This window comes from Papilio machaon, chromosome 1 (assembly GCF_912999745.1).
Source record: "Papilio machaon chromosome 1, ilPapMach1.1, whole genome shotgun sequence".
In the NCBI taxonomy this organism is placed as follows: Eukaryota; Metazoa; Arthropoda; class Insecta; order Lepidoptera; family Papilionidae; genus Papilio; species Papilio machaon.
This window is the reverse complement of record NC_059986.1, coordinates 2,420,973-2,532,869: the sequence shown is the minus strand read 5'-3', so window position 1 is coordinate 2,532,869 and position 111,897 is coordinate 2,420,973. Positions and strand designations below refer to the sequence as shown.

The window sequence follows — 111,897 nt, the reverse complement described above, 5'->3', positions numbered from 1 at the left end:
AATTTGGTATAAATAGAGTATTTATAATGAAGATTACAAAACAATTATTATTGCTGTGTAAAAATGTAAACGTATTATATAAATGTGTAAATTTTGTTGTATAAAGGAAGCTGTTTTAATGAAGTGTTCTTATATATAGTGTGGAGGTGCGGCCTCGTGACGTCACACACAGTGGAAATTATAACCTGTACGTTTTTTTTAATATTTTTTTACTATTCAATTGATTGTGCATGTTTATTTATTATTAGAGATATTTATTAACAGTTTTTAAAATCGATTTTTTAACACAAATTAGAAAAAATCTCTGGTTCTAGTTTTTTTTTTTCAGTTAATGTTTTTTTTTTCTTTTGCATTATTTAGTAATAATTGTCACGTTATAGTTTCCACTAAATGTGACGTTTGTTTGCCGCGACTGAAGCGACACCGCGCGCTCCTGGTACGGAACCCATTTTGTTTATAACCTAGTTTGTAGTTCTCAGAATTTCTATTCTAATCCTAATGTAGGCAAGTTCACTAAATGCCTTTTATGCATAGTTTGTAAGTAATGGCCGCGCTCGAAGCCAGGCTTAGGGAAAGGTAAATAATTGAAATATATTTCGGAGCTCTCTCCCCTGGCCCGGCTCCGGAGTGCGATGTGGCTGTGGGTTCCGCTCCCGGTTCGCGTTGCGTTTGCCTTGTAATCATTTAATTTCGCTGTGCGTTTCGCGAGCGAAATGTTACGTTGATTTCGATGGAAAATAAAAAAAAAATATTTTTCCAATTGATGGGTATTATATAATGATAAGAGCGTGTAGTGTTAGAGGTGGCGATAATTGTTGATTATTGATTAAAATTTAGATGTTTTGTGGCATTGGTATGTAGCGGGGAGACACGGATAATAGTTATTACCTTCGTATTTGCAGAATGTTTTGGATCGCGTCGTCGGTATTTGTATGGCATTATTAATCATGTTTGTATAGTTTTTAAATTTAAACCTTTATTGTAATGTAAAGTTGCAGTATTCGCGAACTATCTCGACAGTTTGATATAAATAAGTATTGTGGGCAAAAAGAGCAAGCCGCGGGCCAGATGGCGGACAGTCGGCGCCGGATAGCGGTTGCATTACAGAATATCCAAAATTATTACAAACAGCATACAAAGTTGTCTTACAAAATTTCATTTTCATATAATTCAAGTCACAATCAAACTGATCTTTATTTTACACTAGTTTTTATCCGCGACTTCGTACGCTCGGTATTAATAAAGCACTTAAGTAGCCTATGTGTTTATGTAGATTCTAGACTATGTTCTATATCTATGCCAAATTTTATCTAGATCCGTTGAGCCGTTCCGGAGATATCTTAAAACAAACATCCATCTAAACTTTCGCATTTATAATATTAGTAAGGTTATTAAATTAATGAGTAGTTTATTTTATTTTTGCATTATTATATTCTGACAGTGTGAAATGAATTGACGACCATCTGTCGTTGTTTAATTCCACGAATGCTTACCGCTATCTGACGTAAGCTCTCACTCCGACACTCGACTGCAATATCACGTACACATTTTTCCAAAACAAATATTTTTTATATAATTAAAAAGTCTTCGATACTAACTGACTCAATAAGTACTCGAGGAGTCCCGTAGTGAAGATTTATTAATAGAAAACGACAGTAAGGGACTACAGAAGTAACTATAAAACGAGTCTGAGTGCGATATTTAAACTGCCCTAATTAAACCACCGGTGATGTTAAAGCCGGCGACGCGTACCATTAGCACGATGGTCAATTAAAATGCTACGGCGTCCATCATTCTAACACGTTTATGTAGAAAACAAATTTGACTCTGAAATAAAAGAAGTTATTTAATTTTGGACTTATTTGTTTTATTTAAACCTATTGAAAGAGATCCCAATCATTGTATATAAGGTACATAATAGTAAGTATACATAATATATAACAGTAAGTATAATGTATCAAGAGGTCTATACAAATTTTAAACAGCATGTATACTTAAGCCCTAGAAAATGTTTTCTTTATCTTGTTTGGCATAGATAATCATTTAATAAAAAAAAAAAATTATATCTTTGGAATCCAATTATTTTCAGCCAGTATGAAATCTGGAAGTTATTCAATGAAATAAAACAGTTTTTATTGTTTTTTATTTTTATTGACTAGGTTATAATTACACTTTTTATTACAAATTTACAAAATTATTTACGTAAGAAATTAAGAGATTCATTATTAGATATTAATTGTTAACAATGTTACACACGAATGAATGTTAATAAAAATTGAATAAATAATGTAATGCGATAAAAAGACTAAGAACTTTTAGAAGTCTACTGTACTCATAGTCCACAATTAATCACTAAGGGATAGAAAATGGCAGTTAGACTATGGTCATGATTTTTATTATTATATAATTGTATATTTTTAAAATAAAGCTACTCGATAAACTTAATGAAAATTAAATATATTTACACACCATAAGGCTATCAAGTACAACGCAATATAGCCTAGAAAAGATTTAATTATACATTTATATACAGTATACTACTTATTTATATACTTATCTATATATTTAAATGTTCCCGAAACGAGATGAGTGGTAAAAATTAATTGCTCTATTTGTGTATGTGAAAATTACGCTTTAAAATTAAAACATTTTTAGTTTTCTACTGTTTAAAGGTAAGTAACAATTTAAATATACTTTGGTTCAATTTTAGATTTACGAAAGATGTGTAAATCAAATGAAGTTTAATTGTCAATTGATGTAGGAACTTAATTTGTAAAACTTTGAGCAAAAAAAAAATAAGAATTTTTAAAGTCTTAGATGAAAAATAATATCAAAAGTAATTTCCAGTTCAACATTAATATTGAAAAACAATGGAATGGTAAAGTTGTATTTAACACACGCCGCGTATTTATAATCTGTGGAATTCAACTGGTGAGATAATTATATATCCTTTACATACTGTTTGGAAAAAAACAGACACCAATATCTGTCAATAAGTGTTTCATCAGTCGAAACCCAATGATAATTAAGCTTGAATGTTGCAGAGAGCGATTTTAAACCCGTTAGTCAGAGCTTCGTTGCTTCGATGCAACACCGAGAGCTTCAATAACGCCTACGATATATCTAGGGTTGCCACATTTTTAGTTTGCAGGGTCCATTTTCGGGTTTGATTCATAATACATTTATGTCTTCGCGTAAAAGAGGTGTCAAAGAAATCAATTGTTGAAAAGTCATTGTGTTATTTTTTAATCCTCCAGCGTTCTGGTTTACATTTTTTAAACTTGGCAGCCCTACATCCAAAATAACACGCAGTCGGTGATAAATCACTGCAACATCCTACTTTCCAAGTTAACATCTTTTATGAACTTAGTCATCATAATTTGCATTCTTTCATTCATCTCTCATGCAATCGTCTTTTATCTTTTAAATAATATCAAAAGCTGGTATTTGCATTTCTAATTAAATACTAACTTTTGTAAATCTATTTCCTTAACTTTTTAATACATCAAAAAATATAACGCACAGATAACCTTGTATTTATACTGCCTTAAGGGAACGAGATATACAACACTATGTTTCATTACATGTGTAGGCAGTGGAAACCCATGGTTAGACATACAAAGCACATAATTGTTTTAACCAATGGGATATAATTCTTACGTAATATTCGATGTAATATTTGACCGAACATATTCTACGACGTTGTGAATCCACATTTGTTTAATAACAAGAGATCAAAAACCATATCGAAACCAGACTAATTGTTATTACTGTTGATTCCTTCCTTAACAATTATAAATTTGGACAAACTCTACTACCTACAAACGGTATTAAATCAATATAAACTGTGCGTCAGCGCGTATTTAACTTATAACTTAGTGGGTACACTATCGAGATTACTAATAGAAAACAAGTGGCATGGCGTGAATCATTCGACCTTATACATTACTTAATCATCTTAAATATCACAGAGGTATTACATAAACACTCTAATACCTAGCAGTGCCTATTATATGTAAAACATAGTCTACAATTTGCGACTCGAACACCGGATGTGCGCAATTTCTTCATCATGTGGTGTTGAACAGGCGGTAGAATGGGATACGTCAGCGAGCGGACCAAGTTCCGACTGTCGATAACAATCAGATGGTTCTTTTTCGTTTTCTCATCTTCGGTCCCATTATTTTTCATTCTGCGAACAAATAAAAAGAACTTGTTTAATGCGAGAGAAGCGAGCAGCTGTCTGACTCATTGTGGATTTTTGTGACGCAGGAGCCTGAGTCAGCGACGTACACGGTCACCAATTTTATTTGGAATAGATTTTACCGTTTGTACATCTACTTAGCGAGGTGACGAATTCATAAGATATATTATGGGAAATGTTTATAAAGAAACAAGTGAATTCAATGAAACAACGCTAAGTTTCTTCGAATCGACGACATAAAGTCTGATTGTACAAATTAGATAATTAAAATTCGATTAAAAATCAATTGGTGTTTCAACATACATCACAACGGATGTGTGTATTCTCAAAGGAGTTAAATTAAGTGTAATTGAATCGAACCCGCACATGAAATACCTAAACCGTCTCTTCATCTCGTATCCAAGAACTTATATAAGTTTTATTATCTTAATATTCGAAACTTAGATAAACAATAACAATGAATAATTAATTGCGAACAATTCTCCAACCTTTTTATAAACTTTAGAAATATTTTCAAGTCTTGACGCGGATGTTAGACGGTTTATACTCATAGTCATACGCTTACATACTACACAAACAATAATAGTAATTAGTAAAAGATTATATAGAACACACAGAGACCTTACATTTTATGATTAGCGCCATTAAGTGTTTACCAGAGATAGCAACAATCAACAAACTCATTCTAAGGACGCCTATCATAAAATACCAACTCGTTTCGTTCCATTAAACAACCAATATTTACTGCGCAATGTCATCAATATTATCTGGTGTTAATATTCATAAGCGGGTACGTATACTGGACATCCTTATTACTTTGTTGGCTATACGTTCGTGTATAATGCATACGATCCATCAGAGGGACAAACGAGTCCTTTATGTGTGGACAAGACATCCTGCGGAGTCGTGACCCCTTATCGCAGGCCGCCCGCCGCCCGATCGCGGCCAGTGTGCGCTCGCGTAACTGATATGCCTTCCTATAACCTAAACTTTGTTACTATTCAAATATACCAACCTGAACAGTACTACATTGTGTAATACTCTATGAAGAATTACGGAACTAAGTTGTTATTTAGCTTAAGAAATATGTTTATATACACACATGTAATTATATGATAATTTATACCAACATTGCAGTTATCGAATCAAGATAAGTTGCATAATTGGAATAAATTGTCATTATAAAACTAAAAAAAAAATTGTTTCGTTTCAATACAGAGTCAACTTATATATTTTACAGGAGACGGTAAATGGGAAAGCCAATTACTTTTGTTATTTTTAGATGCTTCCGAGTTGAGAAATGAAATTAAAAAGGAAAACAGATTGTTTCACCAACATTTTGTCAAATGATTAAGGATGTGATTGCACTGTTTCTATTTGTGTAACGACTGGTTATCATACTACTAAAACTTGTATCGAATAATTTTATTAGTAGCCGACCTAGTCACTCGAATATTGACATCGATGACCACGAATGTTTGGTCAAATATATAAATGTTTGCCCCAACAATTACTGTCCGGTATTATATTACGATCATTTATTATTTTTTATTCTACTCGAAGCAATGTATATATAATAGAGATCGTTAAGTTAAATACATGGTTATACTCTGGCATATATACTTAAGTTATGTATTAACGACCTTATTTTACATACTTAGTATTTTTTCCTTATTTGTACTCACAGCTGTATTATTGCATGTTAAAGTGTATACGATACGTAAAATACGTACATAATTGACCTCATTGTCAGCAATGAATTTTGCATTGTGGTTGTTTATTGGAAATTAAATGGTAATTTCCTACAAAACCCATTAATTATTGTTTTGGGAAACTTTAGATTTTATTTAAAATTATATTTGACGGTAATGTAAATAAATATTTTGGAAATACTACGAGTCTAATGGTATTTCCGTACTCGATTTATGTCATGTATGTTTAATTTCCCTAATTACCTAACTGTGGAGAATTATTTACCTTATGTAAAATTTTATACATAACAGTAAGTTAATTATTTTTATGCTCCCTTATCAGGAATATGAGAAAAATATATCATTAAATGAGTACAAAAGCACAAAATTAAATTCACAGTCCATAAAGACACTGGATAATGTAAATAGCTACAGCGAACTTCTTTGTTTATTTATACCTTTAATGAAGGAAATCTCACTGCAAGTACAAGTTATGACTCAAAAAGGAATGAACGTACAAGATGCTCAGATTTCATGACACGTTTATGATGAACGTTGGCCATTTCTTATTTCCTTATCTGTAACTCATCTGCAAACTTATCCCACACAAGCTACCTCTCCCGGCACTGCTTGATATAACACCATTGTAGTGTATATACGCAAATTCATTGGTCATTATGTACCAGAATCTTTTTTAATATTTATTTAGATTTTTTTACAAATTTTGAACAAAACTATGTCAATAATGATACCAAAACGTATACCTTATATATTCTCAAGGTATTGCTAAAAACTATTAGAACATTATTTCAGTAGTTATATAATTATAAAAATACATTTAACAATAATTATTCAATTGTATTATACGTTATAATTATTTTAAAACAATATTCTCTGGAAAGATTTATGAATTGAATTAGATAATAAAGCTCATATTGTTTCCCTTTTTTCCTGTTTTTCTGCATCCTTTTGTATTAATGGAAGGAAATAAATCATATGATGTGGTTTAAATTTATTGGAATTAAAATAATTTAGAACACTGAGTTCATGGTTTCTTACTATAACAAATAAAACATTCATTCGTTCGTCGACTTGTGACTAATTTTCTTATCGGAATTTGAGAAACTATTTAGTTTAATGGATTTTACTTGAAACACAACTCATTTATGAATATCTTTAACTAGGAATTAAGCAAAGTACTCTATAGGTAGGAAAATAGTATTTACATATTTCCTACTTTTAAGTTATTAAACTCATCATAAAGTAAGTAAGGTTAAAATTCTACAAGTCCATATACGACATGTCTCACGTCGCGTCGGCGTCGGCGTCTAGAAATTTTAATGACTTGTGCATTGTTTGGGCTTATTTGGCACCGCCTTTGATAACATAACTGTCCTCTCAATATGGATCTCGTTATTTTGAATTTATAGCTATTGTTAGTTCAACTGCAATTAAATTAGAATACGATGTTGTTAATGATTTTAAATTTATTGAATATCATTGAAATTGAATCATTAATGACAGACAATATTGCACTATCATATACCAGAAATAAAGTATGTTCACTTACGAAATTTCAATATAATGAACATGTAAAGGAAGAATTACATTTTAAATGTTGCTAACCTTCTAAGGTCGTTTAAAATGAACCTAAACTAAAGTACCTGCGCCTGACGTTGGTTAATTTAGGCAGCCGGCAATCGATGTACAGTACCAGTCCGACAGTCGGACGCATAGATAATTCCAGCCTTGACATTTCATTAAGCAACAACATCAAATAAAGTTTACCGTTTCTATTCAATTGGCAATAATAAAGTTTACATGAGTTGATTAACCAATGTCACTTTTATTCAAGTGCGAGTTATTTTTCTATTTAATATAAGAGTACCTACGAAAAGGTAACTGGTGCTTAATGGGTAAAGCTTTTAAGCAAACTCTTAATCAATAAAATTTCGGGAATTTTGAAAAATTACCGGACTATTGCAATTACCGTACCGATATATATTTTTACTTGAGTATAAAAACTGTACATTATGAAGAAAAACAGTTACTAAACACCGTTAAAGCAATACTAGTATTAAAATGTTGTTACTAGACTTGGGTTTTTAACTGATAGTAAGTTGTCTTGACAATTTATGACCGTCGCCAATTACGAAGTTTAAGTCGCCAAGTTTGAGTCAAAGCGGAACTTGGTAAGTAATATTGATAGTGGAACTTTCCACTTCCTGGGAACTAAATATTCAGAAGATAAATTCTTGTGAGCTCGTAATAACTTTAAACTTTAATCTTTAGAGTGCTATGGTTGACTGATCTAAGTGATCTATAAGCAAGACTTGAGAACGTTCCCTGTTCAAAGCATTTTTATAGTTTTTCAATAAAGATGTTTTGCGATAGAAGTACATTTTTCAAAACATTTCATCTGCTTAATTGAACTGTTCAATACAACAGTGTTCTTTTTAATCGAAATACACAATTACGCATTATTAAGAACACCGTTAACTTTGTTGCCTTTGTTCGGGAAGTTTATGAAACGCGTCACTCATACAATTGTGTGAATTCGACCATTATCGTCCGCTGTCAATAATAAACGTCATTGTCTACGTCAATGTTATTACAGTTCCAATAAACTGGACTTCATCTATAGCTCTTTGTTTGACAAATCGAATACAAAGTTAACTCTTAATTGTATAAACAAGGAAATATACGATTAAATATTTAAAGGAAATAATTTAACTCGCGTCATTTTAGGACTCTACGTCACGTTGTCTGACGACGTGACTCTCCCAGTGATATGGAAGCGTAATTAAAATCTTGGGTTGGAATGATGAATATTCGAGCTACATACAAACATGCGACAAGTCCTTCGTCGTTGCTTTTTCGTTGCACGCCCAAGATTAAGGGTGATAGGTAAATGGACGTCGTTTTCTTTTTCAGACGCCAAAGCGACGCTGCCAGCGTCCAGGTCCATTGAAAGGTAACTCTAACTATAACTAACCTTTGTTTCTAATGTAATTCTTTTCTTTCATACGTTAGTGATACATATGACACATAATATGTGATGTTTAAATTTCTACAGGCAGGGAGAAGTCTGTTCCCTAAACATTGGTTAAGAAATAACATTTTAATTGACAGTGTAGCTCTTCCCCTCCGGATGCAGTCACATAGAAGTCGTATATCAATTCAATTCGTGGTTATTCGTATTACCTTTAAAGGTGAATCAGAGATTAGGCCATGAACTAAACACACATTTTGCAATGAAAAAAAATTAAATGTACAGATAAGTAATACAAGTGGCATTTTAAAATAAAGTCTATGTTAAATTATGTTTAATCTCGCTTCCTGATTTGAACAGGTCTAAATATGGACTATTCAGATAAACTGTGACAGGCCTAGGAATAGATGTAATATAAGTGAGCAATATCTTTGTATAACACTTAGATATAAATAGAAGCTAACGTTAGAGGTTTTTGCAACGCCTTTAAACAAGAAATTAGTAATTTAGAAAACCTAAAAATAACACGTAAACAACATATTAAGTTTTTTTTTTTACTATTAGTCGTATTACGACGGTTTGAACTATTTTAAATGCTAATATAATCATATCCCCCTATCGCTACGTATAACGGATAATGATCGATGTCGGCCATTAATCCATACTCTTTTGTCTACAAAAAAACACTCAGTCAGGAGATAAGGTCAAGTATTCGTCGGCGAGCAACGACCTCTGCAGGACGCATTCGAATACTTTCAAGCTGACGTTTACTCCGCCAAACAACTGTAGTTTTATTTAGCTTTACGGACCTGTATAAATAATCCGACCTTGTGGTCCAATCTCTACTGAATTCTAACGAACTTATTGTTTGTTTATATTATATTTTATTTAAACAGCTGTAGTATGGTTATTTATTTAACGATCATATCCTTTATTTGGTATATTGTATTTTGACATTGGACATACTGAAAGAACTATATTAAACTTTTTCAAAGCTGGTCATTGGTTTCAACAATTTCTATTTTAAACCACACAACCAGATATATAGTCGTAACTTGTTATGTTTTTAAAAAATATGAGAACAATAGGGAGGTATTAAAATGATTAATAACTGTAATTTATCGCACATTATAAATCAATTAAGCTTGCAATGACCGCGGCATCACGTCATCCTTCACTGATAAGCTCTGGCTGTTCTAACGCGATATAACTTAGATCCTGTTATACTTATTACTAGTTATTTAAGTTACAACTTCAACTGTTATTGACACTTAATTAAATAAACACATCATCGATATCCAATTCTAACATAAGTAATAAACATTGATTGACCCAAACAAGGTTCTATGTTTCTTTTAATTTAGGTTTTACAGACTTATCAACCGCTATCTCCTTATATATTTTTTTTATTGAAACTTTTTGAGTTTGAATCCAATCTTGATGAATTAGCAAAGAGTATTAGTAGACATTACTTTCTATAGAAAGTGTTCATTTGCATAGTAGGCGTTGTATCGTTTGTGGAAATATGACTGAGACTCGATGTAGGCGTCGCTCTTAATAAGATTGATTTGTTCGCTGGATTTTATAATTAATGAGGTGGAATTTAAATTCTGCATTATAATATTAAGCAATAAATTACGAGACTATTGTATTAAAATTGCATTACGCGTAGGATTCCGAAAATATATGTAAATATAGGATGAAAGTTTATGACAAAGCTAAAATCCATGGCGAAATGATGCGACAGTGAGTATTTACGCACAAGTTTTTACGTGTTTTTTAAATTATTAAACTAGCTTTTACCCGCGACTCCGTCCGCGCGGAATAAAAAATAGAAAAGGGGGTAAAAATTATCCTATGTCCGTTTCCTGGTTCTAAGCTACCTGCCCACCAATTTTCAGTCAAATCGATTCAGCCGTTCTTGAGTTATAAATAGTGTAACTAACACGACTTTCTTTTATATATATAGATAGATAAGCATAAAAAATGTGGGTTATTTCATTTAATAAATTGCTATTGTTGTCTTATTACTTTAATTAGTTTTAAAGGACTATTGATATAGTAAGATAGTTTGTCAAGCCGGTTCTAAGTGTGAAGATGAGTCAATTGGCAATTATTTGCCTGGACACATATTGAATAGATACTGATGTTAGTCACCTTATTGACTTCATATTGAAACAAGCATAATTATATTTGTGTATTCTTTTACCATAATTTTTCACAAATCGGTTTTCGCTTTACAAGTTTTCAGTTTTATTTTTATTTATAAATGATGTGAAGATTATATTCCTTTTAAAATAACTTCTTTGTGTACCGTAAATTAAAAACTTGTATAGGCATTTTAGGAATCTTTATATAAATCACGTAATTAGAGTTCAGTGGCATCTCAGTGGTCAATAGCTGTTAATATTCCAATACAATAGTCACGTACGTTTCTGTTATAGTTTCATAACCGGACATATACGGTGCTTGTGACATCAGTGGCCCAATGTTGTTATCACGATGTCCGACTGGCCAAAACAACGTGTCAAATAGAATAGGATGGACATGTCACCCATAGGTTGAGAATTTCGTTCGTTTATAATTGAACTAGGTATAAAACTGTCAAACAAACGTCATTTATTTACATCTATCATATCTAACCTAACTAACCTAAAGTAGAGCTAGGCGCTATAAGTGTGTATAGCGAGTGAGCCTCTGATGCAAGTCACGTAGTCAAACGACTGACTGCTGGCAGTCAACAGTGAACGGTGCCGCGGTTTCGTTATTAATCGACCGCAATAAAACGACACTGTGCCGTCCTTGCCTTCGCTTTTTATCTCGACGAATGCACTTTGGACGGTTTAAATATCAGTTTTTTTCGTGCAAATATGGGACAATGTTCTTTATAGTAGGTTTTTAATAACAAATTACTATAAAGTAATATAGTGTTAAAAATTTATATTGGTAAGAAGATTCAGATTTAAGGAGACAAACTATTTTATTAAAAATGATCAGCTATAGCAATTTATTAATAAAATTGTGCTACGAGTCCTTTGTATCTACATAAGAGATGGATACAAAATAAACAAATGACTACAATATTTATACAATTTCAAGGAAAAAAAAAGAGTAAATAAAAACGTTATGATTGTAATTTGTATAAACGCGTTATCATTTTCCGTTGCAATGTATACCACCTGATGTTTCGCAGTCTGCGTGAATGTAAACGCACCTCTCACCTGCTTACTAACTTTACGGCACTATAGGTATAGTGAATTGCTACCATTTATTACGGTTTACTATCAATAAACTGGTTTGGATTAATCTATTTACAATATTAGTTAATACACATTACAGAGATTTCATTTAAAACATCGAATATTGAATCAAATCATTGAAGTATCTCGTTTCGTCCCCAAAAATATGTTTCTTGACTTTGTCTTGTCATTTTTTATTTCTTGTCAGATGTTTATAAACGAATATCACCAATAACTTCAGTTTTGGGGAGGGCGATATTGAAGCCAGTATTAAGACTTCACTTTTTTAGAACAAATGGGAAGATACATTTTTATTTGATACGAACTCTACGCTCTGAGAAATAATATAAATCGGATTACCCCTCACTCTCATTCTTCTTAATCAGTCTTTTAAGGCTACAAGAGGTCACAAGAGACATATATTTTTAAATTACAACATACCTGACTAGTTTTTGCCGTACGTAGGATTGTTATAATACGACGTGGGTGGTATGTAAAGTGGGTTAGAGCCGACGCAGTCTTCAGCGCCAATGTTCTGGTACTGGGTGTCGGCGAGGGGTAGTGCAGGCGGCCGACTCTTCCACACCAAGTAGCCGGCGGTCGCTGCTGCTGCCGCGGCTACCAGCAGCACGGTCAGTACCACAGGGATTGTCACTGTTGAAACAACACAAAAGTTACGTCTGGCAATCATACTCAAATACAGAACATAAGATATAGTTTGACTTGTGAGTATGTCTACATGTCTATAATTTTGATGAGTTTGAAGTTTATGTTCTTGAAGGCCTAATTAGGAAAATAATATAGGCTATTTATTTTTACAAATGTTTTGAGAACTCTTGAATGCTCGTTAGTCAGCCGCAGCATATTCCGTTAACAAAATCTTTTATTTTCTATTTATAAAAAACTTAATCAGGTAAATGGATTGGAATAAACAAATAGTTGCGTGTAACAATACATTCAACCAACAAATACAATAGATACTAGTCTACGCTCTCAAACAAAGTGGTTGAATGCATACGACCATATTATGCGGTCGGGACAATACGACAACTTATCTGTCACAAGGCGAAGTATCCGTCCCGAGTCCCCGCGCATTGACCGACCAGGATAATGATATATTGTTACTCACGAGCTCGAAACAGACACCAAATACATAAACAAACTTGTTTTGTCGTACAACAAACAAGATAATTAGAGTATCCATAATACGAGTATTTCTTTAGGGTCGATAAGGATAAGCAATGTGACAAAATCCATCTGTTGTCTGTATTTACAGAATGCGTCGACAGCGATGTTATAAGTTGCACCTGTTTAAATTTGAATATGTAGATGTTTGAACGAATAACATTGAAAACGGACTACGATAAAGCCACATTTGATTGCAACTCAACTTGTAATAAGTTTTTTAAAAGTATCAAGAAAATTTTACACTTTGATATTATATAATTGGGCGACTTATTTTTATTTTTTGGCTATATAGAAATGTAAATAAGCTTACCATTGGTGCCACCCGCAACTGCCGCTTCGTTGGTTACATCACACAACTTGATCACCATAACAAACACGTCGCCATTATCGTCTTTCTTAGCGACATATTCTATGGGGCAGTTGTCAACTGTTCCGTTGCAAGTTATCCAGATGTTCCTGTTCTGGCTGTCCTTTTCTCTTACTAGCGTCTCATTGTACCTCATCTTGATGAGAGGGAAATGGCAATCGGGGCAGTTACCGTTCTCTGGGTTGCTAAGGCATTCGTCGCAGTCGTTTGTGGTCATGCAGATGTCAGCGCAATAGTTTTCTTTGTCGAAGTATTTGGAGCCAGGACGGTCGGTGTAGCACTCGCAAACCTCGCAAGGACCGCAGACGCCGTTCCCTGAGCATTCCACCTGTAAATAAAGTATCAAGATAATTATCCCTTGAGAAGTATACGTTGAGATATAATTATTTAAAACAAATGAAAGATAATCTTACTAATATTATAAATGAGCAAGTTTAGATAGATGGATGGATGGATGTTTGTTTGAAGGTATCCCTGGAACAGCTCAACTGATTTTATTAAGTTTTTTTTTAATTCCGCGCTGACGGAGTCGCGGGCAAAAGCTAGTAATTTTATAAACCTAAGTCTTTCATAATATTATCGTTTATTCTAGCAAATAATAGAAATAACAGAATATTACTTACATCATTTTTAACAGGATTTGTGCACTGAAGGTCGCCGCGTATGCCTTGACATTCTTTCTTTTCACAGAATTTGCCAGACCTTTTGAAATAAACAATTTAAAATTATAGTAAAATAAAAAAGTGTTATATTTTTTAATGAAACACATGTTCATATTGCTATGATATGTAATTAAAATGATTAATATAAATTATAATAATTATAAAACACATCAATCACGTCGATTCAAATCATTTAAACGAATATCAATTGTCTTTAATCTATTTATGTCATCTTTAGAACGTTTGCGATTAGTACTGTTAACTGTAACTGGATTTACTTTCGTCATTGCTAATTGGTTTCGATTCGATTACAAAAGCGGTAACCGTAGACCATAAGGGTCCGAGGAAAACGTAAACGGAAAACGGAACGTTTTTAACGTTATACAGTTTAAATCTTTCCTTTTCTTATTACGATGTGAAAAAACGAAAAAAATCTATATTCCAAGTCTAATTTGGCGCTATAGTAAATATTGATCAAAATAATGTGCAAAAGGTTTTTGATTTTATAAATTAAAACCGCAAGGGTTTTCTGTCGCCTAAAAAGCTTTAGAACTCTTAGTATGAGGTATAAAACCTGTTACTATGATCATATATTGCAAGTTGTATATTTGCATAGTAAATATTGTTTGCATGGTGTTGTTTTAAATCAATGCCAAGAATATTAATGGTCATATTAGCATGAAGATAGAATACGATAATTAAATCACGTTGTAGTGTACGTAAATATTAAATACTGTTAGTTACAATACATAGATATTTGCATCTTAGTTAGTGCTAAGTTAAGCATACGAAGCATCCTTTTACTTTAAAATTTAATTAAACATCTTAATCAAGTTAAGTTACACAGAAACTCGTAATTAGCCTTAGAATGTCAAACTATCAAATTGTGATATCAATAATGTTGAACACAAAACTGGGTCAAAGTGACGTATAAATGCAAATAAAATTTAAAGATGTCCGAGTTACATTAACGGCGGTTTTAATCATTGTGTCACGCATAATGAGCAGTATTTCAATGAGCCGACCATTAGCATGAAAGTAGGCCTCTCAAACACCATAATTAACTTGGCAGAGATGAGTCGAACAAAGCGCGTTTTGTCGATGAGTGTAATTGAGTTGTGTGTAGTTTGCCGCCTGGGATTTATGAAGATAAGCCCTTGTACGTACTAGCTCACACTTACGACTATGCCCACGTATTATGTATCTAAAACAATGAATCTTAGCCTATAACTCTAAAATCACTGCTAACCTGTCCTGTCTAGATAGAAAGCAAGTGTAAACAGAGAGACGTAAGGTTGTATAAATAGAAATAAACTAGACGTACCATCCACTTGGACAAGAGCAGACGCCGCACGCATAAGTGCCTCTGTTGTTGCATTTCCTCGAAAATACCTCAGCACGTTCACTGCACTGACAGGCACAAGGCACGTGGTACTGAATCACTTCTTTATCAGCACCAACACTTATCTCCACGAACACTTCTTCCAATGTTTTACTCTTTGCTGAACAAAACTGATCTCCAGGTGAAGCTTCAATGTACCAGTTCCTATTCTTCCCATCGTACTCTTTCGGTGTGACGAAGAAGTTTTCGTTCTGTGTTGTATTCATGATTTTGGCCTGATGAATAATAATTTAATTAAAATTGTGTCACGTCAAGCGGAAATACATTATTTGTTTTGATTAAGTATTGTTTCATGTGTTAACATAATTATTTGGACAGTGTTGTATGATAATGTAATTATTATTAAACAATACCAATAAACAAAGTAGCTAAACTTTAGTACTTTATAATGTAACTTACTACACAGTTAATTTTAATATTCCATATTAATTTTTCATTACAGTAAGTATTTAAAACAGATTTATTGTACAAAACAAAAAACAAATGGATCTGGAGTAGTTTTACTAATTTTTGACATTTATTGGTCTTAAAAGATTTATAATTATTTATTTTATAATTAATATTATTTTATTAATTAATCTAATGCTTATTTTTTTATTTAAATGTTAATTACCTGTGGTTTAATTTGTTTATAGTTGATGACGTTAGAGACTCCTACTCTGACGGTCCTCTCCCTGTAGGTGGGCTTATCTGTGCCCCCAGGCTCCGTGCGCTCCCTCACTACCAGCAGCTCTTCCTTCTGGTTTGGACACCAATCGTCATTGAGGGTTTCAACGCAGTGAGTGCTCTGTAACAAATAAAATTACGTTAAAAGTATTCGAGTTGAAACGGTATTGATATAGGTACTCAGTGGCAGCCAGGTAAACGAAGAAAAGATCTTTTAACCTATTAAGATAAGACATAGAGCGTGTTGGAACTTGATGTTTGTCGTGAACCTTTGCAGAATTTTTGAAAAAAAACTTAGTGGTTAAAATTTGTTAAAATTAGCTAATACTTTATCATATATAAAAAGTTTATAATCAAAAAACATTTGAAATATAATTTAACTTATTTATTAACGTATGGAATCAAATATCTATGATGTGAACTTTATGGTCTCTTAATATGTACAGAGAGCTAGCGACATGTGGTAGTACCATGAAAGAATGTCTTAGAAATCAGACTGGATAACTGTTTATGGTTCGTCGCCTCGTTCTGGTTCTTGATATATAATTACATATGTTAAAAGCGTTGAAGAATGAAACTAGAAAATTAGTGACATATAATTAATAACATTACCACCTATAATATGTATGTGTCACAAAACTGGTCGTACAGGAATATAACAATTTTACTATATTAACAGAATAGTAAAATTTAAATATTTTCCCAAGGTCGTTTTAAGTTACTTTATAAGTGTAACTAGCTGTCGCCCGAGACTCCGTCTGCGTGTAATTAAGAAAACTTAATAAGTAGCCTATGCGTTTTTCCAGACTATGTTCTACATCTGTGCCAAATTTCATCAAGATCCGTTGAGCCGTTTAGGAGATACCTTCTAACGAACATCCATCCTTCCATCCATCTAAATATTCACATTTATAATATTAGTAAAAAGTAAGATTATTATATCCTTTCTCAAAAAAAAGTTGTTGACTCGTTATACTGCCTGCCAACAGTTAAAGGCAATTCAAAGTATTGGTAATCCGAACTATGTATCTGTGATCTATACTATGTATGTGTGATGTTTGTTGTAATCCCTCTGCCCTCCTTTCCTTCTAATCCAATATTTATACTATTTTCCATGAAGCTGCAAAAGAATTTTGCTGTAAATTTATTCCGTATCAATACATATTATGATACAAGAAATAAAACGATTTAATTAGTGCATGCAAAGTTGTGCGTAATAAGTGAGTACAACCGTGTTATTATCTTGCGTACGCTATTTATTCTAATCTCTTGGAAGTAATCGTACTTGGCGCCTCGGGCGAGACGCACACCGATGCCTTTTTCACGCAAGGGTAGAACAGTGAGGTAGAGCAGTAGACAGTGCAGTACTATTGTATCAACCGTGAATTTCACATGGACGAGTGTCTACGAGAACAGGGTAATACAGATGTTAATTCGGTACGATTACGTTAAGTGTGTATTGAAGCAATAGCAGCGTTTAACTATCAATTGTTCTGCATCACGTCCTAGTGTGAAAGAGGCATAATGTCTATGTTGATGGTATGGGCAGTCAATGCAAACTGTGTCCATTTTGTACGATACCTAAGTCTACAATCGTGCGAATCTTCAAACGAGATAACCTCAATTATATGCATCACAAAGACTTCGTATGTTTATATATTATGTCATACATATGATAATTACGTTAAAACAATGTTATACGTAAATAAAAGAGAAATGTACGAAATAGGCTTACGAAAAGTTGTCACGACACTTTTCGCTACTTCACCATGGCAACGACGTGACAATATATAACGAAAATTCATAGAAATAAAATGTAATTCTTGTGAAGACTTAAGTTTTTTATTCATAGAATAAACATTGGTTCCTTCACTTATTAATAGAAAGGAACTTCGTTCCATCCGGGTGTCCCTTGACACCTCTCAAGTTTTTTTATTTTCCTCAAGTGAAAAACACCATCAAAACCATCACCTCAAAACCTTTAAAACTTTATCATTTCATTTTACAATCTTACGTACGTGAATCAGCGATCGATGCTGGGGCCATGTGTTTTGACGTTATAGATCGGAGAGTAACTTTCCTTATACAAATTGTAGTTATTTCCGACTTCATTTTTGTTGAATAAACATGCAATTTTAAAATGCAAAACTAACGAAATAAATATCCGTCGTGATTTGGGTAAACAAAGAGAAGTTTATTTAATTTTAAAGTAGCTATGAACATATGTGCCAATGTCAACGTCTCATGATTAACTCAGTATTCATTAAGAACAATACTCTCTTTCTACATTCCGTAGTCTAGACCATTACAAGGGCGGATTGTATAAATAAAGCTGGATAATTAAATAAATATTGTCACAGATAAAATACTGGCCAGTACGACTGGTTCGAGGTATTTGTCTTGTAAAAAAAGTAGAGAACGCATCGAACTGGCCATCAATACGTTTAAGAGGTCATTGAACTGTTATTTCTTGATTTATCATACGATCGCAACGGCATTGAAAAAAAAAGCTTTTATGCTTTATCTGATTTGATATTATATTTATATTTCAGTTTGATTACTCCGCTTGGAAAGTTTGTTTTCGTGGACCGTTATTTTTTAGTTTAATTTTCTAAGCACTAAATCGTTTACACCTATCGCTTTATTTATGTTATTTTTTGCTATTTCTTGCCATGTCCTTTATAAAAAGTATGACGTTTTCGTAGCAATTGCAATTTTCGTAGCAACAAAAATATCATAAATGCGTAAACTTTTTCTTTACAACAACATTTGGTGTTTTGCAGTAAAAACTTATTTAAAGATATTCATTTTACTTTGAGAAAGTAAGTGTAACTATTAGATAAAGATAGTAGTACATTTTTGGCAGACAGAACAGAGAACAAAATGGCATTGAGTGGCATTGTCATAGAAATATACCGTGTTAGGAATCGCGTGAATGCGTGATTGGTAATTTGTCCGCGTGTCGCGTTAGTCACTAATGTGCATCTCGGCGGCCGCGGCGTGTGACCGAGCTGTACAAGGATAATGACAATGATTCAATGACCAACAAAGCGAGCGAAAAGCTTGTATTCACGGCCGGTCGTTGCAAAAAGATGCTTCTTTATATCTATAGAGATTCAAATAGATCAATTTATGTTACTTAAATGTCTTTACTCGTACTTATCCGAATATTAAATAACGATAAAATATAATTATATAAAATTGATATTTTGACTATTTGTTTTTTATTAAAAACTAGCTTTTACCCGCGACTCCGTCCTCGCGGAATAAAAAATAGAAAACGGGGTAAAAAATATCCTATGTCCTTTTCCTGGTTCTAAGCTACCTGCCCACCAATTTTCAGTCAAATCGATTCAGCCGTTCTTGAGTTATAAATAGTGTAACTAACACGACTTTCTTTTATATATATAGATTTAAAACTAGGACATCGCCTGATTTTGAACATAGTAATTTAAAAATTAAATTAATTTGAACTACAATATTTAGAACAGTTTTACAATGATTTAATATTTATCAAATTGATATTTAATAGTGTTGCATGGTCATATCGATGAGGCAGTGGGGACCACCTCGTACAAACCGGTTTTCACTCAATTACGTTAACCAGAACCGCTTGTTTTATATCCGCATGGCTTTAACACTTGAGACGTGTGTTTTTTTGGATTGCATTTTTTGTATGATTCACGTCATAATATAAACGAGAAAAAGTTACTATCGGAATGCTCGGTTAAGAAGCTTTGATATAACGTGATGTGATACGCGTTTTAATTCATTAAAAGGTTAATATTATTCCTAATATCTGTGGTTCGATGTTATACATTAAAAGGAAGTTAAACAGCAATTTAATTTACTTGCAATATACTTCGGTAATAATATTTATATATTCATTCTTTAATTCCTAACAGTATTCATCTAAATGTAGATTTTATGAGACAATGTAATGATAAGTGTGGTGCCTGTCGTTGCACGCGGTCTGTCTCGCCCCCACACACCACTCGGTAATATTTCAAGTTACATACAACTTCTTAATGTAGAACATCTATATTATGAACATATATTGCATAAACTAAGCAATTCAAAATATAAAGACTACATTAGATAATAAGTTAAGAATGCTTAGAGATAAGTAACATCAAATAATTAAAGTAATTTAACCTTCACTGTACTTCCTGCTACAAGTATTCTATACGTAAAAGGATGCTCCAACAACTGATGTAATATGTATAAGTGTTTTTTGTTTAAATAAAGTATTATTGTCATTATTATTACTGTATAGAAACAAAATCAAATATATCCAAGGGAAATCGCTCATTTTTTTCCGGGATAAAGCCTGTATGCTATTCCAGGCTTTAATCTATACTTGTGCCAAATATCTTCCAAATCCGTTCAACTGATTTGGAGTTATGATCCAAAGTTTCGCGTTTATAATTTACTATGACTACGATTGAACAGAAACCAATTTCAAAGATTGCTGTGATAAAATTTACTGCGCCTAAGGGTAATGTACCGATTAAAAAAAGATCACATTTGAAATCCAAGTCATAAAAGGGCATTAAACCCTTGACAGAGGTTTGCAAGAATAAAACGCGTGGGCTGTCGTAATAATAGCTTAGCTGATTATACTCTCCCAGTGCTGCATGATCGTTAAGAAATTTCATCGATTCGACAACAAAATTTTCAACCTTTTCTCTCTAACTTAAGGTAAACGATAGAGACAGACGTTGAACGTTTCACAAGATTGGGAGAGGCTGGGATGGTGTGTGGGTGGTACGTGGGTAACTGCATAGAAGTCCCCCTCCATTGCGCCACCTAGTGCCGACACGTAACCAGTTTTGTAATAAGTAAGAGTGCACAATACTTTTTAATGCTTTGAAAGAAAAATAAAATACGCATGTTATGCGTCTCTATTCCATTATTGTCTTCTGTTTACAACTCCGACTAATAACAATCATGGTGAAATTAGTTTACATCACAAAAAATTGTCTCATGGAAAATGTAATTATCATTTATGATGACATTAAAATTATAGTAGCATGGGAAAGTCTAATAGTCGTACATTTTCAGAATAAGTACAAAATAATTGCGACCCTAAAATAATTATCCGTAATGTGACCGCAACTGTTTATATGAAAATACATAGAAACACAATAGCGACGAACCTTTGTCTTTAGTAAATGAGATCACCCGCATCATGGTACACGGTAATTCCATACTTTTGAGTCATTATAGCTCTATTAAATATATTACGACACAATTAATAATTTTGTATATAATATAACTCGAATAGTTTTCTATAAAATTAAACAAAACATATATTAAGTATTAATCATAATCCCACAGACTAGGTAGAAGTAGCGTTGCCAGGCGTCCAGATAAAGTCGAACATAGGTAGGCTTTTTGATTGCGAGTCCGGCCAAAATAAACGGTTTTCCGGCTTTTGTTAGGCTTTTTACATTTCCCAAACGAGAGTGTACTTATTAATATTGAGACAAAATCCTAAATAATATAGAGTGTCCGACCTTTCTACCCAAATGTGCGGCCAAAATGGCTGGTCTGTCCGGCTAGTATGTTTAGCGACCTGGCAACCCTAGGTAGAAGCATTCCATCTGGTAGACATGAAACCATTCTCACCGAGGTTGTCACTATGCGACATAAATTCGCAAATGTTAATAAACGTGGAATGCGACATAAACAGTTTTAACCGAAGTATTAACAATTAATTGCTTACTAGGTACATTACAATATAAGCACGTAAAGTTAATTGAAGCACGTAGGTAATTACTTATTACGCTTTATAAGTTAATCCCACGCATTAAATTGTTCTAGTTACGCGCCGGTAATCTCATAGTTAGGTGAGTTTATACTACCTACGCAAGTATACTTAAGGATATATTTGACGACATCTTAGTATACAGTATGACAGTATGATACATAAAAGAAAAACTCGCACAATTCTACAAGAAGCAACTAAATCACATCTATATAGTAAATAATAAATGAATGCACAATAATGACGAATTTATCAACAATTTACTGATTGATTCCTGTCATTTAAGTGTTGAAATGTGTATCTATGTAATGACTGCCATATGTTTCGAATTTTGTGTCTATGTCTGCCTTTGTAGGCAACTGCTCCTTATAATTATATGGCAGTTGGTAGACAATTGCCTATAACTTGGCTGTAAATTGCATTGGTGCATTACTAAGGTTATCTTGTGATACTGAATGCAAATGTGAAAGGTGCCAAAGTGAACTTGAATAGAACAATTCTATTTTTAATATTTTTTGTAATGGTTAGCTACAGTTTTATATTGTACTAAATTTCTTATGGATAAATTGGTTTTTAACTATACGAAGTTAATGTCTCTATTGTCATACCTAAAAGTATAGAGTGCATATTTTATTTATGTAGAATGAAAAAAATGGTTTTTATTTTATGTAGACGATTTTAACTAAGTCACAATTCAAGGAACATAAATGGAGATAAACTTGATGGATAAATTATAATATATATAGTTGGTTTGCTTAGTATTAACAATATTACTAGATTGATTTATAAAAAGAATTCAATTTTGTTAACCTGTCGAATTATTTTCCTTATCCAGATTTCCTATGCTCACGGCCGCGACAGATATTTGAACCCTGACGTTCAATTACTGCCAATTTCTGAGACGTCCGGCATTCCGTTCCACATCCCGCTGTAATAGCGTACGAGGAAACAACTAGGTGACACAAATATATATATAGATAGGACAAAAACGAAACTATTAACTGTATTTCTACGTATGCAATACATATATTAAGAAAGTAAAAAGCCCAGAAAACTCAATCGTAGTAAGAATGCGGTTTCTTTTGATATTAGTGTTTGTAGAGAAAATATTTTAAATGGCACAAATACTAATATATTTACGTAAAAGATTTTAAAACAATAAAATTTACGAGTTCATTGCACTTTGTGGATTGCGAATTTATTGGACAATAATGTCGTCGCCGGTGGAAAACAAAATTGCGGAAAACTTAAGTTTGGCTGACATCCAAACTATTTTTAGAATTGTTATTTTTCAAGATTTTCATTCGCAACGAAATCCTAGTGAAGGGAATGCAATGCGTAGGCTGAGATGTTGGTACTATCATTAGCTATGGTTGGTCAATACAGGCCGGTAAAGGGAAATTATGGTTTACTTGATAAATAGATTGCGTATTTAATTAAAGTGATATTGAATGGAAATTGCGACAGTAATGTACTATTTATCAATCATTTTGTAACTGTAGACAAACTTATGAATAGCTTTTACATTCTTAAACGCTGAATGTTGAGTTTATTATACGGATTTTGATAGTAAAACTTGAATAAAACATAGTTTATTTAGAAAGAGCAGCTGCGCAATGCTCTTTTAATCTTGAGAAGTAACAAGAATAATTTTTTTCCAACGTCTTATTTATAAGATTATAAGAAATAAGATTGCAACTTTCAGGATAGTACCAACGATTGCGAGATTTGAGGCGGGGCGGTGCGAATGGACGACGTCGAAACAACGTGCCCTTTGTAAGATTCGTTTTTAAAAGGTAACAGTTGCGCAAAGCTAAGTAAAGTATACAGCGCGATGTTTTACACATATCGTGGTGTTAAATATGTTAATGGGTAAATGGAGCGGTCGAAGAATTAATTGCATGGATTGATATGCAACTGTATTTTGTGTAAAATATTTTGGGGTCATGGTTACTTTATCGTATTAATCTTAAAGTGTTTTTCTTGTTTTACGTGAATTTAATTTATTTTTTAATACTTTATCTGACCTTTTAGAGATTGTACATTAATTAATCGCATTTGTACGCAAATTTTCTCAGATGTAATAAAGTTAATTTTATAATAAAATGTTATGTTTAATTTTATAATTCCTCTGACCGTTTTTGCAGTGAAAATATTTATAGGAAGAACTTTCTATTACTAACTAACTGTCGCCCGCAACTCCGTCCGCCCGCAATTATAAAATAAAAAACATAACAAGTAGCCTATGTGTTCATCCAGACAATGATCTACATCTATGTTAAATTTCATTGAGATCCGTTAAGCCGTTCTTGAGATTCCTTCAAACAAACATCCATCCAAACATTCGCATTTATAATATTACTAAGATTAGGTACAACCTTAAACGCCTTGGATCAGTTACGATATCTTTTATTAAAGTGTATCAATAAAGAAATTCCTTATCGTTATTCTTGTGTCATTAAAAAGCTATTTCTCAATTCCGGTTAACAATTTCAAAACCTGTTTGTATTTCTAAGAATCTATAACTCGTATTGGATAACATGACATTAAGACTGACTTGAATTTTTTATCATATTAACTGAGATGTTTTTTATTTTATTTTGTTTATTTCATTGAATGCACTGGCACTGGCACTGGCTAGATGCAATATCTATTATATAGATAATGTACGCACACGCTCTATTTTTCATTTTTCTATTTTTCTTTTATTATTTCGACTTATTCTGTCTTAAGATTTGTCAAATAGGTATTTAAATTGGTTTGTTGACATCATAATAAATAGTGAAGGCAAAAGAAAATTTAATTTAAAATAACACGGTGTATTTTGCGTTATAGTCGATTTAAGTAAAAACCGAAACGGATTTAAGTAAAAATCATTACGGACAAACCGATAAATATCGATTTTCAAGTATACAACAAATATGATTGCGTCTTTGACACAGCTTCAAAACATTTCTCTCGTTATAACGACTGTTACCTTCACCCAATGTGCGCACATAAAACGTAAAATTTCTTTAAAAGTGTAAAGTTTTTTTTATTTTTTTGTGTCAGCATAAGGCTAGGTTTACAGGACGACAAAGTCTTACGTGGACCTCATGAGTTTTGCATCACGTTTTTCTGTTCTGTTTCGCTTTCGCGGCAGTGTATTACAGGCTTAAGTTTCATATACTTTTTCTCCAGGTTAAAACGACGGCATGTAATCAGGCATGATTGCGAAGTGGAACTTCAAGTCATGGCCGTGTCGTTGAATATTGGTCAATGTTACCAATCGAGATGGTTCAGTTTTGGAGCCGGTTTTTATGCAGTTTTATACCGTTAGATCGTTTTTTATAAGACACGATGTATGCTTGTTTACGTCTAAAAATGTATTGAAAAAAATATAATCACCGTCTATTGTTCATGTTAACATGCTTCGATAATTGTTGGAAATCTTTGTTGAATGGCGTTTGACCTATTATTATCTAAGTACAACTATGAATTTTTTCATGGAAATTATAGGAGGAAAGATGATGTAGATAACTAGGGTTAGACTATTTAGTTTAGGTTTTAAGTTGTTTTGTAAAGAAATGAATAGTTTCGCTAAGTTATCCACTAAACATTGCAGCGGTCAAATTTGTTTTTAGTTTCCCTCACACGTGAAATTAATAGATATAGAGTTTTGCTTCATTGGATGATCTAAAACGACGAAATTAAATTAAGTATATGGTTTAAAAGATTAGAATAATTCAGCTGTTAAAGCCGTTACAATGAAATCACATTTGTCGCTTTAAAGGAAGCCACATCGAATAAATTGCATAGCGACTGAAGGTTTCGATTTACAAAATACAGACGCGTAGTTATTCGGTCGAACGCCCTTATTTCTTTGGCTTCAACTTGTTTTTCGGATTGGGGACAAAAACTAAATTAGTGTTTCTTTCAATGACCGTAAAATTAGAAGCAATAGTTTGTTTGTGGTTTACAGTATAAGGCAGGCAAATTGAAGTTTATTAAATTTCGTAAACCGTAAGCTAATTAGGCTACAGGGGTGACTTTCAATTTTGGTTTACATAATTGAAATCTCCCGGTGATCTATTGACTCTAAAAGTGTTACGATTTTGTCTAATAACACTCAGAATCTTAATCAAAATGAAGGAATATCCCTTCCATTGTAACTTATTAATTAATTAACTTATTTCTTAACCGATTATAATTGAAGAGTTTCCTTCACCAGAGTGTCATAGCTTAAATGGTTATGTGACAACTGACTTTTACATTTTTTAATATTTTTTTTTGTTGAAACAGTGTGATGTTAAACATCAGAAGTGAGCCAATATATTATCTGTCATAACAAATGATATATAATTTTAACGAGAGGTGAGCACGAGAAAATGCCAACCCAAAAGGTTGATACGAAATATTGCTTAAACCGTGACTCATGACAATTACTATTGGACCCTATCATCACTGCGTTATTACGGGTAATGAACATAAATCATAAAATAAATATATGTAGTGACGTTTAATGACGTATTACTCAATTGAATAACCTGGGATGTCTCTGACATGCTTCGACGTTAATGTAATGCGTAACTCTAAGTACTATTTTAAGAATAACTTTTTAAACACTACATAAAAAGGCAAATAAAATTACCTATAAATTACCATTTTGTAAATAATATTGTAACCAATTGTAAATTGTTCTTTATAAGAATTTTGCGGAAAAAATTGCCACAAAAGCTGTGCTACTTATTTGAACTTGACAGCTTGGAATATGATAGGTTGATATATCTCGTTAAACCAGTAATTTATGAACTATAAATATTATGTACACTCCTCGTTAACGTATTATATTTATATATTACCACCAACAGAAAAAAATACTTTAAAAGTAGCCTATGTGTTCTTGCAGACTATGTTCTAAATCTTTGCCAAAATCATCAAGATCCGTTAAGTCGTTCCATTGATACTTTCAAAAAAATATTCATCTAAACATTCGCATTTATAACATTAGTAAGATTAAGTAAACCGGGATGTTATTACGAGTCATTACAAGTACTTCAATTTATTTATTTATGTAATGTGCGAGAGAAAAGAAAATTAATTTAATACTCGCGCAATAATTGAGTGAAGACACCGCGTTTATTATTTTTAAGAAAACAAAAAAAGTATTTGTCACAATATCGAGTGCGAATGTGACCTTTATCCGTCAACAATACGAGCTAATTTCGTACAAGTTTTTGTAATCCGATATACAGTATGTGATTACATGCGGGCCGTTATGAGGCTGTGTTACTTATACTGTGATTGATTAAAGTGGCAGGAGTATCATCAAGTTCACCGAGGAGTCCATTACACAGAACTGTGTAAAAAAAATTGTGCAACATTTTAATGTTCTTACGACTGTTGATGTGGGTCAACGAGTTATATTTATAAATTCTACGTAACGGTGTGATTGTACGGATGTTTGTGCGTTTATACTTAACCGCACATGATGTAGACGTGTTATGGTTTTAATTACAAGACGGTGTACAAAATGCTTTAACATTTTTCAGTCATTAATCGTTTGTTTCCGAGACCAAAATCCCACTTTTTAAACATATTGTTATCTCAGCTTCGTTAAAGATAATGACAGGGATTCGATTTTGGTCTTAAAAACCAATGTTAAATTATGTTGCTTACAGCAATATATAATTTGTTTCGAGACTCTTTTGTTTATTGAACTTGGTGCTATAATTGAAAAGTATAAATTATAGCAAATAGTAGTAAAACTCATAGTTATAGAAAAAAAATTGAGTGTATTTAGCAAATACGATCAATTTAATTTACAGTTAAATTTTACGATTGAAAGTAAATGAATTTTTTTTGCATCGATTTTGTATATTTGACATTTATGCAATTGCAACTTCAATAAGGTCATCGAATATTTAGCAATAAAGTCAATCCGCAGTGACATATCAATTTAATGTATAATTATGAAAATACTCGAAAGCTACACGCTTTATTAAGTAATTAAATTAATTAACGTTTCAGAATTTAAAATGTCAATAATAAATAGAACACTTTATGAGATTGTCAGTTAAAAATGATTGTGAAATAATGAGAAAAAAATTAGTTACAGTAATGTAAATTAAAAAAAATACTCTACACGACTAAAATGTGCTTAAAATTTTAACGTGTTTACACAGTAACAATATTAGAATGGATATAACAACGCAATAGGGTAAAAAATGAGTAGTTAATTAAAGTTATGCACATTTTAACAACCCCTCTGTTTTTGTTTTACGACGCATGTTTTGACTAATGAGTCATGTTTAAGTTAAAATGCCACAAATAAAACTCTCTACACGCCCAAACTCTACGACATTTTGTTAATTACATCGAAATATTATAAAATCACAATTCAGCATTGTCCTTTGCAGGAATTTAATACATTTAAGCATATTTTTAAATAGCAAATCGTACAAGTAATCGTGTACGATACGACCTAAGTAGTCTTAAAGTTAAATTATTAAAATGTAACACCTTACTTTTTATAAACTATGTAGCCCGTCGTCCTTATACAAGCCACATCGTTGTTTGACTTTTTAAGGCATAGAACATACAAGCAAGTTGCCTTCAAATGTACTGTTAGCTCTATAAAACTTGGTCGAACGTAAACCATTAGTTAAAGCTGAGGTTACACTGTACAGAAAAGTTTTTATAAAATTATCTTTTTAATGCGAGACCTCTTAGATCATAGATACGAAGTCGACATCAGTACTATCTGACTATGACTGAAAGACTAAGTTATTTTTTATTGAACTTTTATGGCTTACATAAAAGTTGAGAGAATAGTTTAGAAATTTATAGAGACAAAGAGTTTATAAAATTTTAACATTTCAAATAAATTTTATTGTTTAAAATGTACTCGTAGCATAAAGGAATATTATTAAAATTTACGCAATATCATTTTTCTGCCAAGAACGTCTGATCTTACTTTACTAAAACGATAGATTAAGATCAAGCGTTTGAACTTTCTGGCTCTACTCCAGTTACTAACGTTAGTTTTTAATACGTCCACGTGACAATTGTAAAGAAGATAAGGGCTATTGTAAAACATCTTGTTGGATATGACAGGAATATAAATATGATGATAAATTAACACATAATACACAAACATGGCGGAGTTCCAATGGTTTTACACTCAATGGTAATGAATCACGCTGTGCGGTACATAAGGCAGCTGGCAGACGTAACAACTTTAGTTTCGGCAACTGTACAGAATATAATCTTACTAATATTATAAATGCTAATGTTTAGATGGATGGATGGATGTTTCTTTGAAGGTATCTCCGGGACGGCTTTTTTTGCAAATTTTGCAGATGTAGAACATAGTCTGGAAGAACACATAGGCTATTTATTATGTGTTTTTTTTAATTCCGCGCGGACAGAGTCACGGGCGATACCTAGTATAATATACTTATATCGGAAAATCAGGGTAATAAATTTGACAGTTCCTAGAGCTTGTTGTAAATTTGGGAGTTGCTTGTTGCAATAGAAGTAGAGTTGTAGTAGTTGCCGATCGTCGGAATTAGCAACTCAATTGAAAATCGACTGACAGTTGCGACAAAAGTTGCTCCGTCTTCAAAGTGCCTAAATTTTCCTTTATCCTTTGTTTTCCATTGAACCTCGTTTTCAGCTAAGTGCGGATATTGGAAATTAGGGTTGTACAGGAAGTTCTGAAATCGATCGTGCTGTTAGACTCACTTTAGTTTTTGTGCCAGGTCATCATTATAATGGAAGCCTGCCTTAAACTAGTTGTACGTGCCCGGTGTCGCCTGTTAGAATTTTACGATACTAAATAGCTTGTGTTACTTCTCAATAATTCATTTTTTTTTTAGTAAAACGGTAAATTAAAAGTTTCCTTCATACATGAAAACGATTTTTTTCCTTAACAGCATAATAAAATATAAGTGAAGTTATAGAAAATTGCAACTGGAGTGATTTTAACGTTTTGCTAAGTCCAACGTTTACCATGTTTTATTTTTATTACATTTAATATTTTTAAATATTAATCTTAACCCCATTTGTATTGGTATCAATACAAATCCTCCGATTAAAGATAACGCATGTAGTTCAGCTGACCACTTACTCCTTTGCCACCTTATAATATAAAAAGAAAAAATAAAACCATAAATTATTTACAATAAGAACAAGGAAAATATTAACTTGTACTAACGTGTTTTTAACATAATTTTTTGACGTCTATTTATATAGCTTTATTAATGTTTTGTATAACTGCATAGTGAATTTGTAAATGCATGTACAGTATTACTATTTCGTTATCGACGTCAGATAACTTATCAATAACAAAAAATAAAATGTAAACTATTACGTAATGACGGTAGCGATTTAATACTAATTAAAAATTTACATTTCCACAGTTAATGTAGAATATAGTAGGAAAAATATTTTTAATAATTGTTTTATTTACAAATATTTTTATTATTTTTTTTAATTTAGAAAAGAAGGGTCAAAGGTCAAAGTCTTGTGTTCTTTCAAGAATAACTTTAGTGGAAGTTAAAAGAATAGAAAGATGAGACGTGCGGCCATTCATCGGTCATTAACCCTGTCTAGACTCACCCTTAAACGTATGAAAATGCATTGTTTTTAGTATCTCATTCTAAATTGTCGAGTAAACTCTTTAAAATATTTTCTGAATGTCTGATAGAGTCGCTTCATTGAACGGAACGTCCTAATTTCCGTTTATTTGTGTATACAATTAAAGCGATACATGGTCATTAGCATGTCAATTAGCAGTCAGAGTGGTCAATGTATTGAACTTAATGTTTGTAATACCGTAAGGTTTACTGTAAAGCCAAAGATTAATCACAACAATGAATCCTTTATCCGCTTTTAAGATTCTAATTAATCTAAGGTTTAATTTTCTTCTCGAGACCAAACTGCTGACTGATTCCACCTGATGTTAAGATGTGGTTGTAAGAGGGTATGTAGACGTGCATAGCTTCTCTTAGCAATGACCAGTAATGTGTGCAATATAAGCGCTACGTGCTTCGAAGTTTATTCGTTCGTAATAAATTTATTGAAAAAAAAAAATGATGTCAATCTGAATACAAGAAATTGAAAGTGGTATACGTTTCCACTAAGAAGTTACACAGAACAGTATGAGTAATAATCACAAAGCTAAAGTAGGACTGTACCAATGACGCGTAACGTACAAAGAAACTCCTGTAGAGCGTTTTAAATAATTAAATAATCTTACTATTATTATAAATGCGAATGTTAAGATTGTAGCAAGGATTGATCTTTGTTACTAAATGTCTCCAGAAAGGCAGTCTAGAACATAGTCTGGAAGAAAACGTAGGCTACCTATAATCTAGGAAATATATACGGTTCCCGTGGGATACTCTGCAACGGTTCGACATATTAAAATTTGGCACAGCTATAGTATATAGTCTCGAATAACACATAGCAGTACTATTCGTACTGTTTTTTTTTAATTGGCTCGTAAAAGCTAGTTAATAATATTATTATCGTTCAACTTGATTTTGTATAATAATTTACGGTAGAAGAAAGGCGCATACAACATCATCATATCCGTTTGAGGGATTTAAGGAAAACGAGAGGAAAAAGGGGAAACATGAGACAATCATTTTACCGTGGGTTTTAACTGCCGTAACCGCTGTGTAAAAATTATTATTTTAATGTTGTCACTATGACTCAATGAAACATTAAAGTAAATAAAAGTTTGGTTAGGTTATTCGTCATGTGTAGTAGCGAGACGGGTGGGAATCCAGGGCTGATCAATCTGTCGTGACGTATGGACAATTTTTTATATCGGCGGCAAGGCATATTGGGACACTAATGTTTTTATTTATTCTCAAAGTCAAAAGGGGAGTGACTATCATATTGTTCACTTTTATATGTACTAATATATAATGCAATTTATTAACTACGATATTTATCATACCTACTATAGGTCATAAATATTTGATATAATTGGGTCCGTATCAAAAATAGATTGGCTCCATACTTGAGCAGCGTTTATCAAATACATTGGCTCAATTGTTTCCTTCCGTTCTCCGGTTGATCTCTCCTTTTTTCCTTTGACAACATTCTTTACGCGTTCATTTTATTTTTAAAAATAATTAACGTCTGTATTTTTAATTGCCATAAATTTCTAAGCGTCGATACAATGGTGTAATCTCGCTAATAGCTTTCTTTTGATAGTTTAGTACATTTCAAATTATGAATTGTTTCCTTAAAACCAATTAAATTTAACCTTTCATTAAAATTATAACTTTCATTAGATACAGATTAACTAACTAGTTATATTATACGTTATTCAATAATTTCGTCATATTAAGACAATTATAGTGCACCATATTAATGCCTTTTTAAGCTGAAATAATATTTACGTAATTTGTACTACCTTGTCTGTTAAATTACGCCCTTTAAGTAATTCGAAATATGTTCTACCCTCTCTAAATTTATAAAGTGTGAATTAAAATATACTAAATTATATTGTATTTTAAAATATACTCACAACAGTGGGATCATTACACCAGTGACCGCCGCATCTGATGCACTCGTCGCAAGAAGATAGTTTCATTATATTCGAACAATCATTTCCAAAAACTACTTTTACAGTTATCAAAACCGCACACACAACAAACCACATTATGGCAGCCATCTTTTAAAAAGTTAAGAACTTTTTAAAATTAATCACACGTCCGTTTGAGCAAAAAGTTTTTATACAATTTTTAAAATATCTCGAACTGTCATTCGGCTCGTTCCAATGTTCGAAATATGAATTACGCGCGCTATCACACGCGTCTCGACACAGACTGCACGAAGAGAACCCGCTCGCTACACTTGATCAGATGGCGGGCGATGAATCATTCCCTCCGTGGAAAATTCGCGGAAATCACATTTTAGATGAAGTTCACGACACTCGTAGAACAAATATACTTATTATTGGTAGGTAAGGTATAGTAAAATTGATTTATAAAGATTTGTATATATCCAAATACGTTGTTTTAAAATTATCTTAAATTATGGATATAATATTTAAAACAAAAAATACACAGAGTAAATATTTTAAACACTGATATTAATTAAATTACTTTAAAACAAATTAAATCGATTATTTATGAGTCTAATATGTCAAATGACTGGTTTAATCATTATTTTTAACTCAGTACTTAATGTATGAAATATAGTTTTAGGAAAGAATTTTATACTTTAAAAATAATTAAACTGCTGGGTAAGAAATTAATGATTAGCAATTAAATGTGTTGTATTAAAGTAAATTCCAATAATATCATTAAGTCATTTACTAATTTTAAACGTAATCCTATCTTTGTTTCTGAAAGCGAAGGTATTTTGACTTATTTTCATTTCCTTACTAATTTGACTATATCTGGTGTTAGTTGGTACTTTACTGACGAAAATAGAGGATAACTTTTTGCCAAGGCAGGTCATTCTACTTGCCAAGTTATAGAATACTACATATGTAAATGTTTTAAAAATTCAAATTCAAAGTTTTAAGTTTAGTTTGGGTTTTACTCCAAACAAATTTAATAAAGTAATCTTATCTCCCATAATTTGTCTCATTTAAGCCCGAAGTTGTTTAGACGAAAAAAACGGGAGAGAGAAAAGGTATTCAATAAACGTCTCGTTTAAGTTATTTGTGTCTCCAACGTTGCGACCTGTCACGCTGACACACGCCTATTACATTGACATTAATTTACGACACAAACAAGCAGAAATCGGTACCTACTCTATATGTCTTAATTATGTTTGTCCTATACTTAGCCGACGTTGTATAAACAAAAAAGAGAGTCAGAGCTTCTACTACAGTGGTGTTGAGGGCCTTTATGTCTTAGAGATTAAGCCAGAAAGACCTTCTAATTTAACCTGCGCACATCCGCCGTGTTAACGCTACGGAATCCTCCTCTTGTCCACTTATCAATTACCGCGAACCGAATTCTCAGTTTACGGGGGACAAATGGAGATTTAAGTGATACCTCAACGGTTGTGTGCTAGGGGTGTTTGTTATAGTTTCCCAATTACTCCAACATCCATGTTAAAGGGGGCGGGCGCCGCCTTGTTTGCGCGCAACATAGGGGGCGCCGGCCTTTGTGGGGCCTGTCAGCACTCTCAGACTGTGATTGATGAGACCAAGTCTGAGAGCGCTCCTGTGACCGCACATGACACGGACGATTTGGCAGCATGGTAAACTTGAAAGAAGTTAGCACAGCTTCTTATCTTGTACTGCCTCCCTGAGTAGAAACGGACTCTCCACAATGTAGGAGACGCCGCTGTATTTATTCAATGCAAATGAAAAATGTTAATAGTGTGTTTTAGTATAGTGATTTATTTTTAATAACAACACCATTAAGATATAAACCTATGACACAAAATAGAACTCATTATAACTTTAATTGTTAAAATTATTTTTTAAAGTTGTTCCTGTTGTTCTAAATATTTTTACAAAGAGAATTTAAGTCATTTGAGTTTGAGTTTTGAAATGCGCCATCTTATTGTAACATGAACTTACTATCTTGATACAAGCAGAAAGTCTACTTCATCATTACGCTAGCAAAATAATTGCCTTTTGATATTGCTATTTTTTAAAATAAGTTACATTTTAATTAAGTTTATGAACATAGCAGCATTGATTATTTTTTCTACCACAGCAAGTTTATGTTAATACTGTCTATTAAATACACTTTATATCTCTAGAGGTCACTTTTTCTTATTAATTAGTTACATTTGCTCTGTGATTAAATTATTCTTTTGTTGTTAACGATCGAGTTATGAACTGATCAAATTGCTACTTAAAAATACATCATGTAGGTATTTTGTGACATGTTCCATATAGATAATTATTGCACACCAAATCTTAAAGAGCTAATAAATTCGGTAACCGTGTGTATGTGAAAAAGTTAATTTAAGTTCGGAATTTGTTTCAGACGAAAAAGATTTATTCAATAAGGAGGTTATCGAAATTATTTGTTGCTCAAGCGCTGAATTACAATTTACGTCACAAACAATACACGTATAAGTTCAAGAAACTGTTATCGGTACTAATTCTATATGATTATAAATATTGAATTACAATTTTTTTGACCTATAAAAAGTCAAAAAAGGTATTAATATTATATGTTGAAGACAAAAAGAGAGTCAGAGCTTCTACTGCAGTGGTGTTGAAGGTTATTTGCCCTCTTTGATTCGAAGAACCGTTGATGCTTTTATGCATTTATTCGGGGGGTCTTTCGGCTGTGTCCCTTCGGGCCTCGCACTGGAGGAGCCGGACAGGGTGTAAAGCCAGAAGGAGACCCTCTCTTCTAACCAGCCACTAATTCCGTCCCGTTGCACTATGTGTCTTCTCCAGCCAGTCGATATGTGAACCGAATTTGTAGAGGCAAGAGACTCTAAGTGAACTAGGCGGCAGGCGGTTGTTTTCATGGCAAAGGCCACTTTTGCTCTACACAATCAGTGGTGTCATTGAGCCCTGTCTTGAGAGCTCTAAGACCGGCTGCAACATGACAATAGTCTGGTTGTTGTTTACACCGCGATGCGACTTGGGAAACTTTTACAAATTCAGTCGGTCAGGGCATTACTGTATATCGTATGAAAGAAATTAGCACAGCTTCTTATCATGAACTGTCTCACTGAGTAGAAACGGACCCTCTATAGTGTAGGAGGCGCCGCTGTATTTATGTAAAGCAATTGAAAAATGTTGATAGTGTGTTTTGGTGCACTAGTTTATTTTTATTAAATTTAAGTATTAAAATGTAAAGTTACGTAATGAAATAAAACTCATGATAACTTAAATTGTAAATATAATTTTTTAAAGATATATCCTATGTTATTTTGTTATATTTATAAAGAGAATTTAAGTAAATCGTAGTGATGTAAAATAAGCGCCATCTATCTGTAACCTGAACTATTTTGATTTAACACAGAAAATTTAATACGTAAATAAATAAATAAGTAATTGTTCCTTGTCATACGTTGCTAGCAAAATAACATCTTTACTTACTATTGCTATTTTTTAATTTAAGGTTTTTGTAACACTGTTTAAAAAACAGTAGCGCCCGCCCACACTTTGCCCGGGTGGCAAAGAATATATGTACATCTGATGTCTTTTCTGTCATATCAGAAGTACTCTTCCCGATGACGTCCTGTCCCATAAAATCTTATAAACCCGAACGTACCCGGCCTGCGAGATGATTTTTCTATTACGATCATTGTTTACATTCGCTATATCTTCTAAGTTATTCATCATAATTGTATACGGTTTTTGGCAGTTTCAATGAACAGTAAGTTGTCCTGATAACCAATTTGTTAATTTGGATAAGGATTAATATTAAAACCAAAAATTTGCGCCGTAAACAACTAACAATTTGTAATTGTTTTTTCTAAAGCAAAACATTATTATTGTCATAAAACCGTAAAAGATAGCAATATACAATCTCTGACTTTTTATAGAATTTTTTGTGATCTACAATTCACTGAATATATTTATATAGGTCTAATATAATTTGCCTTATTCGACTTACGCTGGCTGTTTAGCCAAATTTTAAGAGTTTCAGAATTAACATTTTATTGTGTTCATTTGATTAATTATTACGGAATAATGATCCCCTCTTGAATGCGGGATTATTGAAGGTCATAGTGGGTGGTCTGAATCTAGGGTTTACGCATGTCTCAGACATATCCTCTTCCTGTTGTTTCTTGAAACGCGTATACTCCTGCCTATCTCTTGCGTCCACTAACAGTTTCCAAGCGACCAGTGTCACAATGCCGATCAGGATGAGAGTCAATAAGAATATACCGCCAAACACTGAAATTAAAAAAATATAAATTAGCACCATCTACAACTTAAATAAAGTATCAAAACAATACTTAAACTTCATTCCATACGTGCAACAATAGATGGCGGTATTTACGGTATAAGAATTAATTACAAATTTGATGGATGTAGATTCTTTCGCAATACCTCTTTCGAAACTTGAAAAATATAACTCAGCACTTGCTCAATACTCTGTTGGTCTAATAAAATAAAAGATAAAATGCCGCATATAGGCTGTACTTACTATAATAGCTTTGAGCACAATCACTATCGATCTGTACTATCATTTCAATGCTGTAGTCACTGTTGTCGTATCTGTACATAAAACGGGAGTAACATATGTTCTTTGTATCAAAATAGCAGATATTCCAATTTGTATTGTTTATGTTGTAATCGTTCAATGTTTGTGTTACATTAATCCTGATTTTGTGGTGGCATTGTGTACATTCGCCGCCGGTGTGATGGCATCGCGCGCAACTCTTTAATAAATCGCATTGTCGGTTGTGGCAGTCGGCACAGGGCATAACGCTGCAGCGCTTGTCCTGGTACCATCTCGCGTCCCATACCTCTACCGCCTGGCACTTACAAGAGCCGCATTCACATGTACCACGATTGTTGCAAACCTAGAAATAATAATAATATAATAAGAACAATGCATTATTGAAACTAACCAGTTTATGGTAGAATGTAACAAATGCATTACCGTGATCATGCCATGTGGTACAAAGCTGTATGATATTAATGAGAAAAAAGGCCTAAGACATCTTACTCATCAGCCGAAATGTTGAAGTAGGTATATATTTCAAATGTGATTTAATGTTTAAAAAAATAGTCTTAGTCTAACGGGTATTTTGTAAGTTTATACATACTTTGCCGTCAACAAGGCATGGTATGTTCGACTTGTAGCAGCTGCAGTCGGGGCCGATCCATTCGGCTGAGGTACATGTGCAAACGCCGCATGCACAGAGCCCATGCCCACTGCACGCGGCCCCACTCGCGTCCATTTTGCAACTGTTCACATTGCACTCACAGAACTGTCCATTATACCTACGAGTAACGAAGCATTAAAGTACCAGATCGACGGCCCCTAAGCACATTGAAACTTAAAATGATCTTCATATATGATCTGATCAATTTATGTGTATAAGTTCATTAAATACAATTTGACTTTAGAACTATTCTGTAAGGGTACAATGACAATTATGTAGGAGAAACTAAGAAGGGTGGTATTTAAGCTGTTTGGAACAGCTCTGGATCTTTTAATGTCGATTGTAACTAACCCGTCCCTGCAATTGCATGTTCCACAGTGGCAGAAACCATGGCCGCTGCAGGTGGTCGTGTCTCCCGGTGCGATGCAAGTCGCGTTGTCGGAGCGGCGGCCGGAAGTCGTTGCTGTACACTCGCATTCTCCACCGTACCTGATCAATAGATAGAAAGTTTCATGGAATAACCGAGTATTTAACCTTTATATCGTGAATCATATTCATTGAGAAATTCAGATCTGGAATTATTAAACTGGCAATTCTAAAATGGATAGAATAGCCACGCCATCTGTAGCAGCTAACAGTGGTAGACGCCAGCAACAACAACATCGGTTGCACGAATTGGCCGGCTCGCCCGGTGAAATACCACGACCACACAGAATACAGGCGTGAAGTGAAAGTAATTCCGCGTTTCGTCTGATGAGTGTGGTGCCGGAGGCCTAATTTTAGTCCTCTTTCCCTTCCTGCCCTTTTCTTATAAGGTAAGGATGGGAAGGGGGGGTGAATTTGATGGAGGAGGAGATGCATAGGAAGGTTAAATATTTTATTTTTGTGCGTCTCCTTTTACGTCGATTGAGGGTAGGCAACGCATCTGCAATTGCGAATGTTTATGGGCAGCGGTCGCTTCGCCATTTCAGCGAATTCAAGTGTCCGCCTGCTCGTTAGCCACTTTGTAATATAAAAAAAAGCTACCACATAATTGAAGAAACATATTTACTGACCTGCCGGGATAACATTCACAAATTCCACATCTCCGATTACCAAAGGAGCTACAATCTGTTGAATTCTTAACAGTTGGACAATTACATTTGTTAATAACATTCATGTTAAGTGTTAATTTCTCTTTAATGCCTCCAATTAAAACATCGAGTGTAAAGTTACTTGCTGGTACTTGATCTAATAGTTTTATAGTTCCAGTGAAATTGATTTGTTCACCTTTCTTTACGTTACATTCATTACCCTCTGACGTATAACAGTCTGGTTCAAAAGTTATATCCATTTTTTTCATGTATTCTGATTTTACTTCCAATTTTATCTTTTGTGTTATTTCCTGTGAACAGATTTATAATGTGTGAATATTTAAATAGTCAAGTACTGATAAAATTAGAATATCTTCACACTACAGACGTAATGAGAGGCAATTAAGTGTATACCTCATAAATATTCTTTAAGATTTCATCCATGTCACTACTGTCGTATGTAGTACAAAATGAATGACGAAGAGCATGGGTGAGCTTAGTGTAATGGTTCTGAACCTTTGACTCGACAGCAAACACTACTATTATTTGTTCATCTCTTGCTAATTTGTTTATAATACCAACAGATGGATAATCCATTTTTGCTTCGTTTAAATAAACACCGTTTTTGGTGTAGCATTTTCCATCGTATGGCTTTATAATGCCTCCAGCTTTGCCGTCTCCAGCTACGTGGAATGATGCATCTGTTAATAGTACTACAATTTTTCTAGACTGCGTCCGCCAACCGATTTCTTCTTTGCACGCCATCACTTGTGCTAGCGCATCTAATGCACTCTCCGGTTCGTCATAATTTTTTCTCAGCGGTGTTTTCGACACTACCGTTTTAAATTCGTCATAGCTTTCTGTTAACTTCACGTGATGTTTAAATGAGTATGCGGTATCATTACTAGTGATTTCTCTGGAAATTTTAATGAATAAAAGTAATAAGTAAGGAAGAATTAATGTAACAAGCAGTATAGTGTTTATAAGAGCAAACTTTTTTCAATAAATTAAAAATACTTACGATGTGAAAGGTAGCACATTCTTCTCGACAAATGTGCCTAGACCTAAATAAACATTGTTCGTTAAATTGCTCAATGTCAAGAATATCCGTTTACTTTGATCTGCAACTCTCTTTTTTATTTCGTACATGGAATTAGAAACGTCTATTAAAAAATAAATATCAACAGGATAATTCTTAGCGGCGTCGTAGGAGAAATTGAAATTAATCTGTTGTCCGATTCTTAAATCTACGTTGTACTGTTGCGGTCTTATTTGTACAGTTTTACCAAGATCTGAGCTGAATGATTTATCCTCGGTTACGTTTATAGAGCTGGTTGGGTTTATTCTATGAGTCGGACACCAATCCTCAGTGTAAACAGATTTGCAACGATAATCTTTCCAGTTGTCCTGAAATTACAATTCAGATTTTAAATATTAATGATATAGTTTAATATTTTACAGTGTTAAACAGTTTAAATTATCAGATATTAGAGACAGTGCATTTAAAAAGATACTCAGCAGACTATTGAGTGCGACTATGTGTTAACAATAATTTGTATTTTTGCTTTGAGTTTTTTTTTTTAATATATTCCTCGCTGCTAAGGTGTAAGATTAATGTAACATTAATTATCAAGTTTGCCACAAGGTATCTCCAGAACGACTCAACGGATCTCGCTGAAATTTGGCTTAAATATAGAACATAGATTGGAAGAACACATAAGCTAATAGTTAAGTTTTTTATTTAATTCCGTGCGGACGTAATCGTAGGCGACAGCTAGTAATGAAGAAATCGATAACTGTCCTTACCTCGGCACACCAAACACAGTTATTTGGATCCATAATGCATTTGTCACAACTCTTGTGATTTTCACATAAATCTAAAGTATAAACTGTAGATATGAATATAATAATGAATACCAAACTAAATACTGTTTTAAAATACATTTTATTAAACACTGCACCACTTATTTACAATGAGTAATGATCATTAATAACCCAAACAACCATTGTACATTTTGATTGCTTAAGGTGAAGTTATTTAGTAACTGGTCTGTAATAGTTTAAAATTACATTTATTAGTAAAAATAAAAACTTATTTGAACGTAGTATCAAATGATCAGTATCAATGATTGTATTTAACTTTCACCTCCTTTTTCATCGTAACTCCGCCATTTCTAACTGTTGCTTTTGCACATTTCTATATAATTGTTTCCAAACCATCAGCTCGTTTTTATCCGTCACATTGCCTACAAAATAACGGTGATGCTGAACATGTTTCATAACCTCAATTTTGTTTTTGTTTGTTTATTTGAAGCAATGATTTCAATTTGCATGGCTTCGCCTTAATTTGTTAGTCTGTAGAATTAAATACATTGTTTTCCGTAACATATAGATGCTTTGGTACAAGGAAAATGTTCAATTAATATAATAATACTGCAAATTTACCTCCTCATGGAATGTGTTGCCGTGAAATATACAAAGCTAATTATTTACCATGCATTACATACTTATCTTGCTGTCGTCTGCGAATGCGTTCATGCGAATAAAAAAACGCATTTATAATATTAGTAAGATATGATTCAATGATATTGCTACAAATTAACATTTCAATCATCATTATTAATGGAGAGAGGTTGACAGTTACAGATTTTTTTTTTGCTACTAGCTTTCAGACTCAGTCTGCTCGGAATTAAAAATAATAACTTAATAAATAGCCTATGTGTTCTTCCAGACTATGTTTTACATCTGTGCCAAATTTTGTCAAGATCCGCTTAGCCGTTTCGGAGATACCTTCTAACAAACATCCATCCATCTAAACATTCGTATTTATAATATTACTAAGGTTAAGATATATTAGGATGGCTTAATAATATAGTGTTATTTTTCACAGTTACATTGGAGGATATGTCTGATATTGGGAAACCAAGCGATTTAGATAATAGTCTGATATGTTGCAACTGTAGCGTGAAGTATAATTAAATATTAAATAAAATAAGAAATTACGCTAAACTCCGAGTGATAAAGGAAAAGCTTGAGGAAAAGTACAAAGGAGGTTGAGTCTGCTACTGAGGTATTCGAAAAAAAAACATAAGTTGTACTTCTTATTTAACAAGGTTGAAAGGAAAACAATATACATAATTGTACCAAAATGACTATGGACGTCGATGACTACCTCAGTGTTTCCGTTGCTAGTTTGCCCCCTTTTCTTATAAATATAAAATTAAAACAGCATATTCAGACTTTTCGAGTAGAAGTCAATAGTGATAATTAAATTATTTTGTATACATACTACTTAAAAAGATAATACATTATATTATAGTTATTCTTGAAATCTTATCAGTCATGTCTAATCCATAAAACATATAGCTCATCTTGTACACAATATGATTAAACAAAAGGCGTTTGTTAAATTTATACTATATCAATTCGTTTTGTTATATTATTTGGTTAGAGTTCATGGGAACCATTTTGTAAATGAAATCATTAGAACAGATCAAAGTATAATAGAAGACTCAACTTTGGATACTGTAAGTATTTAATTTATATTGTAGTTAATTTGTATAAGGGTTACATTAGACAATATTTTAGATTTAGATATTTGTTAGGTAACTCAGATGGAATAAGACACATTTAATTTATTTGGTTCGTGTTAAACAATACTAATAGTTTCATCAAAAATCGAGGTAATATGGAGTCGAATACTTATTTGATTATTATTGATATCTTACTAATATTATAAATGCGAATGTTTATAAAATGGATGGATGGATGGGTGTTTGTTTGAAGGAATCTCCGAAACCGCTAAACGAATCTTAATGAAATTTGGCATAGATGTAGAACATAGTCTGAAAGAACACATAGGCTACTGTTACTGTTACTGATATGTTTTTTTTTAATTCCGCGCGGACGGAGTCGCGGGCGACATCTTGTATCTAAATTATTAGATAACTATAATATTCAATAATAACTCATGAATAATTGCAGTTCACACTTATACGTAAATATGGCTATCCTTGCGAGATACATCGAGTGTACACAGAAGATAAATATATTTTGGAAATGCACAGAGTACCCCATGGGATAAACAAAACAAATAATAGTAGGAGACCAGTTATATTTCTCCAACATGGCTTACTTTCATCCTCTGCGGAGTGGGTTCTCATGAGACCTGGGAAAGGACTTGGTAAGAAAAATCAAGAGGATCTATTTTATGCTACAACCAGCCGCATTCCGAGTTGGCAAAATAATGTATGAAATTAGTTGATTAATAAAAAAAAGCAAAAACCCGACTGATTTTTCTCTTTAATTCTCTTGAGAAGTAGAATAACATCTGGCACTTAAAAATCAGTTAAGGTGTTGAAACTAAAGTCGGTAATAATTAAACAGAAAAGGTACCATAAAACGTGTATGGTAACGTATCTATTTGAAAAGTATTTTTAACTTTACAGCTTATATTCTAGCCGATGCAGGCTATGACGTGTGGATGGGAAACGCCAGAGGCAACACCTACTCTCGCCATCACGTTTCCATAAAACCTACGAAATCTCAGTTTTGGCAGTTCAGTTGGCACGAGATCGGTTACTATGACCTACCTGCAATGATAGATTACGTTCTTAAAGACACAGGTGTCACTAAAGTACAATATATTGGTTTCTCTCAAGGAACCACAGCGTTCTGGGTAATGGCTTCCACGAGACCTGAGTATAACAATAAAATATCGGCCATGCACGCTCTGGCACCAATCGCTTTCATCAGCCACATAAAAAGCCCACTTATAAAGACTCTTGGACCCTTCACAAATTCCCTTGAAGTAGGTAATTTTCCAAAATATGAATATCAATCTTTAAATTTCTACATTTATCTAAGAATTCTCAATTATAAAACTTTTTAACGTTATTAAAAATGAATACAAACTATTATTTTTTAGCTCGTCATGAAAATGTTAGGTGCCAATGAATTTTTGCCCAACGGTAAAATAAATGAACTGGCCGGAGAAAAATTATGCTTGGAAGAGGCTGTGACACAAGTTTTATGTAAAAATCTATTATTTCTTATTTGCGGATTCAACAATGAACAACTAAATAATGTAAGTTGGAACCACTGAACTCAATACTTTTTCACAATTACAAAGACGCATTTCGCTTTATCATCTTGTCGTCAGTTCATACACGCTCTCGCCGAGGGATTCGACCCTTCCCCAATTTAAGACTGATAAAACCTTAGTCTACCTCACTTATCCTATCTATCTCTACTGTAGTTAATGACTGGCGGAAGTAGTTTTGATATTATTAAGAAACACGAAGTAATACTTCCAGACAATGTTACCAGTAGTGCTTGGACACACTCCAGCGGGCGCGTCGACGAAGCAAATAATCCATTTCGGCCAGTTGTACAATTCAAATAAGTTCGTACAATTCGACTATGGACGTTTCAAGAACAGACGAATCTATGGAAGTAGATATCCTCCGTCTTATAATTTAACTGCCATAACGACACCGATTTTCTTACATTATGCTGACAATGATTGGTTGTCGACACCAACTGATGTTCATAGACTAATGCTGGAACTTCCTGTCGTCGTTGGCAAGTATCGAGTACCAATGAAAGCGTTCAATCATTTAGATTTTGTTTTCGCTAATGACGCTAATAAATTAATCTATAATCGTTTATTAAATATCATGTCACAGTTTGTAAATTAAACAGTAATTTAAAAAAAATCGCATTGTAAAAGTAATACACACATTTATACTTCTTTTTTCTTTTATTTAATTTCATCGTCTAGCATTGACGACTACATTTTAACTTCTAACAACACAAATATTGCACCTACATGTAATTAAAAATTAATAAAAAGCATATCTATATATGGCAATTTTAAATTACCAAACATTAGGAAAACTTACACAATTTATACGATATGTTTGATAAAGTATTAAAGTATTAAGAGTATCATCAAAGAATTTGTTTTCTGAAAGTCACGTTAATGTCTTGTTGATCATCACATTTGTGATCTTTATTTGCTATGGTTATCTCTTTTCTTACGATTTGTCCGAATGTTTTCTGCACTGAAATGTAAAAGGGTGTTTTGAAAATTAAATTCATGATGGAACTTAATTTGTTTAAAGTGAATGGTTTACCTTTTGTTAGCAATTCGATCGGATCTTGTTTTCTGCAGCAACGCAACTCTTCTACAGCAAAATTTTCAGTTGACTTATTGGTTTTATGAACAACTTGTAACATACATACATTTTTGAAATCCTATAATGATAAAATTATTAAAAAAAACTACGATTAGAAAGATATTGACAAGCCTTCTTTAACTTTACCTCTGTACGATAGTTTTTGACAGTTATCATCACTTCTGAATTATTATCTTTTGGCATAGCAGTAGAAAAATTCTCTTCGGAGCTTGTATCTAAAGGTTTTAAATCATAATTACTATCACAGACTGAATTGAAAATAGCTGGACGATGAAACGATAATCGTGATTGCAGTTTACGGACTTCCAATAATTTACTTTTTAGGGAAAAATTCTCTCTTTTCAGTGCCTCCACTTCATTAGCTTGTGTTTCCAGTTGGTCTTGCAGTGTTGTTAAGTAATTGTTTAGTTTTTCATCAACATCATTTAGAGGATCACATCCATTATCTAGCAGTTTCACAGTACTTGTGGCCGCAAAGTCCGTAGTTTTTTCTTTGAATGTCTGAGTTTTACATATCACTCTACTCCTTTTACGCTTCAAATTCATTTCACCTAATTCATGTGGATCATGTTCCGAATATAATAAATTGTCGTCGTGTGTTTCACACTTGTGACTTCTCCAAGTTAATCTGCTATTCATTAATGAAGGTATTAGGTTTCTGACATAAGCAGCCTGCTCCATTATGTCCTTTTGCCAAGATTTAGCTACGCCGTTAATGTAGTCAGTTGAGCTTCGATGTTCTCTTGTTGTAACCTCAGTTTTAGGAACAGTATTAATGTTTAAAATTTTACATATAATTACTTTCCAAAACGTTCGTATACTTTTTAATGCACTTAAGCATTTGTCGCAAGGCCAGTGCCCCGTTTGTAATTCCTCCTATAAAAAAATTCAATTTGGTACACTTTAATTTTGTAGATATATTTTGATAATGTAAGAAAAAATATGTGTATCGTACTTCCTCAAAGAAATGTTCCATTTTTTCACTATTTTTGAGACAGTCCTTCATAACCTGACACGACGTACATATAGTTTCCAAAATCCTTTTGGATTTGCAATCAGGATGACAACGTGGAGCTACCTATTAAAAAAATAGTTAACTACATATACCCATCAACCAGATGAATTGCAAATACTAATTTAAACCCAATAAAGAATAGGATAGATAGAAAAGTAAAAAAGAGAAGGGGATTTGTGAATACCCAACGTCAAATAACAAAAATATTCTGTACTCACTTGACCTATGTTCCTGCAAGACATCGAGTTTAATAAATTGTTTAAAGTGGACAAAGGCAACAGGCAGGGCGGCATATTGCACTTCATCCATTCCCTCAGATAGCGATCGCGCGCACTCATATCATGACTCCAAGCTCGCAAGTCGAAACAGGAGTCATAAGATTTCAATTTGCCTTCGTTGCGAGACAGTAAGATAGTTTTTCTGTGATATGTATAATTCATTGAAGAAGAAAACCGGTTGAGTCTATTTTTACAGATATATTATCCACTCGAACTTCATGACAAACAATTTTGATATTTGAAAACTAATGTCTGTGAGGAATATTTGCGACGTTTGTCATTGCGTTCCGAACTATTTTTATTTAAGATTAATTAGTAAGATGAGAACAGATGTAATATTTGAAAAGGCTGATAATAGAGACTAGGAAAAGCCAACCAATTATGAATTGAAATAAAAAGATAAATGAAGCTTTTCTTTTTAACTTTGGGTTTCTCTTTATTTTATACTTGGTTAGTTACATAAAAATGAGCATTAAATATTTTAAAAAATGTCATTCGATTTACAGACATCTCTCAATCGCGACTGTTTGACAGTTCAAAATATTTATTATTTTAGATATTGTTTATAATAATTGATATTACGATATTGTTCATGGATTTAAAATTTAATAATGTAAAATATTCAGCGTAACTATGTCATAATGTCGGTTACTTAAATTTACTTAACTGTTTGTATTTAAGTTAAGTCATGTCATTTATATCGAAAAGAGAACGAGTATTTAACGAGTACGATCTCGTGGACTTGCCCTCAAGGAATGAAGGAAAACTGAAAGCTTATTCATCATGCACGGACGCGAGAGCCTGGTCACATTTTTGTTCGGACAAAAGTGACCACTTGGTGGAAATCATAAAACGTAACAATGACACCTGTAGGCCAAAATATATACCTACCGACGTCATAGTGAACACACTTATGGTTACGAAGAATACAGAAATTAATCGTTTGAGACGGAAGATCGAAGAATTTGAACAGTTGTTAGCAGCATACGATCAGCTTGAACTTACAAATGATCAAAAGAACGAGATAGCAAATGCTGTAAGTTAATTGATTTTGTATTATTTGTTACCATCAGCAAAATTATTTATTTCAAAATTGTTTCAGCATGCAGCTATAAAAGCTGCTAATAAACAACTAGATGATATGGTAAGAATTATGATACTTTTGTCTCTTTAAGTATTTTTACTATTGTCACTTAATTGTTATTATTTTTTTAGTGTTTGGATCTAGATCTGTCTGGATTTACAGAGGTAATTTACGAATAAAGTATATTTTTTTTTCATACAAATAAAGGCGCAAATTAATTTATGTTTTAATTTTAAGGGTATTGATTCTGAAACTTTTGAGGTATGTCATATTTTATTTATTTTATTGAATTATATGTCAATAATTAGAATGAATTTTTAATTATTTTTGTATTTTTAGACGGGAAAATCAAGAGGAGATGAGGTAAATTTCCTTCAAATCTTACTAGAGGTTATTTAATATTTTCTGTTAGCTCTTCGTTCGCTTTTAATATTTTTTTGTATATTCCGAATAGAATATCCTAACTTAATGTGCACTTGTTTAATTTTCAGATAATGCGATTTCCAGACTTTGAGGTACAAAATGTAACGCTAACTAATTTCAAAATTAACTATTATTATGAATTTTTACATAAAATAATTTTGTAGCATCCCTCTTTCGACCCAAAACTTTCATAGTTACATATTCCCAAGGTACAAAAAAGTAATTATTCATAAGATTAAAAATAATAGACGTTCGACAAATACGGGCAAGCAGTCGTTTACTTAAAATTAAAAAAAACCATTCGATTATGTTAAAAAATATCATTAAGTTCGTATTCATTTGTTTTCAGACAAGCTCATCAATCGCAACCGAGGTTTGTATCAATTGCATGGTAAAACAATTCACACGAATGCAAAATTCTATGAGTAACCTGGTTTGGTTTGCTTCAATTATATTTTATGTTCCGTACCTTTATGTTTTGTCTGATGTTTGTATGATTTTTAGAGGTCTGTGGACAAATCTTTTTATCCGAGTAAAGAAACACAAACACAAGGTGATCAGAGTGGACCTCTTACCTGTCCATGTGATGCAAGCACTGGTAATAATTAAGTTCATTATTATTATTAATATATAGTAAAAGTATAAGTTTTTAGTAAATAATTATTATTAATTTTAGTTGTTCATGATCCAAGGATTGAAGAAATGAAAGATACCATAATCAGAAAAGACGCTAAATTGAATGCGATGCGAAATACAATTGCTGTAAGTGTCTTTTTTAATAGAGATGATCTGATGTATTGGTAAATAATATAACGTACTTATCAACTTGACTGATTCCAAAAAGTTATTTTTTGATAATTTTCTTTTAGGTAATGGAAAATGATGTATGTGAACCTTATTGCATATATGCTCATATTTACACAGCATTAGAAAAAATATTTGGTACTTTATGTCAAAATGAGAAGTATAAACACTATCTCGATCTCTTGGTAAGTATTAAAAATAATAAGTTCCTTTTTTGAGGCAAATTAATATTTAATACTTTAATATTTCTACAGACATCGGGAAAAGATACACGAAATATCGACATTAAAGGAAAGATCTTTTATAAATTGAAAGTATTGGAAAAATTCTGTTGCGCCCTAATTTCACCTTGTTCAAAAGAATGCTCGTGTTATCATACGGAAATAATTTCAAGAGTAGAAACTGCATTCGCAGTTACTACACAAGGAAACTTTGAAATAAACATCGATAGTAAAAGAGCACATCTTGTAGCAGATATAATAGGAAACGATGAGATGAAAGAAATTCTAAGCAAAAGTAATACGTCTGGAGAAGAAGAAGAGGCTTTGGCAAATGAAACTTTGTTTATTAACAACTGCTGTAGTATAGAAGTACAAAATTTGCATCGGTTAAAGAATTTACAGGCTTGCTATGATGAACTTCTTCTGTGTTATGATGAATTGAAATATGAAAAAAATTGTTTGACACAAAAATGTCTTAAATATGACGAACTTGAAAAAGAATATGAAACATTAAAAAACAAATTAAATTCGTACAATATGCTACTTACGGAAAAAGAATATTACAAAAAACGTTCGGAAGATCTCGATGATCTTAAAGAGAAATTTATAGTACTGGCTGATGAAACATGTACTTTGGAAACGCAGTTACGTGCTCAAACTGAAATTATCGATTCAAAATCATCTATGTTGGAACAGATCAGAAGCGAAAATATATCACTGCAAAATAAATTAAGCGAATCTTCAACTGATTGGGAAAAGGAAAAGCATTCGTTAATTTGTAAATTAAAAGAAAATGAATGCAAGATTATGTGTCAAGATCAACAAATAGATACTTTGACAGTTGAGATAAACAAGTTTCTAAGGAAAAATAAAGACAACGTTAGTGCATATGTTACAAATTAAGTAAAGTCACGATTATATAAATGTTAAACAGTTTCTTGATAAGATATTTTTGCAGGCCGAAAGAGAAAGTCAATACGAGGTAGAAGAATTAATACAGCAAATAAATTTGCTAAAACAAGAAGTTAAAAATCTTAAAGATACACTCTACTATAAAGAGGAAGAAAGTAACCAAATTAAAAATGAATTCCACGAAAAACTTATGATTGGTAATCTAGAAATAGAGAAATGGAAAGGTTTGTTAAAATTACTAATGTTATCTTGAATCTTCAATAACTAAACTATTGAATACAAAAATACCAAAAATGACTTTATATCTATAATTGTCCAGTTGTCTGTCGAGAATTCGTTTTCAACTCTTTCTTGCCTAATTTATATTAATATATGTCAAAAACTAGCAGTCGCCCGCCACTCCGTCTGCGCGGAATAAAAAAATAATCAGTAGTAGCCTATGTGTTCTTCCAGACTATGTTCTACACCTATGACAAATTTCATCGAGATCTGTTGAGCCGTTCTGGAGATACCTTCAAACAAACTTCCATCCATTCATCCATCCATCCATCCATCCATCCATTCATCATTCGCATTTATAATATTAGTAATCATATATATACATATTCCGTGTCAGTAACTAACAAATTTCGTTGTACAAGAGTAACCGAACCAATAATAAAGGCGGTTGTGTTTCAGTTTGTAGTACATTATTAAACTTAGTAAATTTAAATATTTTCAGAATTAAATGAAAAGATGAATAAACGTAACGAAAAGTTGGAGACATTAATGTTCGAATTACAAGATTGTGTAAAAAATTTAACCAATGAGAATCAAGAGCTACTTAATGAAAGGAAAGATTTAAAAGATGAATTAATTAACAAATGTTTAGAGACGAAAAGTTTGATGATGGAAGCAGACAGCATAAGACAGGAAAATAGTAATCTTGTTAATCAGTTACAGGAAATGAATCAGCTTTTTAATGACAAAATTCAAGAACTAGAAAGTGAAAAAAAAGAAGCACTTAATTCTTTAAATCTGGCCAGTAAAGAAAGTAAATTATTATTAGACACTATTAGTAGTTATGAGAAATTATCAGTAAATAGTGAGAAAATTGACGAAAACTTACAGATATGTGTAAAAAAATCAGACGAAAAGGACATGAGAACGTTAGACAATCAAAATAATGGTAGTGATGTCTTGTTAAATGAAATCGATAAATTTGTCGCACTTAACACCGAAGGTATTAAAAATTTAATAAGCCGAAGTCGTGAAAGCATAAAATATTTAGAAGAAAAAGATAATGAGGCATTAGAAAGTAAGCTACGAGAAATAGATGAGTTAAAAGAAAATTTAAAAGCTTCACAAAATTTGTATGAAAACCTTGAAATAGAAAAAAATGTTCTGTTGAATAAATTGCAGGAAAAAACTATTGAACTTGACAAAGCTGATATTCAGATTAAAGTACTTAAAGAACAAAAAGAGTATTTTACAACTGTTTTGGAAGAAAACAAAAAAATGAAAGAAGAGCTGATAATGATAAAACACCGAAACGATGTAATGTTCGACGAAAATATTAATTTAAAAAATGATTTATTACTCAAAAATCATGAAATTCAGAATCAGTTAAAGACATTAGCTAAGATGAAAATAGAAAAGAAACATTTCATTTCACTTTCGGAAAGAGTGAAAACTTTAGAACAGAACTATTTTAATTTATGTAGAGAATATGATAATTTACTTCTCGAAAAGGATAATATTGAAAGTCAAATATCTAGACAAACACGCGAACTTAATAATTTACAAAGCATTATAAAGGAAAAAAAAGATGAAAACAATAAATTGGTCATACAAATAAAAACACTACAAGAACAACTACAACTATCAAAAAATAAAATAGAATCATTACAAACGGAAAATATTAATACTAAGAGCACTCTGAATGCGATAATAGAGGAAAACAATATTCTCGCAAATAAAATTAACTCGAAAGCAGCCTTAGAAACTGATCATGAAGAGTTGAAAATTGCTTACAATGAAATTAAAAAAGAAAATGAAAATCTTGAGCTCGAATTACAATCGAAATCGATTCTTATGCAAAATTTAGAAATAAGAAATCAAGAGTTACAAGAAGCAACTAATAACCTAATGGCATATAATGAGAATATTGAAGATACTTTAATAAGAGCAAGAGAAGAGGTACTCAAGACTTTGTTTTAATTCATGTGATAACTGTATCGATTTAGTTTGTTTTAATGTGGTATATTTATTTTCCAGCTTCAGCTACAGGTAAAAGTATCTAACTCTTTACAAGTGGTTGATATAAAAAATGAAGTCGAGAAAATTAAAAAAGAGAATTATTATAATCTGAACCGAATCCAAGAACTTTTGAACGAATTGAAAGAATCGGTAATCATCTAAGTTTGATATATAAAATAAAATAGTTTGTCTTCTCTTTTTTTTTTGTTGGCTTGTATGTATGTTCACACATGTAGTATCTATGTATTCTTCTCCAGCCTGTCCTCAGCATAAAGCCAGCGCAGAATATATTTGTTTTATTAATTATAATAAGTAACTAGAATCTAAAATGTTATGTAATATGTAATGTTACTGTTCAGTAAGTCAATGCTAAATAGCTGCAAAAGTGAAATATACGTGTCATGGGCAGGTTGTTAATTCTATGTTTTATTTTAGGATCAAACCACAGCTAACCTTCGTAAAAAAATTGCTGATCGGGATGATAAAATAGCCATTTTGGAGAACCAAGTTAATGAATTAGGAGATGAAGTCCAAAGATTGCAGACAAGCTTAGCTACCATGTTAGATATAGGCGAAAATAGAGATATCAGGAATCATGAAATAGACCAATCACTGAAGCTAATGGAAGCACACCGTAAGACTTGACTTTTAATATTTCTCAAAGCACGTACGTAATTACGTACGTAATTTTTGTAACTATTAAAATTATAAACCATCAAAATATAACAATAACATGTTTTAGATTCTAAAGCAACTCATAATATGAAAATTGAATTGGCAAAATTAAAGGATCAGAATTTACAATTAGAAGAAAAACTCTCAACGACTATTATTGAAGTTGAAACATCAGCTAAAGAAAATGAAAGTCGGTTAAGTGGCGAAATAGAAATTATTGCTACCGATATAAAGCAACTTGAAATTAAATGTGTTGGCGACAGCGCTTTGTCGCCAGATAATTGTAGCCTCAAAAGTATAATGACGTCGTTGGAAAGAATTGATGATTACATTGAAACAAGAAATAATTCTTGTCATTTAGTGTTAACCAAAGCTGACGAGGCCAAAAAAATTGTTGAAAAAGAGAAGCAAAAAATATACAAAGAAAAGGAAGAAGCAATAAAAGAGAAAATAGATGCACAAAAAGAATTAAGTGTTCTTAAGAAATCGTTAGAGAACCAGTTATCTAAAGACAAAAGTGTTATTAATGACTTAGAAGCTGAATTACTTAATCAAAAGCTTTTGATTGACAAACTTAAACAATCTGTACGAATTTATATATTAAAATTAGAAGAAGAAATTTGTTCTATGCAAGACATGTACACTACAGCATTAGATAAAATAAATGAGTTAGAAGCTCAATTAGAAGGTGCAAACAAAGACAAAAAAGAAAAAGAAGAAATTATTAAAAAAGTCAGATTGGAGGTGAAAGAAAAAAGTCAAGATATTAAATCTCTCAGATCTGTATTAGACGCTTTAAAGAATAAAAAAGCTTTCGATTTTGCTGCACAAACTCAGTTACAAAATAATTTAACAAGCATATCAACACAAACTGAAAAATTGGACTTGAATGAAATTGATAGTAGTTATTTACCTGAGACTACTATGAATAATAAAATTATTGGCGGGTTCGAAGAAGGAAGAGTGCTCGATAAGCGATCCGATGACTGTATGGTACCAAAATCAGATAAAAAAGAAAGTCCGTTGCTAACTAACGTACAACCTGATATCAACGAAGTTCAAATTTTAGCAACAAATGTAGAGCCAACTTTAGGATTTGTAAAGAATGCATATGTACACTATAAAATTAAGAAACTAAGTTTTACAGCAATGGAACAATACTCTGTTTCATGTATTAGCAACGAAGATACATTAGATTCTGTGAGTAAGCAATCATGTCATGTCAATGAAATGAATTCAAGCCCGATTAATAATGTGACAGCATTAGAGATGGCTTCTAAAGGATCATCATATAAAATTGCTGATAATGATTTAACTTCATTCAGTTTAATTTCAAACATGGAAAGTGACAAAATTCGCATTGGTACACCAAACGTTGCCAAGGTGAAAAAAACTAGTATTGATAATATTTTTGCTATTACTAGCGAAAGTAATGAAATGAACCTATCATTAACTCATTCAAATATTGTTACTAATAAGGATTTTATTATTATATATCGAGACTCCGATTGTGAGAACGAAAGTAAGATCAATACAGATATTCCGAGAGAAAAAACGAGATTCAGTGAATCAGTATATAAGACAGTTAGCAGAGAAATAATACTACCACAAAACGATTATTATTCTGCAAAAGTAATATCCGACACAAAATCATTTAAAGAAAATAAATATAGTACCGAGAATGCACTTAAATCTTTGACTGATGAAGCCAAAAGTACTTTGCTAGCATCTAAACCTGTTTATTCGCACATCTCTTTAAGCGAAACGACGTTTATTAAAGATCTAGCTGTTGAAAATAAGGTTAGGAAGGCAGAGCAGAAAAATGGAATAAATGGCAGTAAAGGAATTGATAGTCGCCTCTCGCATTCATTTACTTCTTTAAAGTTATATAGGGAAAATTGTGAACCTATAGAAATGAAAGAAAATCATAAAGAAGAAATAATATTTAACAGTGTGCCCAAAACTAAGATCGACTTGTACTTGTATAAACAGAATATGTTAGATCGCAACAGTAATTTACATAACGGAAACATTAAAATAAATGATTCTGTGGATACTACCTCGCAGTTAGATATAAGAAAAGGAGACAACGCATTTGGCCAAAGTATTGAATACACAACGAATACATTAAATAAAATCGGAATTGAAAATAAAACAGACGTCAAAGGAGATCGTGAACTAACAAATACTGAAATATTCAAAGAATTTCTAAAGAGAACGTATAGCAACGAACAACTTAAGAAGCCGTATGCTTTTACCAATATCCCTATCATTGAAAAACATTCAAACTTGTTGATTGGTATACCAAAAGATTTGAATATAAAATCTAGTAAAAATGTCACTAATGTTGACCACATAAAGACTAAAGATGTATCTGTCATGGTCCAATTCGATAACCAACAAGAAAAGATCAAATTACTTACAAGTACGCTAGAAAATATAGACAGGAGTTACAAAGAAAAGATTCGGGCAATCAAAGCACAATATGACAATAACATTAAAAACATTATGAATGAACATAACCAAGGAGTTCAAAGTTTGCAAAGTCTTCACGAGGAAACGTTACAGGATATTTTAAAGGTACATGAAAATGAAACTGAAAATTTAAGAAGTATGAGTATTGATGCAATGCGAAAAGTTGATAGGTTGGAGAAAGAAAACAAGATTTTAAGAGCCAAAATTATTTTGTCTTCGAATGTAAATAAGGTAAGTTAAATTCACAAGTATAATTTGAAGCAAACTTATTTGAATAAAGTTAATTTGAAATTCTTAGGATATGGCGAACGTTTCTTCCATTGATGTAAACACGCAGAATTTAAAGAAGAACTCGAATTACGAAATAAAAACATTAACAAAAACTGATGTTGAAGAATTCAACTATAATCCAAAAGCAAAGATACACGGCCCATGTACTTGTTCCCTCGATGTCAACATTTCTGATACAATTCGCAATATATTTGAGCAAGTGGATGTAGAACAAAGAAAAATTGCTGAACAAGCATATTTGAGATACATAGCAAACAAAATATTAACGGAAAATATTGAGGTAAGGGGCAATATAAACTGCTTATATTATGTATTAAAAGAAAAGACATTTGTAACAAAACTACTCTTGTATTACAGGCATTAGATGCTCAAGAGCTCTCTTTTCTGCATTTTAAAATATGTAGAACGTGGAAATCGATACTCCGTAAAGAAGAAGTTCTCAGTAAAAGAATAGACTGTTTAGAAAACGAAGTTATTAACAAACAACGACAAAGGAATAAACACAGTAAGTGTGCTTTGAACCCACGTTTTGATACTTAGTAATAACATGGAAAAATAACCCCGCATACAACAAACATCATTTCGTGAATTTATTTAACAAAGTAATAAAATAATTTCCGTAGTCGCTGAGATAGATCGCAAAGTGGCAGAGGAGAGGCGGCGTTTGCAGGAGGTCCGTGAGGCAGTGTGTCGGGACTCGTTTGAAGTACCGAGCAGTCCACCACAACCGACAAGAAGTCAAGACCCCAGTATGCTGTCGTATGAAAGTAACGCTCCGTACGTGTTTTAATATAAAATATTTGCATTGTACTTTTTTGAAATACTTTATAAGTTGACTTTTCAATCCTTCTTCATGTACATTCTTCAGACGTTCACCTGTCAATTCTTACAACGTGAGTATTGATGAAAGACTTCCTGCCGGGGACCTCGCCCCGGGATTGCCATGCTCAGAGCTAAGATATCGAAATTCAAACCGGGAATCACAAAGGGTATGCAATGATGGTATATTTCTAGAAACGATGAGATTATTGGTGTATCTTGCGAGATATGATCAAGCTAGCATAGATTAATGTAGCTATTGTGTTTTGACATCGATAAACAATTCAATTAAAGAGGTCAATGACTATCTTGCGACATGGTATATTTCGTATCTTTTATCTTGTTCGTGATACTGATGTGTCTACTTTCTTATCGATAATATTCAGACATTATTTATAATCCTGGATGACATTAAATTTATATTTTACATTTGTGTGGCAGACAATCTCGGGCAAAGGCGAAGAACGTCGAGAAAAGAAACTATATTGTGATGAAAAACCAACGCGTTTACGACGTACGACAGATCGACCGAATCCACGAGCACACAAAAAATAATAAATCCTTTTAATAATAATTTCATTAAAAACTCCTAAAATTGATTAAAATGAATAGTCGTTTGAAAGTCACGATAGTAAATAAATTACTTGTGGGTACATTCTTAAAATAACAAAATAAATTGTAAATCCTTAGAAGTTGCGAACACTAAAATGTTTCTGAATATGTAAATTTTAATGTCTTTCGAATGTTTTGTTCGTCTTTTATAATAATTTATATTTATTGTATTTAATTTAGTGATTGTGGATTTAAAAATATATATATTTCGTTAAAAAGTAAACCCATAGAAAGTTTTGTCATTTTAATAAATCTGGTAATTAAATTTATTTTACTTTTCCCCAAAATTTCTTTTCTGTTGCTGTTCATGTTATAATGCTGAGATGAGTGATCTAAGGTAATATTGTTGTGTTTTAGTAACTGTTTTCTGCAATAATAATGCTAAATAAATGAATGATTAGAAAACATTTACGTTGTACGTTCGTAAATAAATTTGACTTCACCAAATGAAAAATATTGGTGTTTTTGGTACAATTTTAATCTGAATTCGTTGAAGAATATTAAGTTAAACAAAATAGTACAAGATAAAAGAAAATATTTAACATAACGAATATGTTGTATGTCGGAGAAACTATAAACAAGAGAACAATTAGACTCCGTGTTGTCTAGCCCTCCAGCAAGAATTGCCTAGGCGACAGGCTTTTGGTGGGCCAGAGCGCAGGACCCTGGAGAAAGCTGTCCAATGAACTACTTTTAGGGTCGCAGAATGATTTATGCCTTATTTCGGTTCCAATATGATTAAGACGGATCTCGCCGGCAGACTTAGTAGGCACAGGAACTATTACAAATTAAGGAAATCTACACTACACTTTTAGTCATAAATTATTGTCAAACATTGGGTTATTAACGTTGCTGACTGGCGGTCGATACACTGGGTTAACAATGCCGGGCACGGAGAATCCAGCTGCAGCAGCCTTCTCTGCGAAATTTTTATATTCTCTAGCGTCAATTCGATCTACTAGAATCTTCCAGATAATAATTGTCAGAAGACCGATCAGAATAAGCACTCCAAAAGGAACTCCTACAGCAACTGTAAAAGAAAACACATTCTCTAGATTTTACAGTTCGATATGCACCTGAAAAATGTGCAGGTACTTCAAAAAACAAAGTAGCTTACTAAATAAATTAATTTCAGGTGGCTGCTCCAATTCCTTTGCAATTATAACTTGCAAGATGTTCGGTGACGTAATTGGGTATAGGTATTGAAAAAGAAGTGTTCCGTTCCATAACTCCTTCTTGCACCATTTGGTCATTCCTTGATCCGATAGTGTAGTGTCCAATTTATCAACAATTTTAATTTCAGTTAAAGAAGTCTGATTATGAAACTGGTCGCAGTACGTTTTGTTATACAAGTAATTGCATTCCGCATAGTTCTCGAGTTCCAGGCATCGTTTCTCGGCAAATTCGTCACAATTGTCGCAAAAACGTCCCGAACATGTTCGATTTGATGTTTTCATTGGCAAACAGTGGCATTCGCCGCAAATGCAGTTTCCAGTTCCCGAACATACCTATAAAGACCAATGTGAAATTAATGCTTAAATTCATCATATATACCTAGTTCGAAATCGTGGACAGTTATGTCAACTAAATCAAGAAAAATGTGTTACACTGTTTTGAGAGCGTTATCTTTGCTTTTGAGGTTAAAGTTTCAGTAACTTGTCTTAAATTATTTAATAATGTTAGTTATTTACCTCTTTGGAGTGTGGCGCATAACATGTATCAATGCTCAGCGGACAATCGCAGCCTGGACCAGTTCTGCCGGCGACGCATTCACATTTCCCATACCGACATAACCCGCTCCCTGCGCACAGCTTGCCACCGGGACTTGGACAAGCGGTGTCGTCGTATTGACAGAAATCTCCAGAAAATCCTTTCTTACAATGTATACACTTGCCACAACTGAAATTTGTATATTTACATTAAGAAGGCGAGCTCGAGTTCCACTGCTGAAACATCCGTTTAAAAAACAGGCCAGCTATTTCCTGAAAGGTTTATGAATACTCAGTTTGTTTCATACAAATAAATTTTACCTGCATGTACCCCTTCCACTGCAGTAGTCTGTTGCTGTTACTGTTAATTTACATTTATCTAAATCAACACTTGATATGCCCGTGCAGCCGCAATCTTCACCATAACTGAAAACAATATAATATAACCTACACAATAGACATTTTCACTTCACGTAATCAATTCAGAACTAGCTTGTTATAAAGAACATCAATGTACATATTTTACTATTGAAAGCTATCATTTTAAATCATTAACTAGCGAACAGTTTAAAGTAAGAAGAGTTTTATAATACAATTCAACATACTCATAGTTACTTACGTATTTTTGTTACATGTACAGATACCACATTGGTATTTTCCATTTCCTCTACATTGTGATGCATTCGTGTTTGTATTTTTACGTTCACAATCGCACACACAATCGCTTGTTACTATAATTTTTAGTTTCTCGTTTAAAGCTACAGGACCCACTAGCACTTCGCTTGCTTCATCAGAACTGGGACAAGCTTTGACCGTTAACGTTGCATTTATAGTAATAGATTCATTATGTTTAATTATGCAATTCCCTTCTTTACGACAGTCAGGACTTAATGAAAGTTCAATATGTGGTGGCAATTCTGCATTTATTTGCATGCTCCTTATCAATGTCTAAAATGATAAAATTAGGTAAGAAAATAATTTTTTGTTGCATATTTTCAAAATACATATTTCAACTTACTAGATATTCCTCTTTGACCATTGTAACCAAATTTGAGCCGTCACTGAATTCTACATATTTCGCACCTCTTATTTTCTTCACTAGACCTTCGTAATGATCTTTTACAGAAGAAATTCCAGCGAATATTATTTTAAAGTTGTTTTCGGTAGCGATCTTATTAATCTGACTCACAGAGGGGTAGTCAAGGTCTAGGTCCATGTTATAATTATTATTTTCGAGGTGACATTTCATATCGTTCGGTTTGACAGCACCAACGAATTTACCATCTCCGGCGCTGTGGTAAGTAGCATCAGTTGATAAGATTATGATTCGCCTGGCATTTTCCCGCCATCCTATTTCATTCTGACATAGCATGACCTGCATCAGGGCGTCGAAACCACCTTCCGGGTCGTCATTGTTTGATCCGAACAAATCGTCTCGTAGAGCATTTAGAAACTGAGTCATGTTCTGCGTTAAAGATAAATGATTTTTAAAGGAGTAAGCCACACTATCTGACCTGCAAATAAGCGTATTATATTACTTACCTTATAGATAAACTGTTATGATATATTAAATTATAGTAAAAGTACAAAGATAAAAGAAATGTACCATTTAACGTTTCGAATGTTTATATCGTACATATTTAGGCAAATCCGTAAAAATATTTTATTCTAATGAATTGATTTAAGTATGCCACTTAACTCACCTTATAAAAGGATATGCGGGCTTATCAACAAATGTTCCAATACCCAGTCGAACATTATTTGTTAGTAAAGTCAGCTCCCTATAAATCTCTAGACCCTGCTTTTGAAGAAGATTTTTGTATGCCCTCATTGTATAAGAAAAATCCATGACATAATAGACATCTAGTGGATAATCTTTAGCAGGTCGGTACGCCATCTTGAAGTTGATAGGTAAACCTGGACGTACCTTGACAGTCATTAATTGTGGTGAAAATTGAACCTTGGTACCATTCTCTCCGGAATTTAAATCATCATTTCGTATGATTTTCTGATTCAAAATTGATTCGGATACAGTTTCGGAGCACCATGTTGCTTCTACTAGATCTTTCGATTTACACCGTGGTCCCGTATGGGCTTTCTAAAGGGCAAAAAAAAAATACTTATGAACAACAAATAAAAAAAAACTTACTTCTCGCACTTCTACTATCGAGATGACTAAAGTTAAATGTTTAGTTTTGTAAAACTTTTCAGGTTACATAAAAGGTTCTTATAAAAATTCCTTTTTCCTCAAAATATATTTAAAATTTTTATTTGCAGTTAAATCTATTAACAGCGTCGATCTGATTGAATTTTTTAAAAACTAACAAAAATTACTGATTAATACTCACAGAAGGACACCAAACACACGAATCGTACGCATAACCTATACAAGCACCACATGTAACTAAATTAGGACAATTAGACTGAGAGAAAATTATACTAAATTGTAGGGTTAAAAATATAATAATTTCTAAAAAATGCAAGTAACTGTTCAGAGGCATAATTAATTGTATTGTAAATAAATAAATAAATGTAAATAATAATAAATAAATAATACTAATACAAATTATATTATTATAAATAAAAATTACGTTCTAATGTTAACTGACCAATTGACCTGTTAAAACAACATAATGTGATACCGATTGTACATTCATCTTAAATGGGTAGTATTTATCCGCCTTGTTATTAGTAGGTTTTGTTGTTGTATATTTTGAATACAGCTTTTTCCCGCGACTTCGTTCGCGCGGAATTAAAAATACAAGAACAGGTTTATTGCCATTTTTACCAAACATCCTATAAATAATCAGCAATTACGTGGCGTAATAATTTAGTTTTTAGTAACTTTCAGGTCCCACATAAGGGACACTTTAGGGGCTGGTTGGTGAATAGGGGCAGAATACTATGAGTCATTGGAGATTATGTTCTAAATCAGTGCCAAATTTCAATAATATATGTAGAACTGCTGCGTAGTAATCGAGTAAACATGTAAAACAAAATAAGCATATAACAGAACCGTACACAATTCCGGGATCCTAGGTAACCGATGTGTTCTTTCAGACAATACGCTATATCAATACCAAATTTCATCGAGATCCATGAAGCAGTTGTGGAGATGCCTTCTAACAAACATCCATCCGCACACCCAAATACTCGCATTCTTAATCAAGGATTTTTAATTTTATTTCAGATTAAAAATAATAATTTAACTTGAATGATTTCAAATTTCACATTCATGCATTTTGCGAAATAATTTCCTTGAAACTCACTTCGTGTGCGAGCGATTATTACATTTTTTTTCATTGCGCAGCATCGAGAACAAATAGTATAAACAATTTTTGTTACCCTTGTTGAGCTTTATTACAAAAAAGTTTGATAAATTTTTAATAAAATTGTGAAAATTAACAATCATACAAACACAACTACAAACTATATGAAAGATGTGGATTAAATGAATATTAAATATATAATTTATACGCATGTCCTTGAAAATTTGAAATCGTCATAAAACCACAGACTTGATAAACAATATTGTAAATAACACCACAAAGCTGTGAGGAAGTTGTAAAATTAAATTAGTTAATGTTCATTGTAATACATTAAATAAACTTTTGTATATAACTAGCTGTCACTCACGACTTCGTCTGTGCGGATTAAAAAAAATTAATCAGTAGTCGATTTGTTCTTCGAGACTATGTTATGTACCTATACCAAATTTCAGTGAGATCCGTTTTGGAGACCCCCAACAACATTCATCCATCCATCGAAACTTTCGCATTCTAATATTAGTATTTAATATTAAAAATAATGTAATATTTTAAAGGAGGTGACTGTAATAATATTTTATACGCGGATAAAAATATTAAATACATTTTGATCATAATTTCTATTTGTATTTTAGTTACAGTTTGTTATAATTGTGAAAATTACTTAAACTTGTCAGAACACGGTATTCCTTCGGTATAAGTATCTTATACTTCTTTGAACTGAGTATGGCTATTATTTGCCATTAAATTCCACCGGACAGAGGTTCAAGCATATTAGCGGGCAACAACTTTAAGGTTTTGCGCAATTTAAAATAATGGGCTCTTAAGAATGATGAAGAAATAAGCCCTAAAGAAACTAGCGCATTACCCCAAAATTACGTTTATTCTTACACGAAAGTAAAATTGAAATCAATGTTTTATTTTATTTACGATTGATTTTAACGCCATCTAGTAAAGGATTAGTTGCTTTCACTGATAGAGTGTTAATTTTGCATTTTTGTTAGTACTTTTCTTAAGCTGTCTTTCGAGCTTTCGACCAATGAGGAACAAATAATTTACTCCAGAAACAAAAAAAGGAAATAGTGAGCGAAATTATTCAAACGATGGGTTATTGAAAAATAATAATATAAAAGTAAAAAAAATGTTATGATGGCAAAAATATGGGTTTTTAGGCACTGACAACACTGACAAGCATTAATTTTATCTGTGGGAATTAAATATTTTAGCTGGCAATGTCCCTATTGTTTTCCTTCATTAAAATTAAGCTATTGCAAGCATTTTGTTTTGTTTGTTTTCGTTGGTGTTCTTTAAAATAAGCAAACTGCATGTCCTCGAAAATTGAGAGATGGCAAACCAAGAGATAAGCTTAAAGTGGAATGGGTATCAAAGTAATATATTAACAAATGTAAAGGAACTTTATAAAGACGAAGGTTTGTCGGATGTCACCCTGGTTACAGAAGGGCATAGTTTCAAAGCACATAAAGTAATTCTGTCTGCAAATAGTTCCGTTTTCAAAACTATATTTCAGGTTGGATATATATTCATTGAGGTATTAGACGCTTCTCTGGAATTCTGGCTTACGCCCACTCTTTTTTTTCGTTACAGCAAAACCCCCACAAGGATCCAATTATAGTTCTTCATGACATCAATACCGCCTCTTTACAAACTCTCTTGACTTTTATGTATAATGGCGAGGTTAATGTAACCGAGGATTTTCTGCCCGTTCTTCTGAAGACTGCAGAAACGTTGAGAATTTGTGGTTTGTCTACTGGCAGTGAGTCGCGCGAAGATGACGTTAGTATGAAATATTTCCTTATTAAAATTGGTCAATATGACAATTGTTAATGTAAAGATTGTTAATAAAATAGCATATTACCGTGAATTTTCCACTTTCAAAACGCGCTTACAAAAACATTGTTACCTCTTTTTTTAATAAAAAAAAAGAAGGGATGACATCTTTTGTATAGGTTATATTTATTATTCTTTAAAATTGGGACAAAAGAATAAAGACTTCTAGTAAAATCCTAATAATTTCATTGCTTCAATAATACGAAAATACTCTATTACAGAAAATTCCTGCATCTAATTCAAAGAAACGTAAGAAGAGCGAAATAGAAGATAATAATAATAAACCTAAGAAGCCTCACACCACGCAGTACAAATCAGATGTAGCTACAAATGTCATCAATGCTGACTCTCTAAAGAATACTGTTAGTATGAGTTTTTTAATTACTCATTAATTAATGTCTAGTAAATTATAGAATAACTCATTAAATTATTTAATATTTTTACAGGCCATAGTACCCAAAGTTGAACCTGTTGATTCACCATTAACTGATTACTCTGGAGAAAACACCAACGATACAGATATTGCATTGCTTGAAGATGTGGAAAAGAAGTATTCAATAAGTCCAGAAAGTTCTTCTACTAAATCTATGTGCTCGATGGTACAGAAAGACCGTAGTGTAAAGAAATGGATTAACGAAGTCAGTAGTACACAGCCTTGTCTTAACGTAGTTGATAAAACAAATGGCATTGATATTGATGAAGATAAAGATAGCGTAGAGATTGATAAAGAAGTTGAAAATGTATTGCAAAGCGGGACAATTGTGGAGAGTTTGAGTATAACAACAGATAGCCTGAATTCTGTATCAAGCGAAGTTCAAAATATTAAAGGTATAATAATTTAATTTAAACTTGATAATAATTAACTTGTTTTTTATTATAGTTTTTAAGATAATTTAAACATATTTTTTAAACTTTCGTGAGACATAATAATAAATTAATTACGTATGATTGTCTGTTGACGGTGGTTCGGGTCCATCTTCAAGGCGAGTGTTTACTGGCTGTGCCTTCACCGGACAATCATACGTGAGCTAAGTCATTTTCAATTCATTTAATTAAAATATTCCAATAAACCAAATCACATTTAATATTTCAGATAAAACTAATACATGTTATGCTAACCCATCGTTTCCATGTCCATTTTGTCCGCGTGTGTACAACAGTTGGGGATATAGGAGAAGACATGTTAAATCTAGACATGTGACTAACAGGTGAGTTTTTATTTTATGTCCTAAAGTACACTACTAGTTTTAATTTTTTATTTCATAATGCGACAAACAAGCAAGTGACGGCACTTGAATCTGTCTAAACAGCAAAGCGACCACTGCCCATAGATATCCGTAATTGCAGATGCATTGCCTACCTTTAATTGACAGAAGAGGGGCGCACAGAAAGAGGATATCTTCCTCTGTCAAATCCACTTTCCCTTCCCATCCTTTTCTTATAAGGGGAATTTCTTTTTATTGTAAAATTTCATTTTTTTAATATGCTTTGTAAGATGTTGATAAATCTATTACTATTCTCTTGTGTTACTGAAAATCCTCGTTGGCATATTGCCTTAATTGTCCATCATTAGCTCTCTTGATTTATTACTCATAATGTTTGTTAATATTTTTTAGGTTATCATGCAAGTGGTGCGTTTCAGTGTTGCCATCTACTGGCGCTTGGTATTCTCATGCTACTAAAACCCACGGTGTGCCACATGAAGAGGCTAGGAATTCTTTGGTGGTTATGGTTGAAGCTCATGCGGTACTCACATTGAACGAACCCAGTGTTACCCAATTATTGGGTCAGGTTGGCATCACTGATTCAAATGGTAGTGTTGCCAACGAGAAGACTAATTAGGGTATGTTTTTTATATTCATATTAGTTATTAAGGAGGAATTTAAAGTCAATTTTGATAATATTGATAATTAAATTTGCAGTGCAAATTACGATTTATAAATGGTATCATTGAGAGGTTTATACTCTATTTGTAAAAAAATTGAAATATTTTTGATATGAAATCAAATCTACACAATAATATTTATATAAAATCATATAAAGGTGATAAGTTAATAGAAAGTTGAAATGGTTTTTTGTCAGGGACCTAAGAATCATTTAAAGTTATGACCAACAATAATTAACCATTACTAAGCAATGATATATATTTATAAATTTTGTCACTTTACGATTTCAACAGAAATAATGTTTAAACAATTTTTTTTTAATTTTATATCAAATCTTTGTAATGTTAGAAATGTAAGAAATGAAGGCATTGTTAACAGAATTTTGGTCAGTAAAATCCAGTGTAACTATTAAATAATATAATAGCTTTATTATGTTTTAACAATGATAATTTTAGTTTACAGTATTTTGATCTCAGCTCAAAGTCGCGTTTAGTTGAATAAGTTTCATAATTATATATCCGAATTTATTTCTAGCAGAAATTTTTAAAGAAAATTTTCATCGGTTTCCGAGACTTGTTTTTGACAAAGATAATGAGAGGGATGTCGGTATGTTTTATATACGGATTTTAATCTTAGAAACCAACAATTAGACATACATTTTTCCTTAAACATAAATTGAAATTGTTTTTGTTATGGGAACACATTTTAAAATAATTTTTTCATGCACCGTACTGACTACATTAAACTTTTTCATACTAAAAAAAGCAATAACCTAGTTGTTTTTGTTTGTTACACTCATGATAAAAGTTATTGACTGAATATACATTTAAGATTTCAAAATGTTTTTTTAATAACACTAGATTTATTCAGCAATAATTTTAAGATGTGATTTAGATATATAAGATATGAAGTATATAATAGAAATAATAATACGACAGTATTTATTTGAGGCGTAAATTCTAAAATACTATTGAGAGGAATAAATATTTGGGTGTGATATAAAAAAAAAACCATAATATTTTGTGTGACATTATTTTTAATTGATATTATAAATTACATACATATTGATTGAAAAGTATATAATATAGTACATAATGTAGACTTTAAGATTATGCTCATATTTTAATTATATCGATAGAAGTATGTTGCCATCGTCAACTTGTGACAATTTGGGGTTAGTGTTGCCATCCGGAAAATAAATTAATTCATAGACAGATTCAAAAATATTGTAAGGTCACATATTTGAAAGAAGAATTAAATTGTTAATTTAGCAGTGGGTTTTGACTAAGATGGTTTTTGTTTTAATACATATAGTTAAACAAGGACGTTTGAGCCGGTAAGAGACGTTACTATCGCGTTTAGTTCTGTCAAAAAATATATCTACATCGCCTTAGAAAATAGCAAAAAAGAAAAAAAAATTGACAGCTACAGAACGAAAAAAGATTTTTGTGACAATTTTTTGTCGTTGACAGCGGGGGCGCTAATGAGCTGTAATAATTTAATTTGACTTATGCATCAGATATCTTTGCCTGTCTTTAGTCTTTGGATAAACAAACAAATACGTCTCTCTCGAAGTTTCACGTAATAGGTTATTAAAACAAACATTCATTGGTTTTCAAATATTATATTCGTGATTATTAATAATTTGAATATTGTTTCGCAATATATTAATTAATATTTAAATATCGTTAAATAAGGTACACACACACCTAAATATTGTCATAAGCACGCGTAACCATGCGTTTTCACTGCGCAAGTTGTACAAAAAAGCTTTTCTTTGTAAGGAAAATTATAGTACGATTGTTTTAGCAGTGGAAATGCATGGTAAGATAATAAGAGAAACATATCAATCTGTACAAAGATTGAACAGAGCTTTTGAAGTGAATTTTTTATTGTAACTTATATTTATATAAAGATGATATTTAGAAGTACTCAATTAAGTTTTCAAGAAAAAACTAAATCCTTTAAAAACTTTTACATAAAGAACATATTTTTTGATCCCGGCCTAGAATCGTGATGTAATATATTTTATAATATTAAATAGATCTGATTTGATTAACTTAAAAGATAGAGTAAAATCACTCCTCTATTTATGAACAAGAAATAAATTAATCAAAACGATTATAGTGTTAAGGGCCTGTTCCACTATATCCAAGTAATATACTGGATAATTGACAAATAAATTAACTGTCATACTTCCTGTCAAAATAGTTTGCGTTTCACAGCTTACTTGGAGATTGTGAAATGCCAACGACGACTTTATTTGACCATTAAATTCCAAGTAGCTTATTCAGGACTCACTTGGATGTTGTGAAACGGACCCTTAATGTTAGGTAAACATATTTCTTAGTCGGAGAAAAACATTTTCCAAACCCTAATTGTCTGATAACTTAAACTTTAAAATGAAATGTTCATATAATTTGTATAAATGGGGAGAAAAACTGCCTTTTGCTCACTACAGACGTCAGAATGATCAGGATTCGACCTAAATATTCCATAGATATATAAAAAAAACTTAATTTTTATACAAAATCCAAAGTAATATGTGGACTGTAGTTATAGTAACTACTTTAAATTTCACGTAAAAAATAAAAAATTAAGATCATCTATAATTTAGTTATAACAAAAATTAAAAAAGGAACATTTTATATCGCTGGAATGAGGTATTAAAATTGCGGTAGCCCACACTTGGCGCTAACACCTCTTAATTAGAACTCAGTTTTTCTCCCCATAGCAGTAGTTCTATAATACGGTATACAACTTTTAACATATATTTAGAATTAAGGTGGGACTTTTCCCTTTTAATTTTTTTGAGGCTTTTGTTTTTCAAGATTGTTTAAGCCTTTTCACCTTTATTATCCCATACTATTTTCGTGTTTTGTTCAAATGAATTTGCTAATCTATTTAATTATTTATCGCTATTACTAGCCACAGAGGACCACAATTTATTCACTGAACTATTAATATTTAAGACCACTCGTTTATAAGTAAGAATAAGTTACCAAAGCAATTTTTATTAATCTAGAGTAGATTTAAGAAGGAATATTGATATATTTTTCTACGTCATTATAAATTCTTGGTGTATTTAACTACCATATTCATGAATTTAATATAAGCCATGTCTAGCTTTAAGGTTCTTTCGATATTTAACTCTATTGAGATAAATTGTATTGAGAAATTTATTGAAACTACTAACGGAATCTTATGATGACTTAACACGTAACTTATGGCTTTAATATTAGACGTCAGTAGAGCGGGATGCGCACGCGCCATAATACGAATTGTTTGCGGACTTCCAATGCAATGGAGATTAAATATATTTTTACACGAAAAAATGTTTTTTTTTTTTTTCACAAATCACCTAACAAATCCTTTAATATGATAATGCAGATTATTTTTCTCTACAAATCTGCTACAGCGCCTTCTAGAGTGATACCCGGAGCTATTTCCGTAACTGTAGATGCATCGGATTTGAATCCATCTTTCGTATTACTCGAATCATTATTGGAATTGACTTTGTTTGAATCCGTTTCAATATATTCCGTATCTTCTTTGATGAATTCTCTCTGAGATCGACTCTCTACGACCGGAGACATCGCACCGAGTGGTGCTTGGGACATGTAATATGGTGTGGTTCGAGGTGTATTCATAGGCACGTCATATCTAGGAGGAACTCCTTGTCTATCTGGAGATATGATATACTTAGGAGCTGCGCGTTTGTCTTCAAATACATCCATTTCATTGTATCGTTTCATCGATGCTCTGTTCTTCGGCGTCTTCTTTAGCATGGCCTGAAAGTTGAAAGGTGGGTCATCATCGCTCAGATCGTTGCCGGATTTGGCCAATGCCTGGAGTTCTCGTATAGGGTCTTGGATGTCGACATCGAATGTATGCATACTACGGCTAAAATTCGACCTACGCATGGATGAGCTGGTATTTTCTAGAATATCAGTATCGTCTCGAGGACTGGCCCAAGGTGTTGGTGGTTGGTAGTAACCTTGTGGGGATAGGTTCATTTTCTTCTTGTAAACGACTGGGCGGCTACCTGTTCCGACGTATACATCGTGGGCCATAGATCTGGCTAAGGTATCCTCGGAGGGTAGCTTGGGTAGTGGCTGCATGGGGTCTCGGCAGAACGGCATAGTAATAAGGGTCTGGGTGCTTGCAGACAGCATGTAGGGGTCCGTCTGTGTCGAGTATCCGCGCTTCAACGGTTCATCCCATTGCTCGTGGTCGGAATCGTTGGGGGTGGCGAGAGTGTCGCTATAATTAAATATCGGGGTTATGTTAGTTTATTATTATGTTATTTTTTTTGTATTTAATAACATATGTGTTTATTAGCAAATAACGTCACCAAAGCAGACATTTGGGTTATGTGATAATGTTTATGCTGGTCGTAGTTATTTTAAGAATGTTTTACTGATTGTAGATGTATGCTAGGGTATGTATAATTTTAAGCTTTTAACTAGCCATAAAACAAGATTTGTACTGTTCGAAATGAATTATTTCAATTTCTAATAAGTTCTTCTAAGAACTAAACAAAACAAAGTACTTACCCATACTCTCCTTTACCATATTGCCTTGAATGCTATAGACTTTTTTATCTAGCAGTATTTTTATCACTGTTTATTAACAAAGCGTCGGTGGCTCAGGGGTTAAGCACTTCACTTGCAATCTGTAGGTCTTGGGTTCAAATCCCGCCAAGTACAATTTTCGATTTTTATATGTACAATATCCAAAAATCAAAAATGTGGGTGAAGTCAAACAACTCGCACTGGGCCAGCGTGGTTAACTATGGCCTAGTCAAACCTGTCTTAGGATAGACTCCGAGCACCTCGGTGGGAACGTATAGTGAGCTGATGATGGGCATGATAGAAAAAAAAGAAACCTGTACGTAGGTGAGTATAAAATGAATAGGAAAGGTAAAAAATTGAAGTGCACTGCACAGTTTTAATACGCACGTGCTTTTAACAGTTGGATCGCACATGGCCGATGTATCGAAGAATTGCAACTGATCAATTCTGAATGGCAATTTCCATACTGTAGGGCGAACAGATCCTAGATAAGTGATCTCTTTAGCGTTAGGATCAATTTTATCCATTGGAACTGATGTATTCGTGGTGACTAGACCTTCGACCAATGCTTGATTGTAGATGTGAATCTATAAAAAAGAATTCGGAAACAAAAAGATTGACCATACATTAATTTCCTAAATCTATTATCGGAAAATGAACGGAGATTGTATTCTGTAGGTTCTAGCAGGTTAAAAAACAATATCAATTTTGGTAAAGTATCAGAGAATAGCTTAAAGCAGAAGTCAACTTCACTTCTTTCTTAGTACAACTCGGTTCGTGAAGAGCGAATAAAAATCCAGTGCATTCAATGATCTAAAAAGATATTATATGATTGATACCTGTTGCGAGAAATGTACTAGGTCTTGATATTTCATGGCTCTGTACTGAAGCAGAACTTGGAATATAGAGCGGCTCTTCCATTTCATTGCGTATCTCTTTAGAAAGGTCGCGGTCTCTTCGTCAATTTGGTCCGACGTCTTGTTAACTAAAGGCCCGTATGCCTTACGTACCATATAACCACGATATGCTGGAGTAAATTTAACATTAGTTATTTGACACTTAATTTGGCACAAGACGGAAACAAGAGAACTCAACTAGGCTACTATATTTTTGATTACATACGATTTAATGTCAACTAACCCTTTTGAATCGCTAGTGCCGCTTCATCTTCACTAATATTCTTTGATTGTTGCTTTTTTAGTTCTTTAACTGTAAGATAAAAAATGTAAATAAGTATCCCATTCAATATTAACTATATTACATATTATTTTAAATACATACTGTGCATAGCTTTAGATTTGCTTTGAACCGTCTTTCGTTTAGCTAAGAATGCTCGCATCATGCATTGCACTTTTATGATTTTCTTCACTTGAGTCTCATACAATCTGTTAAAATGCAAGAATGGTATTATTATTAGTACAGCTAAGATATCTATATAAAAAATCTTTACTAAAAACTATTAGATTACCTGGACAAGAATTCCTCGTTGTAATATTTGAGGAAGACCTTTGATTTCCCTAATTCCCAGCCTTCCATTTTTAAACGGATCAGCAGCAAACGGCAGTTATCTTTTGTCTCCTCCACGTTCTCATCGAAGTCGAAAGCCAGGAATCGATATCTATCAGGAAAAGATACTCTTTTAAAATGCACATGGTATACATGTAACATGGATTTACGAATAGATGAGATCCTATCGAATAAACCGTAAAGATATTTAAAAGCTATTTAAGACATTAAAAATCTACATTTATTTCACCTGCGTATAAACTCAGCGAAGGGTATACGACATGAGAATCCTTTCTGTCGTGCTTTGGCTGTATCCAAGATAGCAAGAGCCCTCAGTTGTTGGCGTACAACTTCTCCTTGGAAACCGCGAGGGGTATCGGTCAAGTCCGCTCTAACGCAACGCACGTAATGAGTGCCACCACTTCCAGGCCCTATTGAAAGCTGTTTTAGAATCTCCAAGCTGGTAGCCCTGTATGTGGCCGCTGCAGTTCTCATCCTGTGACTCTGGGAGTAATGACCACGAGACACGGTGTTGTATTTCTGAAAAAAATAAAATATAAATCTGTTAGTCAGTATTCCGTTGAAGAGAGAAATCTCTGTAAGCTAAGAATAATGTTTGAAGATTGTAGAAGTCATTGCAATTTAAGAATTCATGGAATGGACTTTGGAAAAACTTACTCTAGCTTTAAGGTTTTCCATTTCTTTTTCGTTCTTGGATCTAGCAGCCTGTGGTTTTGACTGTGTTGAGACAATAGTCAAGTTACCAGTCTTAGTCAACTTGTTCTTGAATAGTTGTTGAAGCGTAGCATTTCGAGACGCTCTCATTGTTTCGATCATTTCTGGTGGGAGAAAATCTTTATTCTTGTCAGCCATTTCTCTAGCATCGTAGTTGACTTTGCCCGTGTAGTGTGCGACGCTAAATTCATGGCTACCAGACAGCTTAACGTATGGGCCTTTACTAGATGTTCTGATGGCATCTGAAATTGACAACCAACTTTAATAAGAAGTAGTTGTCTCCAGTTATTCAGCAATTTTTTGAGAATTTTATAAAATGAGCGTACTCATGATAAATTCTTGACCGCTGCCATTTCTACTTGCTTCATCTAAAAGGTAAAATATTCCAGCTGGTCTAGCCATCAGCTGATCAACGGAGCTTTTATTATCATAATAATGCAGGGGAGCTACTTCAATGCCTTCCTGTTCCTCTTCTTGCATTTCCCAAGCGAATATTCTCTGATTATACAGGAATTGTATTTGCTCATTCGTCGTATTAACAATCAATTGTTCCAAGCGGTTTCTGTGAAAACATTCGAAACCAAACATGTCTAGTAAACTGACTGAATATTTGTCACCGCTGTAAAAAAATATAAGATTATTATTATGTTCTATTATTACTTTATATAATTTAACATGAGTTGCTGTTACTTACAATACAGATCTCATAAATGATAATTTGGAATTAATCACATTTATCATCCAATCGATCAACCTTTTATACAATGCACTAGCAAGAGTGTCTCTGGCATCCCTTGCTTCATCAGTAGTATGTCTTTTTTTAATCGCGGTACCCTTTTCGATCAAACAATAATTTAATAAAGCCCAGAGAAACTTCACTTCATCCAGTGACAGTAATTTAGCAACCTTCTTCGCTTCTTCCGGATTTTCTATCTCGGCTGTACCGTTTCTGCTATCTTTGAATCTAACATTCCCAATTACTAGTATAGCTGCTAGCACAGTTTCAAAGAACGTAATGTCCTCCTGTTCCCAATCTAGAATCTTTAAATGTTCAACACATTCCTTGTATTTGGCAACATTTTCAGACGGTGTCTCACGAACACCTCTTACTCCTCTAGGTGGTTCTTCTAAAATACGCAAGTAGCGATGTTTTCTATATTTTTCTAAACAAAGTTCTTCTAATCTATTCTCAGCTTCCATTGCATCATAAAAATAATAAAGGAGGTTAAAGTTTGCTTGAGTCCTAAAACAACATCCGATTAATAGAATTTTACAATTTGATCCTTGTTTAAATTGATTTAATTTAAATTAAGTATCTTAGTTAAAATAAATGTGACGTACATATCAGTAGAAGAGACGCGCCACTTTTCTAGTTGATAGAGCCAAAATATAGCTCCACTTAATTTGCCAGAGCTACCATACGTAACTTGTACTTGTAAAATGCCTCTCGTAGAGTTTGGATTTATTGGCGTTGCAGCACTTATACATGCCTGTATTACTTCGTTTGCTTTTTGAATCCTCTCAGCTGTATTGTTCTTCATAGCACCCAAATAAGTAAGATGCGAGAGTGCATGGAACATACTTGTTGTTTTTCCAGATTTACTTTCTCCGGAAAAAACTATATGCTGTGGTTCATTGTGATGCATTGCGTCTTGATACGCGCCGTCGGCGACTCCAAATATATGTGGTTCATTGTCAGATCTTGATTTACATTCATATTTTTTATGATACTGAAATTAAACAAGAAATGATAATTAAAGGTATTTTAGTTACTCTATCAAACTATAACACTTACATTTTCATTGTAGATATCAGCGTGCATGTTAGGATTTAAAATCAATAGAACGTCGCCGATAAAGGATGTGAATGATCCTTTTGCAAGCTTAGTATATAATTCAGACATCAGATTATCTTCAGTTAGTACATCTAATGCTGCAAGATCTTCTACTTGCATTGTTTCTGGTTCATGTACTCCTTCTGTTGTTAAGAGTCCGTTTTTGATTATTCTTTCTGGTATTTTTTCAGGTGCCGGAGTATTATTTAAATCTACGGCTAGCATTTTTAGCTCTGTGGACAGCTGGAACGATGAAAATATGTATTTTATAATAAAGTTCATTCAAGATATAATTACTGGAAATAATGGTAAATAAAATAACAAACATGGTAATCATTTTCGGGTACTAATTGAATGAATGGATGTTCCACCAATTCCATCATGTAAGGACGATGTTCGGGATTCTTCTCAAGACATCTGAAATCAGAAATAAAAATGCATATAAACTGCTGTTATTTATAAAATTAACTTATGCAATAAAGAAAATAGTTTATTATACTGACTCAGCAATAAAATCATTAATTTCGTTAGAAGACATGGATGGTTTGCAAACACTCGGCGGTGGATTCCTTAAAATTTGGAACATCGCTCTAGTAGGATGCATATCTTGAAAAGGTCCTTTGCCGTCAACCATTTCAATAGTAGTTATACCCAAAGCCCAAACATCGATTCTATTATCGTAGCCATCTTCACTAACTGCAACAACTTCTGGAGCCATCCAGCTTGGCGATCCAATATTTGTTCTAGTTTTTTCTGCATTTCCACTTAATTTGCAGGATAAGGCAAAATCTATTAATTTAACTTCGCCATCCTTAGTAATCAAAATGTTACTGCATCTTATATTTCTGTGTATTATTTTATTTTCATGGAGGTAACACACCGCCTGGAAAATTCACAATTTATATACAGTTTAAAATATCAAAGAAAAATAAACCATTTTAATAAAACCCGTAAGTCGTCATAAACTTATAATTTAATACTTCAGACAGTAGAATTTTCCTTGCACGACCTTTTTGTTCATATCGGTGCAAAGAAAGATTGATGTATGCTAATATTATAACGACATGCATGTATCGTCCAATCGTCCGACACTTGAGTTTGACAACGTGTGGTGGTAGCCGCCCTGACGAGCGATCAGTCTCCGTCCCCGATCAGTCGGAGCGCCCGCTGTATCGACGTCAGCGTCAATCAAATGGCCCACGCCCCTCAGATGTATTGGAAGCTACTTTGCATGCGTATCGGCCCTATCAACTGTCACGGCCCGCCTGTCTGCACACCACTCCGACGTATCACTGATCTTTGCTTTTATTTTTGTCGAGATTTGACTTGAATTTATAGTGATTAATTTACTGATTATTTAAAGGTTGTTTTCTTTGTATTTTTAAGAAGTAACTGAATGGTACATTTGCATTATAAAATGGTGAATAATGTAACCGAGGTTGCTTTGTTTGAAATGTATAGTCTGAAAATTATGATGGTGTATTATAAGTATGATATTAAGCTATTCATGATCGTTGTATTCAATAACGTTGTATCATAATTCAATTCTCGATCGAATTAAAAGCGATTAAGTACGGATAGACAGCTATATCCATAGAAAATGTACCAAACGAGAGAACCGGACCATTGGCATTGTGAGTCAAGTGGTTTGCATAAAGATAATATGCATTGAAATTTATCTAATTCCCTTCGAGCGTAAAATATTAGTGCGTTATCGGGAATTAGTGCTTTAAAATAAAGGCTTATAAGGGCGATTGTGAATCGATAGAATAGGGTCCCGGGGATCGTTGGCTACTGCGTCAGAGGTCCGTATATCTTGTGTGCGCGAGCATTATTTACGATAATTGAGCGATGCACCACGATGGGGGGCCATCATGGTGTTGTCGGGCGCTCTCCGACATTCGCCCGGACAAGTTCGACTGTTTCGTCGCGAATCACATCGAATAAAGCGACGTGCATTTTAAGTAATGGCCCTAGATAGTATTTCAACGTACGTGGACATTCGGTCGGCAATATTTTATCCGATGTCACGCAACGAGAAGAAATCGCCCGGTCTCAGATACGAGAACAATTGAGTTTGCATTCAAAGTACCCAACGATTGATTCAGCTGTTGAAAGGTGGACTGGCAGGCCCTTTGTTTTATAAGCAGCCATTTCGGGTCGTATGTGACGAGCGACATGTTTATAGTCAGTCGAATATGGACTTACCTTGATCGTATATTTGAGTATGTAAGCGATGTGCTCTTCGGACATTTTCCTGTCGGTGGCTTTCAGTTTTCTGACAATGTCCATGACAGTTCCACAATCGCATAACTAGAAAATTAATATGTTAAGTTCCACAAATTCGCATTCTTTTTCGTTTTAAAAATATCGTTTGAAAATATGAAATATTTTCTTACCTCTAATATAAACCATATTTTTCTGAGACTTTCTGATTTTTCACAGAACACGCCATAAAAATCGATAAGATTGGGATGAGATGTGAAGTCCCGTAATATTTTATATTCTTCATGAATATGTGCATCATCGTCTTCGAAGTGTATCTGTACTTTGACCGCCACGGCTTTATCAGCCGCCTGCGAGTCTGTTGCTTTGAAGACTTCGCCAAATATACCAGAACCAAGTTTCTTAATGAGCTTGTATCTTCCTATAGGGCTCGACAATGATGTTATATTTAAACCTTCCCTCATTTTTGATGTTGCTCATAGGACCGCCAAAATACTGGATACTAAAGAAAATAATATAAGCTAAGGAAGCAAGCAAGGTTCAGTTAATGTTAAGTGGAGCTAGGAGCTAAGGTAAGTTGGTATAAAGAAAACACGATGTCTGCCGTGTTGGATTTAGATTCCAATCCTTTTTGATTTTCTACAGTTATCTAGATAAATTTTCGTCACATATCAAATTATAACTTCCTTGCTTCATTCCTCCATAAATTAAACTCACACAATAATATACTATTCACAGAATATTTCTACTAAAAAATATGAGTTAACTTACCATGTACTGCTTCGATTACTGTGTAGTACTAAACAGTTGTGAGCTAGCGATGTAGTCCGGTGGGCTCGGACGCCTCACAAGTGCATCGGGCTTCGTCGTATTAAGACCGCAGTTGATCCTTACTAACTGAATTATACTCTAATACCTGCTGACCTTCTCGCCTAGCTTAGGTAACATTTAATTTTGGATATATTTGATTTAAGTACACAATGATAGTTATTATTTTTACATAACTACTTCGCATATCTTATTCATAAGTAAGTTATTAGTATTGTAATGAGTTTAATCATATTATGTAACTGTTATGGAAGAAGTCATGTCTGTAATATTTATTTATGCCTTATTGATTCTTTCAAATGAGTATACTTAACCCAAACAAATCCAAAAAAAGAGATTTATGCAGAATAGAAGCAGGTATCATTTCAGCAAGCATTTCAGGTAAAGTTGGGTTAAAGATAATAAAGAAATGGCTTATTTCTTACTATCTTACTAATATTATAAATGCGTAAGTTGAAATGTAGGGATGGATGTTTGATAGAAGATATCTCCATAGATATCTATCGTCTCCTTCATATCTCTTCACTGAAACTTAGCCACAGATGCAGGATGTAGTCTGGAATAATGCGTAGGCTACTATTTAAGTTTTTTTTTCAATTCCGCGCTGACGAAGTCGTGAGCAAAAGCTAGTATTGATATAAACATTTATTATGTTGTTATTTTTTACGAACCTCCGTTAAATACTTTGTAAAAACATATTCTTGAGCTACCGTAAAGAAAGGTTTTAAAGCCTAACTCCGGTAATCGGAGGGTATTCAAAGAAAATGTGCAAAGACGATCCGTCACGAGGCGGTAGTCGATCATGCGCGCGTAACCCCAACAGGCGTGCCATCAAAGCGTAGACAGAACAATGCAAACATAGTATTCTTTCGGCACTTCAGAAATCAAATGTACCGTAAAACTGACATGTATTTTGTAACAAAATGTATCGGTTATGTCTGTGAATGGAAAGATAACGGTGTTATTTTATATTCACTATAAAGAAGCACAAAGAATACTTTAGAGTAGACAGAAAATTGAATTTTTAAGTACACACTCAGTTTTCAATTGACAAAGTTAATACCCAGACTAGTTTCTACGACTGTATTATAAGTATTAATTTGAAGGATACTACAGATATGTAGAGCCTACAGATATTTCCATACTTTACTTTGAGTAAATTCTTAATCTTGCGTTTCTGAGACCAAAATCTTCATTTAAAACATTGTTATCTCAGTTTTGTCATCTATATATATAAAAGAAAGTCGTGTTAGTTACACTATTTATAACTCAAGAACGGCTGAATCGATTTGACTGAAAATTGGTGGGCGGGTAGCTTAGAACCAGGAAACGGACATAGGATAATTTTTACCCCGTTTTCTATTTTTTATTCCGCGCGGACGGAGTCGCGGGTAAAAGCTAGTTTAAGATAAAAAGAAGGATGACGATATGTTTTATAAAGAGATTTTGGACTTAGAAACCAACGGTAAGTCACGCAATTATTGGAATTGCAATTTTCGTTTTGTTGAATTATTTTTATGCAGTTATAGCCCATATTCTAATGGCCAAAAGAATGTGATTGGCATTTATTGACGATGTAGTTCGTAATATCGACCACCATAAGTGTTTGTATAATATCGTAACAACAACGCATCGGGGCAATACAAAAGAGGCTCTTGAACTGAGAGGCCAAATTAACTGGAACTAACAGGATAATTGTGTCGAAAGTCCATTGAGTTGTTGCTTCTGGTAACATAGACCCACTTGAAACATTGCTGGAGAGGTATTTATATGGCTCTTCAGTGAAATCATTTCATTTTATAAATAAAAAGTTGAAAAAAATTACTGACAGTCGCATTGTTTTGAGATAAGTAACAAAGTGTGACAGGAATGTTTTATATAAATGAGGAGCGTCGAAACACATTTTTTTTAAATTGTAAAAATATGGCCAAGTTCATGGTTCACAATCAATTGGCATCATAACAAAAAAATGTAGTTTTACGGTTTTTTTTTCGACGTTCCTCAAATATTTTGTTGACATACAAAGCTAAAAGATTGAAACAAATGTTCTATTAGAAAGTGTATTTTATTTTCTTACATAATCTTTGAAAAAACAAAGTACTTAAACTACAATAAATAATAGAGGTAAATAAATACAATGGAATGTTTGAAGCTATAATTCTAATTATGTATTTACAATTTCTAAATCAAATTAAATAAGTAATACTGGCCACTATAAATAAAACTAAATATTTGCAAATATGTACGTACGTAACGTGATGTATGCTGTGAGGCGGAATATGGATTGCAAATTAATTATGTCTACAAAATCCGATATTATAGTAGTTCCAAATATTTCTAGATAGATAAAAAGAAACGTATATTTGCCTACAACAAACCCCTTACATATATTGTGTTATCCATTTTATTTTCAAAGAAAACGAAAGTGATAACAATAATGTATTGTTTTTCGGTAATGGACACTCTACTGTTAACATTTACGTAAAAATAAATATTATAAAATAATTCAGTAAATATTTTACAAAAGTATAAAATATGGTAATGTATAAAATAACTTATTAATGCAATTTAAATTTGATTTTAATCTTAATTAAAATCATAACCTTCACATAACTCGTCTAAATTTACAAAATATTTTATTTTGTCTACAATCGATGTTATTATTAGGTTTGAAGAATCATTTTCAAATTGACCTAAAATATTATGTTACATAAGATTAAATATATACACAGTGGAATATGAAAAAATGTATAAATATTAAAAATTATCTTACTAATATTATAAATCCGAATGTTTTGATGGATGGATGGATGAATGTTTGTTAGAAGGTATCTCCAAAACGACTGCATGGATTTGAATAGAATTTGGTATAAATTTAGAATACTCTCTGGAAGAACACGCTACTAATTATGTTTATTTTTTAAATTCCGCACCAACGGACTCGTGGGTAAAAGCCAGTCTATTGTAATGTTAAAAAAATTTCCAACGTAAAAATGTGAACTGAAGTGTAAAGGGAATATGTGTGTTTTACTTTATCTTTTTATCATTAAAATTTTGATACACAGCCTGGATAAATTGAGCGTTTTTGTATTAATACGACGATAATAAGCGATAATACATTTGCATTTTTTCTTGTTCTGATTTTATAAGATTTCAAAATGGCGCTCCTTGAAAATTGCATCCAAAAATTATTTCTTAATCTATTCAATTTATCTACCTGTCATAAAACTATTTCAACTTCTATTCTTTATTACTTTATCTTACAAAATGTAAAACCTTGATTTTTTATTAATAATAAAATTAACACAAGATATCACATATTTGATGTTTCAAACTTAATATCACAAAGTTATTTGCACATGGCAACCCATTTATCGTCGTGGCACTTCTCACAGTCGACTCTGCAGCACCAGTGAAAGGTGCAGTTGCAGGGTTTGATGCTGGACCTGCGTATTAGGGCGTGACCTCGTCCGCAGCAGAGCAGGTCACAGGAACCCGTGCGGGACGTGCGCCCGATCCTGCAAACTCTGCCAGATGTGCCCGAAGAGTCCATACGTGGGTCTGCGTCGCAGAAACTTGGTGATCTAGAGTTAAATAGGTTTGAGAGAAATTAAATGTTTGATGTTTTCTTTTTATTTTAGTAAATAGTGTTGCAATAACTATTTGTTTAGGAAAATGTTTAGTCACTACGCTGATATAACAATAAATCTTTTTGTATATTTGTTTGTCTTTGAACAGTTCCGTTTATGATACACTATTGCGTGCAAGCCAAGTATAGTCCTTAATTTTATGTAACATGTACTTACTTTTCAAAGAACAGTAGGCTGGTTTTTGGCGCTGGTTTCGCTCGACTCCGCCTCTTACCACGCGGTCTTCCTCTTAGTACTGACATACCGTTGTTTAGCTCTTCTTGTGCCACCAGAAGTGCCTTTAAAATGAAATCTCACATTATTAACTGAGACATATTTACTCATTTGCTGCAATATATAACTTGCCTTTAATGAGTTGTCGAAAACATAATTATTTACTCTACATTATTTTATTTAAGTAACTGTTCCTAGTTTGAACAAAGATAAGGTACCAACATACTAAGAAATAAACGAAACGATTGAAACATATTTTACTAAAATGATCAACTCAAACAGAGATTGATAACTTACTTTCCGATATTGTCTTTTGATAGTAGAGGCGACGACCCGGAAATCTGGGGTAGCGCGCCAGCAGGTCCTCAGCTGACAGCTGCCCGACAGCCCGTGACACTTGCATCGCACTTCCATGTGCGATGAAAGGATCTGGAGTATCCAGAAATTACCCTTATTAGATTGCTAAAGTGATCCAAAATTGACTTCACTAGTTAGTCTTTAGAACGCCCACTATCTGCTACAACTGTTCCAATTCAATAAACAAATGTTTAAAATAATAATACCTTAAAAACCTAATAACATACAAAATTATTTTTCCATTACAGCAATACAAAATTATTATGCTGTATTAAAACTTTTAAATCGGTCATTTCACAAGGCGGCCGCTCGAAATCACAGAGCCGGGTTGTCGTCATACGTGACCGCATCTTTGGCACAATTACGGCCACCGCCACCCACTGCAGCTAGCTCATAACATTTACATAATTAAACGCCTCGGAGCAATCACTCTGACGTCTTAATTTCGCGAGCGCCGCCGGCCGAACGATTTCCCAAATTGAGTCGGAGCAAAAATTCAAATAAATCGGCGTTTCGGAACGCCCACCCATCCCTTTCGGCTTTAATAACGTAGCATTACGAGCGTCCGCGATAGAATTCGCCACCCAAGACGTTTGTAATACGTCGTAATGAAGCTGGAATATTAAAAATGGACTCGAACCGCTTATTATGTTCTCACCTCGGCGGGCGGCTCGTGAAATACGGCCGGCGGCTCGTGAAATACGGCCGGCTAATGTGGCCCCGGAGCCCTCAGGCCGCAGTCCTCCTGACCGACACTCGAACAATGCCCCAGCGGTGGCGCTATTTAAAGGACTTCGCGATCCGAAACGAAAAGTTTGTATTAAATTAAAGAAACATTTAAAAAAGAAATTTTACGTTTGACATTTTTTTGAAATACAGAATTTATTCTGCACGTTTTCCGAACTAAAATCTAATCAAAGGATTTGGTTCCTTAAAAATAGCTTTATTTAGTACTAATCCTCCAATCCACGGATCCACATAATCCAATTTTTAGTTTAACTTTATCAATTTTTCAAGTTGATATTTTTCATGAATATGTACAAACAATTTCCGTAAAAAGGATATTTATATTTTTAAATATATTTTTCGTTGGTTCGAATTTAATAGTTTAAAAGTTTTATCTGCACTTAATATTATAAAGAGGAAATATTTGACTGTTTGTTTGTTTGCATTGAATACACACCAAAACTAGTGAACCGATTTAAAAAATTCTTTCAACGATTGTAATCTATACATAACCCGAGAGAAATTGATTGTATTTATTACCAGATTTTCTTTTAAATACCCGCGGACGAAGTCACGGGTGACTTCTAGTAAGTTATAAAAATATGTTTGTTTTATACTAAAATTAACACACTTAAAGTATATTAAGCTTTAAGTGCACACTTAAGTAAAGAGAGAACACTTAATAAAAATAATTGGATTATTATAAACCTGTCATTCAATAATAATACACTTAAGAAATGAAACACTCGAGATATAAATGATTTGTATATTCTTTGAAGTAATGACAGACATTGAATAAGGATTGTTGATCGCTTCACTATTTGACGAGATTAAAGATGACGTCATATAGTTACAAACAAAACGATTGGTAGCTAATCTAATGTTAAACGTTGTAACACATCAACCTGTAATTATCTACGAATAGGAAATTAAGTTCGAGCTCCTAGTGTATAATCTACTTGAGATAATTATAAATGTGTAGAGGTGACTTTGTCTGGAGGTTGCCATTAAAATAAAATCGCTATTAACGGATATTGCTTGCCTAACGCGTCTCACATTATTTATTACGAACGGTCAAGTAAATCCCAGACTAAGTAATAGCCTTATTTTCTGAGCTATTAGTACTTGGTAGTTTAATAATTATTAATTAATTTATTTTATAGAATAAGTGACATGTTATGTACAGAGATAAAAGGTAAATCAAAAAATGTAATGGGAATGTACTTAGCTACAAGAGTAGATCAAGACCGACGAAAGTTTAGATTCAAAAAGGGAGTGGATTCAGATATTCCGGCTGATAGAGATTATTGGAACGAAGTTCCTTATCGCGCGTTGTGAAAGGGGGCTAGACGGAAAAAATTCTTACGAAAAGTTGTCACGACACTTTTTGCTATAGTAAGCTATTGTAAGCTGTGCGGCGTCGCATGTTTCTCTGTCTGTCTCTCTCTCTCTTATAGAAAGCAAGCCAGATATTTTCATTTCTATTTCGCAATGAACAGTATGGTGTCGCGACTTAAAAAAAATAAAAAAAATGTTATTACAATTCCTTCACTAATTAATCGAAAGGAACTTCGTTCCATCCGGGTGTCTCTTGACACCTCTCAAGTTTTTTTCCTTCTTATGCGTCCCCTTTTCCGCCAAATCCACCTAACCTTCACATCTCTTCCTTACAAGAAAAGGATGGCTAGGGAAAGATAAATAAAATTACAATTCAGAATAAATGCGGAATTGTTTATTTAAACGGTTGATTTCAATACGACTTTATTAAATAGCAATTATCTTGCTTAAATATTGTTATTTATTAATAAAATAGATAAATTTATGTTAAATGACTTATTATAAATTCTGCCAACGACTACAAATATACGTAATTAGGAAGACATTTAGCGATTTAGAGTTATTTAAATTTAATGAAGATATATTGCACATTCGAATCAAACGATGCATTTTTATTTTTTTATCCTCATATGGTAATAAAAATTATGTTTATACCTGTTCAGATTTAATATTGTCATTTAATTATTTAGTAGTATTATTTAATTATTTATGGAAAGTATAAATTACACTAATTAATAATTAATAAAAAATGATTACCTACAAGATACAAAATAAGATAAAAAAAAAACTGTCACAACAATTTTCATTTTTCGATATACAGACTGTGAAGAACAAAATATTCGTAAATATATGTACAGTGTACTTTAAAGAAAATATTTAGGACGAAATACAATTATAAACCTAACTTAACCCGTCACGTTCCGTCTCCCTAAATGGCGTAAAGTGGATTGCGGAGGTTCCACACACCAAATGGAGGTCCGTGATCTCTACCTACCCCTCTGGGTTATAGGCGTGAGTTGTGTGTGTGCCTTTGTTGTGTTTTATGAGAATTACGAATCGTAATAGTTTCAAATGTCCTCAGAGACACAAAAAAGTTACTAATCGTTGACTCTTAACACTAAAAATATAAATCTTAATAATAAACTAAGATTACTTCCATCTGCCAATTAACGTATGTGAATTACTCTTTAGTTCTACCATAGTGAATAAAACCACAATCTCGTCGACTATCACACCGAATTGACTAACGCTAATAGGTACTAGATGACCGTATCTAATTCTACGTACAAATTAACCATTAGTGAAACCACACACAGCGTACCTTTAACTATAATGTAAAGAAACGAATACAAAGATTTTATATATGTATGTTATTATATCTATGTATATAAACATTAATATGTCTGATGTAATCTATATAAAAAAGTTGAAAGCACAAAGCATTGATACTAAATCGATATCGAGCATTCGTCTGGACGTAACAAAATATTAACTCATCGAATCGATTTTTTTATAACATAATTATCACCTCGACTCTAATGCGGTACCTAATTTCTTGTTCGGCTCCGAGATGGGAGATCTTTTATGGTCCCGAGATAGTGACCTGCTATCACACCGTAATGTAATTTGCGACTTTTGTTGATTTTTTGTAAAAAAAATTCTTTTAGTACTTAAAAACAACATCTTAGCTGTTAGTGATAAAATGTAAAATTGCAGATTTTCTTTTGAAAGTGTCCCACTCGCCCTTTTATGATATGCATTGAATGCTCAACTATTTAGACTTTTCTTAGTATCGACTATTTGGTGTGAACTTATTTTTTCATATGTAAAACACATAACCATGGCTTAAATGCGTGTGTGTAATTAAAAAAGAAATCCCATAAAAATATTAGAATTATTAATTCCGCTTAAAAATTAACTGCGATAGATATGAAATAAACGATATAATTCCTACAATCATTCATCAAACCATTAATTGACCAAAGAAACACGAATCATCATATAAAAATTCCGATTCGAATGTGAATCGCCGAGCGCAATCCATGTAAAATTCGTTACGCAACAGTGTGAATGCGGTCGAATTTATTTTGACATTAATAAAAATATCATCGCGGGGGTTATTACAAGAGAGCGTGTCTAACAGAGATCTCACTGGGCGGCTGTTAATTATGTGCCTACAAAACAAAATGGTAGAACTCCGGAACAATGGTCAAGTGTGCGGTCTGGGACCACCAGGCGTGCATCTTACTGCGGACTATACACCGTATCGTAATCGATGGAATTATTGGTATGTTTCATAAAAATACTACATTTTATTATCATCGGTATATGCAAAACCTGTAGTTGAAGGAAAACACGATTTGAAAAGAAGTAAATAATAATAATAATAATAATAATAAATACATACTAACATTACTATACAAGTTGGAACTTAAATTCAACGTTTCCTTAGGACAGATGTCTTACGCTTTTTTGTTTTGTCTAATGATTGAACTGATCGGGAAATCCCATTTCTAATCCTTTTTTCTTTTTATAACTTCCTTAGTGAACGTTTGCTTTTTTACACCCCTCTTCTGTATCTAATAAATGTTGGCAAAACAGCTGAATTTACTAATACAGTAACTTTTTCATAAAAGTATATCTAAAATGTACTTAAAATAGGCTGAATCTCTACCAAAGCTTTAATATTTTTATATCACTATCTTATTTTAGGTACAAGTCGATATATTTAACAACATATAAGATCGTAAAGCAACATTGTATGTCGATCATTAGCTTTAAATTTTTATTACGACCACAGGCATCAAGCTCGTAAAATGTCAAATTAAACTATGTGTTAATAGTGAGTTATGTAAGAATTAAAAAGCTATTTGGCATATTTCACGACCGCTACCGCATTAAACCCAGCCAGTGACTAATTGAGTGCATTTATTTTATTATTATTGGACGTTATTATAAATAGGAATTATCGTTAGAAGTATATAATTTATTATTATCTTAGTTAGCTTGTTTGTTTACAAAATATGTATTTATTTATTAGTACTTGAATATATTATTTAATTGAAAAGTATTTAGTAGTTTAGCGGTTAATGTATATCGATGAATCGAAACATGTTTTAAAAATACGCAATAAAGAATGTGTAAGCACAAACATGTCTGAACATGTCAGTATCATGTGAATTTGATGTAAAATCTTTGCATATCTGTTTTTAAAAACGCTTAAAATTAAGTAGGTAATGTACATAATCAATTGTAACTTTGTAGCGAATAGAAGAGATTATGTTGCTTATCAGAGGTATTGTAAAAGAGTGATTACTCTTTATTATGTAAACTTTTCACACTAAATTACCCTATTTTGCAGCAGTCCTTAGTTCCAGTAACAGTGTATAGTTCAAGTTGGCAGTCGGTAAACAATTTGACTATTACTATTCCAAAATACAACCTTTAATTGTTTACGTTCATTATTTCAGTTTAAATAACAGTAAAAATCCTTAATCGACGTAACTTAAGTCGTAACTTAGGTGTGTAAAACAGTTAAATTATCTCGCCATAAACACTGCCTGCGGTCTGTACACACTAAATTAAGCTTCCACTATATAATTAACAAATATAAACGAATTATAAATTAATAAATTTGTAGCTACACGACGTGTTTGTATTAAAAAAAAAAGAACAAATGTAAGGACGTAAATAAAAATGTATTAATCGTAAATCCTACTAATAAGTAAGCGCGAGACATGGTATGCCGCTTTACTGTCAGATTTGGTAACGGATACTAATATAATATTGTAACTTAGTTTTAATGTTACTGTTAATTAACTTTTTGGTAACCCTTAACTTTACTACAATAAGGACTGATTTCGCTTGATTCGAAGTTTATTAATGGTATGTATAAATTAGTTTTGTTGTATTTAAGTTCGGTCTGACATGTTTATTATTAGACGGAAGAGGCCTATTAAATTATTAGAAGTAATCCCAGTACGGTAGGTCCGGTATTTTGGCTCGGCTGTCGGTTGGTCTGTCGGTGTCAGTACGGAATACTTATTGGACAATAACAAATCAGTGCTTCTGACATATTTATATGACAGGAGCGGCGGCGCGTCTCACAAACCAGAACTGACTAGTACTTATTTTAAAAGCGTAACGATCTCTTTGTTTCTCGTTATGATAAATGTTTTACTTTTTCTAGTATTGATATTTATTGCTAGTAATGTATTTAATTGTTTTCCTTCATCTTAATTGTAACTTTACTTGTTGTACAAATTCTTAAGTTAAAAAAGAACGGACTAAGATAAATTTCTTACATTTCACATGTACTTAAAATAAATAAAAAAATGAATAAATCGATTTGACATTTTCAAGTTAATCATTCAAAAGCAAGCTTAATTAATTATGAAATGAAAATAATAAAATTTCGTTACTCAATACTCAATCCAATCGTACTGTTACAAAGAAAAGTAAACAACTAAATGAATATATAAATATTTTAGTCACAAACAAGTTCGATCATTTAGTTTTATTTATGCTGAATATTTGGCAAAAGGATGCATCGAATTGAATATCAGCCAAGACCCAGTTATAAACGAATAGATTAAAACTGACCCCAATTTTATTTATTGCATAACTTTTAAACGATTCGATAAAGAATTACGTCTTCATTTTTATTTCTCGTAATTGCATTTAATTAAGTTATAACTAAGTTTTTCTATGCGACTGCATATAATTTTGAGACAGATTATAATGAATTTCCATTTAAAAAAATTATTATTATTTTATTGGATGAAGAGACTGTCCGAAAATGTTCTTATAACAATCATGGGCCACGCTGGAGTTGATTATCACTGCTAAAATATGAACTTAGGTCCAATAAGTTCTTAAACCTATAGGGGATCCATCGTAAAAATTTAATTCGTTCATTTTGCGATATTACTCGTAAAATAAAATACTTATACAAGGCAGGTTATTATAAAATCATACAATTATACAAGACTTTTAATATATGTCGAGTGGCGTAAGCTACGGGTAGATATATTTTATGTTATATATAGACGTAACGGTCAAACGGACCACCCATATTGGTGATTACAAAGGGCTCCTCCCACAAACCGCTCTTCAATTCGAACTAAATAAGTGTTGCATTCCACTGACGCCTCCGTCATCCATTTGAGCACCTACATAATTTCACCTTTAAAATAGCTACACTTACCTGACCCATTACGAATTAGATGAGTCAATTTATTCTGTACTATATAAAGTTTCAGGTTAAACTGGACAGTTACCAGGCGAGCAGTAATAACGATCTTTATGTCAAAATAGAGGTACACTACGTGTCACATTGTTTTATAGTCAAGGAAAACAACCGACCCTGTAATTTGGTGCGTCTGATTAAGCCATTGAAACGTTTTTTGTGATTATTTTTAACAGACTATCAAGAGATGTTTAAGGTCATAAAATTTTATGGCTTGATATTTTCGGAATATTGTTTTCGGTCGACACTTTTTTATGGGCACGTGAAAAGTTTGGTTATTATAATAAATGAAATGTATGTGTAAAAATTTGCATTATAATATTTATAAAAAATGAATTTTATTTTTTTATCTTATTTTATTTTGAACACAATGTAAAAATAAATTTGAAGTTACATACATTGCAGGTTATTGACCTATGTATTATAATTAAAAAAAAAAATGTATCACATAGAATATTCATTTTGGTGTATGAGATTAAATCTTCAATTCACCCCCTGTTATAAAGGTATACACGCTCACTGTTAATAAAGTCAATTGGAGAGTCATCAAAGTTAGTGTCTTTTGATAGTGAGCTCTCCCCTACGAGTATATCCTTGTTTAGTAGATCAAAGGTAGTTTGTAGTCACCCTTATAATTTGTTTGTTGTTCTAATTCCTAAGTGATTCTTCTTCTGAATAAGTTTTAGACCTACTTTATCTGTTTTGAGATTTTTCAAAGTTATAAAATTTTAATAGAGTTTTGGGAAAAATTGATTAAGATGCTATTATATGCCTACGCCTAGATATATTATGATAATTAAAAAAAATATCGAGTGTTCGTCTCGGTACAATACTGTGTCTGTAAGACAGTAAAACATAGATCGGGAAAAACACAAATGGGGCGACATGTCTAAACATTACTTTTCTAAATATGATACGATCTTCCTTTTCCTCCTACAATTTATGATAGATAAAATCAATTAAACACTCACCGTTCTCCCTGCGTTATTATTGTGCACATTAATCTTGGACTGCAGATCGTCCACCTGTTCTCTGACATCTAGAAACTTTTTCGTGAACTCTATGCCGTATGCCAGATTATGGGAGCAACCGCTCCATTCCCATTTGTTTGCCCTTGTTCTTCCTCTGGGATCGTGTGAGGTGCGATACCCTAAGGAATCGCAACCACACGACAGAAGCCGGCCCTGGGCACACGCCCTGGCGATGGCGTGCGCTACCCCTGCTGATGTTAGGGCGTAAAGGTACGCCGATTCACGAAAACCTGTAAGAAAACAGTTTTAACTCAATAATTTAAGAAATAAAGCAGTTAATTTAGAAATATTTTCCAATAGTAACTTGACTTTTCTGATAATTTCAATGAACCGTTTCCTTTTAGTTACCGTAAAGATAGTCCGATACTTAAAATGTTTAGATATTGCTATTTACAGCATATAAATGTGAATCGTTTTAATTATTAATTAAAAATTAATCTAAATATTAAATAAACTTAACATACAAAAACATAAAAATCTAGATAAAAGTCTAAAAGTCTAGGATAAAAAACAAAAAGGAAAAACAACCAAGAAAAGAATATAAATTATAGTTGAACATCTGGATACAGACTGTATTATAGTCCCGGACTATAAAGGTAGTTGTAATACCGTTGCGGAGTTGAAAGTTTATTGCTCAATAAATGTTTAAGAGATCATACGAATCGAGCTTTCATCGGGATATAATCGATTAAATCGCTATTAAACTTAATTTTTTTAATATTCTGTGTTGCAACAAGATCTTAGTAAAAGATTTTTATTATATTTTTAAATGGGTTTCTCATGTAAATTATGAAGATTATTTAGTTTTCCAAACAACGATAGTACAACAGAGCTTTTTTAATTGTCAATTAGTGACCACCAACATATTAAACTCATACTTAACTCAAGGTTTATTAGTTAAATCTTTATTTAACCTTTCTCTAATTCTACGTGAGATTTGATACAAGCAAACCAATTTATGGTCAATTTTCTTATTTTATAAATCCTACTTTGATTCATTTACACGTCTTTAAGAAAAACATTTTCATCCCTTCTAGAATGAGAATAGAATTCCAAAATCATATCGATATATATCAGTCATAAACCTGAGACATTCCACGTATACTTTAAAAGGAACGCGGAACGTTTTTGATAGCAATTTATCTATTTTATTGCTATAAATTAAACGCTGGAACCATTCGAGATACAGAGATAAGCTATTGGACCCGCACAATGTAATCTTATTGCCTTATTCAGTATGATAGGCTATTTGCATTTGAGTTGGAACAAGACGCTCGAAGGCTTAGTTAATTGTGTTCGCTATTAAATCTCCTTAAGTTAATAATGCGCTATTCTAACTATTTAAGTATGTTAAACTGAATGGAACATTCTGAGCCATTACATGGATTTTAAAAGCTATCGCTCTTTAATAGGCTATTAAGCTACTGCAATTCGAACCATCTGTCGATTTGCCTATCCTAATTCTATAGTATTAATCTTACTAATATTTTAAATGCAAATGTTTGGATGGATGGATGTTTGTTTGAAGGTATCTTCAGAATGGCTCAATGGTTCTAGATGAAATTTGACATAGTCGTAGATTATAGTCTGGAAGAACACATAGGCTATATTATGTTTTCTGTTAATTCCGCACGGACGGAGTCACCTGCGACAGCTAGTTATTCATAACATAATATGAGTGTATATTCATATGTATAAAATAGAAATACAACGTGTAGAATGTTACGAACCTGTTAGACAATTATTTGTGTTTTCATTGACCAAAAATCTATCGACCAAAATTAAACGCGTATTCCAATACTCGTAGCAGATATTATTGCTTATAGATTTTAAGATAATTTTGAGTATTTGTTAAGTAGAATTAGTACCACTCAAAATTCTGTTAGCAAATTATTTCTACAAAGTCAAATCGTATTAGTGCACAGTAAATTTATTGGATCGATGTAATAAATTGATTCGGTATCGAGTCTTTGAGTGCCTTATCTGAATGGATTAGTACTGGCTCCTCGTGTAAAGGCAGCCTAATTGAAGCTCGAGATACGGCTCATTGCAGTAATGGCATTTTTATTCCTTACCCACATCCACGCCGGACGTTTGTAGATAAATCGAACGGCTGAATCTTACGGCAATATTGATAATGCCTGACTAATTTCTGCATTTATAAACTAAATTGTTATTTGCAATTTTATACGCTTTCATGTCCTGAGCTTAGGAATCTTGTAGTCTTATGGTTGGTTTCGGAGACCAAAATCTCTGTATAAGATACATCTTCATCCCTGTAATCATCTTTGACAAGAAGAGATAACTATGTTTTAAACGGAGATTGGTCTCAAAAACGCACGGTAAATAAACGATATTTATGACATACCAGCTCCGTATAAAACTGAGCCTCTTCACTATATGCCAACAACGCATTCTATCATACTTGGGCCACACAATTCGTAGAGGAGACGAAAGTCTAGATAAACTGATTGTTGTCGGTAACACTAAAGGAAAAAGATTGCGCGGCTTCTCGCCAACAATATGAACTGACCGATTCAAGGATATGTCTACAAAATTTTACACCGTTGTGAGATAAACGCTGGACAGTGGAGGCATATCATTCGCTCCAGATGTAACCCTGCACATGCTGATCACGATCCTCGGAAATGAGGTACTTAGAGAGATGACATAAAACTGTAGGTAATTGTACATTATTAAATCCAAAAGTAATTTTGCTCAAACATAGACAAATGCTCAAAAATTTTAAATTGTGTGTTACACTTTTATTTAGTTACTCTACTTTTTGATGTCGTGTTTTTGAATCTCAAAGAATTTCCTTACTTGAATGACGATTTCACCACTCCACAGTGAAATGAATTTGAGTCATAAAAATATTTTTATTTCCGTTAGCGAATATCTTATTCAGTGTAACGATTCCGGATACCGCGGAACAATTACGAGGACTTGAGATAAATGCGTCATAAAGTGTGAGTAACGCGTACAAAAAGGTTGATTTCGAAAACAGCTGATCACTGTCACGGTTCTAGGTCATCAAACCGCGACAGACAAAAACTGAAGACATGATTTATTATGATTCATCTATAATAAAATGGTAATCATTATAAATCAAGCATTATCTCGTTCAATGATCGCTCCTCAAGATGAATTAATAAAACCTTTGCTTTTTATATATCACGATATTAAAAATAATTTCAGTTTAAAGGTTATTTTAAACACTATATTTATTAACCCAATATGTAAGGTATACCGTCCTTATATTATATACGAAATATTGATAATTACATACCTACTTAATTTACTACAGGTTATTTACCAAATTCATCATCTCCTTGACCTTGTCCCACCTACGTATGGTCGGTGCACCAGGTTTCCGTCCTCCAAATGAATCTGTCTGCCGTCATCTCCATTGTCACCCCTTCTTGATCATGTCATCTTTCACGCAATCCATCCATCTCTTCCTAGGCCTACCTCTACCGGTGTACCCCTGTAGAGGGGTACACCGGTAGAGGAGACTCATACTTAACTTTCTCTTTGCCACATGCGATTCTTCCTTCCTCATAACATACCCATACCGCGCTAACCTTTTACTTCTTTTTCCTTAAGGGTTATTTACCACATTCCTATTGAAAAATACGAATCAAATGAGACTTCAGTCGTCAAAATTTTGTTCACTTTTCTCGAAGCCAAAAGGCTTTAAGAAAACACAATCAGAAAACATACACTTGCAGAAAATATCGCATAGAACTGCAAGAATTCGAGTTTTCAAGATTTCTATTAAACATTTTTAAAGTTACGGTATCTTAAAATTAAATCAAATAACTGTTACATTTTACAAAGTAACAAATTAGAATTTATTTCTTCTGCAGTGTCGTGAAGTATAAATAATAATGTACAATATTACAATATCGAGATCGTGTACTGTCTGTTGACGAATGTTACGGTGCCCAGCGCCATATAAGTGATCCGTGTTATTGTTTATTTATAAAGTTAGCTCGAACGCGACGCGGTTTTTCCGAGTGACCAGTGACAAATTTATATTTGTCGATTCGACGAGACGCGATAGAATCGATACGTCTCGATTTATAGCACGCTCTGTTGATCGATTTCGATGATTTCGAGTTATGGGCGCCCTGACCAGTGAGTCGCTTTACTGTTATGCTGGAATTTATACGGTGGTTCTAAAGGTTTGTTTGCTTATGTAATTTCTACTCTTTCATCTTATGTGATATAACCTTTCCTTTTATTTTTTTTAATGTTCGACAGTGGCCTGATTAAATTCGATTGATAAATATTTGATTAGTAATTTAATCGAAGGACCATTATAATATTTGATGTGATCCTTAGATTTTTCTGAAAGAAAGATGGCTACTGTTTATGATACATTTGCCTTACCATTTCAAAACTTCATTTTTATCATCTACAGACTAATAAGGTATATAAGTAATGACTATTGACACTTACAATTGGGTTCGTCACTTATCCTACAAAATTAAACTAACCGATTTTACAATTTGGTAGGTAAGTAACCTCTCTGTAGTAGGTGATTAAAATGCACTATAAGAAAATAACTTTTTGTAACCTTTTAATATTTATTTCATTTATTGTATTCGTTTATTCAACTGCATTAAGGTTGAAAATCGATAATTCTCTAATCGACTTTAATAAATTCCATCGCATCGATTTCTTTTCGACTACTTCCAAAGAAATGCTCTGGATTTGGACGCATGACAGATTTTAAATTCCTCTCTTACACTTGTGACATTACTTTTTATTCTCTTTTCTTTCAATAATGCATCACAAGTGTTCATTTTCGCTGCACAAGGAAAAAGTAAGTCGATTAATGACACTCGTATGCAAGTCAAATATTGGCCCTGTATAATTTGTAGCAGAATTATAAATGATGATTAAAAAACTTTTAGTTAGCTTCGGATTTAACTCATGTTTATTAAATAAGAACTTACATGAATCCAGAATTTGCCATGATTCACATTATGAGTATTAGTGGGAGATTTTCGGCTATAAGTTTTATCTAGCGTTACATATTTCAGTAACTATGTTATTAAGGATGTTTTTATAGTGTTGTAAGATTTTATCGACACCTTGAAAAATATTGAAATTTAAAAATCTGGCTGTAAAAGTCGTCTTGGCGCCGTTGTGCAAAAAAAATTGACATCCCCAACTCACCAATAAGTAAATACAAATTTCAATTATCATTTTAAAACGTTTTATTTAATCCCCGTTTATTTATTTAAATATGTATGTTCGCAACATTTTATTTAATCGAATGCGCATATGTGATAGGTTTTTCCGAACAATGGTCAGCGGTGGTCGACTTTTTCTACAGCGTGTTACAACCTCGCGCATACGCATTGCACATCAACCCGTGATTTACGATGCGCTTTGCCATTTTAAAATAGTTTTTAGTTACATGACTCGATTTCAGGTTGATAGACGCTAAATGTGGTGCCAAAATGAATGAAATCGCGTCAGTTTTTTGTTCACCGCTGGGATTCTTCGTAAACAGCTCTTTTATTACTAAAGGGTCTCATTAAACGACACATTAACAACTGCTTGCATTGAGAATTATATTCAACAGAAACCACACATTTAAACATTGTTTATCCTTTTAAAATTAAAAAAAGAGAATTCACTTCTATGATGATCCAAAGGAAAAGAAAGACGGGCATATCCAAGGAACGAAAAGAAGCATAGGGGAAGGTTGTTCGACACTGTGCCTAAAATCATCCACCAGATCAGACGATATATGTCTAATCTCTTTTAACCGGTTTGGATAGATAATAAAAAAAAAATACGGCTAAATTATTGCATCTCTTAGAAGTATCCAACAGAAGGTTTTAGGTAGCTGTGGTAGATGCCAGTATTAATAAAATCTGTTGCACGAATGGGCCGATCGGTACAATACCATGACCACACAGAAGATAGTCGTGAAGTGGAAGCAATTCCGAGTTTTGTCTGATGTTTGTGCGCCTCGGGGGCCTAATTTTAGTCCCCTTCACCTTCCTATCCTTTTCTTATAAGAAAAGGGTGGGAAAGTATTAGAGGAAGAGGAAATAATCTTTTCTGTGCATTCTCTCTTTCTTCGACTTAAAGTAGGCAATGCATCTACAATTACGGATGTCTATGGGCAGCGGTTGCTTCGCTATTTCGGTGAATTCAGGCCACTTGCTTGTTTGCCACCTTATGACATAAAAATGCCTCTGTTTATGGTCGATACTTCTATCTACAACAACGTATCATCACCAATTGTAACGTAGCTTTGTATCGTACTTATTGTTAGTATAAAAGATAGCAAACAATCTATTCAAAAGAATTATCAGAAAAATGTTGATTATATAAGAATTCGGCAGCGGCCGGCGAGGGTTGTGTAGCAATTAAGTATCGTCTGGAGCCTGGGCTGTGGCGAATCGCTAATCACCGAGACCGGACGACAGCCGCGACCTCGTCCGTGTCAAACGAAAAGTCCCTCGTAATTTAACACGTATATTGATCGTTTTATAATACGAACTTTGCTGTACATCACTGCCAAAAACGAGCAAACGGGTCACTTAATGTAAAGAGTAAAAATGAAAATAGTGAATCAAATCTGATTGCCAAACACATGTAAGGAAAAACACTAATCAGACGTAACGGATAAATATAATTTTAACCTCATACAATATTGTTATATTGTACTTTTTCAGTAGGTATAAGCTGACATAGCTATATTAAGCTATATTAAGCTATATTAACAGCTGTATATATGGATTTTATTGTTCTTATAAAATCAGGTGACTGATCATAGATGTTGGTTTGATGAATCCTCTATTTAAATATTTACTAATAATATTATGTGGAACCATTTAAAATGAAGTCCATCAAAAAAGTTTTCAAAAATCCGCAACATCACTAAAGCCCTCCTTGACTTAATTAAACCTTAAAAGCGGCCGTCACAATCCGATAGTGAACAAAGAGACGAAAGGAAAAAAAGCCACTCAATGTCACGTCCGAAACCGGGAACTTTGGACAAATTCATATTTTTATGGGGCCTTTTGTGTGTTTTTTCTCACAGTTGAGAGGCATCTGAAGCAGCACGATTCAGTAACGCACCGAGGATGATGTTATCTTGGCCATTAGAAGGTCGCACCACATCTCAGCATTGAGACATTTTGACACGTTCTCTTTTTGTTTAAGTCCTTTTGACAATTGTTATTTTTAGCTATCGGGGGCTCTTGCGACGTTTGCAAAATTCAGTAATCTTGTAAACTTGGACTATCTAGACGTGGTATTTTTTTAATAAAAACATCACAACTATACTGCCAAATTCTCACGATGAAGGCCTGCCTGATAAGACAGCATTTTAACACATACATTTTTTGCGTATTGTTAAACAAGCAGTTCGTCGTTTCTGTCTCGTCACCCGCAGACACGTTGTTGATATAAAATGCCAATAAATGTCACTTTTTTATGACGCGATCGCTCGGAGGATTCACGTCACGTGCGCGGCGCGTCAGATCCGTATCGCGCGAGGCCGCCAGCCGCCACCCTGGCTGCTCTAGAGACTGCGAGCGCCATTCTCTCACGTGATGTCGTCGCCGGCCGCCGCTCAATCTGATCTCGAGCTAATCGCAGTTCCATCGGCCGCTATTAACGCCCGAGGCGAAAACATTCCCCACAATGGCCTCATTAGCTACACAAAAGTCATTAAATAGTTGACAGTGGTGCATTGTGCCAGCATCACGTACGACAAGAGCGCTAACAACGTGTGGAGGATCTCAGGGAAGCGGAACCAATCCCGCGAGCCGCCCGGGACGCCCCGGCCGTCCGATGCGTCCTTTCATCGACGTATCTACACGTCGAACAAAAAACGCCAACGGTCCCGAATGATTATTATCTTTCTTCGTCGATCATCGATCGCTATTATCCTATTTAAAAGCCTCTCGATTTGTTCTTCGGCCTTTTTGCCCTTCATTTTCTATCTGGCGTTTCAATTCGGAACTCCGACAATGGGCGAGTTAAGAAAGATGTTTAAGTGTTTAGTTACGCTGTTTTTTCACAACTTTTCAATTTCAACGGAATCGTGTCGTTGACGGGCCGGAAGGTGTCGTCACGGGGAATTAATAATACTAATAGTGCACGGTACTTTCGAATAATATGAATTGTCAAATAAATGTCCTCCATTAATTTTGGTTCTTTTACGAATTAAGAATTTCTAGCACAAGGCATGGTGTCTGGTTGTTAATAAATACTACTTAATTTTTTTCTTTTTATTCCTAATCAAAACTGGAATCCAATATTTCAATATCAACACTTAAAATATTAAGTGTTCATATTGAAAATACAAAATATTAAGACCACCCAGCAATACACGAAACTTGATTTTGACTAATCCAGAATTTAATCAGGTAATGAAACTTTGAATTGAAAAAAAAAATATTTCGACGGACACAAAATTCGAAGTTGATTCTGTGTTAAAGCAATACAAGTTAAGATATTAATTGGAGGAGTGTCGGGGGGTGCGGTGTGCGGCAGGCGGGGGGCGCGGCGGGCGCGGCCGGTCGGACCCACACGTAGCGTGAAATCGCGCGGCGCGGGAGCGGTCCCACACCTGGCCGAAGACTCTTATTATTTGTTGTCTCCCATCCTCCATGCTCGTAAATTTCCACGTCAACGTGTGCGATGATTGTGGAAAAAATAAGGTCGACAAAGCCTTTCACACCCTAAGATATAGACATAAAGACTTACGACGCTCAGTCGAGCTATGCTCATAATGCGAGCTCGTCTCTGGTATTAATGCGCGTGGATAATTTTTCGTCGTAATAAATTCGGATTGTAATGTCCGGATCGCGATTGCTTCGTCAGTTTAGTTGCGCTTATTTTAATAAAATTTTCATTCGGAATAAAATTCAGTGCGACTGGTTTTGGCATTACGTAGAAATTGATCACCGCCACCCACTAGCACTTTACTGAAGCACCGGGAGTTATTGCGTACCTTCCATTAGCGACAAAATTTAATAAATAAACATACATTTTTATAGTAGCTTGCGACTGTTATTTTCCGGAGTTCGTAATAATGATGTTACTTTACCAGAATGCAGCCATTTTAATTAAAAGCCAAGCTTAAGTGAAGCATAAATATAAATGTCTATCTTCCTTGGTATAACGATATTTTCCCACACAAGTAATAACTAATCTATGTTTAAATAACTATAATAAATAACTTCAATTATAATCTTACCTAATTGGCTGTTTAAAAGCAAAAATTCATAACCAGTGGTACCATAATATTTATCGATTTGCATTATTGCATAGCATTTTAATCGCTTACTTTCGTAGATCAGTACCATGAAATGAAATTGAATCCTACCTCTCTTCATAATAGCGCTAGCATGAGGATTAGTGCTCTTAGCGATCAGACTAGAGCAGTTCCATCGATGCCACCGGAACTGGTGTTGACATTCCTTGACCGCCATTTGTAGACCCTCGAACGCGATCGCAGCAGCATCTGGTTCCTCGTTGCAGACAGCTCTCTGTTCCCTGGTCAGTCCTCCGACTAGACGACACGTTAGAGCCGAGTTTAGCTTGAAATGCGATGGCAGGATGTTGTCGCGAGAACTGTGGAATGGAACAAAATTTAGAATATTTTTATTGATGCGATTGCCAACTTGTCTTATTAATCTTACAAGTTAGTAATATTATAAATGCGAATGTTTTGATGGATGGATGGATAGACGGATACTTGTTTGAAAATATCTGAATGGAACGGCTCAACGGATCTTAATGAATTTTGGCACAGACGTAAAACATAGTCTGGAAGGTCGCATAGGCTATTGTATAATTAGGTCTTTTATCGGCGCGGACGGAATCGCATCAATTAGTTGGATATTTTGTTATAATGCGATTTTAACACATAAAAGTAGTACAAAAGTATTTAATTGTTACGAGTATAAAATAAATACATACAGATCTGGATAATATAAATGTGTTAAAAAGATAATTCTAATCATACGCAAAAATATCTAACAGTAGAATTAATAATAGATTAGTTTTATTAGATATAAAATATTTTATACTTGTTTAATGATTTTCGAATCTCTTAAAATTAGTTAAATATTCAAAGTCTTGTGTTCTCATAAATTCACATTAATTTAAACACAATCAAAATTCATTAAACTCGACAGTTTGTTGGGTTAATAATTTACACTTTTTTACTAAAAAAAAATATCGCCACTAATTGGGAGCTCCTTATGTATTTAATTAATGTTATTATAATTAATTCATTCCGAAGACTGATGCTATCGTTGCGAGTTTGGAATTGTTTATTAATGAAACAATTTGTTAAACAGCTCCCGAGCTTGGAAAAATATTTTTAAAGCATCCAAAGATGGAACTAATGAGCTTATTTTATGATATTAATTAATAAATCTATGGAAAGGTTAATCTTGAATGCTTTACAGATTCCGATTATGTTTCAACAAAGAGGCCACACGCAAAATGAATCGTTGGTGGTAGAGGTCAATTGTTGTTTAGAAAATAACACAACTTTATGTCTTTTATATGTTAAATTCTGTTTTGCAGATTATATCTCAATTAAATTATTAATATGTTCGTATTTTAATAGTCTTAATTGGCTATTTCGTCAGACTTCGAATAGACTTTTTTCTAATGTATAATAGTCATAGATTTTTGAATATATACACTAATTATTTTAGTGTCCGAGGATCAATCCTTTCATATAATCGTTTATCTTTATCGAATCTTAGTATTCTATGTAGAGCCAAAAATATATAAATGAGAAATTGTGCCTCATTATCACATACTCTTAAAACATGACATTAGCAGACTCGAAGTATAGGAGATCTTAACTGGGCCTCTTGATAATAACGTGGAAGAACAAATCTATGATATTTTTGTTTAGTCTACGAAAATTACTTAAAGTGTTGCATCTCGACGCAGATGTGACACTTAACGTTGTTCTCATGAAGTGTCTCCTCACGTAGCTACTGTCGGCAAGTCTCGTCTATCAGATTAGGTCGCGACGTTTGCTATCAAGATTGGGATATAATCATACGACTTGTCTTATGTTTTGTCAGGATTTTATATAGTAAATGTCGTCAACTTACTTATGTCCCTATTGAAGCTAGGGCCCTAAATTAGGGGTGACTCAACCACACTGGTAAAAAGTCCGGTACGAAATGAGATTAACCGACTTTACAAATAGAATAAATAAACAATGGCCCGGTTTGCCCGGTGCAATACCACTACCATATAGAAGACAGGCGTCTAATGGAAGCAATTCCACGTTTTGTTTGATAAGTGTTTGTGCCAGAGTGCCTAGTTTTCATCCACGTCCCCTTCCCACCCTATTTTTATAAGTCAATGATGGAAAAGGTAAAAAGATTTGACGGAAGAGGGGACACGTAGGAAGAAGAAACATCCTCTTTCTGTATGTCCCGTTAATTAAAGGTAGGCAATGCATTTGCAATTGTAGATGTCTATAGGCAGCGGTCGTTTCGCTTCGGCGAATTCAGTTGACCGCTTTGCGACCTTATTTTATAAAAAAAGCTAAATTGTTTAATTATGTGTGTCGTATACTTATATTTTGCTTTTAATTTCTCTCATTTCATTGACAGGGAAATAAGAGCTTGAGCTTTCCGTCCAAGATAGTTACAATAACAAATTTTAAAGGTGGACTTGAATTAAAACATAAATTATAATCTCCATCAGTAAATGCAATGACAAAGCTTGTATTGTTTTGTTTCTCTGTAATGTTAAATTTTAGGTTGTATCTATAAAAAGTAAGTTAAAAGTAAGGCGCGGTAAAGTATTCGTGGAAAAACTAGTTTCCATAGGTGGGCACAGTTAATCAAAAAGTTAACTTCGTTAATCGTTAATTCGTTAAATAAAAATTTAACTTCGTTAATCGTTAAAGCGTTTAATTTACGAAAATTTAACGCAAGTTAAAGTTAACAGTTAAAGTTAATTTTTGTTTATATTACGAGTATAAGGCGCACGCGGGAAATGGCCATATGAATAATCTCCGAATCGTATGGACCGATTTTGTCGAGACTTTCAATAGTTTAGTTATATAATATACTAAAATATAATTTAGACAATAGGAGCGATGTACTAATGCCTGTACCATAATAATGACATAGCATGCACTAGTTACACACACTTATATACTACACTGACAATGATGGACAATTGACTTTTTCAGTCAATTTTTTTTATCGACAATCCGACGTCACGGAATTAGATAGCTAACTAAATTTAGACAACACAAATTTTCTATTAAACAGTTAAGACATGTGATAATATTTAAAAAAAAAACAATCAAAACTTTTGTGCAGTATTTACATTTATCTGTTACTATTTGCTCCCGGATATTCATTTGCTCATACTCCAACAACTGAACATTTAATTTTATGTATAATTTGGTAATATTTTTTTTTTTATTTTAGCTAAGGACCCACGAACAGACTTATAGTTTTTTACGTACTTTTTATTTATTAATATAGATTTATTAATAAAACTTCTAAAATCAGAGGAAACTTATTATAACATTGATTAATAAATTATATAACCAATCCAGTGATACATCTCAACACATCAAACTATACAACTGAGATGCCTTCGATAACTTCTATCATCTAATGATCTATCGTCCGATCTATTGTTATATGTTAAATCAAGTTAAATTACTCTCAGTGTATAATATATAGCACAAGTTACACGACATAACGAAAACAACCGATCGCGGGTGATGTCTTCTCTCTTTCTTATCACCTATAAAATCGTTATAGTTAATTAGTAAGAATATGTTTTGAATTATTTTCAACGACATTCGATTAATTTTAAAATAAACTTTCGATATACGTAAATAATCGATGTCTTTTTGTAAAGGTCACTTATGGCGAAAATTTCATGTATTTATTTTTTATTTATTTATTTATTGAACATTTCGCCTTTTCCAGGCATCGTAACATATAATTTTTTAACATACAATACAATACAAATTACAATATCCAATAACAAAGAAAGAAATACATTTAATATATGTTACCTATTTATTGCCTATGTGTGTATGCTTATTTGGGTTTATTTAGAGGTTAAATTGTTTTGAATTTTTAAAGTATTCTTCAATATTGTAAAAACATTTCTTAATTAGAAAATGTTTTAATTTTCTTTTAAATTTTATGAATTCTACTTCTTCTTTTATTTCATTTGGTAAGTGGTTAAAAATTTTTACAGCCATATAATAGGGACTTTCATTTAACATTTTAATTCTAGATTGCGGTAAATGTAATTTATGTTTGTGACGAGTGTTAACATTATGTGTCTTTTACTTTTGTAAAAGTCTTTATATTTTTAAATGTAAATAAACTAATATCGTAAATATATATGGAGGGAAGAGTTAGTAGGTTATATTTAATAAAGTAGGGTCTGTAACTATCTTGTGATTATCTATTTGAGCAATTATTCTAATACATTTCTTTTGTAATATAAATAAATCTTGGCTATTTACACTATTTCTCTATTAAATTTAGTATAACACAGTTTAACTTTATTTCACTAACATAATTATTTTATCTTTTTCCTCATTCTTTCTCGTTTTGTCGTATACTTTTTTTTGTAAACAAACAAATTATCTTCGCTATTGTCTTCGCGCAGCGCACGTGCATCCCCGACAATTAGAAGGGTTGGGGCCATAAATCCATCGTGTTCGTTATCGTATTCTCTGTGCGGCTGTCCATTTGATCCTTTGTTCATATTTTTAAAATGTAAAATTATTTTTCGTTGACTATGAAGAAGCCCCAAAAAAACAAACGACGGTAATAAACACCTAAATCCCTTTTGTTTTTGAGGAACGTTTATTGCGTGCACATTTCTTCTTTCGAATTTTTAAATTTATTTTTCATTGTTTGTTTCTTATCTACGCAATGACAAAAAAATCCTATTTGTACGCTTTTTCAAATGAACCATAAACTATTTTTTTTTTTAATATTTTTTGTTGTCTTTAAACTCCAAAATTAAAATAAACATTTTGTCTGCAACAAAGTTTAGTTGTATTTTAGGTACGACGTTGAAGAGTAATGCGCACTCGATTATTTTGATTGCAATTCAGTTTATCTTTTTAATAGATTTTGCGTCTCACGTATAACAATTATTGTATTAAGAGTAAAGTGATTTCGAACCTTATGTTGATTTTATAACAAAGTCTTGTTCTAAAAAAAGTGATGTTAAATAAATGAAAACCAGTTTTAATGTGAATAAAATGTAACAAACACTTTTCGAGACATTTGTGTAAATATGAAATAATTAATAAACTTTGAAGGTGTCTAGCGCCCAAACTTCGCAATATTTGATAGAGGTAAGTTTGTTTAAATCTTCACTATTTTCTAACAAGGATTCTGTGGTACTCTTTTGATCACGTCTATCCCGGCCGCTCGGTGTATTGTATAACATGCATCACACTCGCTCGTTCTCTCTCGTTCTCGTTCACCATTCGATTCGCCGCCGGTCGCCGAACATAGCCGAACTTAGGAATGTAGCCTGATGCATAATTTAAATAAAATGACGACACGTCAATAAGTGTCTATTGTGACAATTAACGGACTAAATTAACGGAAGTAAAATTTAACGGAAGTTAACAAGAGCGTTAACACTTTTTGAATTTAACTTAAAAGTTAATCCGTTAAGGAAAATGTTAACTTCGTTAATTAACGATTAACGGATTAACGAGTTAATGCCCACCTTTGCTAGTTTCTTATCACCTTACGCTACATATGAATAAGTCAAGAAATGGTCAAGAAAGCATCGTTGGTATATTTATGTGGATCTAAACCATATGAATAATTTAAAATTAGTTAATTAATAACTTTGTTGAAATATGAAAATATTATATTAGTAGAAGTTGGAACAGAATTTAAATAGCTTGCTTTATTTTTTCAACAGTGCATAAGCTCCTATTAAAGCTAAAGTAATAGTTTGTTCACAAAAATCGAACAACGATATTGCAAGACTACATATAATTAGAAAAGTGTTTTGTTACAAAAAAATAGGTATTATTGCAAACTATCATTGTATACATAACAGAATAAGTACAGTTCTCTACATAAATTAATTTATATAAACAATGTTACAATTAAAGTAATTTTTCACATGTATATAATAGGCATAGTATATTTAGTATTTCATTACTGAACACCAAAAGGAATGGTAACAAAAGACAAATACTGATTTCCTTCTTTACATAACTGTGCCAGCTATCTCTACCTATTCCCACGGTCGAGGAATGCCGCCTGCCAAAGGGTGCGTCCGAAGACGAATTATATAATGTTACCGAACAATTGTGCACTTGGAAAAATTTTAATTGGATTAAAAATTTACAACAAATTCTTAAATTAATATATCATTAAGAAAATGATCTCGATCTATTCGTCAGTTTTTAACTGTACAAGTAGAATTGTAATTTAATATGAAAACACTACCGAACCTAAGGTTTGACGGAAGTCTTGTATTCATTTTGTATAAAAGTTAAGCAAAATTTGGGTGAAATTGGTAAAGAAAATAATAATTTTAGCAACGAAATATCTTGAACGTTATTCCGTAAAACCTAAAACTAAAAATCTTTATTTCATCTAAAAATCTAAAGATTTATTTAAAACTAGCTTTTACCAGCGACTCCGTCCGCGCGGAATAAAAAAAAAAAAAGAAAAGAAAACGGGGTAAAAATTATCCTATGTCCTATTCCTGGTTCTAAGCTACATGCCCACCAATTTTCAGTCAAATCGATTCAGCCGTTCTTGAGTTATAAATGGTGTAACTAACACAACTTTCTTTTATATATATAGATACTAGCTTTTACCCGCGACTCCGTCCGCGCGGAAAAAAAAATAGAAAACGGGGTAAAAATTATCCTATGTCCTATTCCTGGTTCTAAGCTACCTGCCCACCAATTTTCAGTCAAATCGATTCAGCCGTTCTTGAGTTATAAATAGCGTAACTAACACAACTTTCTTTTATATATATATAGATATATAGATTATATCTTGTAAAGATATATTAATTCAGTTTACAAGATACTTATTTTTATATGCCTATTTAATATACGTCTAGTCTGATTATGAATTGACAAAGTTCATAATCAGTCAGCAACATAGTTATGTTGCGTTGATAGATTGATAGCGTTGATAGATCTCAATGAAATGCACTTGTTATCATTATTTTTACCTCGTCATTATTCGCATCTCAGACTTGGTATAAATTCTTCGTATGATTTAAGTAAAGAATTTACTGCATACGACATTCTATACGTTTAAACGGTTACGTTTTTTCAAAATTGCTGAAATAACTGTGTTAAGAATAAAAACTAGAGTTATAAAAAATGAGCATTAAATAATTATTTAATAAACTCTACTTTGCTGTGTTAGTCTGCCCTAACGCAATGAACTCAAAAACCGTTAAATGGATTTTCATACACTCTTCTGTAATTGGCGTAGAGATACGTAGAGTTTGAAAGGATTGAAATTTGATGATAAATGCATATTTAAATTAACTACATTTTTCTTTAAGTAATAAAGAATACGGCTTAAACACTCACGTCCATTTGTCCGGTGTCGGCACCGACTAGTTTCGACCCCATCGGGGGCCCTTCATCAGGGTGAGTGGGACTGGTATTATTTCGCGGACGCGGCCCATCGCTCTCTAATCGCGTCTATATTAGTTAGTGATAATGTCTCACGAAAGTTTTAATAATAAATAATACTACATTTTAAGTGTTTATTTTTTAGCAATATGACTTTTGATATACTTAAGTACTTCTATGAGTTTTCACTTACAAAAGAGGAATAATAATTTTTTTCATTTTCCAATGTGCCAGCTCCATCGTTGGCAATATGAGTGACGTCATCGTTTTCTAAATGGTCCATCACTGGTTTCATAATGTAACCTTTGTTTATACACATTTGAGGATAGTATTATAATGGTTATGTTTCGTATTGCCCATTACAGAGGCACGACTATGTCGTCGAGTGGAAGAATTAGCGAACGTCGGACCGTCAGCTTTTTCCAACAAGTCGTTAAACCTCGACTGATCCAATTAAAAATCCAAGCGAAGCTTAATATAATTGCATCAAAAATTCCTCGTGACGAGATAAAAACAATAATTTTGTGCTTTAAGACCATGCCAGTAAAAAATAATAAATCCGTTGTCGTACCCGACCCGATGAAATGCTACGATACCCATTCAGAAACTTTATTTCAATACAAATTACAGCTACTTGCATTGCTTCTCTCTGCGTTCCAACAATTCTGCAAATACTTTTCTCTTCTCTAACACAACTTTCGAAAACAACGTAAAGGAACACAATGGTTTACGAAAATATACCTTAAAAATATGTAAAGTACATTTCAAAATGTCGTAGCACGAATTGCTTTTAAGACCTTTGTATTACGAGTGTCGTGGAGTCTGATTGAAATTCCGTGTACCGACAATATGTACATGTACGTAATACCTATTTGTTCTGTTTATAATCTAAAGGGAGTGAGGGCAAGATACTGCATCTGATTTGTGGGACGGTGTAACGTTTAAAAAATGTTACCAATATAGGCAATTAGTTTGCTCGATAAGGATGCGATTCCGATGGTAAAAAGTAAACAGCATAGCAAATTCCCTGCGACCCCATTATCTAGTCACGGCCAGGACGAAGAATTCTTCTCTGTAAGCTTTATAGTGCGATGTGGTGTGTTTATTGTGGTGGCAATAATCGTAAGACATTGTTTCATCACAGTTAAGTCAGCTTTATTTTGATGACGACGAGAGTGAAATACTCAACTTTCTTAGTTTATTTATAGAATTGACGTAATAACTAGTTGGAGTTAAATTAAAAATGTATGAAAACACTACCGCACCTCAGGTTTTGACGGAAGTCTTGTATTGATTTTGTGCTGATGTAATATTAGTTATTGCGTTCAGTCAAGTAAAATTCGCGTGTACTTGGCAAAGGAAATAATAATTGTAGAAATGTAATGTAAGATTTTTATTTATTTTTAATAAAAATCATCGTTACACGTCTACTTACTTAAAAAATTATTCTAACTTTTTACCGAGATTTATTAAATCAATTTTTATATTGTCCTATCTAAACGTTTTTAGTACTTTATCCCAAAGAAACAGTATCTTAAAGGGCATAAAATATTTTGTCAAATAAAAGTGAAACGAATTGTTGGTGTACTGCGTAAACTGAAGCGTCATCGCTTATAAATCGCTTTGATAGGAATAAGTTAGCTTATCGCAGCTCGAAGCTTCTTCCATTAGTGCGCGAGATTGCACTAAATTAGTACACATCTTTGTTGATTTATATCATTTACAAATCTAGCGTAGATACTTGAGGAATAATTATTATAGGTAGAGATTTTACAGTGGTATTTTGAATAAAAAATGTATAGTTTTAAATTTTCGTCAACAGATGGCTTTGCTTGCGAAGATTATCAACTGTCATAGTAAAATTGGAAGCGAAAATCTTAAAATGTATCTCACATTGCAATTTAATTACACGCATTGCTCCTATCTGATATATAAAGGATAAAATAATAATAAAATGATAGCAAAACCGTTTTTATGTTTATAATTAATGAACCATAAAACTAATTACTACTCAAAATATTGTACCAAGTCATTGTAGGCGGTGCTTGGGTGGTCTTTGCTTAGAAATTACTTTCCGACGCATATTATAGTTTAGAATGATTGTTTTTTCGATTCTAATAGATTATTAACTCTACATTAAAAGTTAAATCTATTAATTTCAATACAATACACTTAAGTAAGTTTTTAAACTGTAAATCTCTGTGAAAATGATTAATGAATAATAATTAATACAAAAAAGTCACGTATTAGAAACATTTAGCAAATAATTAAGATACCTGGAATATTAAAAAATATTTAACTCAATAGACATGATACTTCGCTAGTTTCTTTATTAAATTAATTGAGACGTTGTCAAAAGAGATTTTACTATGAGATAAAATTAGCATAAGTAATGTTTTAATATACTCGAATGATTTGCGCCATATTCGAACTTGTTTCTTACTTGTATGAATATTAAGTTACTCGCGCATTACAAATACTATAGATGTGGTAGAGTTTATTAGGTTATTCCTTCTTTTAAATCATACTTAATAAGTTAGAATATATTTACGGCATTAAACACATTTATATTGGTTCATGTTGAACACATATGTGTTCTCCGGTGTTTGATTTTGTATTTCTGAATGAATTTGTTGCAATAAATTTCTATTGAAGTAGTCAAGTAAATGTCTAATGTAATGTATACCTAATCTATATCTATATATTTATAAAAGAAAGTTGTGTTAGTTACACCATTTATAACTCAAGAACGGCTGAATCGATTTGCCTGAAAATTGGTGGGAAGGTAGCTTAGAACCAGGAAACGGACATAGGATAATTTTTACCCCGTTTTCTATTATTATTTTTTTATTATTCCGCGCAGACGGAGTCGCGGGTAAAAGCTAGTATAGATAAATACTTAGTTTTAACTTTACCTTTCAAATTATTTTAATTTTGTCGCAACAGTGTGTGACTGAAGGTGGTAATAAAATTTATAACCGATTTAACATATAAAATGTCTTATAAATAATTTATTAAAGATTTTATTTATTCCGCCATTCGTAACAGGTGAGGTCGCTATTAATAAAACGAATAGAATCAATTGAAACGGTCACATATTAGGTGTGGAGGGATTTATTCTCGGTAGAGGCGGCTGGGTGACTATTTAAATGCGCTAGGACTATTCAAGTGTGTTGAAGTTCGCAACTTGGAGACTGAATATCAATCACGCAGCAAACAGCCCGCCGATTATGCAGCCACGTGCAGTGGCATATCGGCTCACATTAGCATACTCTGTAAATCTTCGCGCTATTGGGTGGGCCGACAAATGATTGTCACCTTTTAAATTTGCATTCATTATCATTCATTATTCATTGCCATATCATTATTCATTAGTTCAGACCGTCGTTGTCTACTTAGGCGCGTTTTGCATGATTAGTGTTGTGATGTTTTCCTTTCGTATTCATTGCGACGCCCCTATGTGTCGGGTGCTTGTTGGCTTATTGTTCGTGACTCGATTAGTCGTTCAACCGGAATGGCAATTTTAAACCGAAATTCTTTCAGTTTATGATCTAAACTTGAATGAAACACGAATCATGTGCACAATACGAATACGTCCTAATCGTGGATTTGCAACACAAATGTTTCAATTGAAGATAAATTTGTACAATATAAATAATGTTTACTCACCTCGCCATATTAGACAGGAGTATCAGTGAAAAAACTATAGTGACCGAAGACTTCAGAAACATCCTGCAATCTTCACCAGTGAAAATTTTAAATTTCATGTTGGCAACACTGGATCCTTATTTCGGGATCTCATCGTTTTTGCTTCTTAAAACTTGATCTTAAACTAAATCGCACAGTTTATCACAATGAAAATTTAATATTGTAATACATCGAACTTATTAGACGTTTAACTGTATTTAAATAGATGTTAGTTTATACGTATGAATAAATTCAATTAAAATCGCACTGTTAATTAGGTGAGAGTTCACGTATATGTCGCGTGCGTTTGGAGTGCGAATCCGGTGAGGTGTCGTGGCATGTGCCATCAGTAATCGATCTGTTTGTTTACGTTTGTCCGTGCCTTCGGGCCGGGCGGCGACGGCGGCGGCGTGCAGCGGCGGCGTGCGAGCGCGTGGGCCGCGAGGCGTGCTCTCCGCGCCGCCCACGCGTCGGGGAAAAAACGTTAGAGGGGCGTGAGGACGCCTTCCGACGGCCACACCTACTCGCTCATTATCCTTGTTTACGCGATCATTTCTCCCTCCGGATGTATGAAGCACTGCACACTGCTGGAGTGATGTCGCGCCGTGTGCACCCACAGCGGTCTCGTCTGACAGTGGCACTGGCACGGTGGACGCACTCCCTGTCTATATAAAATGCCGCCCCACGCGTTTTATTCCCGACCATGGGAAACGATATCCCGTTGTTGTAGGTTTTTATCTTTGTGGGGAAATAAAAATTTCTATTAATCATTTGGTCTGCAATCTACAAAACTTTGAACTAAACATACATGGTATCAAAGAAAAATTACTATGTTCTATTATATCTTACCTAACCTAAAATAAATTCTATGAGAAAATATACTAAAAGATATAGTAAGTGTAAGTTTCATATTCTACACTTTGTGTTTAACAGCATCTTAAACCACTGCTGTGTAATATAATAAAACAAAACTACTAGTAGGTACAATATTTTTAATTTGCAATATTGTCCATAAAGAACCGACTGTCAAACTCGAAATAAAACATTTGTAATAATAGTAAATAATAAAATGATTGAGAATGGACCACATCGATTATCCGCATTACAAAGGCCAAGGGTCGCAACCCTTCTGTAGGGGTGCAGTAGTTGTATGCCCATTTACAATCACTAGTAGAATAATTGTATTCGATGTAATGAACCATTGGTAAATACTAGGCAAGTATTATAAGTAGGTACTAATAAAATTTATCATTTAATTTATTTTGGGTAAAAGATTTTATAAACAATATTTAAACGTATCGTAAAATACAAATTAAAAATGTGGTAATTATAATGGCGGCTGATGATTTTTCCCACTTTCAAATAAGTTTGAAAAACTTTTTAATCGTTTAAGTCTTTTGTAATGAAAACTTTGATAGCTTTAAGTTAAGTGATTTAAACAGTAATATTTCTTCATTTCAACTGAACAACTTTAAAACAATGATTTTAAAAACAAATTAAGCAAATTGAGTA

At 32.9% G+C, this 111,897-nt stretch overlaps 9 protein-coding genes across 10 annotated transcripts; 3 read left to right on the top strand and 6 right to left on the bottom strand.

Moving 5' to 3' along the window:
* Nucleotides 1-3,248: 3,248 nt before the first annotated feature.
* On the bottom strand, nt 3,249-19,683 carry LOC106714209 (integrin beta-6; the record flags this gene model as incomplete). The annotated part of the gene is made up of 6 exons (XM_045686383.1): nt 3,249-4,192; nt 12,568-12,780; nt 13,625-14,009; nt 14,305-14,383; nt 15,668-15,960; nt 19,651-19,683. Coding segments are annotated over 5 exons (999 nt in total), but the record flags the coding sequence as incomplete, so codon positions are not given.
* Nucleotides 19,684-36,176: 16,493 nt separating this feature from the next.
* LOC106714210 (integrin beta-PS) lies at nt 36,177-40,997 on the bottom strand. Its single transcript, XM_014507183.2, has 8 exons — nt 40,832-40,997; nt 40,047-40,432; nt 39,440-39,941; nt 39,008-39,336; nt 38,304-38,441; nt 37,893-38,070; nt 37,268-37,646; nt 36,177-37,014 (listed from the first exon to the last, which is right to left on the bottom strand). Exons 1-8 carry the CDS (start codon nt 40,967-40,969, stop codon nt 36,791-36,793), a joined length of 2,274 nt encoding a protein of 757 aa, XP_014362669.2. The 5' UTR covers nt 40,970-40,997; the 3' UTR covers nt 36,177-36,790.
* A 1,394-nt stretch (nt 40,998-42,391) lies between these two features.
* LOC106714186 (lipase 3) lies at nt 42,392-44,712 on the top strand (the record flags this gene model as incomplete). Its single annotated transcript, XM_014507154.2, has 5 exons — nt 42,392-42,552; nt 43,010-43,208; nt 43,474-43,835; nt 43,953-44,111; nt 44,341-44,712. Coding segments are annotated over exons 1-5 (1,236 nt in total), but the record flags the coding sequence as incomplete, so codon positions are not given.
* A 265-nt stretch (nt 44,713-44,977) lies between these two features.
* Nucleotides 44,978-46,757, bottom strand: LOC106714185. Its single transcript, XM_014507153.2, has 5 exons — nt 46,455-46,757; nt 46,181-46,299; nt 45,352-46,101; nt 45,163-45,283; nt 44,978-45,090 (listed from the first exon to the last, which is right to left on the bottom strand). Exons 1-5 carry the CDS (start codon nt 46,678-46,680, stop codon nt 44,978-44,980), a joined length of 1,329 nt encoding a protein of 442 aa, XP_014362639.2. The 5' UTR covers nt 46,681-46,757.
* A 341-nt stretch (nt 46,758-47,098) lies between these two features.
* On the top strand, nt 47,099-57,015 carry LOC106714184 (cytadherence high molecular weight protein 2). Its single transcript, XM_045679903.1, has 22 exons — nt 47,099-47,554; nt 47,621-47,662; nt 47,734-47,766; nt 47,840-47,863; nt 47,942-47,965; nt 48,094-48,117; nt 48,375-48,398; nt 48,530-48,623; nt 48,702-48,787; nt 48,895-49,014; nt 49,084-49,929; nt 50,009-50,186; nt 50,684-51,727; nt 51,842-52,140; nt 52,219-52,350; nt 52,636-52,834; nt 52,943-55,581; nt 55,649-55,921; nt 55,999-56,146; nt 56,265-56,418; nt 56,510-56,630; nt 56,902-57,015. Exons 1-22 carry the CDS (start codon nt 47,207-47,209, stop codon nt 57,013-57,015), a joined length of 6,966 nt encoding a protein of 2,321 aa, XP_045535859.1. The 5' UTR covers nt 47,099-47,206.
* Nucleotides 57,016-57,638: 623 nt separating this feature from the next.
* Nucleotides 57,639-61,281, bottom strand: LOC106714214 (integrin beta-PS). The gene is made up of 8 exons (XM_014507188.2): nt 61,130-61,281; nt 60,485-60,879; nt 59,800-60,295; nt 59,401-59,729; nt 59,103-59,207; nt 58,764-58,971; nt 58,190-58,580; nt 57,639-58,102 (listed from the first exon to the last, which is right to left on the bottom strand). Exons 2-8 carry the CDS (start codon nt 60,718-60,720, stop codon nt 57,888-57,890), a joined length of 1,980 nt encoding a protein of 659 aa, XP_014362674.2. The 5' UTR covers nt 60,721-60,879; nt 61,130-61,281; the 3' UTR covers nt 57,639-57,887.
* Nucleotides 61,282-63,308: 2,027 nt separating this feature from the next.
* Nucleotides 63,309-65,770, top strand: LOC106714183 (protein abrupt). The gene is made up of 6 exons (XM_045678610.1): nt 63,309-63,575; nt 63,653-63,841; nt 64,117-64,257; nt 64,342-64,723; nt 64,989-65,103; nt 65,512-65,770. Exons 1-6 carry the CDS (start codon nt 63,393-63,395, stop codon nt 65,735-65,737), a joined length of 1,236 nt encoding a protein of 411 aa, XP_045534566.1. The 5' UTR covers nt 63,309-63,392; the 3' UTR covers nt 65,738-65,770.
* Nucleotides 65,771-68,430: 2,660 nt separating this feature from the next.
* On the bottom strand, nt 68,431-77,165 carry LOC106714182 (neither inactivation nor afterpotential protein C). 2 transcript variants are annotated; one of them, XM_045677951.1, is made up of 17 exons: nt 76,830-77,165; nt 76,639-76,743; nt 74,934-75,313; nt 74,757-74,847; nt 74,392-74,673; nt 73,938-74,326; nt 73,291-73,839; nt 72,923-73,215; nt 72,540-72,838; nt 72,112-72,401; nt 71,824-71,973; nt 71,637-71,740; nt 71,496-71,564; nt 71,195-71,382; nt 70,743-70,942; nt 69,827-70,044; nt 69,441-69,572 (listed from the first exon to the last, which is right to left on the bottom strand). In XM_045677951.1, the coding sequence occupies exons 1-17, from the start codon at nt 77,118-77,120 to the stop codon at nt 69,520-69,522; spliced, it is 3,951 nt and encodes a 1,316-aa protein (XP_045533907.1). In that variant the 5' UTR covers nt 77,121-77,165; the 3' UTR covers nt 69,441-69,519. The 2 variants fall into 2 exon arrangements, with proteins under 2 accessions (XP_045533902.1, XP_045533907.1); XM_045677946.1 differs by having other exon boundaries at nt 68,431-70,044.
* Nucleotides 77,166-80,833: 3,668 nt separating this feature from the next.
* Nucleotides 80,834-110,696, bottom strand: LOC106714245 (protein Wnt-10b). The gene is made up of 6 exons (XM_014507228.2): nt 110,368-110,696; nt 99,415-99,662; nt 89,988-90,277; nt 81,645-81,776; nt 81,291-81,412; nt 80,834-81,068 (listed from the first exon to the last, which is right to left on the bottom strand). Exons 1-6 carry the CDS (start codon nt 110,463-110,465, stop codon nt 80,834-80,836), a joined length of 1,125 nt encoding a protein of 374 aa, XP_014362714.2. The 5' UTR covers nt 110,466-110,696.
* Nucleotides 110,697-111,897: the final 1,201 nt, after the last annotated feature.

What these genes read in the sequence shown, in the direction of transcription:
- LOC106714210 (XM_014507183.2), bottom strand. Translation starts at nt 40,969, where the DNA reads ATGTATTTTAAAACAGTATTTAGTTTGGTATTCATTATTATATTCATA. An exon ending in TGTGAATGTTATCCCGGCAG is followed by an intron (nt 38,442 to 39,007) that starts GTCAGTAAATAT and finishes TCTATTGATCAG; the next exon opens with GTACGGTGGAGAATGCGAGT. An exon ending in TTGTGCTCAAAGCTATTATA is followed by an intron (nt 37,015 to 37,267) that starts GTAAGTACAGCC and finishes TTTTAATTTCAG; the next exon opens with TGTTTGGCGGTATATTCTTA.
- LOC106714185 (XM_014507153.2), bottom strand. Translation starts at nt 46,680, where the DNA reads ATGAATTATACATATCACAGAAAAACTATCTTACTGTCTCGCAACGAA. An exon ending in CAGGAACATAGGTCAAGTGA is followed by an intron (nt 46,300 to 46,454) that starts GTACAGAATATT and finishes TTTAATAGGTAG; the next exon opens with CTCCACGTTGTCATCCTGAT. An exon ending in TCAAAAACTATCGTACAGAG is followed by an intron (nt 45,284 to 45,351) that starts GTAAAGTTAAAG and finishes TTATCATTATAG; the next exon opens with GATTTCAAAAATGTATGTAT.
- LOC106714184 (XM_045679903.1), top strand. Translation starts at nt 47,207, where the DNA reads ATGTCATTTATATCGAAAAGAGAACGAGTATTTAACGAGTACGATCTC. An exon ending in TGAACGAATTGAAAGAATCG is followed by an intron (nt 52,351 to 52,635) that starts GTAATCATCTAA and finishes GTTTTATTTTAG; the next exon opens with GATCAAACCACAGCTAACCT. An exon ending in TATTAACGGAAAATATTGAG is followed by an intron (nt 55,922 to 55,998) that starts GTAAGGGGCAAT and finishes CTTGTATTACAG; the next exon opens with GCATTAGATGCTCAAGAGCT.
- LOC106714214 (XM_014507188.2), bottom strand. Translation starts at nt 60,720, where the DNA reads ATGACTGTCAAGGTACGTCCAGGTTTACCTATCAACTTCAAGATGGCG. An exon ending in TGGTCAAAGAGGAATATCTA is followed by an intron (nt 59,730 to 59,799) that starts GTAAGTTGAAAT and finishes TTATCATTTTAG; the next exon opens with ACATTGATAAGGAGCATGCA. An exon ending in ATGCGCCACACTCCAAAGAG is followed by an intron (nt 58,581 to 58,763) that starts GTAAATAACTAA and finishes TGGTCTTTATAG; the next exon opens with GTATGTTCGGGAACTGGAAA.
- LOC106714183 (XM_045678610.1), top strand. Translation starts at nt 63,393, where the DNA reads ATGGCAAACCAAGAGATAAGCTTAAAGTGGAATGGGTATCAAAGTAAT. An exon ending in CTGACTCTCTAAAGAATACT is followed by an intron (nt 64,258 to 64,341) that starts GTTAGTATGAGT and finishes ATATTTTTACAG; the next exon opens with GCCATAGTACCCAAAGTTGA. An exon ending in TCTAGACATGTGACTAACAG is followed by an intron (nt 65,104 to 65,511) that starts GTGAGTTTTTAT and finishes AATATTTTTTAG; the next exon opens with GTTATCATGCAAGTGGTGCG.
- LOC106714182 (XM_045677946.1), bottom strand. Translation starts at nt 77,120, where the DNA reads ATGAGGGAAGGTTTAAATATAACATCATTGTCGAGCCCTATAGGAAGA. An exon ending in AAATATGGTTTATATTAGAG is followed by an intron (nt 76,744 to 76,829) that starts GTAAGAAAATAT and finishes TTAATTTTCTAG; the next exon opens with TTATGCGATTGTGGAACTGT. An exon ending in TAGTACATTTCTCGCAACAG is followed by an intron (nt 70,943 to 71,194) that starts GTATCAATCATA and finishes TCTTTTTTATAG; the next exon opens with ATTCACATCTACAATCAAGC.
- LOC106714245 (XM_014507228.2), bottom strand. Translation starts at nt 110,465, where the DNA reads ATGAAATTTAAAATTTTCACTGGTGAAGATTGCAGGATGTTTCTGAAG. An exon ending in TAGCGCTATTATGAAGAGAG is followed by an intron (nt 90,278 to 99,414) that starts GTAGGATTCAAT and finishes GTTTTCTTACAG; the next exon opens with GTTTTCGTGAATCGGCGTAC. An exon ending in TCAAAAGACAATATCGGAAA is followed by an intron (nt 81,413 to 81,644) that starts GTAAGTTATCAA and finishes TTCATTTTAAAG; the next exon opens with GCACTTCTGGTGGCACAAGA.